Genomic DNA, 126,232 nt, shown 5'->3' with positions numbered 1-126,232 from the left:
CATCTATTCATTGTTCACATTTTGTGTATTAGTTTATTGGCATATAAATTGAATAACAAACCACTTTATCTTGAAACCCCCCCTCCCCCCCAATGTTTGGTAAAGTAAATATATTCAAGGGGAGATAACAATTCATAGTACATGTACAATATTTATATACCTCCTTTAATAAACACAGTTTGAAGTCTAATTGTCCAACTTTGAAAAATAAGTTAACAATATCTCACACAGATAGCATTTCATAAAACCCCATTATAACATTTTTTTTTTTTATCGTTTCATTGTAAAATTTGAATATCACTTTTAAATGAACATGAACTTTATAAGCATTAAAAAAAAACCAACATACAATTATTAAATATTATATATACCTTTTTTTATTTACAAATGTTTTATAACACAAAACAACAAAGCAGATTCTCTTCTGTTACTTTTTAGTGTCTGTTTCCACTATCCTGCCCTGCCCTCCACTTGAATCTCGCACTGACTGTCGCACTTGGTTAACTTTACATATAGGGGTTCTTCGTGGCCTCTTTGACGGCCTGTACACACTTAGCCATGGTCTGTGAAGCGCGACTGATGGAGTCGGTCATGTAGAAATCCTCCAGTTTCTGTAGGGGCGGGGATAGAGGCTGGGTCTCCAGCTGTCCCTTAATTGTCTGTCATAGACAGAAACAAAACAATAAAATACTTATTTCCAAAGATTATCACTACAGAACACTAGATATACATGTATATACTTATACTCCAACCCCCCTCCCCCTTCCAAAAAATAAAGGTACTGCTGTCCCAAGAAGGATTAATATCCTCCCTTCCCCCTTTTTGATCATTGCAATATTGATGTGATCTGGACTAAACATTGAAGTTTCCAAGCTACATGTATCTTAAGATTTTGTGCAGCATGGTGATTTCAATAATGACAGTGAGGCCATTGTAATTGCCTTAGTCAACGCGTTGGCCTGTTAATTACCATAGTCAACTTGTTGGCCTGTTAATTACCTTAGTCAACTTGTTGGCCTGTTAATTATCTTAGTCAACTCATTGGCCCTTTAATTACCTTAGTCAACTTGTTGGCCTGTTAATTACCTTAGTCAACTTGTTGGCCTGTTAATTACCTTAGTCAACTCGTTGGCCTGTTAATTACCTTAGTCAACTCGTTGGCCTGTTAATTACCTTAGTCAACTCGTTGGCCTGTTTGAAGTAGTTGGCCTCCTCTGCCTCTCCGTAGCGGGTCAGATGTGGGGCCACATCCTCCAGCCTGCTCCGGATCTCCTGTATTGTGTCATATGGAAGCGGCTTCTCTAGAATCTATTACAATATTAAAACAGGTTTAAAGTCAATGGTATATAACTTTTTAAGAATAACAAAGATACACAGCGTAAAGGACTGGAAGAAGATTCATCAAATCGATTATGATGTCATGATGTTTTTGGCACTAAGAAGACACTCTGGAATCATTTACTAGATGTTGACCTTGAAGAATACTGTAAACGTATTGTATTTGGTGTGTATGATATTTGGTGGAAATTAGTTTTCGAACAAGTTGGCGTGGATTTGAATTAGCGTATTCCTGAATGTGACTATTCTTATACATAGATGTATGACATTTAGCGATGTACTTGATTTAGCGGACGCCGCATTCCGCCAAAAACGCTAAATAGAATACACAGCCAAATGTAATACGTTTACAGTAACAAAAGTACACAGCATAGAGGACGGGAAAAACGATTGATTTCATCAAATCAATTATGATGTCATGGTGGTTCTGGGACTAAAATGACACTGGAATCATTTTAATATTAGATATTGAGCTTCAAGAATTACAAAGGTACACAGTAAATGACCTCTGTTCATGACAATCAATGTAATGGGATCATGGTTAAATATTGGTTTTAGATATTTCTGACGCAAAAATTTTCGTGGGGCTAAAATTTAGTTGATTTATGATTTAAGATGGGGTTTCCTGGGGATTAATTTTCTTGTTTATAAAACATATTACTTAAATAAATAAAACTTCAAAAAATTCCCTGGAAATCTTATTTCATTCTAAAGTTTTATGAGCTTAATTTTCAAAAATTAAGTTCATAAATGAATGAAATAAAAAAAAATTAATCCCATAGGAAATTTCTGCTTTTACAGTATCCAGTTCCTATAGAGGTATTGTACCTCAGACAGAGCCCGGATGATCTTCCAGTCATCCCGGGCCATCCCCGGGGGTGAGACTGCGAGTTTGGTCTCTTGGGCACGCCCCTCCGTGTTTACGTATGTCCCCTCTTTCTCTGTGTACGCGGCTCCCGGGAAAACAACATCAGCCATGGCTGCTCCCTTGTCTCCATGGTGACCTGAATTTCATTTTTTTTAAATCGCCAAATTTATTCCTCTTTTAAAGAGATTTTTGCCTCAAATTTAATACTAGTCTTTAACATTCCTAAAATAACAGTACTGCTGATAAGATTATAGAAGTTTTATTGAAGATTACAAGCCCTCTGTCTTTGTTGTGGAAAAATTAGTCAACAGAAAAATCATGAAATTTTAATATTATATCAACTGAAGGTTGATGAACTTTCACCAGTGAACACTTAACATTAATTTAAAATTTCAGATTTTGTTTGGCTTTGAGACAAAGAAGTGGATATTTTATGAGTGTAGTGCTCATGCAGTCCCCTCCCCCCTTGTTTCTATACAATTAAGAATAATGTTAGGTTCCATGTCTGTAGTATATGTGTATATGTATTCTCCACCCCCCCCCCCCAACCACCACTACCCCAAGAGTCTCCTACCTTGGTAGATGATGAAGCAGTCCTTGGGGAGATCATCCCGGGTGAGTACCCCCTCATCAGCCCCCAGCATGAACAGAACTTGGGGAGGGTTCTTTCTGATGTAGTCTACACCCGCTTTGTATCCCAGATCAAGGGCCGCCACCTGACTGGCAACCTTAAAAAAGAAACAAGGGTACCTTGTGAAATGTTCCCTGAAGAATACACAGTAAACTGTTACCTGCCAGTGGATGCATTTGCCACAACTTTTTTTTTTAGCATTTATACCCACATCAAAAAGCTTTAAAATAGGGCAAAATAAGAACAATTCAAAAGTCATCAAAGTTTAAATCCATGTGAAAAATGTGCACTAATAAATTAAGCCCCCTCCCCCCTTGCAAATGCATCAAACCTTCCATCATCCATCATTCAATCATCCTCCCCCTTCCAAAATTAAGACCCCTTGCCCCTCCCCCTCTGATTTTCTCTAATAACACTGACCCTGTGTAGAACATTGAGGACCTTCCACTCCTCCCCGCACCCTGACTGGACGCGAGCGGTCTGTGCGATGGTGGAGACTGCGTTGTGGATGGCCTGACTGTCCTTCCTCTGTAGTGAGGTACTGCCCACCACCACCATGGGCCGCAGGGCCTTGTTCAGTTTCTGTACACAGTAAAAAATGAAATGTCTTTAGTCAACAATGTAAATATTGTAGAGTGTGTAAACAATGTAAAGTTGGTAAACAATGTAAAGTTTGTAAACAGCAAACAATGTAAAGTCTCTAAACAGTGTAAAGGCTAGAAACAGTAAACAAATGAATGTAGTCTCTAAACAGTAAACATGTCAAGATTGTGCTCAGTCTGTAAAGTACGTAAACAGCAAACAATGTAAAGTTTGTAAACAGTAAACAATGTAAAGTATGTTAAGTTATGCATGTCAAGCTCAATGTTCAGTTCACATCATTATATGAAGTATTAAAGAGTTGGGTACGTGTTTGCATGACACTGTAAACAATGTATGCATTGTTATAAAAGGTACACCACATAGTTATACATTTTACAGTTATAAAATGTAAAGTTTATGTTCATTGTGGTTATACAATATCATGTACAGGTCTGAGTTATGTACTCTTAAGTTTATAGAATTGTAACCACCTATTGTGGTTCCCCGTACACTGTACACTCTTACCTTACAGAACGGATGAGAACCATCAGCAAGCTGCTTCAGAACCTCTGTAGAATCTCCAAGGTGCTACAAATATCAATAATTCTCAAGTTTTTACGACATATGACCTTGTTTCTTATATCCTAGATGATCTAATTTAAAATATAAATCATAAAAAAACATGACTCATGATAAAAATAATAATTTTTCAGGTTTTTTTTTTTTGTAATGCAAATTCCAACTTAAAAACTTTGAAAGGACCAGATCCAAGTCTGTTTTACAGAAAAAAAGTTGAGAGTTGAGCCATAGATATTTTCTTTTTTTTCTTTTTTTTTTTGGTTTTCCCATTTCTTTTAATAAAGAATACGGTAATAACAGCCACACTGAAGACATCATTATCAACTTAACAAATGTACTATAAAAGCTAGGCCTTCCTTCTAGGTAACTTAGCAATACAAGTTTCATTCAGGAGGTATTTTATATGTTAAAAGTTTTAACTCAAAAACAATTCTCCAATTTTAACTTGATTTTACGCTGAATTTCTTGACTTACATCATAATCATAAGTTAAGTCGACCTTTGTCCCAACAAGGGCCACTTCAAGGTCGTTATTAATCCAGCTGAAAATAACATGGAAATTTGTAAATACATTGTGTACATGGAAAAATAATATAACAAATCTACATACAAGTCATTTTACTAATGTATAACTCTAATTAATCATAATTACAGGCAATCATTCTATCAAAACTAATTACTGTATATATGTTTTTTCGTGTGTCACAAAATTTGCAAAATTGGGGTAAATATGTACCTTTTTTCATTTTAGTCAGTTATTTTTTGCATAAACAATATCGGATATAATTTCTGTGAATTTTTTTTTAAAGAAGTTAAGGTGATTGTGAAAATAACCGGATATATGGTATTCTTCCCAGAAACACCACATCAACTGACCTTTTTCTGACCCTAGTGTTCAGTAGTGGGGCCTCAAATCTTGGATTGGTGCCAATGAACAGAACTAGGTCAGCCTCTTCGATGGCGGCTAGCCCCGTGTTCAACAGGTAATTGGATCTCAGGTCTGTCCTACAAAGGTACATGGACACAATGTGTAAGGGACTAAGTAAAGCAAAATGTAAAATTATAGTATTTTCCTTCATGCCACCCCCTCCCCCTTGTTTTAAATTTGGGCAAAAATAAAAGATTTTGAAGACAAGGAAACATCAGATGTCTCACTTAACCTTCATCAAAATTCAGTCAAACCTCGTTATCTCGAACTAGATGGGACTGGTTAAAAACTTCGTGATATCCAAGTACATGTATTTGAGATATCAAGGGTAATCACTTTGACATATCCATTGTATTCGAGATATCGGTGTTTGAGATACCAAAGTTCAACTGTACATGTATATTATGACATTGTAATAAACTGAAGGAAATAAAAAATAAAACATCCTTCTTCCTTGTTTTACATTAAGGTTATAGGACTGTTGAAATAAGAAACAAATGAACAAATGTTAGCGACAGAAAACCTCAGATGGCCCGCTGCACATTTTGTCTTTCAGTGACCGCCAGAAGCGGAAGTCAGACAATCTGCACCACATGTGCAGTAAATCGCAAGCAATTCATCATAGGTTTATAATGCCTTTCAAAGCTATTAAATTTTAAAACCCAGTTCACCTCTTAAACACAGATACATGTAGATGTAATTACCACTTGTTTTATGCAACTATATTAATTTTATTTATCAATGTATGAGATCACATGTTAAGTTGTAAGATGTTTTCTTTCCTGAATCAATGCAACCAGAATTACATTCTTGACTAATAATAGAACTTTAAGTGGCAATGTATATTCATGCAACTTTTTTCAGAGAAATGGAGAGAGAGAGAGAGAGAGAGAGAGAGAGAGAGAAAGAGAGAGAGATGCAGACACTTCCTACCCAGCTCCATCCATGGGGAAGATTTCCTCGGTACACAGGGCCTCACTTCCCAGTCTATTAAGGAGGTCCTTCAAGGAGACCAGTGACTCTGCGTCCACCAATCCCCCCGCTAACCCTGCAATCTGGTTACCCTCAAAATTGTTGATCTATAAATTGAAAGAAAGTTGCGATTTGTCATTCATGTACTTTGTAGGGATAACTGAACGATTTTTTCTTGAGTTTTGAAACTTCCAAAGAAGATTCTGATAAAATAAAGTGATATTTCTTTTAAATTGATTGTTACTTTTCACAGAATCATGAGGATATAGTTTAAAGATTAACCCTCTGTCTGATCAATAAATTAATACTGTGTCTCAAAATTTGTTGTGTATCTATATGAATTTTGTTATATATATATAGTGACCGATGAAATCATAAAATTGAACCATAGGAATTCTAATGATTCCAGAGTTCAGTGTGCAGGAAAATATTCATCCCCATTTTTCTTTTGCCCCTTTTGCCCTCGTTGTCAGCATGCGAATTTAAGACTAGGCGAATTCCAATGTCTCATAATATCTCTTTTTAAACACAACTTTGTCTGGGCGAATTTAAGACGGGGCGAAATTGTTTGCAAGTGAAGAAGGCGAAAATTACACGGGGCGAAAAAAACCCTGAAGCTACCACAAACACGAACCATGGATGAGGCCGTGATGAGGGCATCCTCCCAGGTCGTCTTTTTGAGATTTCCCGCTTCGTCTTTGACAAAGGGGAAGGTCAGACGTTGTCGCTTCAGGCCGTCATAGGCAAAGCGCGTCTTGTCCGAGATCCATTCCTCGTTGATTTCCTGCGAACAAAAAAAAAAAGTACTTATCAACTACATTTAACACATCTTATATATTACGTGTCATATCCCATATGATTGTATCAAACAGTCATTTGTTAATTATTAATTTTAAGAATCTCTGCATAGGAATTCAATGAATGTATTTATTTAAAAAAAATTGTTAGTTATTGCTCATATTAAGTGAAATGGAATAAAAGGTCTTGCTGATATTGTTTACTAAGTTTTATTCAAAATAACTTTATTTATCATTTGCTTGTGATAAATTAGTTTATGGAAGTTACCACTGGCAACTTCATGTAGTTTTCTTTCTCAATTTCGACATTATGTCAAAATTTATGGTAGAATTGTTACCTCATTCATCCGTGGCAGGATACGCATGACCTCTCCTGACCTTGTACTGACCACAATGTTACTGCCGACCGCATCTAGAACATCCACGCTCTCTATCTTCCTGTAATAGAGAGCAGATGAAATGTGAATAATACAAGAGTTAAACAAGAGGAAATAGAAAGGTTTTTGCTGCATTTCCCCTTAGGCTAGTATAATTATTTATTGTACTGTGAAAATATTGGAATACATTGTGTCTTAATTTTAGTAGATTTCTTGCCTCCCCCCCCCCCCCTCTCCCCTTGCCCATGAATCTGCATCCTCAACAAATTATGAAAGTTTAAAACAGTCTTAATTCATTGACCATTTATGAAACTTCCCAAACATTACATCCCCATAAAAATATAAATACTGGCACTCTCAATGAAAATTAACCACCTCAAATTTTAATGATGTCTCAGTGTTTGACCAAGTTATCTTCTGCCTCTTATCCCCCCCCCCCCATCCTCTTTTGAATTTGCATTCCATCACTACTACAATCACAAAAGTTTAACAAGAGAAACCAGACTCCAGATATACGTGTATAGTACTGCACCTTGTCTCCCAGGGTCGGGCTGTGAAGGCGTACGGCTTGGAGGTTAAAGCTCCGACGGGACACAGATCAATCACGTTTCCGGACAGCTCCGATTTAAAGAGTTTCTCTACGTATGTCCCGACCTGCATGTCACTTCCTCTTCCTGTTGTTCCTAAATCGTCCACTCCGGCTACTTCACTCGCAAACCTACAGACAAGTGTGAGACAGGTCGTTATCTCTCCATGAACTTTAACATTTGTGAAATATCTAATTGCTTGTTTGCTTCAAAATAAATAATGTTAAAATATCAATTGAAAATAGCTAACTTCAATCTTTAATTCATAATAAATGTCAAATATCTTATAATTGAAAGAAATTTCTAACGCATAACATCACACAAAATAGACTCTTATATTGTTGAAACTCTCTATTTCACAAAAAGACCATGACAATGACTTTATTGTAAAAATCAAATAAATTATAAGTAAACATGCAACTATGATCCAGATAAATAGCCGGACGTTAAGTACGTTGATTTCCCTCTAACTGTGTCAATTTAAGTACCGGTTGGTCAGATGCCCATTAACTGTGCCATACCTGATGCAGCGAGTGCAGTGAATGCACCTGGTCATTATTGTCTTCACCAACGGTCCAATGTTCTTGTCCTCAACAGCCCTGAAAAAAACATCAGATTCACAATGTGATAAGGGTCAAAAATGTGATAAGTGTTCAATTCAAACCTAAATTCTTCATGTGAACGCGGCTTTAATATTGTAAACCAACTTTACTTTGCCTGCTAATATATGTACAAGTACACTCTGTGGAAACTAGAGATCACTTGCAATCTACTGCTAACATGTATGCTCTTCTAGCTTTGTAAGTGAATACCACAAAAACTTACCTTTTACCGGCAAAGTTAATATCAGTGAATCGACTTCTGTCACTTCCAAACACCATAGACTGATCCTGAAAATAAACAAAACAAATTCAGAAATATCATTTTCAAATTGATAAATCTGGAGCCCCTGAACAAGTTTACCTACGGACTTCTGGGCTTTAATGCCTTACCTGTAGATCACACTCCCCGCCCTGGTCACAGATGGGACAGTCCAGGGGGTGATTCACCAGCAGGAACTCCATAACCCCCTCCCTGTACAACAATATATAGAATATGTAGTATGTGTATCATACAATGTATAAATAGAACCATTTTAACAAAACCTTGGACTTTCAGAAGTACGTAGCTATCTATTTCTTGTGTCAAAACAAGTTACGAATGACGCTGTTTCAAGCGAAATATACACCCATTGCATAGTCTAAGCTCAAAAGCCAGACAAATCGTGTTGATTTCAAAGAGCCATGGCTGAATGCCAGCCAACAATGAAATAGACAGGCCTATGTCACATTGCTGTTTAACACAACTACCCAAAGTCCAAGCTCTTGTTAAAATGGTTCTAACACTTTCTTGTAAACAGACTAACATGGTTATAGCAAACAAACTTCAATAACATTTTCACACAGAAAATATATTTTCATCTCCATATCTCAAAATTGTATAATACATTTATTGGATATAATGAATAATTCAGTTTCTAATGAACCAAAATCGCTCGTCCCTTGTGTTTTCATAAAACCATGTTTACTGACCAGTAAGTTGATATTAAGTTGAATAAAGATATGATATCATAAACAATCATAAATTTATAATACTGACTTCACAGTCATGCCATTTATATATAGTAAGCCCAAAAGAATGTCCAAGTCAAATATACTGTACCAAAAAATATATCAAAAGATCGGAAAAACAGATTGTTTTCTATGAAGGATTCTTTAAGCCTCATTATGGTCCTTACCTTGCCTTCCTGGACAGTTCGGAGTCTGTCTTCACTCTCATTCCTTTCATTACAGGCATGGCACACGAAGCCACCGGCTGAAACATTAACAACAACATTGGATTAATACAGAACAACAATTCAACAAAAATTCTACTGCAGTAGGGCTTTATCTCTAATCTACCTATAATAAAAGTTAATTAATTCCATGTAAGGATTATTTAATTACTGTAAGCCAATCTCTTTATTTTGTGATTGACCAGTATATATATACCTTTGCCGATTTCTCCACTTCGACAAGACACATTCTGCAGTTGCCGGCGACGGACAATCTTTCATGGTAACAGTATCGGGGGATCTGTACACCGCCCTCCGCACAGGCCTAAAACAGAGAAATCAATCTGTCATAAAGTACAAATATCAACCTAAAATCTTCAGCTGACTCTGGCATAAAACCAGCATTTAATTAATACATGTAAATGCACAATTGCATGTGTGCTTTAAAAATCTCTGACCCCACAACATGCACCATTTGCAGGCACAGAATATTTCCCACAAATTCATATCTGTATAAAATTTCTATCATTCTGCATTAGAAATGACCTCTATCTTTTTTTTTTAATGGCAAGTCACAAGTCTCCCAAAACAGTTCTTAGGAACACATTTTGGTTTCATTTATATTCACAGAAATCAGTTTTCATAGATTTAATTAAGTTCAAAGTTTCAAGGATACTTATATTCATGGACAACTCAATACATGTAATGAAATTTTGAAATACTGAAAGTAGAAAAAATAATGATGAAACCATTGTAAACTGTGGTTTAAAATTCTTGAATTGTTAACACAAATTTGGGACTAGATCTTTGCTGTATGTAAAGAGTGATCTAAAAATTATTGAATTTAATCAATATTTGGTGCCATGGAGACCTTGCTGTGTGTGGTTGAATGACCGTCTTACCTGTAGGACTGTAGTCCCTGGGTAAACATAAACAGGTTTGTCATTAATGAATACTTCAATCTTTTCCGGCTGGGTGGCCACAGAAGTTGTGCATCGAACTATTGGAGAAAGGGAAATAATAGGTCACAATTTAGTGAAGTTTCAATGCATTACATAAAGTTAAAGAAAACATATACAATTAAACATGATGAGTAGGTTTGTCTATGTACCTGACTTAAATTTTAAGAATTAAATTCTTTAGTTTATTATTTTTCATTGTGCCAAAAAAAATCTGGGTTTACTTCGGGTTTATTAGAGTGGACCCAGAGTAAACCCAGATTAAACCCAAAGTAAACCCAAAGTGGACACAGAGAGTAAACCCAGTCAGAAGTACATGTATACCCCTGAAAGCAGACGCTAACTGTGTATTCGGAATATACAAAGGGTAGGAATTACAGGCAGAAGGATGGTAAGATAAAATACTTGTCTGCTTCACACTTTAGTGCATACAGTTGACCTCAAAAGCAATTTCAAAGTAAACCCAAAGTAAACCCCGAGTGGACCCAAAATTTCAAAAAGTAAACCCAGAGTAAACCCCAAGTAAACCCAAAAAGTAAACCCGGGGTTTAGTTGGGGTTTACTCTGGTGTTAGGTTGGGTCTGATCGGTACTGTAAGTGATTGTTTGGAAGCATGTCTGAGAATTTAAACATACTTGAGTGTTTGAGCATACATGAGTTATTGAGTTTCCATACTAGGTGTATCTGTTTGAGTTCGAGTGTATCAAAGTGTTTAAGCATATCTAAGTTTACAATTTACTTGTCATGAGTGATTGAACATACCTGAGTGTTTGAGTAAGTTGGGAGCTGTAACAGCCCGGGCCAGGGGCCTTAACCTCATCATCTTGATTTCTACAAATAATGACAGTTTATTTATCATCCATGTCTTATCAAATCATAAAGATGGAAACCTTGTACAATAAAACACGGTTATAGCGAACATGCTTATAATGAATTGATGCTTACAGCGAAATGATTTTCATTCCTCGAGACTTTATTACATGTTGTAAACTTGACAAATATATCCAATTACGCTTACAACGAAGTCAAATTGCCCGTCCCTGGAACTTCGTTATAAGCATGTTTTACTGTACAATTAATATCATAACAATTCACTTTCTGTACACCAAATTATTATTACGGAAAAGGGTTGCATTAAAGATCACTACACAGCGATTTTTCTAGAGACAATTAAGGTCCGAAATTCGGCCCTTTCCCCTTGCTATTATTGCAAAGTTTTCCCTTATGTAATCAATGTGTAACAAGTAACAAAATGGACAGTCATGAAAATGGCATACAAAGATAATCATGACATTATTGATGGAAGATTTTGAACGATTAAAAATTCTTTCACACGCATCTGTAGTTTTTGTTTCAACAGTGTACGTGTTTACTGAAATGGATGACTTGTTGTGCAACCAAAATTAATGAGAAAATTCGAATTATCAGTTAATCATGTATATCTACAGATAAATGCAAACGATGGTACATCGACAATATTTTTAAACCGGTTTTAATGTATCTACAATTAGACTTAATCAACTTAAATTAATGAAACCCTAAATTGTAAATGCAATTAGAATATCTTCGAAGTAATTGTTGCTCACCTTGGCCAGTATAGAACCGGAAGTGATATTTCGGAGAGAAGGGTAAGGTAAACATGGTAAAGTAGTTCACGGGGAAAGGAAATAGCTTTTTGTGTAAAAAAAAAAAAGCATCAAAAAATAATTTTCAACTTTTTTTATATAAAAATTTATATTTCCTGTAAAAATTTCACTCTATTTCGAAAATTAATTAATGTTTTTTACATTATTGAAATTCCGTTATCGTGCGGATTTGTTATTATGACATTTTTACCTTTGCCGAAGCCTTTTCCGGGCGAGACACCGGTGCGAGAACACGTTTTATTATATTCTGCAAGATTTCCTTTAAACAAAATGGGTTTCGGAGATCTTAAAAAGAAGGAGGGTTTATCAGTGCTCAATGCTTTTCTAGCAGACAAAAGCTACATTGAAGGGTTGGTATATTTCTACAGTTTTTTTCATTTCGAATTAAACATTTTTGAAAGAAAGGGGGGATGGGGTTGCACTGTATTCTTCATGTTCAGTTTCCAAGCAAAAGCAGTACTATTTCAGACACGTATGCGACACATTGGAAATTTTCTTGCCCAAGACTAGTTACAGATTTAAAATACTTTGATATGTGATATAAGGATTGAGGTGTAACGGGATGGGAGAAATAATGACGGACCAGACCGGGTTTCGAACCCGGGCCCCCTGAATCTCTAGTCAGGTGCTCTACCAACTGAGCTATCTGGCGCCGGTATTCGAACCGGTCTGACCGTCACAGAGGAAATATTTGACAGATGGTTTAACTTAATAGTTTAACCTTTAACAGGTTGGGACCACTCTCCCAAATGGGATATAATTGCCCGTTTGGGATATAATAGCCCAAATGGGATGTAAATTTTAAGTGCAAAAAATAAAAAAGATTGATTTTGAAATTTTTGATATAAATCCGCATTAGAATAGATGAAATACAACAACTTTTGGTAAACAACTTTTTCTGTAGCTGTACTATTACTGAGATTGATCCCTCAGTTTATCCAAAACTTCTTGGGGATCAATCTTACAAACTATAGAAATATAGAAAAACTTCTTAACCAAAAGTTGTTGCATTTTATTCACAATAATGCGGAATTATTTCAAAAATTTTAAAATAAAAAAAAAATATTTTTTTGCACTTGAAATTTATATCCCATTTGGGCTATTATATCCCAAACAGGCTATTATATCCCATTTGGGAGAGTGGTCCCAACCTGTTTAATCAGGTTAGGCACAGTTCCCCATTAGAAAGAATAATCTTACTGTGACCAGGCTACCCTCAGGTCACAGTAAGAATTCATCCTATTTACTTGCAATGTAGTAGCCGCGAAGCGGATGTGCTTCGCGTCAAATTTCGGCTTGTTAAAAATAATCTGTAGGGGAAAAACTTGGGAAGATCCATAACAAACATTTTTGAACAAGTATGTGTAGATAGTCAACAAAATATCCATTTAACGGGTCATACCAAGGCATTTGCACAACTTCTACATTTGAATTTGCCTGCCATTTTGCCGGAATTGGCACAAGCAAGGAGTGTGTTGGATTATATCATTAAAATAGTGACCATAAATAGCAAATTTTCAAGCATGCTGTTAAACGATATTGATTTGTTGCAAAAATAAACAAATAAAAGAGAAAAAACTGAGTTACTTTAGACCAATTATATAAAAATTTAGGTGAGGTACAGTGTTATTTTTTTTTTCTATTTGATGCACAGGGAGTATAGGTGGTCCATAGGATATCTGTCATTTTTACAAATTTTTTTTTTTTTTTTTTTTATTTAAGCTTTAAATTTAACCAATTAAGAATTGGTAAAAAGTAAAATTCTCCAATCATTGTAAAAAAAATTTCTTTATTTTTTGCTAATACTTTATTTTTTGCTAATAAATTTTTATCAACAGGAAGCAATTCCAAACAAACAATAATTTTATTTTGGTGTTGATGGTTTTTTTTTTAAAGATGTTTGGCACCACAACAATTTTTGTTGATCAATGAAACGTCAGTCCCATAAAACACATACATAAAAAGTCACAAAATGTTGTGTTTTGCAGGTTTCAGCCCTCCCAGGCAGATGCTGTTGTGTTTGACGCCCTTTCAGGCCCTCCCTCAGCTGATCTAGAAAACGCCCTCCGTTGGTACAACCACATCAAGTCATACGGGGCGGCAAGATCATCGTAAGAAATTTTTTTTTTCCCTTTTGAAAATGAAATTCTAAGTATCCAGAAGAATAGACGAAAAGGCCATTTGAAGAAAAAAAAATTTGTTAACAGTCAACATGATTACTTGCCATCAAAAGTAACAAAATCCTATGAATGTCAATGATGAATAGAATTTTCAGAGAAGATTTTCATATTTCCATTAAGGGGAGACAGGATGCGGTTTTTCGTTGTTTGAATGATCAAATTTAATAATTTGTTGAAAAAGCTATTGAAAATGAATTATCTTCAAATGAGTTATGCACATTTCTTTTTAAAATTACATGTACTAAAAGCCAGCATTTTATGTAAAAGGTAATATTAACCAATGAAATACAACTCGAATGCTTCAGTGATGTCATTTACCTTACACAGCTTCACTGGACGTAAGAAGGACCTGTCCGCCTATGGACCAGCAGGAAGTGGAGCCCCTGCTGCCGGTGGTGATGATGACGATGATGACGATGACATCGACCTTTTCGGATCCGACGATGAAGACGCCAAGGCAGAGAGAGAAAGACGACTCGCAGAATACGCAGCCAAAAAGGCCAAGAGTTAGTATTCTTGTGATGTTTTGAATGATTGAACAATGTGTGCTCCTTTCATTTTTTTTGTCTAGAATTAAGGTCAGTTCTAAACAAGGATATGATATTTGTTTACACTTTAATTGTTCAGATTGTCAGTACATTGAAAAACATTCAACATTATTAAAAACACAGTTTCTTCAATAAAACAATTAAAATACCAGCATGCTGCATAAAAAAAAGAAAAAGAAACTGGTGTGAGGAATTAAAAATTGATTTTATTTGGTCTAATCTGTTTTCAGAACCCATTTGAAAATAGCCATGAGGGTATTAGTCTCATTATGACATTTCTAGTTTCATTTGGTCCAATCTGTTTTCAGAACCCGCCCTGATTGCCAAGAGTAGTCTCCTCCTTGACGTGAAGCCCTGGGACGACGAGACGGACATGGCAGAACTAGAGAAGTGTGTGCGGACAATCGAGGCCGACGGACTTCTGTGGGGAGCTTGTAAGTGTCTGTCGATCCCATGATTCCCCTCGCACAACTTGTTGATGAAGAGGGAATAAAGAATCACCAAGTGTGTGAATGTGGGTGTGTTAGTGTGCTAGAAGTGTGTGCGCAGCATCTAGGTTGATGGACTTCTATGGAGAGCTTGTAAGTGTCAGTTGATCCCATCGCACAACTTGTTGATGAAGAGGGGATAAATCATCAACAGTTGTTTGAATATTGGAGTGTTAGTGTTGGAAAGGTTGATAGCAAGATTGAAATGAAAACTAGCACAACTTGGTAAAGCATAGCTAATTTGTGTGCATGTTGGGGGGGGGGGGGGGGTTAGTGTACAAAAGCTTGTGAACAAAATTAAAAGAAACCCTAGTGCAACTTGGTGATAAAGGGAAGATGGAGCATAGCCATTTTATGTTGTGTATGTTGCGGGGTTAGTGTACAAAAGCTTGTGGGAAAGAGTAAAAAAAAGAAGGAAATCCTAGCACTTTGAATCCCTTAACTTCGCTTACTTCTTTAGCAGTGTAATTTGTAAGTTGTTGAGAGAAGGTATATAGTACTACTGTGTGTTTTGGGAGTACTGTATCTTGTAGTCTACATTGAAAAAAAAATCTTGCCACTAAGATCATCCGGCTTTGTGCTGTTATTTGTCACTGCATGTTGTAGAGGGCATTGCTAACTGTGTCAGCGTGTTTGGGGGGAAAATCTACAAAAGTTTGTTGGCCAGATTGAAAAAATTTTTTTAGAATCATTATACATTGAATACTTCATAGGCACTATTAATAATATAACTTAAACCCTTTTTATTACCGATTTAAAAAATTATCAGTGAATTATTCTTTGAATTTTAGTATTGTCAATTTCATGTATCATACTAGTATGTATATACAACTCAATTTTATATACTACTGTCCAGTTATTTTACTTGATTCACAACACATTCAAGAAATGTTTCCATTTATTTGGCAGCTAGCAAGATTGTATTTATATGGAGGAATCAATGGGACATTTTGAGATATTAACATGTTTGAAAGGACTGGCTTCTGGAATAAAAGTCTTTGTAGAATATTGTTAAAAGATCCTGTGTCAAGATTTTTTCTACAAAAACAATTCACAGAATATTTGTTTTGCAGCCAAACTAGTTCCAGTCGGATACGGAATCCGAAAACTTCAGATCAACGCCGTTATTGAGGATGATAAGGTAAACTGCTTTAAGTTGCTTTAAAATTCATTTAGTAGAGAAATTTTAAGTTTTTGAGCTGCAAGCTCGAGTGAACTTTTCTGATCACCCTTTGTCTGGCATGCCTCTGTCTGTCCCTCTCTCTGTGAAGAAACATCTCTCAAGCACAGAAGAGCAACGGGCATATGTAACTGATATTTTCATTGGTTAAAAAAAAGGGTCAGAGAGTTCATGCATATTTGATTAGAAATAGCTACATCTACTTTGTTGACCCACTGTGATGATGGAGATACATCATTAACATGTATTTAATGTGAATCACCCATGGGTTACAGGTGATATAATTTTGGAGGATAAAAAAACTCTTTAAAAAAAGAATTATTATTGATTTAAAAGAGATAAAAAATAGATGTTATGTACAACTATCTTGATGCTAGCCTTTTCGTTGTTTTACCAATTAATTATTTGTTGGTAGAATTCCATGAAAGGCTTAAATAAAAGAGTGCCTCTGTACGAGCCTGAAAGAATTTGTTATGTCTTGCAGGTCCCTGAAATTTGGCAACATTCAGTTATTAAGGAAAAGAGGGAGTTTTTTGGGGTGAAAGGGGGGGGGGGCAGACAAGAGACATCTTTTCTGTTGCAAATGTATAATACATAGCATCAAGAAAATGTTTATTTGTCACAGTGTCAGAAAGTGAAAATCTTGTTCTTCTGTCAATTCTTTCCCATGTTACGGATCCGATGTTAGACATTTTGTTTTATGGTGACCCCAGTGGCTTTTGTTTCCATTTTTTCTTTTTACACAGCATAATGATTTTCTGGTTATAGGTTTGGGATCATCAGTGATTTTTGATTTTAAGTATTTTACAAGTCTGGATTGGTGGCTTCAGAACAAATATACAATTACAATTTTTCAAAAGGAGAGAAAAACCGTTAATATGTCAAAACGCTTGCTGGAAAATTACTTTCTTGAAAAAACAAAGCGTGAAGGGCTCTATGATAGATTTGATCACGCCCCGACCAAGATTATCACCTCATAATATTCAAAGAATGATATTCCTCATTACTTGTATTTACATAATTTTAATGAATTGTATGATTAAATATTAGAATATTGACATACATGTATTTATGTAATTTAAAAGACATGAAAAATAGATGTAATTTGCAGCTATCTTGATGAGCAAGCTTAGTAGATGAAGTTCTCCCAAGTTCTAGCCTTTTCGTTGTTTTACCAATTAATTATTTTGTTGGTAAAATTCCATGAAAGGGTTAAATAAAAGAGTGCCTCTGTACGAGCCTAAAAGAATTTGTTATGTCTTGCAGGTCCCTGAAATTTGGCAACATTTGGTTATTTTGGAAAGGAAGAAGGGGTTTTTTGGGGGAAAAGGGGGGTTGGGCAGACAAGAGACATCTTTTCTGTTGCAAATATATAAAACACAGCATCAAGAAAATGTTTATTTGAACAGGATTTTTATAATTCAACAGTGGCAGAAAGTGAAAATCTTGTTCTACTGTCATTTCTTTCCCATGTTACTGATGTTATACCTTTGTTTTAAGGTGACCCCAGTGGCTTTCGTGTCTGGTTCTTTTTTTTTTACTGAATGTGATGAATTTCCAGTTATAGTTTTTGGCACATTAACGATCATCTAAGATGACATGTATTTGATTTTAAGTATTGTACACGTATGGATCAGTGATTCAGATCAAATATACAGCTCATTTTTTTCAAAAGGAGAGGAAAACCGTTTATAGGTCAATACATTTGCTGGAAAATTTCTTTTGGGAAAGGGGGGATGTGCAAGTGCTGCATTTGTTTCTACGGTTTTGCCATTTTAATATTTACTATATATTTTGAATGGGTGTATACTTTTTAGTGACTAAGATTATGTCTAGTATTTGGTATATTTCAATTTTTTTCCAATTTTTTCAAAACAAAAAAAAATTGTAAACATGAAGAATATGAAATCATTTCTTGAGTATTGTGAGGAGATAATTTTGGTCGGGGCGTGGTCAAATCGAATGATGCCTGAAGGGCTTTATGATAGATTTGATTACACTCCAACCAAAATTATCACCTCATAATACTCAAAGAATGCTTACTTATATTTATATAATTTTTAGCAATTGTTCAATTAAATATTAGAATATTGACATATTTATGTAATTTAAAAGAGATGAAAAATAGATGTAATGTGCAGCTATCTTGATGAGCAAGCTTAGTAAATGTAGTTCTCCCAAGTGTTAGCCTTTTTCGTTGTTTTACCAATTAATTATTTGTTGGTAGAATTCCATGAAAGGCTTAAATAAAAGAGTGCCTCTGTACGAGCCTGAAAGAATTTGTTATGTCTTGCAGGTCCCTGAAATTTGGCAACATTCAGTTATAATGGAAAGGAAGAAGGTTTTTTGGGGGAAAAAGGGGGTTGGACAGACAAGAGACATCTTTTCTGTTGCAAATATATAAAACACAGCATCAAGAAAATGTTTATTTGAACAGGATTTTTATAATTCAACAGTGGCAGAAAGTGAAAATCTTGTTCAGTTCTTTCCCATGTTATGGATGTTAGACCTTTGTTTTAAGGTGACCCCAGTGGCTTTTGTGTCCGGTTCTTTTTTTTTACCGAGCGTGATGAATTTCCAGTTATAGTTTTTGGCACATTAACGATCATCTAATATGACATGTATTTGATTTAAAGTTTTGTACACATTTGGATCAGTGGTTCAGATCAAATATACAGCTCATTTTTTTCAAAAGGAGAGGAAAACTGTTTATAGGTCAATACATTTGCTGGAAAATTTCTTTTGGGAAAGGGGGGATGTACAAGTGCTGCATTTGTTTCTACAGTTTTGCCATTTTAATATTTACTATATTTTTTGAATGGGTGTATACTTTTTAGTGACTAAGATTATGTCTAATATTTGGTATATTTCAATTTTTTTCCAATTTTTTCAAAACAAAAAAAATTGTAAATATGAAGAATATGAAATCATTTCTTGAGTATTGTGAGGAGATAATTTTGGTCGGGGCGTGGTCAAATCGAATGATGCTTGAAGGGCTTTATGATAGATTTGATTACACTCCAACCAAAATTATATCACCTCATAATACTCAAAAAATGCTTACTTATATTTATATAATTTTAATGAATTGTACAATTAAATATTAGAATATTGACATATTTATGAGATGAAAAATAGATGTAATGTGGAGCTATCTTGATGAGCGAGCTTAATAAATGTAGTTTTCCCAAGTGCTGGCCTTTTCGTTGTTTTATCAATTAATTATTTGTTGGTAGAATTCCATGAAAGGCTTAAATAAAAGAGTGCCTCTGTACGAGCCTGAAAGAATTTGTTATGTCTTGCAGGTCCCTGAAATTTGGCAACATTTATTTATAAAGGAAAGAAGGGAGGTTTTCGGGTGGGAAGCTTATTGCTGATTTTGTTATTGGTAGTGTTGCTCAGATGAGCAATGTGGCCCATGGGCCTCTTGTTTAGTGTTTTTTGTGAAACAAATTTAACAAGGGAAGTTATTCCCTTTATTTTAAATTCAAATTTAGAAATGTTTTGTGGAGATTAAATACACATTGGCTAAGAATTATAGCTGTTTTATTATTCATTTAATTTTTATAGCCACTTTTATTACAGACATTTTTTCCTATACATTTCAGATCAGCACAGACTTTTTAGAAGATGAAATAACAAAATTTGAAGACTATGTACAGTCCATGGACATTGCTGCATTTAACAAAATTTAAATAAAACTTGTTTATATTTGTACAGTGTTTTTTTCTCATAAATTGGGGAGCATAGACTAGTGGTTTTGCTTAGTATGATATACATCAAAATATTTAACGTTACATGTATTCGCACAATTCACTAAAATGTGCATATCAGCTTAACATCTTGTACATATATGAGATATATTGTAAAGAATCTCTCGTGAAAATATAATTATTCATTTAAGCATTTGAAAGAAAAGGCCACAAAAAGGTATTTGTGAATCTCAAGAGGCTTTACTTATATTAATATTTATTTATTTTGAACGTGCACTGTAACTTGAGACTGCGATTGGATACGTGTGATTGTCACGTATATTATAATCAGGTACGGAATATGATCACATATTGCAACTAAGAGAGTGATTGGATATTAAAGAGATTGCCTATGACCAATCAAGTGCCGCGGTTTTGAACTAAGACGGCGATTGGATGACAGTGTGTCAAGTTTAACCAATCAGATGCTGATCCGATATAACAGGACTGCAACTGAGACGGCGATTGATTGGATGACAAATTGCAATGCTTAAGGCTGCTTAGTCCGATTTGTTTTTGACAGTTACAGTTTCAAGTAATATTCTGTACAAACCTATTATCTTAAAAAGTTGTAGACCTTTACCTATTTACACCTGTCCAGCAAAATCGGTCTCCTTTTAAAGATAGAAATGTTTGGAAAAAATAAAAAAGATTTACGTAAGGGAAAAAAAATTAAAGCAATGCACCATGAGCGTGTTAAGAAAAGAGCTGGAACTGTATGGTTTCGTCCGAGGATTGATCTTATGATTCTCCATTTTCGAAAACATTTTTGAAATCTTATTTTCTTTTTTTAATCTCGTATGTCAAAGTCGTAATACCCAACTTCTTAAATGGTCGGGAAAATTATATCATAGTGCTTATTATCATACATAATACTAAACAAAACCATCGTACATTAATTAAAATCAGACCAAGCAAACCAATCAGGTTTGATATTTAACGGACTCCAACTGAAACAGCAACTGGATGACAGATTGTCTTGAATAACCAATAAGAGGCCCGATTTGATATATAATGGACTGGAATTCAGACAGCGATTGGATGGCAGATTGTCATGTAAAACCAATCATGGGAGCGTTTTGATATAACGGACTAACCGAGGCAGCGATTGGATGACAGATTTTAAGGTGTATACTATATATAACCAATCACGGGAGCGTTTTGTTATAACGGACTGTAACCGAGACAGCGATTGGATACGGAAAATTCTGCACTTAAAAAATGATGTTAATTGGTTCATTCATATATATGATGGATTAGTCTGTTACCAGTAAGGTCAACGAGATCGACTTATCGCGATCTATATCTAGATCGATTTATGGTTTTTAAGTACATATATATATAAGAACATGGTAAATTATTTTTGGAATACAGTTATTATATAGATTAAAATTTATTTTTTATTTTTTGGTTCTGGGCTATGTATACACCCCCTCCTCCCCCACCCCTATCGATTATCGTATATCATAAGCTACTTGCAAGATGATATGATAATTTCATAGATTGTATAAGTTGTATATGACCTCCATGTTTTACAGAAGATCTGTAAAAAGCCAACAAAAAAGGATAACAGGTAATATAGAATATATACAAACAGTATTGACTATTAATTGACTATATACCTATGGATTTTTTAAATAACCTTCACAATTTTTCGACTTTGCTAGTAATTACTATCATATAAGAAATACCACTTTTCGCATTTGTTCTTTACATTTTACGCGTGTGGCGGTCAGACCGGTTCGAATACCGCCCCCAGATAGCTCATTTGGTATAGTCTGTCCCAAGATATTTATGCAGCACATTTGGACGATTTTTAATAACAATACACTTACCTGTGAAAGAAGTGCAGTTGAAATAGTTGAAAGGGATATTTCCCAAGATAATTTCATTGACACATTATCATCTTTCACTCGGAAAAATTCACAGGAACGAAAACAGATTCCTTACGGAGATTTATAATGGGGAATGTTTACATCTTTTCTCCATTCGGAATACACTCGGAATACATCGCGCAATATTTTAACGTTATCATCCGGGCTTGCTGCAATACAAAATCTCCGTAGACATCACATTTTTTAGCATTGTATTGAAACCCGATAAGCTAAGAGGGGCGTTTTGAATAAGAAATCTTGGAAATTTTTCATACTTTTGAATGAACATCGTTTGAATCCTGGGGTATTTATAAATATCAAGCAATTAAGCCAAATGTGAATCCAAAATATCTTGGGACAGAGTTTTTATAGAACACCTGACTAGAGATTCAGGGGGCCCGGGTTCGAATCCCGGTCAGTATGAGCTGTCATACGCGGTGTGATTCTTGTCAAAACTTAATTAAGGAAAAGTATTAGGTTCAAAAGTGAAGTTTTGTTTGTCATCACGAGTTTTCCCCATGATTCGCGAATTTACGATTTTTTTTTTGGGGGGGGGGGGGAAATAATTAATGAAGTTGATAATTATAACAAACGCCCGGTTTATCGATTGGTGGAAACCTACGGCGATCGACTGAAACTGGCAGGACTGAAATCTACACGCCCCTCTTATCGATTGGTTGAAACCTACAGCGACCTAAGAAAATCACGAAATAATCATGATGAAGTCATACTCAAATTCCCATGGGCGACGATTTGACTGTTTCTTTTAAGTAACGTACGTACTGATGTACATTTACAGTAATTTAGTTAATTTAACTTTCTTTAGGCAATCAATTTTTTAATTTGTTAAAAGAAAGCTGTAACTATAAATAATAGAATGCTTTTTTTTGATGATCCATGCGGCATATGAAGGTAGCGATCATTGCAGAAAAGTTACATAACCCACTAACGCGGGTTACATGTATTTTTCTGCAATGTCGCCTCCTTCGTATCCCACATGAATCACAAAAGAGCATTTTGTTTCCTTTAATTTACACCCGTTTTCCGCACACATGAATTTCTAGTATATTGAATAAAATAGCTATTATCAAGATTTTTAAGAAAAGACGCAATATATATGTTCCTTATAATGTAAAAATAATTCATTGGCCCTTAAAATGCGAGTTTACGGCCCAAATTAATTAACTATTTCCAATCTTTTTCATTCAAAAGCTTCATTTCTAAGAGAGTCAGACGTGAATTCAAATTATATACTTCATTTTTCAAACTTTTTTGAATTGCCTGTACATAAATTAAAAATTACGCAATAAAATTATATTCATTTTATTACCATGTCCCGTTTTAATCCACTACTATTTGTCTAATTTATTACATGCATTTCAAATAAAGTTTACAACAAACTTTGAGTATTTAAAACAAAAAAAATTTGCATTGTATGATTGGCATCTCTTATATATTTCCCCTTTGGGACCATAGAGTACAGTGAATAATGATATCAAGAATTCAATGGAATGCAAAGAAAATGCTTCTTTTTTTGTTCGAATTTTTCTGAAAGTAGCAAAATTTTCGAAAATAATTGCCGCCTTTTCTTGCATGCACGGTAGATTCTTTGTGACGTAATATGAGAAAAGATATGACGTCAGATTTGATGTGATCATTTGGCTGTCGGTAAGTTATTTCCACTTTTCAGTAGGCCTATAGGCTATATTATATGAAGCACACTATACATTCATTCGAACAATTATCAATGCAAATATTCAGTGACTAACTTTGATGATTGAAAATATTCCTTTAGTTTACAAAATGCTCAGTCAATCCATGCTTGTCGAGATCATGCATAGATTATAGATTATGCTACCTGTCAAAATCTACGTACAGTGGATTGTAAGTATGCATGTAGGGATAGAAAAAAAAATCTGATTTATCTTAGGCTTTAGGCACGATAGTACATTTATCACAGCTTATTATAGCTTATTTATCAAGATAACTGAGAACCAAGCTCGACCAGTGCAAAACGGTGTATGGTGATTTCCTTCTGTGGTCCCAAAGTGTATGTTGTATCTCAAAATTTATTCAAATACCAAAACTTATCTCATCAAATAGACAGAGTTTAATCCATACTTTTAAAAAGCTGTCTCAATTAATTGCAAATAGGCCTGGGCATTTTTTTGTTGTTGTAGATATGGAGTCTGTATTTTTTTCTATTTTGTATTTTGATATTTCCAAAGATTGGAGCTTACCCGGCTACCTAAGTACAGTATCAATTGAAATAACAGTTTTCCCGGAACTTATATAGTAAAAGAATTTTCTTGCAAAGTTCATACTTCGAACTTTGCAAAAATTACGCTTTGTGAAAGCTCATTAAATTCTAAATTTATCGCTAAAACTACTATAATAATTTTGGACGAATCATTTAGTAAGTATTGCAACCCATCCTAAAATAAAAATATTTGATCAGGTGGCCAACCAAGTTCATATCCCGGTGAAATTTTTAACTTGCTAATGAATTTGATTTTGAATTCCGGAACATCTTTGGCACGCAATGATGCTTATCATTGCAGTAAAAAGGTTCAAACTTTCGCGACATGCACCAAGATAAAAAAAAATTGAACCCTGGTGTCTCTTCAATAAAATAACACCCCCCAAAAACTTCGTCGTAAAACACTTAAATAGGCCAAATCATTACAAATAGAAAATCTTTAAGGAAGGAGTCTTTTCTGGTTTTCGACTTGTCAAACGTAAATTTGATTAATTGTTCATTAAATCAAGATGAAAGGAAATTAAAATAGTATATTTTTCTTTCTTTTTTACTATCATACAACTATGCATAGAAAAATGTAATCAATGTTTAGAATGGAACAAGGACTATATTTTTGGCGTAGGAAAATATCACATGTTGCGCAATTCAGAATTGCTGCAGATTATATATATATAATGAGTCTGTTTTAGCATTTTAAAAACAATAACAATAATGTTGGATTTTTTTTTACTAATGTGAACTAATAATATGATACTTGGGTTTCAGAATATGTTTTTAAAATATGATTTGCCTATCAAATAACATTTTTATAAGCTTTTTAAAGCGCCCATTCTATACATTGGTTTTTGTGAAAAAATCACTAAAATCAGTTTTTCTCTCTTATGAAACGGTCAATATATTAGCTTTTCTGTCAATTTATATTTTTATATAAAGTCTTCATAATACATAAAAATTAGAAATATTTTATTATTGGAAGCATAAAAAAATAATCAAAAATTCTTCAAAATTTAAAAAAATTAGAGGAAATGCGGGCTAAGCAATATCAATTTTAGTATAAATATTTATTCCAATTTAGTAATATAAGCTGATAGACACTCTCATGGTCTATGATTTCATTGAAGATTTGAATCTTCAAATCTTAAACAAATGTCTACAGAACTATAAAGAGCTACACTTATTTTTATCACTCTTTACGTTGAGGAAAAAGGTAGTGACCTTGACCTGACCTTTATCCGAAAACAAAAAGGTCAAATTTAATTAAACTGATAGAATCATTAAGTAATATGATCCGTTTGACTGTGTCAAAATGTCATGCATTTCTTATTATAAGAAGTATGTTTGATAATAAAAAGACTCCTTCCTTAAATGATTTTTTTTTGAGACGGGCTCAGACCATTTACATGTACAATGTATATAAATTATATTTTATACTTGACCCTGCTATACTTTGTCCCGAGTTTTTGCTTCCACCACTTTTTGCTTGATATTTCAATAATAGTAAATACCTAAGTGCTCAAACTACGTTTATCCACTATATAATATGAAAAATGTCCAGATTATCTGTTTTGAAACGCCCCCCCCCCCCACCTCTACCGCTTCAGGTTTCAATACACATTCCAAAATTGAAAGTCTACGGAGATTTTGCATTGCATCAGCCATTAATAAGCCCGTATGATAATGTTAAAAAATTGTACGAGGTATCCCGAGTACTTCCGAATGGAGAAAAGATGTAAACATTTCCCATTATAAATCTCGGTAAGAAAATTGTTTTCGTTCCTGTGAAATTTTATGAGTGAAAAGGGATAATTGTTCAATGAAGATATATTGGAGATCTATATTCCCTTTTAACAATTTCAACTGTATTTCTTTCACAGGTATGTGTAATTTTATTAAAAATCATCCAAAAGCGATGGAAGTAATAACTTGGGACAGAATATATTTATAATCTGCGATCACCATATGCACATTTTTTATGCTTAATATCAATAATGATATTTTCAATATATAGAGTACATACATATCATGCTTTATACAAAAGATAACTTCACTGGGATATGAACGAAAACGGATATTTTTCATATTTTTTTTTTTTGGTGAAGACTGTGATAAAGTTACAAACCACGAAACTACTGTGAAGAATCTGGGATTTCCCCAAAGATTGCATTCAAGGGACATCACTTTTGTAAAGTCTAGAAACTTTAAATACTGAGTACTAGTATCAGGGCAAAATTTCCCTTGCATGTGGGTCCGGTAAAACGACCCATTTCCAATTGAAAATTGACAGTTTATTCCCATAAAACTAATAGAAAAATTCCAAATAACTTATTGTGTTATAAACATGATATAGGATGCGGAATTTGTAATTCTGCTGAGTGATACACCGTTAAAAATATATCATAATGTGTGTCAATTAAAATATCCCATTGTTGTGTTAAGTATGGTTTACTATGATGAAAACATTAATTAAATGATTAAACATGTATGTAATACGCTAATGAAAACGAAGAAACCTGTATATAATATTTTTTTTTTTGATAACTTCGTTGAGTAATATTTAGTTCACGAAAACTTCCAAATTGAAAGGGTACAGGACCCTGTACCATAAAGGGTCAATAATGACCTGTATATATACTACGAATCCTTACATTACAGTGTCGTCTGCTACTGAGTCTTCAAGATGGGATCCTGGTCCAACGGCTTGTGTGGTTGCTTCAACAACTGCTCCCTTTGTCTGGTCACGTACATTGCGCCATGCTACACCGCGGGCAAAAACGCAGACGCCACAGGGGGCAGCATGCCAATGACATGTCTCGCTTACTTGCTCTTTGCCCCTGCCGGCATCTTTCTGGCCGCCAAAGCACGTGAAAAGATTCGTGAGCAAAAAGGAATTGAAGTAAGTAAATGTTTGGAATTTTTGAAATTCTGTACATGAATGATTAGATGCATCATTCATGCGTGTATAATTATATGTGAATATTTTGTGCTCTAACTTCCTTTCTTTTTGTCTGGTGTTATTTTCTAATATATATAAAATTTTTAATATGTATAAATTTTTTTAATTTATTTTTAATATGTGGGCGAAAATCTAATTCATAGCTCCCGCTTTTTAGCAATCTAAAACTCTTATTGCAAATAGATGATAAAGTTTTATCATATCTTTTCAAAAATTTGCAACTTGACTGTAACTTTTTCCCAAATGTCTATGAAAAAGCACCAATTACTTGTTTCTGTAACAAAACTTCGCTGAACTTTTTTTTATACAGAAACAAGTGCCTATGGGAAAAAACCTTATATGACCTGGAAAAAAATGTATGTGACCTGCAAGAATAATTTAACATGTAAAGTCTAAGTAAAGGTCTTTATGAAATTTTTAACTTATTGGTCTTTCAAAGATAGGTGTTTAAGTTATCCTTTGAAATAAGATTCGATGGATACTGATTTGATATCCTCAAACAATATTTGAAGACTGCATGTAATGTATAATATTTGTATTTTAACTCTAAGGGTTCTTTGTCTTGAAAATATCATCATCGTGATGAACTGATAGTCAGCTTACTATAAATTTATGCATCAAAACATCTTTCCTTCCATGAATTAGCGGTCACACTGTGACAGGCTAAATTTAGCTACAATAAACAACAACGCCCTGATAGTCTGCTGAATTGATCATTATTTACTTTATTTTCTCGGGCCTTTCCGGCAGGTTCGGAAAAATACTTTCCGAACTCTGCCGGAAAGGTCCGAGAAACTGCGATTGGAATAGGCCTATACTATAACTAGAATTATCTCCCTTGCATTGGACTTAAATGCATGCAAAATGTACAAATAACAAAAGACTAGAAGATTATACTGTTTAACACAGAACATTTCACTTAAAATGTACAACAATTCTATAGCAAGTAAATTCTGTTACTTGATATTGTATGTTACATTTTAAGGAAACATTAATTTTTCATTATTTAAGTCCGTAATTGAAATTTTATATAGTCGACAAGGCAAGAAAAATAACTCTCCAACATTTACTTTGTAACTGATTCAACGGAAAACGTCTTAATCTTATTAGAATTATTCCGCATGGCGCAATAGTACAATTATCGTACATGGTCGGTGAAAGCTCGAGAATGTTGAATGTTTAAGGTTGAGTGTAAAGACTCTCTCTCTCTCTCTCTCTCTCTCTCTCTCTCTCCCTCTCTCTCTCTCTCTCTGGCAGTTTTCCTTTCATTTTAATAAAAGAAAGCAGTGGAACATGAAAGAGCAAAAACAATAGAAGTAGAAAAGTCAATATGAATAAGGTTATCATATTATACTTCTCTTTAAAAAGTGCTAATGTTATGCTGTATTGGGGACCAAAATGGCAGAATGAATAAACCGAGGTGACGAAATCTGTCAAAAAGACCACAAACTAGATATGACGTCATCATGTCTGGATGAACCATATTTTTAGTTTTCAATGCTGTGCAACAAAATCTAAAACTGTGACTGTTTAATCATTTCTTCGTAACGATTCTAACTGCTTTTATAAAACAACAAAAATGGCTTCAAGGGATTTTACAGACTTCCCCGACCGAAAGTTGTCCTCAGAATTTCGCGGTAAATGGAAAGTGTCATTGTTTGGATGTTTTGAGAATCCGGGACTTTCCTTGCTCACGTGCGTCTTTCCCTGTTACACCGCTGCCAGGAACGCCCGCGCGGTGGGAGACCACGGTGTGTCCGTGGGGTTATTCTACTTCCTGTTCTGGCCTTACGGCGTATACATCGCCGCGGAAACACGGAGGCGGATCCGGGAGAGAAAAGCCATTAACGTGGAGGATCCTGTAAGCTATAGGTTATGTCCGTCTATTATTACGTAAAGGCTATATAGTTCTTAAACCATTATAATTACAGTAAATTTGTGAGTTCTTCGGTGTCCATTTTCGATTGATAGAAAGGCTCAATCGGAATGATTTGCCCCGAGTTTGAATATACAGCTATCTACTTTATTTGCCCGAGTGTAAGAACTAAGGGAGGCAGATACTTTTTGGAAATCTTGAAATAAATTTGTAAAAGGGTTTTCATTACACACTTTATCCATATAAATGCCTTACATTGCTTAAGTTATCGGTAAGTACATGTACTTGTATACTAGTATCACATGGACAGTATAATTGCGACCCTTCCACCCCCACCCCTTCCCTTCCGTTTTACAGTAAGGTTAAGTTTTATCTTATTTTGACGATATAGTTATATATATAGATCTAAATACATGTACATGCATGCATCCATTCCTGTTGGATAAATATACACCAAATTCCTGCATGCATGCATGTTGACAGCTAAGATTAAATAATTGATACTAATAAAACAGTATTATTCTGTTTATCTAAGGTGAAAATTTTGTCGATGGTTATCAAAATATTGATCTGATGTGAACAGATTATATTGGCATTTAACAACGAAAAAAAAAAAATAGGTGCTACAAAATTGAATACATTAAGAAAAAAAATTTACTATGAATTGACTAAAGAAGAGGTTTTAGGTTTCTATTGTACAATGAATGTAATAAAACACGGTTATTTATGAGTTATGGGAAGAGCAGCTCGGAACCTGTGTGTGTATCCATGCAAGGTCATCTTTTGCATTGTTTGTCAAGTATTATAGTTGTATCGTTAGATATTTATGATCAGATAAATCCTGTCCCTAAACGTCGCAATAAGCGTATCTAGCCAACCTTGTCAATAGGAATCGACCGAAATTCAATCAATATTCATTGTCTTTATTAGACCAGCAATAAAGCAGTGTTCACTCGATACTGGATAATGGATATGCTACTATAACGCTTAATTAGTTAATTATAAAGCAGACATCTTCTCTATGGAGACACGTGAATGATACCATGGATTTATTACGGTGTTACAGCTCGTGTTCATTATTTATAAACGTGAATTGTCCTCCGGCAATATATATACCCATTCCTTAATATTATGATACATACATCATATAGTTAATTCTATTCTGATATCGCCATGTCCGCCTTTTGTTTCCATCGCATGTCATAACGAAAACATTGATGGTCATAAAAATGCTTATAGGGTACACCACTTATTTTTTTATGAAGAAAGCGATTATAACTTCAACTCAAAATCAATTCGGTTTATTTAATTTACACTATCAATATCTCAGTAAACTTGGTACAAATATATACATGTATTCTAGTGCCATGTTGTAAATTTTTAATTTATTGGGTGGGTGTACATACAAAATTTACAACATGACACCAGATTATACAATATCGCTAACAAATTGTCAGAGGTACAGCATAAATTATAGAAAATCGTTACCTAAAAAAATAGTTACGTAACTCAGTAAGTATAAAAACACACAGCTGTTTCAGACTGTTAAGCTTGGAAGAGACAATGGCTCGTCCATATTTTAATATCCAACTCTGAGGAAATTTGATGCAGCAATTGCACGGAAGCATGACCGAAGTCTAAGTCTAGCTGTTGTCTTTTAAATTTTAAAATTTTAAATAAACCTGTCATCCAAGTTTCATAATTTCTGAACCAATTTGTTTCATTCAACATGGCTTGAGTGTGGTGCATGGTGTTTTTCTTTTTCTTTTCTTTTTTTTTGGGGGGGGGGGGGTGGGGGTTGGGGTGGGTGGTTTTTTAAAAGTTAACCAGCATTCATTCATGTCGCACTCTTTGGTCTTCATGTTTGTTTGAAGAAAATGTAATGACCACAGAGTTTGATAGCAACTTTTTTCTCTTTTCAATACTAGTATATCAGGAAAGAAGATGGGTGGATTATACGTGTAAAATGCCCAAACACGGTTGGACAAGCTATTGAAAAATCAAAATATCGATAAATCTGATATTTAAAAAAAATAGATATTTAACATATCATTGATTTGTAACATATAAATATGTTTTATACTTTGAATATGTTGACTTAAACTTGCAGGCGTATACGTATCAAAACCTGCAAAAAGTTTTAGAACTTCAAGGCATTTTCTTTCATGGAGTAGGTCTGTGCTCCATATTTTTCTCATAATCTAAATAAGGTTTAATGAAAAACAAACCGATTTCAGTCAACAAAAATGTGAAGAGATGACCCACTATACATTAAAAATATCATTTTGTGTCCCAACACTTGAACGTTTTGAAAAAATAATACAAGTCCGTAAATTCGTGGCCAAAGTCACACATAGTATTTAAACTGCATACTTTACTGTGTCTGAAATGGCTCAGTTGTTAGAGCACCTGGCATAAACTAACCTTATATATCTAGGATTTTTATGTTAAGGGTTCGATACCACCTAAATTTAAGACAATATTTTTTTCTTATTGTTTGTTAGATATTTTAAAAACTGAATATAGTTAGAAATTGCTTTTGCAAACTTGTATTATGATATATTTGAATGGATTTAATTGGGAAAAAATATATTCAAAATGTATTTCACGACTGAACCGAATGGGCATTTGCGCTGTCTTATCCCCCCATCTTCTTGAGGGTTTTAAAATAGACAAAGACAAAGTTACATGTCATTGAGATCAATGAATATGCAGTCAAACACGGTCAGCTCGGCGGCAGTGATTGACTCAACGGAAAGGTCAATGTTTCTTTTAAAAGGTTGAAAACTAAAACACTATAAAAGTTTTATGTTTATGGCCGGCTTAAAAATCATCTCTTGAAAATCAAGGTAGACGTGATCGGTAATTTGTTGATCACGCAGCCTCCCTAGGATTAAGAAAAAAAAATCTGGGGGAATATTTGCATTTTATCAAATGAATGTACAACTCATGCACACCGGATGCGACATTTCAGTCCTACATGTCATGTTTAGATGTTTTAAGATATTTTGATTACTATCAGATTCATCTATATGAAATGGGAGTTTGAGCTTAACAATCATTAGCAACATCGGAGTCTATGTGCCTTTTTATGTCTCAGGCTCATACCCCCGTTTTCAAGTGGAAGAAAGGGGGGGGGGTGTACACATACTTTGCCACTCTTGTCGAAATTCTCAATGCTTAAAAAAACACATTTTTTTTTTGGGGGGGGGGGGGGGGTGTTACAACACACTTTGAAAAATTACGCACTTTGAAAAAAAAAATTCAAAGTGGGTAAACTTGGTCCAAAATTTAACGCACTTTGAAAATTTTTTTCAAAGTGCGTTGCCACAGGGGTGTACAATGTGCTTAACCCGTCAGCCCCCCCCCCTCCATGTTGACATATTTATCTTGCATGTCAACATATTTATCTTGCATGTGGACATATATGATAGAAAAATAACTTGCACGCAAGGGGCAGAGATATGCCACCATAGTAAATAATAATGTATATTTACAGGAAATCCTGATTCCAATGATTATTGTGGAATAATGCTAATTTTTTTAAACAGAAAAGATTGTCTATTATTGAAAATGCTATTAAAAAGTTTGTCAGCGCAACTTCTCTGAAACTGCAAAATAAAATTTTATAAAACTAAATAGTTAATAAAGATAAGATGAAGGATGTGCATATTTGAGGACAAATGATGTACTGTTTATTGTATTCCGTGAATTCCACATGTGTGACTAGCCATCGTCGTGGTCATTTAAATGAAGCAGGAGCGATTTCTACAGAAATTCACTTAGTATTATCCTAAATAACTTAAATATATTATATAACTACATTAACTTAATTTTTGCATGCACTGAAAGTTCTTCAAATAGCAACCGACTAGATGTGGGATACTGATGCGATACCTGGCATTGATTGATAACATTGTTATTTTGTATCTTTATTCTGTATCTGTATTCTGTATCTTTAAAAACAATCTTCAGACAATGGTTCTCGTAACTTAGTAAACTAACAGCTAATTGATATAACCCAATGTAAAGGTCATACTGAAGTTGGATGGTCCTGTTGCTCATTTGGTTCAAGCCAAGTGGATGATTAGACACGTCAGATTTTAATCGCGAATGTGTTTTTTTTTTCATCGGTAAACCCATTTTTTATAGGTACATATATAATTTGTCACGTGACACTTTTTCATAGGCAGGTGTTTTTAGTGGTCATTACAGTCACGTGACATACTTGAATACGGGTATATGCTTAAAATATATAAAACAAAGATTTCTGATTACTCTTCAACTAACTCGTGGATCGCTAGGTTGGTTGTGTTCACGTCTGCGAGTCTTTGATAACGTAATTATCTATCCAACTGACTTAGTGATTATTTATCTTATTGCTTATAAGTCAAAATGGGAGAGTGGTCCAACCCCTTTTTCGGTTGTTTCAATAACTGTACCCTGTGCGTCCTGAGCACTTTTGCGGGCTGCTACGTGGCTGGAAAGAACGCTGAGGCCGTTGGCGATGATTGTGTGACGGTGGGTGTGCTGTACGCACTTATCCGCCCAGTTGGTGTATTTCTCACTGCCAAAACACGTGAAAAGATCAGACAGCAAAAAGGAATCGAAGTAAGTTTTACCCATTGACTTTTGAGAAGAAAAATCATTTTAAACAGAAAGAAGATGGGTGAATAAGGCGTACAGTAAACTGCCTATATGGGGATAGATAAGATACTATAAAATTAAAATATGAAAAAATCTCATGATTTCTTTCTAAATTATTGAAAACAATGTATATTTGCCATAACATTGATTTATAACCTTTAAATATGTTAAATATTTAGAATAGGTTGATTTAAACTGGCGTATGCGTGTCAAAACCTCCAAATAGTGTCATTTTTAGAACTTCAATTCCTTTTCTTTCATTGAAGGGCTCCATATTTTTGTAATAGTCTATATAAGGTTTAAAGAAAATCAAACCGATTTCAATCAACAAAAACGTGATGACCCACTATACTATAAAAATGTCATATTGTATCCGAACAATTGAACGTTTTAGAGAAATAATACAAGTCTGTACATTCGTGGTTGAAGTTGCATTTAGCATTTAACAATGATGTTTGTTGCGACTGAAATGGCTCAGTGGTTAGAGCACCAGACATTAGGTACCATTATTGATCTAGGGTTTTTAGGTTGTGGGTTCGATACCACCAAAAGTTTAGAATTTTTTTTTTCTTATCGTTTGTTAAAATATTCAAAACTGAAAATAGATAGAAATTGTGCTTTTGTAACTTGTAATATAACATCATCTAGTATATTTGGTTGGAAAAAAAATTAATTTGAAATTGTTTTTACGACAAAACCAAATGGGCATTTGTGCTATCTTGTTCCTCCATCTTCTTTACCCCCCTCCCCCTTTGAAAAAAAACCAAAAAAAAAACCAAAAAACAAACAAAAAAACAACAACAAAAACCCCACAACCCCCCCCCCCCCCCGAAACCTGCCCAGAACGAAGTGGGAGACAATAAGAAAAAATAAATCTTTTTACAATTAATGACATATACATGTTTAGCAAAATAATATAAGATGTACTGTATGTACATTGTACAATTATTTCCGTGTTATTTCCGTGTTAAAATCTACTAATTGTTGAAAGTAGACTTTTTGGTTTTACACTGTAAATTACATAAAAATTTCATTAACTGAATTTATTAAAGGTGTTTGTTTTCGCAGAAAAGACTTTGTTGATAGACCAATCCACGCTTTACAAAAGTAATATCCCTTGACCGCCATCTTCGCTAACCAAGAGTTTTCGGTCCACCACTTCGCTCCCAAAATGGGGAGTTTATGGGGAGCAAAGTGGACCGAAAACCCTTGGCTAGCGAAGATGCTTGGCCGCCTTTTTATGGAAAAACTCTTAAATTTCTCACAGTAGCCTTTGAAGTTCAGACAGTTGGTTCAAGCATGCGCTCTATGTTTCCTGAAAGAAAAACTGTTTGAAAACAAGCTTTTTTATGCTAAAATGCAAAAATGGAGGGAAAAGGTTTTCTCGCATTATCACCGGTGTGAGATTGGTTTGTCCGGTGTGAGACAGCAGTGTGAGATTTTTCTGTCTTACACTGTGTATTACTACGCCGTTTTTAAACATAAACAAACGTTGTCTGCTGTAGGGAAATGCAAAATGGTGCATTGAGATTATCCATTACGTAATTGTGTTGCTTAATTAATTACAATTTATCATATTTTTAATTAAAAAACTGTCGTATGCTCTCATTTTAACTTGCACTATTTGAAGCACGCGGAGGAATAAACTGAAAGTAATCTTTTGAACGTCATAACAGAAAGTTGTCAAACATCATTTTTTAAGGTAATATAATGCGAGAAAAATAATCATTCATTATATACTCATGTGGGATAGTGAAATTCCACCTCGGGGCCAAGATTTACGGTCTAGGACTCGGCATAGCCTCGTCCTAGACAGTGAATCTTGCCCCCTCCATGGAATTTCACTATCCCACATGAGTATATAATGAATGATTCTATTAGTCTTTACAATGCCGTATTTCTAAATTATAGGCGATTGAATCAAAATGAACATTAAGCAAAAACATCACATATATCTGTACAAAGAAAACAAAGAATTACAGTTAAATAATGATATTCCTTTTAGGGGGCCATTTTAGGCCCATACCATATATTTGTGTCCGTTATGTGTTTTGATTGCCCCAGGATGGGGCAGTCAACACATCGAAGAAATAAATCAAATTCAAAGAAATACATATTGCTTGTATAAATAATAGACAAGAACTATTTGACGAGGCCTGGGAAAACTGTAAGAATTTATTCAATATCTAGAGCAACTCTCTCTCTCTCTCTCTCTCTCTCTCTCTCTCTCTCTCTCTCTATCTCTCTCTCTCTCTCTCTCTCCACTTATCAAGTTAATATTATGTTTTATAAATCCCTGAATAAAAAAATAAAATCAAAGAGATTTCTTTACAGGAAGACTAAAAATTTGGTTGCATAAAGAACGAGAAAGTTTGATTTATTTTTACCTTTTGACCTTTGGGTTGACCCTGCAAAGGGAAACAACTTTTGGAAATTGTAAGTTGAAGTTCATAAGCAATATAACCATCTTAAATGATATCCCTTGATTTAACCGGTATTCCAAGTGTTGATCAAGGAATAAGGAATCATTCTTTAAGTATTATGAGGTGATAATTTCGGTCGGGGCATGGTCAAATCCAATAAAACCCGAATGGCTTTATGATAGATTTGACCACGCTCCGACCGAAATTACCACCTCATAATATTCAAAGAATGATCCCTTAATACTTATATTAATATTAATACCAATTTGTACACTTTAAAACAACATTATTTTAAAACCATTCTTTATGCAGCACATGCGATGTATCACTATGCAGCGCAGCCATTGCCATTTTCGGTTATGCTATAAGACATGCCCATTTTGTGTCACTCATGTTTGATGAAGTTACTGGGTTTTAGAGTTCAAAATTGATTTACAATGTTGTCACAGACAAAGACAGATGAAAATGTAAATATAAGCCTTTCATCTTCATATCCTTGTCTTTCTTGGTAGAAACATGATTGTACATTGTTATTATAAATTCTGACCACGCCGTCACCAACTTTCCTCAAGTCAATACTCAGCCTCAAATACTGAGGTTTGACCTCAAATTTATGCACTTTTCTTTACAGGATTTGAGTTGAGGAATGAGTTGAGGGATTAAACCCGGCCCCGCCGTCACCAACTTTCCTCAAGTCGATACTCAGCCTCAAATACTGAGGTTTGACCTCAAATTTAGGCACTTTTCTGTACAGGATTTGAGTTGAGGAATGAGTTGAGGGATTAAACCCGGCCCCGCCGTCACCAACTTTCCTCAAGTCGATACTCAGCCTCAAATACTGAGGTTTGACCTCAAATTTAGGCACTTTTCTGTACAGGATTTGAGTTGAGGAATGAGTTGAGGGATTAAACCCGGCCCCGCCGTCACCAACTTTCCTCAAGTCGATACTCAGCCTCAAATACTGAGGTTTGACCTCAAATTTAGGCACTTTTCTGTACAGGATTTGAGTTGAGGATTGAGTTGAGGGACGGTGGAACCAGGTCTTATTGAATTTTGTAAGAGGGTTTATTTCAAGACCATACGAATCTCCCCAAAAAAGAGATTTGTTTAAAGATAAAGGAAGATCACAAAATTTTAAACCTAAAATATTCTGGTTTTCCCCTTTCTAAATAATGTACTTTCTGGATTAAAATCACATGATATAAAAGGTTTATTTTAGTAAATCTGACGGTTCAATTATCGAATAGTCAGCCTCCTTAACAAACTACTAACAATTTTTGTAAATTAAAACGGTCTTCTCGGCTGGAATCTAAAGTATAGGATGAAAAAGACCATAGAGTCAAGATATATAGGCACGTAGCATCGTTTTTGAAAGTGGGGGGGGGGGGGGCAAACTCATCCAAAAAATCTTGACAAGCAGATAAAAAAAAAACCTTACTTTCCAAAATCCTAATCGGGGGGGGGGGGGGGGGGGGGGGGGGGCAGCAAGTTTACCTTTCTTTATCGCTCTTTACTTCCTTCAATTCAGTTTTTTACATAGCCCCATAAAAGGGGGGGGGGGGCAACTCCGTGTTCGTTCAATCTTTTGTATGTAAATTTAAGAAAAATCTTTGCTGCGCAAAAAGTGGGCCTGCCCCCCCCCCCCGATGCCACGTGCCTGATATTTTTTATTACTTTCCCTGTATACAGTTTGTTAAATATGTGATCTTGAAAACGCAGAAAAACTTTGACTAGAAGGAAGGATGGATGGGGACTTTGTTTTATCATTTCATCAATGTAAATTCTTATCAGACAATATTTTATCTACCTCCTTGTCCGGTTTTGTACATGCAATCATATCCTAATCATGGAGGATGTTGCCACATTGCAAAGGGGGATGGGGGGGGGGGGGGGGGGGGGTAAAATGTCGTGTAGCCTTTTATGTTCAAATTCCCTCTCCTAGTTAAAAGGCCATCCATGTTTAGAGTTGATCAGATCTAAAGATCTAAATCATGGATTGCAGAAACAATGGAAACTACAGCCTGCTTCAAAATGTTGAAAGGAATTATATTGCTAGTATTTTTATAATTCTATGTTGCGTCGTTCATTGCTGAACAATCGGCACAGTAACAGCTTACTCCTGACAGGGGACCCTGTCGATATTCTCTGTCCATTGTCTGTCGTAATTATTATGTAACTCTTCTTAAAGAATGCCTAAACTTAATTCATAATGAAATATTGCTATACAGATTTCTTCTATGCAAATCGGTTTTTAAAATTCTTAAAGCTACCGGTAATTAAAATATCCAATTTCTATGATGAAAAGGGTTTGATAATTATGTCTTCGGTTAGCCTCATTATATTTAAATATTGGAAATATTATCATAATTGTGATTGTATATTACCTAGCCTATTAATGAAATAAAGATTTTTAAATGCGTTACACTTTTAAACTAAACAAATCTATGCCATGACTGTTCTTAGGGATATAGGTAAATTATTTTGAGGAAGGAAAACAAAAACAAATTGAATTTTCCATAGTATAGAATCCTTTGACGTACGTGAATGAAAAAGCAAATCACTTAGAGTTCAATCAACTTGTTTTATGGCAGAGATCATGAATATGATGCAAAATTTTCCTGTCAAGATTCAAAGCTGATAATATTACCGCAAAAAAGTGCCCCTTTTCAGGGTTTCCTAAGATTGAAAATAATATTGATTATTAATTGAATATAATATAAAACCAAAATCCAAAATTATTATTTAAAAAGAAATGGCCTTAGGATTAAGTTCACCGAGAGAATCACAATACATGTAAATATCACCCCCCCCCCCCCAAAAAAAAAAAAACAAAATAAATATCAAGCATATAAAATCAAAGATATAGCAGCCACATATAGCATAATATGAAAAAGGATCTTAGAAAAACTAAGGAACAACTTAGCACCTATATCTACGGCAAAAGAACGGATGCTTTACTGTAGCTTTTTATGACAAAAAAATCACGGAACTTAACATTGTATTAGCGCCCTTTTCATGACAAAAAGACCATCAAAGCTAATGAATTTCGTCAAAAGATATGAAGAAGATAGGGGATAAGACAGCGCAAATGCCCATTTGGTTTAGTCGTAATAGAAACAATTTTATATTTAATTTTTTTTCTCAATAAAATCTATTTGATAATGTTATAATTCGAGTTTGCAAAAGCAAAAGATAATGTTATAATTCGAGTTTGCAAAAGCAAAAGATAATGTTATAATTCGAGTTTGCAAAAGCAAAACCACAATTCCTAAACATATTGCCTTTAGATTTGGTGGGATCAAACCCACAAGCTATAAAGCCTAGTTCTATAAGATTATCTAATGTTTGATGCGCTTTTTCCCCATCTTGTATTGCATGTCTGGTGGTCTAACCACTGGGGTAGCCACAATATATACTGTAATGTAAAAGCCCCATTTTAAAATGAAATTACAATAAAAAACAAAGCAAAGTAAAAAAAAAATGATTACCTTTTTTTAAAGAAATGAAGTGTGTAGGCCTATGCTAGTATACCGAAGTAATTTTTATAGGAAAGCGACAACATATCATAATGCAAAAGGACTTTTTTAAAGAACTGTTATGATAATTAAACCCAAAATATGATATAAAGTCATCATTTAATAAAATCTCCGTATTATGATATTAAAAAATCACCATATCTTTTCAAAATATATGCATGCATAACCTATATTGCAAAACCAAGTCCCTTTGTTTAGGAACCGCAACGTTTTATACAACACCCCCCCCCCCCCCCCCCAAAAAAAAAACCAGCCAAAAAAAAAAACAAAACAAAACAAATGAAAAACAAAACAAAAAAGCAAATTCCATCAGTAATCAGAGTTGGTTAAATGGCAGCATTACCTATTTTGAATGCGGTACTTTAACAATGACATACGATACATAAAAAAAGCTGACACAAATTATGTAATGCAACTTGTTGTTCCAAAGTAGTTCAAAGTCGGTTATAGTGTATCGATAAAAATCTTTGCAGTCCTCTTCTTCATCCATCCGGAGAAATTTTGCAGATCTTACATTGATCTGTTTACGTGGAGATAAGAAAAAACATCAAATCAAATCAATTTTATGGAAATACAGTTATCTTTGAAAAAAGAAACCAACGAAACAGACATTTATTATTTTTAAGGTCTGACCTGCGAGCGAGTTTCTAAGGTAAACAAATAATCAGTTCTGAACCCATTGCTCTATCGCAATTGAGATCAAATTCGAACATATTCAATTACATGAGATTTTTTTCAAAGATTCACGTACTTCATAATTCTCATTAAAGTAAATACCGACCTATCGATTTCAGTGAGGCCATTGGAGGGTGGCTCCAATAAAATCAATATAGCGCTGCGCTCTGAATATTTTACATCAAGTTCTCGAGATTTGTTACATTTTTAAGGATCAATGAAGCCCTAAATCCTTGGATAATTCAATGGGGAATTTTTTTTTTCATTAAAAAATAAGCGATGTTTCGTGCATATTCAAGTATTTACTTTCCAAAGATCCATTCATTCCCAGTTCTATTCCGGCTGGATGGTTGGTTAAACAAGCAATTATTTTTAAACTGGTGGTTTTTTTTCCATATATACATTTTTTTCACTGGATAAATTAGTCACGTGATATACGGTTTCCAATGACAGTTGGGGTATAAAGCATACGTTTTCTGGTCGGACCGACAATCTAACAGAGGGGGCTAAAGCCAAACTCTTCCTTGATTCTTGTCTGTGATATTTTTTATAAAATCCATCAAAAATGGGAGAGTGGTCCAACGGTCTGTGTGGTTGTTTCAACAACATTACACTATGCCTCATCACCTACGTTGCGCCTTGTTACACGGCCGGTAAGAACGCTGAGGCCGTGGGTGACAGTTGTATGATGGTAGGCGCTCTGTACGCTCTTGTTAATCCCGCCGGTGTGTATTTTGCCGCTAAAGCACGTGAAAAGATTAGGGAGCAGAAAGGAATTGAAGTAAGTTGTGGACTAAGCTAGCATGTGTTTGGTATTATTAGTAATTTTTGTGATCCCCCCCCCCCTCCAAAAAAGAAAAAAAAAAGCCAAAATGAACATAAAAAAAAAATATAAATAAATAAAAATCAAGGCAAATAAATAAATCAAAATTTAACATTTAAAAAAAAAAATTTAAATTAAATAAACAACCCCGCAATCTCTTGAATATCGGAGCAAAACAAAAATTAATAATAATAAATAAATTATGTAAAAAAAAAAATTAAAAGAAATCAACAAAATATTTCGCATGTTTTAACAGAACCACTTCCAAATCCTAAACCTCAATTTTTTTTCTTCTCAAAAAGAATGTGTTTTCCAACCGTATTCACGAATGAAACACTTTTCTTTTTAAATATAGAGATTGTACTTTAAAAAAATTATCAAATTTATCCCTACCAGCCAAAAGCTATCGAGTATACTTGACATCGCAAGGCGATTGAAGTGACGCGTTCAAAAGTTGGTATCTTTATTGTTGCATGAATGGATATATATATCAGGATTACTTTGATTCAGTTTTGATTACCTGTGTTCATTTTTGATGTGATTATACGAAACGGAAAAAAATGCCTCTCTCTCTCTCTCTCTCTCTCTCTCTCTCTGATAAAGGCGCTAGCCAATCAACAGCTTACTATGTATCCATCCGCCGCCGAGATTAAGCGTGAGGAAAGAGTTTATAGGGAATAGCTTGTCGCTCTCAGATAGTGACGTACACTCGGCCGGGTAGCAGTGGCATTGACGGACTATATATATATACACCACACACGTGATATACTGTGAATAGCTAAAGATGGGAGAATTCTCTAACGGTTTGTTCGGCTGCTTCAACAACTGCACACTGTGCCTTATTACTTATATCGCCCCATGTTACACTGCTGGGAAAAATGCTGAGGCGGTCGGGGACTCGTGCATCATGGTCGGGGCTTTATATGCCATCTTCCCCATAGTCGGCATCTACTTTGTCGCTAAGACTCGCGAAAAAATCCGAGAGCAGAAAGGCATTGATGTAAGTTCTTATTAAGCTACGCAACTACAAACACCTTATTTGTGCATGCATTTAATCGGGAGACAGCTAAACTGACAATTTTAATGATTATTTGACATCTGTGTAAGAGAAAAGAAATAATGGGCGTTGGCAGTGTCAGAATGACATTTCCGATGTCCACATCAGGCTTCTTTTTATCATATTTTTTTAAAGTTTAAATAATTTTGCTTGTAATAAATTGAAGTTGGTAGATATTGATGAAGAGTGAAAATTTATCTAAACTTTCGAGCTGCGTGTATTTTTTTTTCTCTGGTTTTAATTGGCGAAATTCTCGTTTGCCTTAAGGATTTTCACGTCAGTGGCTTTAGCTGTTTACTGGCTTTCTGGGGGTACACGCAAGGGTCTGTGGCCTTATTGTCACGGTTCTCTTACCACGAGGAATGACAGTAAAAGCAATTTTAACGGGGTACATTTCTACATTTGATCGCCTCGTTGACGGCAACTTCATTATATGTCGCTAGTTTTATTGTTATCCGGCGTTATATTACACTTTACAATTGTATGTACTAGAGAGAAAAAGAAGGAAGTAGTTTATGTAATTTCCTCCATCCATTGATGGTGGTATTATTTTTCCTCCAACTCCATAGGCTATTGTTGAATGAAAATATGTGGCGCTCCAACAATTACACACATTGTAATGTGTGTGAACACAGGGGTGGCCGAACAATTCAATTCATGTACGGCCACATGTAGATCCAACGCAAGCCACTTTTTTATTTAATCGCGAAATCATTTTTGATTCGACGCCTTTTAATATATATGTCAATCAGCTTTATCGACAACGCTAATAAATGCCTACCTACAGAGAAACTTTCTTTTTACAACTTGACAATAAGTGTGTTATGATAAGAAAGATTTATTGCAGAACTTGACGCAACTTTTTTCTTATAATCCCATACGGAAGTTCCGAGATATCTCTCTCTCTCTCTCTCTCTCTCTCTCTCTCTCTCAACGTTTTGAAAATCTTTGCAGAATTCATAAAAATTTTGAATAAATTTTGCACAGATTTCAAATGAAATAATCTTTTTACAAAACCCCATTGTTAATCGTGCCAGTGGTAAATGTTTCGTCCATAATTACCATTTATTCTGGAATGTGTATATGCATATACGGATCAGTGTGTGTACATTTACTTAAACCTGTTATTTAAGTTTTATTTAAATCTGAATTTTAAAGAGTTGTCTTTCCTTTGCAGGGCGGATTTGGCAGTGACTGCTTGGTTCATCTATTTTGTCCACTTTGCGCCCTTGTACAGGATGCACAGGTTAGTACTTAAAACCCAGAGTACAAAACGGATCAAGTACTTATATCCGCAGCCGGAACAGTAACCGTATTACAAGTACATGTATATTTCTTCCGCGTTGGAGATCCTTGAATGTACATTTCCCTGGAATATAGATCTTAACTTCAACACCCCCCCCCCCCTCCACTGAGGGTTAAACGTCAAAACCTTATCGACCTAGAAATTTAATAAATTAGAGATAATGCAATTTCAAACAACTAAGATAGTGGCCGAAGTTCAAGTGGGGCGAGTAAACCCCAGACGAGTTGAGATATGACAGCAAGAACATTGCTGTTTATATATACGTAAAATTATCATAAAAGCTGTATAAACACAAAGAGATTATTGGAAGTTCAATAAATGCCAAAAATTCAATGATTTTGAACGTGGAAGTTTATATAAGGCATATAACGGTTAATCTTGAAAACACGGAACGTATTGTTTTCTCATAAGCATGTTTTAAAACGTTTCTTAAGTACCCGACATACAATTTTGAAAAAAAGATCAAGGATTTTATTTTTTCAGCTGAAATTATAGGTCATTTGATGTATGTTAGAAATGAAAACAAACACTGGGCCCTACCCCACTCCATATATCGATGTAAACATGAATGTTTTGTGTACGTATAAAACCATTCCCGAAAAAAGGTCAAGTAACGCATGTCTCAGCCCCGTAAATCACAGTAAAGAAAAAAGTTTCCAAAATAACCTTGGTCCCAAGACTATGAACAAAGAGCAGGCTTTAAAAACCGCAAGGTTGTGTAATTTACAACAGTGAATATGGTTGTTTTCAGATCATTTTGAAATCTATAACTATTTGAAATCTAGGATAATTATGCTTGTTCTTTTTCATGGTCTTGGGTCTATAGATGAATATTGCAAGGCCCCTATTCGAAGCACAACTCATTAACGTTTCAATGTTTGTCGAGTTTGGAAGTTTGACAAACCTCGGCCGTGTCACGACATCATAGATACCAAAAAGGCAAAACTCGGCGAATTTCATTAAATTTTCACCCGCATTAATACAAGCATATATAAACTTCGAGGTAGGCGTGACAGGTTGAGATAATGGTGTTAAAGTGGGCCCTATAAAATGAAGTGTGGTGATGGCTTGAGGACCAGATTTTTGCAAGCTTTAACATGCTAGGAATTTTTGTTCGGGCAAGAACACTATTTCCTCTGAAGTATCACATTATTGTAGAGAAGCTTCAATTATATTATATACTTTACTTATGCATATTTAAATATGTTAATTTCCCCCCCCCCCCCCGTAAGTATTTTTCAGCAAAAAGAAAAAGCAGAAAAAATTCTTCCTTTCTTCTTTTTGTTAAACAATATTAAATATGATAGGGTGAGCCTTCCGTCTTTATATATTTTTTTCAACAAAGAAGAAAAATATGCAGAGATAAAAAATCCCCCTTCCCTATTTGTGAATCGAACTTCAGTTTCAGAGAAATCTGACATTGTTGTACTTAAATCAATCAGACGACCCGATATAACCGAACCAATATTTGTTTTACTGAGAAGGATATACAGTCAAAACAAAATAGATTTAAAATCTCAAACAGATAATTCGCTCCTGAGGCTGAACAATGGATTCAATGGTAACTTCGCTGTTTGATTCCGTATAAGGGAAAGCGACATAAAAGGACATCGATCGATTGGATTTAGAAATGACACGTAATGATGTAGTGAGTGAACACTAAGATCTGACACACGGTTTGTTGTGGTGACGAGTAAACACATTCAGAGCTCACCATGACTGTAGTCAAAATAGAATATAAACAGACGCAACGAATGCCAACTCGAACATTTTTTTGCTTTGTTTTGAAATTCAGGCGAATTTGAGACAACGTTCTCACATTTCAGCTGTTGCTAATTATGATTCGATCGTTTGCATTCAGTCATTGAACTATGACGTTCTTGAATAGGAAAACACCCGCAATATGTATGAATATATACTAGGCTAATTGGTATCGTATTCGAACGCCTCATTAATACACAGCGAGATCTTGATAGTTTTATTATTATAAAAGGTGCTGAAGAGTGTCTGAGAGGCTGTGGCCATTTTTAGACTTGATTAATCTCCTCGAGAAAAAAAGTTATGTATATAGATATAGGAAACTTTACATCAAAGCTAGCATGGATGAAATTTCACGTTTATAAATAACAGTTCATGGTTTTAATAAAAACATATATAAGATTAAAAGGTACACAGTCTAGCATCCTTCAAAGAAGTCTTGGCGGTAACTTTAGCAATATAGCAGACGACAATAGGCAATACTAAAACTGGGATGGTAATTAGGTCCTGGCGTGGGTGTCACCTGTTCTTTAACCATGGCAACAGTAACTGGGGTGTGACAAACGCAGTCGACTGCTGTCTCTCCGACTGTTCAGGGATCTAAGGGATGAGACACACACACACAGAAAAAAATAACAAAAGACTTGCGAAGACCTGGAAACCGTTTCGGCTGAAAGATCGCTGTCCAGTAGGGCGTGCTGAATTATCGCTGGTTGAAAGCTTCGTGCACAACGAAACGTGTCTTCATTAATACTCAATAGTAAAATCTTAACACTTTTCCCGAAGCAATGTACATGTACTTGTAGAAAGATTCGGTGCCAGTTCAAGCATGTCGCATTGTCAGAATACACGAAATCATTGAAGGTTTTAGTGAATATTTTAAGCAGAGCTTTACATGTGTATTGTATTCACGTTCTATTCTAAACCTTGGTTCTTTTGTTCAATTGTAGGAAATTCAGCCCGCAGCTCAGGCAGAATCTATGGCCAGGGAATGAAAGCTTCTCTGTGTTTTAAGATTAACGGTGACATTATTTTTTTCCAAAGAACTCGTTAAATATTCCATCCATTAAATCTATGCTCAATCGACATAGATACACAATAATAGAACAATGTGTTTCTAAGCACCTGCTGTTTTGCGATCATCAGATTTGAACGTTAGCAGACTGCCTTTTTGTATTACCTTTGATTTATCTTTAAAACAAAAATCGAACCTCATTCTATCTATGTACATATATATTCATATATATGTTTGTACAAAAGATCAATTTTAGCTATACTTTTGTCACCGCAAGCTCAAAATGCATTGATATATTTTTTGTGTTTATCATTGCGAAATTATTTTTCTGTTTTATATTGTATATTTTTTCTATTTCTTGTGTAAATAATATGATGAATCTATCAAGATAAATTCGGATTGAACGAAATTAAATGATTTGTTGATCGTTAATGTCGGTTTGTTTAATTACTGATGGGACGTCAATAATGCATGATTCACTGCTCAGATACAAGGATGTTAATTGCTGAAACTGGCTCGGGTTACAACGTTTGATTTTTGAAAAATAAAAAAATCAACAGAGATCTCTGCTTTGATATGGATCTATGAATTATAATAGTTACTTATCAAGCCTGCATCTGGAAACAATGACATATTTTGTAGCATTTTAAAGGCGGATTTATTTGATTGAATTCAAGGATTTTCTCCCTCAATGCATCGAAGCATTGCAGAGTTAATCTGCCAAAGTCATACTTTTGTTGCTCAGTGGAACAAATCGGCCTACATACTGTTAGCATATATTTGTTAAACCCTAAGTTATGTAATTCTTCTGTTTGCAAATTATTCAAGGCTACACAAAACCAAAATGTTTGGTCATGTCTTTGGTCTTCCGCCAATATACCGCTGAGGATTAGGTCAGTTTTTTGCAGCAATATTTATTGCAAAAGTTTGAAGGTCAAAGATTTGAAAACCCAAAATTGCCTACAGTCGGATTTATAATTGCATGCATGTACCTATCAATGCTTTTCTTTCGCAAATGCGACAGACCAAGGATGTTGTTGCCAATGGGAATACTTTTGGAAGAGTATTAGTATTAATAAGTTCAACAAGAAGATCGTCTTGTTCCGTTCTATTTTTGCTTCTATGTATATTTTTACTTATTAAAGTGGAGTCATGCAAGCATAAAATGCGAGATCAATAAACAAAAATTAGGGTCAAAACAAGTTGCTGGAAAATGATAAAGAATCCGTTTGTTTAAAAAAGTTTTACGAAAGAAACGAATATCAGTTGTAAAAGTACTGTTTTTCGCCTCACGGAAAGACTGCAGTCTAAGACGTACTTTATAATATTATGTTGGGTAACACAAAAGAATCGAAATTCTATTGTGGAATTATGAATTATGAGAAGTGTTATAGTATAGCTTAATGTAATCTTTTTACTAGCTTTAGATTAATTAGGCGCATTTATTTTTCAGTGTAAACTAATGTTCGTGAATATTTTATTATAACTATTAAATCTGGTTAAGTATTGAAAAAAAAAAGAAATGTAAAATGTTCGTAAAATTGCCTTTTTGGCCATATCATAATCCTTTAAACATACTTTTGCACAAATTAAGACTTTCAAGGACTTTAGTAAGTGTTGAATTAGGCGCAATTCAGAAAATAAAAAACTATTTTAAACATTTAGACAAGAGGAGAAAATGGAACACTGATATGACACAGTCATATGGAATTATTTTGCAAATCAATATTGCGTGTGGGGTTAAAACCCGTGAGGCAAAAACTAGTCAATGTTTTGATACAGAGCAATTATTACATTTGAATTGGTTTTGTCAATAATATTCTGCTAGATTTTTACTTGTTAGCTGTCAAAAACTCGAGAGCGAAAAAAATAACTATGCTACTTCAGGCGGCTTTACAGAATACAATTGTGAACTGAATCAAAAATGGTTGTTACTGATTGGGAAAATTGCTTTTAGAAAACTGGTTATGTTTATTCGAGTGCATTCATGCGATGCAACACCATGTTTACCTAGAAACACTGGTTATGGACTCCATGAATATACACGTACCGTATACTTAAATAATTAAGAGGGCTGGATGATCATTACCATTTTTATACACGAATTGAACCTTCCGGAAGAGAAGAGCTTTATATCGAAACAGAGAAAATTTGGAATTTGTCACTTTTACCTGTTACCTATACAACCTGTATGAGTTTACATTTATAAATTTCAAACTTTTAATATGACACAAATAAGGTCGAATTTTACTGTGCTTGATACATGAGTGTTTCAAAAACAAAAAAGTATAATTCTTTTTTAATAATCTAAATAGTTCTTCTGCTCTTTCAAATTATTTTTCAAAGCATTAAATAAATGAAATATTGAAAATCGAAACACGCATAAGCAGGTGAAAAATTTTAATGATTTCAAAACAGCTTAAAATGTTAAAAGCGTGAATAAATAGATTAAGAGTCACTGTAATTGTCCAACATGATTTTAAAATCAACTACAACGTGTACTTCGCGTAGAATGAACCACTGTCAAATCAATTATTACATTTCTTCCCGGTTAGTGACATTCTTTAGTACGTGTATCAAAGTCTTTGACATTGCCTATATTAATCAACCGCGGTGCAGTATTAGTTATTCCGTGGTTACGAAACTACGAGGAAGTACAGTGTACACTACGAGGAAGTACAGTGTACGATAACATATCTATCAGTAGAATGTGTACTCAAAGTTTGATAAAATTAATAGATATTATAATCTACTCTCACAATCAGATATTTTTTACATGAGGTCCATATCCATTAGCCAAGGGGTTCCCGATGCACAAACATTCCACAGAAATGCTCAGTTTATGCTTATAACTTTGCAAACCATTGGTTAACGAAGATGCAGGGAGCTTTTACTTTACAACCTTTCGATTTATGTAAATAACTCAAAGTTTTCATAATTTTTGCGATTTCAGAGCTAGAGTCTGTATGATGGTTTTTCTAGCCATAATATTTAATTCTATACACCCCACAAGCTTTTTAATCATTTAAAACTACTAATACTTCCTATATCATTCTGTCGAGGTCATCTTTTCCATTAGGTTAAAACCGTTTAAAGTAACCATGACCTCCCATTACTTTCAGGTTAAGAGTTCTCGACACGCCATAACTTCTACTTTTTTTTATGAATGTACGTCATTGTGAAACTTGGTCAGTATTGCAAAATGTTGATTCTATCATCTCTGTTGCGCAATGGGTATAGTTTCGGTCTCGTGATTCGCAGGTCGAAAGTTGCTAATACGCTTTTTTTTCACTCGAGACCATCTTTATTTTAAACTTGTTTTGATGCAAGAAATAGATAGTTACGTCATACCGAAAGTCCAAGGTCTTGTTAAAATGGTTCAAAGATATGTCAGCCCATTAAAGTAGCATAAAATCAACTTTGACCTGCCTTTCTACCCAGATTGAGTTTGTCAATAAGCAAACACAAAGTTGTAAATCAATGGTCATCCAGACGAGGTGTGATGTCAAGATAAAATCTAAAGATATAATCCGCGACCTATATATGAGACTTGTTGGCAGCAGTATGTATGATCCTCTAGATAACAAAGTTTTAAAAAGTGCTATAGCCATTTTTTTAGAGGTGCTCCACGCACATCTATTGAAATTATGGACCATAATCTTTTGGTTTCAATATTAAGACTTTGAATTTGAATGACTAAGAATTAAAACATTGCAGGTCGCTAATTTCATTAGATATTTGAATATTTTTTCTTTACATACACATCCTATATTTATATCAACATGCACGTAGTGGTACTAGTATTTAAAAAGAGAAAACATGTACTTCGATTTCTAATAGAGTGTGTATGCATTTTTATCAATTTTGCTTTTCCTTTTTTGTGTGAGGAAAGCATTCACTTATACTGCTATCCACATTCTTAAACTTTAGTAATGGAATTCTTATGCATGAAGCAATCACATTCTTGTTACCTGTATACTTAGATGTAAAAGAATGTCTATCTGTCCTCTGCACGCCATGTGTATAGGCCTATAACCTCACTGTAAGTTTCGGGATGGGGGTGCGTGGGTGTTAGTTATTGCATTGGCCAACTGCCGGTTTTGCGTCACTTCAAAAACATTTTGAAATACAAAAATTAAGGCCTAAGTCAACAGAACAACATATCCTCTTATCGATCAGTTGTTATCAACAATATAAGGAATGTCTAGTTTTAAATCTTTGGTGGACAAATAAAATTATCGAAGTTCATATCAGCCCAGTGCAAGTGGGTAGATTTATTTTAAAATTCTTTTGGTAAATCTAGCCAGGTTACATGTAGTAAATAGCAGTTTCAAAGGTTTTTTTTAATGAACTTAAGCACTGCTGGGTTTTTTTTCCCAAGGTTTGTGTGTGCTGCTTAAATTCCTAATTTGATTTTTATTGATAGCCACTAGTTACATTGAAATCTCAAATTTGAAATTAGTATGCATTCTGTACATGGCTTAATGTGACGTTCATGGGCACCATACATGTATATAAGACTAAGACAATGTGGGTTTGCTTTACACGGGAAAAATGAAAGTTATACAGATGTGAGGTAAAAAATATATAGCATGAATAGTACGGGTATATGAATGTGAAAAAGAATGCTATAGATCGGTTGGTTTCTGACAACTGCTTATATAAATGATAGCAAAGAAAATGTTAGTAATGGGGGTCTGCAGACTCACAAATCTTGCTTGGCTATTTATCGTGTTTTGCATTTAAGACCAGAACTTCACAATGGCAAATAGAATTTCAAACAATGACCATACAATGTAATAAAACAATTAAGATATTTGGAGATGGGTCATTACCTGCCTTTTTTTTTTTTTTTTAGACCTGATGAGAGTATATCAACCTCGGACTTCGTCCTCGATCAATATATGTAGAATCGGGTATTGACCTCATCAAAAGGGTAAAATCATATCTGATAATAATAAAGAAGGTTTAAGTAATACAATTGTATTATGTCCGCCAATATTTATAAAATAACGAGGTCTTTATCCAATTTGAATCAACCTTTATTTGTAAGAATTAAAGAGTTGACAATTTGAGCACATGGTGATCCCAATTTGAGTTATCGTATGAAGTGTTTTATGGTGACGGATGTACGTATGCGTTAAAGGAACTTTTGTTCATCTCATTTACGCTAGGATATGTATAAGTAGTATATTTTGGATGTGTTAAAAAAACACTTAACCATCTCTTAATTTGATGAGAAGCTACATTAAGTGCTTAAAGTGCGCTATTGCGTTCATTATTTTCCGTTGTGAATGATACTATTCAGAATGCAGTTATTTAGGGATGTGTTTTTTATATAATTGTTTTCCTGTTTAATTAGTTGTGTTTGCTGAAAATCAGGGCTGATACACATTTTGACATTTATCAAGGGCTAGAGCAACTCGGCGTTACTCTTCACCCATGTTGATCTCCCCATCCCCAATTAAAAAAAAAAAACCCTGCACACAATCCACAACCCTAAGTTACTATATTGAGTCGGTTATTCGCCCATTACACATAGTTATACCGGTCAAGGATACTATACAGGATTAGTTCAAATAAAATCGGCCAAGCTGCATTATATTGACACAGCGTGTTTGCGCTAAGTATTAAATATGTGGATATAGGACGTGTTTTGCTGTATTGAGGGCAATCGGGGCTAATTTTGCCCTCTGTTACCCAGGATTTAGCATTCAATATCAACAAATATGCAAGAGATATAATTGATAAAATAAATATATTTGTAGGTATACGTTCATCACACAAAATATCATAGCAACGTTTCATGAAGTCGCATAGCTAATCGACCGCTCAGATTGAATTTGTTTATTTCAAATTATTTGTTTTTTGCGATATTGAATAATGTCCACAACGCTGACCCCAGCAGAAATATTGATCAAATATCGAATCTCGGCTGGAAGCCCATCAATTAAATAACACGATTCGTTATTGACAATGAATAATACATATTTAGGTCTTATAGAGTCAAAACTAAAATGCTTCAAAATTACAATAAAAGACTCGTGCGAAAAATAATTTTCCTTTTCATATGCTTTAATTCTTCCTTAATTATCACGCTAATGACACGACTCTGTGCACATACCTAATTAAATAAACTAGAAACAACTAATTTTTTCCCGGTGTTAAATAAAAACCCGGAACGAATTTCCCCGCTATGTGCCCCTGTGGAGAAATCCTCGGTTCACTTCCTTTACAACCGGACACTCAATTACCATGGACTCTCTAGAAGAAAAGGCGGAAAGTGGCCATGTCCGGATTTGTACATGTGTGTATGTGTACAATCCCAGATTTAGCGATACACCCCTTCCCCCCCCCCCCCCTTTTTTTTTAAAAATGAAATTGTTATAATTTTGTCTAAGATCGAAGTACATTCATATATACTTCGAACTGAATGTGGTGTTCGTTTGAATTTGATGGCCAATAAAGTTGAATATTTATCACCGGCACGCATTATTTTCTTTACATGGAGCCACATCAAGAATGAAGAGGCTTGCACGTTCTTTTTTTTAATCGCGAACTAGACCTAGATATACAAGAGTCACATCTATACACGATCAGGTTTTTCCACCGTTTTCAACCCACTCAAATTATCTGAAGAAATCACTTATCTGACTACTTTGCACGAGAAAAAGGGATCTATATATATAAATTACTATCAAAATCAAACTTTACAAACCAGATACATGCTACTCTTTTTATCAATCTACTTCAAAATTAAAAGATACGACAAATTTTAAACTACAAAAATTTACTTATATAAAGCAATGACATGAAAAATGAAAAAAAGAGGGGTAAAAAAGTGTTTTGCTTTTAGCTGTATTGAAAAAAGAATATGTTTTATTCTCTGACTTTTCGAACTGGAAATATATAATGTATTAGGGATTGAAAGGCACGTGTGTATTGATTAACTAAATAAAAGGCACATCGACGAATTACGCAACCAATTCGGAATTATTCCATGCATATAATCTCAATTATTTGTTTAATCAATAATAGTTTATATATTACACAACCTTCAACAAATTCTCCCCACCTCGTCAATAAGCACAAACGCTTTGAGTAAGCTAGGATCAAAACTATGTAATTACATATGTAAATCTGAATAGGATGTTTACTGAAGGAGTAATGTGGTTGTAGTATGTGAACCTTCCGCCGTGAAAAATAGTCCACCGAAATCATTATAAATCTAAGTGTCATTTCCTTTTCTTAAATTGCAAAAATATCAAACTGTGTTCAGATAAGTATAAATGTACATGAAATTAATTAAAGAATAAACCTATATTATTTCAAAGCATATCAGAGTTTCTCTCAGTATCAACTGGTTGTAAAACGCCAACAGGTAATAACAATTTTTTGACAAGTATATTTCTAATGAATAAAAAACCCCTTTAAAAAGCATATGTATCTTTTACAAGAAAATAATGTTTTTTCAGCTATACGTTCTTTGACAATGTAGGTAGCGAGAGTTAGGGATTTAAATTCTATATTGGCGTCTGAAGTGACCTAAAAATGTCTTGTTAATCCTCTGATTAACAAAGCTCCTGGTGAGTAAGCATTATTGTCCTGTGTCCATTCATTCGGCCGTAGACATAATAAAGAGTACACTTAGTAAACAGTTGATACTTTCTGATCCGTTATAATAGGTACCAATCCGATATTAAAGCAATGATCATTCTTGGCCTGAAAGATTTAACCCTATATTTAGAACAGTTTTACGACCAGTGACGTCACACTGTACATTCTTTAAGGCAGTCGTTTTAAATTCTGTTTTCAGCTATTTACAATTATTTTTAACCCCCCGGTCCCACTTCTAACTGAGAGAGAGAGAGAGAGAGTTGGGGGGGGGGGCAAGTAATAAGAAGCTACATGTATAAGAATACGAATATTTAGAACCATTTTCAACAAGACTTTATACTTTACAGGTATCTATATTTTTTACTTGCATCAAAACAAGTAAAAACGACTCAAAAGCCAGTCAAATCTTGTTGATTTCAACGAGCAATGGCTGAGAGGCCCGCAATGATCGAAACAGACAGGCCTACGTCATAATGCTTTTTGACGCCACTACTCAAAGTCCAAGTTCTTATTAAAAATGGTTCAATACAAAAATTCATTTCTGTCTGACATTGTACATTGTTTTGTTTTTTTATCTATTGCAATGTAGATTAAACTTAAAAAAAAAATTTCCGATCAATTGCGTAAGCTAAGAAAATAAAAGAGAATATTTTATTGATGGCATGCGACGTCCAAGAGAAGAAGCCATTGACATTATTGACGTCATTTTGATTGCTGGTTACCTACTGACTATCCGGTTTGTTGATAGAAACTATATCTTTTGTTGCACTCTTATCAATAACTCTATTCAGTGGGTTTGGCCTCATTTTTCTTTTACTTTTATCATATTCAAAAAACGTTATGGAAGCTGTAATTATTAGAGAGAGTGTAAATTTTGGCATTATGCAGTTCTGCCGATCTATACATAGGAAATACCAATTTCTCACCTCAATATATCTAGACACGTGTATACTTTACAACTTCATGGTCATATTGAAAATGAAATTAGCTTTTAATTTTCGTAGACCTTTCTTCGTTTTTCTGGCGAATTCTGGTTTACAAATCATTTTTTTGCTGTAGCTCACAATGATTTTTTTCTGCAATGCTAATACATAATCATTTCATTCGTCCGAAAAAAAAATTAATCCAAAAAAAATATATATATATAAAGAAATAGGGCAATCGAACCCCCCCCCCCCCCCCACACACATTTTCACATCGTTTTGAATGTGAATGTGTACCGATAATTCATTTATCATCCTATGTACATCAACATCAGTATAATTAACCTCTTCATGATAACTGGGGCACTGTTCTTTTACAGGGCAAATTAGCATAACAAATTAAATATCATGTACAAATTTTGGTTTTAAAGGCGAAGCATAATATTTTATTTCCAGAAATTTGTTCTGAAATTAATCACAAATTAAAAAAAACCAGCAAAATAGCACGAATACGTTTAAGAAAACATGAATGTAAAATTCCTTTAGCTTATCAACTGGAGATCTTATGTACCCTACATAGTAATACAAGTTTGCACTTATTTCTGCACTCAGATCGATTTTATGAACTGATTTTAGCTCCACATCAACAATGGGATAGCAGAAATCAATACCAAGACCTTATAGATTCGTCTATTTTCTTCCCCTCTCTTTTCAGTGTGTATATATAAATTCATCTTTGAGCGCAAAGCGGTACTTGATGGCTCGGTGCCATCAGAGATTTTGGAGTGCCGGCAAGACCGCCTTGACGCATTGCAGGTGTCCTCCGTCGTCAAAATATTGGGCCGTGTTTTCCTAACGATGGGGTTTTGCAATGATTTGAATATTTTATTCCTTTGTTTCCTTACACACTGACAAGTTGGAAATTAGCCCACATGGCCCGACTGATGTCAGTGTCAAAAGTTTTTCTAGTCTCCGTGAATGTCCTTGAGGGTGTTGAAAAGTTTGGATGGTCTTGGCCATTTTTAATGCTATATTTATCTCCTTGAAATGAAGAGTTCTGTATCAATGTCGCAATAAAGTTTTAAAATTTAGAGAATGTGAAATTAAGATATAGGAAAATGGTAAATTTTTAAAGCTAGAATATGTGGATGGTGTTATTACTAAATAATAGTTTTAGGTCAAAAATGTCATATTTAATAGAAGTTTAAGGCAAATATGATGGTTAATCTGTGGATCATCCTGTCTCATTAAAACTCTCTTTTTCACCAAAACAGTTGTAGAAATTTTATCATATTGCCTTTTTACTTACTGCAGATAGTGCAAAAAGGGTTCACCATGAGGCTAAATTAGCCGTATTTTTAGAATTTTATTTTACCGCTATTAATTAATGCCTATTGTTATATGATAATTATTTGGGAGAGGGCTTAGACAGTTAGATTATCCACACCCCAATCCCAATCCTATTACGGTATGCCAATACATGCACTATGTTTATGTACATAATAAAATAACTTATGACTAACAAGATTGAAATGCTAACTAATTTATTCAATTTCATAAAAAGAAATGTTTCTCTTTAAATAAATATATCCCGCAATTTTTTGTACTGGGCGACAGTAAAATGAAATTTTTGCTTCAATAAATGCATCTAAATAGCTTTTTCAACAAAAGCAGGACTAGAAAAGGTTCTTTAACTATAATCTTTACAGTGAAATACAAATTCATGATGAAAATATCCAACATGAAAAAAAAAATGCAGCTCGAATTGCTATAAGGTGGTTGGATGGTCAACGACCTTAAATTTTTAGAAACGAAGTTTTAAGATATAAATTTTTCAATTGGTAAATAAAATTTCCATATTTGTTAGCTTTTCAATTTGAATATTTTTTATATCTTTATATAGAGCTCTTCTTCTTCTTCTTCTTCTTCTTCTTCTTCTTCTTCTTCTTCTTCTTCTTCTTCAATTAAAATGGCTACGACCTCTTCAACATTAAAATAAAAACTTTTTTCCTTTAATTCCTTCTGTAAAAACAAGTATGTGTTCACCGGTGTACTTTATAACGTTAAATTCTTTAATACATGGTTTCATGGGCATTCATGGACGAAATAAAACCTAAATGTTTATACATTAACTTTTCCCAAATACGAAAAATAGAATAAAGATTAATTCCGTCATTCTTGTCATGGGAAAATATTTCCAACCATGGTCAATTGTTAGCTATATATACCCAGAACTGTTAGCGGCTATATGAATACACGTATATATGGCTTTTGTCTAATTATTGTGTTCTGCAAAAGCGCCTTTCCGTTTACTTTATTAAAATTGCATTGATGAATCGGAAAACATTCACAAATCAAATATAATTTTGAAATTAGAGACGCGAAAAGAAAAAAAATACTCGGGTGCATGATTGACCTTGCTTACTCTCTCTTAAAAGTTGCCCTGAATATAAACGTTGATAAGAAAATCTTACATTGAATAGGAAATATCATTCATTAGTTTTTATCATCGGCAAATTTTAAAATGCTAATCAACAATGTACATGTATGTATCGAGGGAAATCGATATCGTGATAAAAGACTGAACAAAATTATCACAAACGGAGATTTAAACTATAGTTAAGTTACAATTTTCGTATCAATTACACCAACAAATTATTTAAAAAACGGTAATTGATATACTGCCTGTATTAAGAAGGAACGCCGCGAATCTTAAAGAACGAGATACCAGTAGTCACCGGTGCGCAAGGACTGAATATATAACCAAACAAGAAAGGATATTTGATCTAATCTAAAGACGAAGTTGAGCAATTATCTAACAGAACAAGAATTGAGTGGTTTTTTCTCTCATTTTTATCTTCCTTACATGTATGTCTGTGTAGAAGCTGTTTTCTTGTTGCTACACAACAATCTTGCTTCGCATTGTGCAACACCATGTATGGCTGACAGAAAAGTGGGACAAATTATTCGTCTTTCTATCTTTCTTTCATATTTTTTCCTCTCCTTTCTTTATCTCTTTCATATATTTCTTTCTTTCTTTCCTCTCCTTTCTTTAACTCTTTCATATATTTTTCCTTTTTTCTTTCTTTCTTTCTTTCTTTCTTTCTTTCTTTCTTTCTTTCTTTCTTTCTTTCTTTCTTTCTTTCTTTCTTTCTCTCTCTCTCTCCTCGATAGAATGAAGATTCAAGACATTCAGAATCATTCAAATAAACACTCTGCCTCAACTTACATAATAGTTCTAAAGACTAAAAAAATCCTTATCATTTGTTATGTAGATAAAAAAGTTATGAACCACTTATTTTAGAATTACATTCAGGTAAGATCGATTGAATAATTCTTTTCCTTTCATCTAGAGCGTCTGCTATATTCGTGAAAAAGAAAATCTATATATAAATATAAAATTCATATATATCCTTCGATTTGACTTCGATTGTTAGGTTAAGACTAAAACATTCTTTACATAAATGCTGTACAAGAAAAAAAGTTCAAAATTTGTATTTTGTAAGGTTGAACTGATAAAGTACTCTTTTTATAGGTCTGCTATAATTATTATAACTATCTTCGCGGAAACAAAATCTATAAATCAATAATTCCCGAAGACTATCGAAGATTGCAATAAAATGCCCTCTTGCCGCGAATGAAGAAAAAAAATTACGTTGACAATGTCATCAATAAATAAAGTACACCTGTAATTCTCCTCTAATTTCTTCTCATTCTAGGAAAAAAAAAAACCTCTCTCGTATTTGATGTCAGAAGTTTTAACTCTCGGAAGGGTTGTAAACACATGCATATAGAGGTGTTCTATTTGAGGAATAAGAAATCAGTTTTTGAGAATATTATTTGAGAATTATGTGGTGACCAATATCAGCGATGTATGTAGGAAGAAATCTATCATGAAGCCTCACAGTCTTTTTTTTTTTTTTTTTTAGATTTGATCTCAACACCCCCCCCCCCCCAGACCATAACGATCCCCTCATAATATTCATAGACTGATTTTTCATCACTTGTATTTTTCAGCAGCTTTACGATTAAATGATGAACTGTTGACATTTACACGATTTCCTTTTCGTTTAATATGCAAACCCCGCTTGAATCCAATTCAATTCAATATATAAAAACTTGAAAAAAATACCTATCAAATTGATTATTAATAAACCCCGCTTGCGCCCCGCATTATATAATTTGCGTCATTGGTGGACTGTATTGGTCTATACATTGATTGGTATTGTTATCACTAAACACTGTAAAATGTAAATATATCAGAATAAAATATGCATGGATAATATAAATCAATAGTTTGAGAGCTTAGTTATATAAAGAAATGTTAACTTATCAGAAAACAAAAATTACATAAGTCAAGCTAAATGTTATTGAAGCAAAGATGTAAATTCACGAAACAATAAAATGGTTATTTGAAAAAAACACACTCACACACAAGCCAAAATGTCCAAGTTTGTGGGGAAAAATGTCAATAATTTAACGCATATCAAAATAATGGTTTAGAAAAACGACCCAAAACCTTATGGTTTGTAAGGGGAAAAATGTCGATAATTTTACGTAGATTTTGATAGCCGATATTCCAAACTCAAGTCAACTGTGAATAAATGGCGTTAAAGTAAAATGATGCAATTATTCTCAATCACCGTGTAATGGTAATTTGGGATTTAAAATCTTTCGTGACATTAGGTAGTAAAATTACATAGATTACAAAAGATCGTTGACGATACAGGATTTGTAATTCACAAAATTTAAAAAAACTTTACTCTGCAAATCAAAACAGATTCAAATAGGATGTAGTTAAGGGAGGATTTGCTTTGTAGCCTAAAATAACTTTTAATGTGCTTGAAAAAAAAAAAATAATGTCAGAAAAAGTAACTAGAGAATGTGTACATTTACTTACAACGATTGATCTAAAGGAAATACATGTATGAACACAAAATAAATCTACTTAATTTCAAAGCAATATGTAAAGCAAAACTAAGACGGATATACTTGTATCATTTCGGATTAATTTAGTTTGTTCTACATAATCTCGGTATTTGTTTCGGGGATAACACCGCGAGACGGTTTTATTCTAAATAATGTTATTTGTTTAGTCTATAAAACTTCCGGTTTTTCATCTTAATTGTCTTTTGATAACATTTGATAAAATCCATAGGTCAGAGTATTTGTCCAAATGGTTAAAACATTTCAGACGCTCTGATTGAAGCAAAATAAGATTATTGTTATTTAAGAGTGTATAAAAAATACATAAATATACATGTACCTTAGCTACAATTTAAACTGAATTAAGTTAAAATTTTGAGTAGAACCGAAAGATTTTGTATGAATGTAATAATGCAATGTTAAATCATAAATGTTAAATCATAAATGTTAAATCATAAAAAAATTTAAATGAAGCGTTCTAACTTATCTTGCATGGTACCGGAAGTAATAAAAATCAAGCCGGACACGGTAATAGCGGAGCTCTACTTAATGGATAACACAGACAAGACATTAAATACAAGTTATTTTCTTAATGAAGTAAAATCAAGGGTATTACATGTAAGTCAGTGTGTACGTTTCAAAAAGTTTAAAAGTAATACTCAATCGGAGTTTGGTCCAACATAATTAAGGACGCCATGACCCGAATTTTTTGTTTAAAATTCCGACTGAATTTGAATGGACTATGTCCTCAAAAGTCCTCAAGAAAAAAAAGAGGCCAATTTGTTAATAATGGATGAAAAGAATTGAGGTCAGTGACCAAACTTGATTGATATCTAAATTATGGAAATGAGACAACATTGAACATACCACCGTTCTGGTCAGTGAAAAGCATACATTTAAAAGTACTTCTAGGTCACCGTACACCTCTTGAATTGTATTTATTGAATGAGGTAAATGACTTCCAAAATGGAGGCATTTAAAAACAAAATAACTGAAAAGGACAAATGTTTTCATCTGGTCAATAAACGGCCGTTTTTTTAAAAAAAGAATGAGGAAGTTTGCTCGTTTGTGCTGAAGAAAAATCGTCTCTGCATGGTTAACGTGCAGTATGCACGTGTATGTATGAACAGTTGGGTCTTCCACAATATGAAGGATTCTAGGTTGTCAAAAAATAGATCTAGCTAAAAAGTATTATTTCTTTCTATATGGCCATAAATTGATAATAAGTAAACTTTTTAAAGTTACTAGTATATCTTTAGACTTCAATCTTAACTTCATGCAATTAAGTACTTTCCCATACTTTCTTTTTATATAACAGTCACGTAGCCTGTACAAGACAAACTCTTTTTCCTAAGGAGATTTAAACTACATGTATCTTCAAAAGCAAAGACTGTTCAGCCCAACCTTAATCGCCAAAAACAAAACTTTGAAATTATATGTAGAGTATTTTACAAAAATTGATCCGAAACAAGAAAGATGAAATTTTCTGCGCGAGAGGTTTTTATTAAGTGAATATTGTTCTAATGGTGAGTGAAAATTTGTGTAATTACAATAAATAAATAAACAAATTAACAAATAAACAAACAAACAAATAAAATGCAGATTTTTCATTTTAAATAATTAAACAAATATTTAATTTTGCAAATAAGTACATTATAGGATTGGACATAAGGTTGTGCCTTTTTTAGTCCTCTCCTCAAGAATTAAAGTTACAACTAATATTTCAAGTCAATTTGTCTCATGTTTGTAGGTCTGCAGATGACTTATTGTATGTAGCTATCTGATAAAACGAGACCTATAGTCAAGACCTCACATGGCTACATGTACATATCTGTATTTACAACATGATACAACCAAAGATAGAGAGACATATTAAACATTGACAGCTGTGATAAAAGCAACAGTTATCTACCTTTTGACCGGATTTCGCAATTCGACTTTCATATTATGCAATTGTTTGGACATTGTACATGTACATTGTAACAGGAGGCTTAGTGGCCAACAAATGGCTAATCTGATGTACCTACATTTTAAAATGAGACTTGTTAAGCTATAAACTATTATTGTTGGTATTTCCCTATATTTTCATACAGAACTCTTCTTTCAAAGAAGATAAATATAGCCTAAAATGACCGCGCCTATCCAGCCCTCTTAAAGTTTGCTTTGACAAATCTATCGCACCCTAGTCATCATCATTCATAGTATAATGTTGATTTGTGGGAATCTTTGTCAAGTCGCAAACATTTTTTAAAAATCAAAATCTAGTGTATACATGGATATCAATTTGTCACTTTTACCCGAATCCATTGCAGCTTTCATCTTTGATTAATTCTAAGGTCAAGGCCACAAGCTTTTAAAAATTCATTGGCAGATTAAAAACCCGTTTGTAAAAAAAAATTCCATGGCCAATCTTACATTGTAAAAATATTAATTTAGTGTGCTTGTATCATGCTATTGGTCAGTGAGTATTTGTAAAGATTTTCTTACAATGAAATATTCCATTTAAACCGTCTTTATCAAATAAGTTTTAAAACCTTCGATTCGATTAAAATAGTTTTATTGTTCAACGAAAACTGGAGAGACTTCTTTTGAGTTAATTGCTTTGTTGGGTTAAACTTTAACCTACTTGTAAAGCACAGAAACTTCTTTCTGTAAAAAAAAAAATATTTAATATCCTGTGATAATATTGAATTCATGCTTGAGAATTTTCTTTGTCGAAATTTGAAAGAGATCTAGTAATACATGTAAATGTATACAAAATTCTCTCATTGTATTGAACAAATTACAAATACAAGTTTGAAATAGACTACCTCTAGTTAAAATTAAGAATGTTAGTCCGACACTCTCATTAAATCATTACCGTAATCATCAATAATTCAATTAAACTACAATTAAGAGAGGAAGTGGAATTCATCCTCTATATCTCCCAAGTTGCAGAGCTTGCAGGTACGCTTAGTTACAAATTCATCCCCGAAATCGTCAGGTCTCTATTATCAATGGCGGACTATTACCATGTAGAAATGTATTAAATCACCGAAAGAATTTTTACATGTAGAAGGCGGAGTAACTCTTGTTCCATGTATGTTCTCGGTTTAGAATAGATATTGGTGTTTTTAGGAGTAAATAATACAAAGTTTATGAATATCGCTTTTATTTTCTTATTTTTTTCATACAAAACAGTCAGGTATGATTTATCAATACTATTGAAAAAAAAACCCGTAAACGTGTACTTTATGAGAGAAATTTTTGAAGATGAAAGTAAAACACTGAAGAATTTTTTTTTTCAAATACAAAAAATAGATCTAATGTGCATGTTGTGTTCTCAGCTCGAAAATATTAAAGTAACACAGGCTTGAAGGATACCGCAATTTTTATATGACAAGAAAGAACAAGAGGCCTATGGGCCACATTGCTCACCCGTGTATTAATGTCCTACGCATTGCTAATAGCAATACTTATAATAATAGTGATATTTGCTATGTAGCTTTATTATATAAAATAAAAGTACATGTCTAACAGCGTATAAACATTCCATGCACAGTAATACTTTTTATATAGAGCATACAAGTTACAAGTACATACAAGTAGTTATTTATGTTCACCCTATTCGGTTTAATATCAGAAGAAAGAAGAAAAATTGCCACTATGATCACAATTTTTTTTTGAAAAAATCCTTTTAATTTTTAAAATTCGTTTTACACGTACAAATCAGATTTCATATTGTCTGTATATCCCATTATGGTTCCTATTGGTCATGATAATTCTTTTTTTTTTAAATCATGACTTAAGCTTAAAAAAGCCCAAACAACTTGTTTTTTAAAATAATTAAAATGAGAAGATTGAATTTTTTGCAAATCTACTTAAAGACAGATGAATAAAGTTGATTACGTGGATAAATTATTGCACGCACGTGTTTAAAATATTAAAGGGTCCTAGAGCTAAAATCTTGAATTGTAAAAAGAAAACAAAATCATAAAGCAAATTGTAAAGCACAAAATAATTTATCACATCTGTTTATTAATGAACATTTGTTTTCGGTCAGATTACTCCAAATACTAACATAAATACATACTCGATACGCAGCGGAAATCATAATAAAATAATAATAACCTTTGAATTTCTTCTTTTTTATGATTAAAATGCAAAGATACAAAATAGCATGTATTTCACTTTAAAAAAAATGATTTCTTAACTTTTAAAAACAATATAATCACAAATAGTCTCGTCCAACCAAAGTCTACAAGTATCTCTGACTGTCCGATTGAACTAGACGAGCGGTCATAATAACTCCGCAGAAACGCTCAGATACTTTTTCCACTCACATCATATACATATTGGATCTCTCAAGATTTGCGATTGTAAATGAATTTTATCCAAATAGTTGTGTGTTTTCTATCACCAGCCCCTATTTGACAAAATGGTTCAGAAGTTTTAAAGAAAATCATTTCTATGTAAGATAATACCCCATCCCCTAGCCCCTATTAGGTTTTTCTCCAAACAAAATGGTTGTGGATTTGGCAAAGAAAACTATGTATACTTGCTTGCGGCCATTTATTAATTTTCAGCTAAGAATAAAGTTCAAAATTGATGTATAAACTTAATTTGGCAGTGGCAAGGCTATATATGTAATAACTTTATTTTTTTCCCTTAAAATTTGTGAAAATGATCAAGCTTCATTGTCATATTGCCAAAGTAGATGAAATAAGGGAAAACTTTAAGCATTCGATACCGGTAACAGACCAGTCACAGACCACGATTTCACTCTATCCACAATTTTGTTACAAACTCCAGTCTCAAACAAAACTGAACCTGCAAAACAATAACAAATGGAAAGTTTGCAGTGGTGAGACCGAGAATATACAATCATACTGAAGCAGTACAGATGGTTTGGATACCTTATGGAAGATTAAACGCCTTGTGAGTAAACGTCCACACTCGTTCTACCATAGGTTAATAATCTAGATCCCAAACGTGACTTATCAACAAGTACCAGTATATACGTCCAGCCGTAGTAAGCCATAGCTCTTGACACTATCTCAATCCATAGCGTTACTCTACAGACCGGGTCATTTGTTGTTAGTACCTCTCACCTGTAACCCGCCGCCATGCTCTGTCTCTTGCTCCTGTTGTTGTCTGTGTTTGGTTCCTCTCATCAGCAATGCTGCTTTCCGTCCCAGTGGGAGGGGATTGAGGCGGGTGTCATGGACACTGTTCAACCAGCAGCAAAAGTTCCCATCAGCACCAAGGTGAGTGGGAGGGTAGAGGTATTTGTTGCATACTACTGCAGTGTACAGGGAAATATTCGCCCCTGTTTTGTTTTCATCCCTTTTGCCCTCGTTGTCGGCGGGCGAATTCTAATGTCTCAAATTGTCTCTCTTAAAACACAACTATGTTTGGGCGAATTTAAGACGGTGCGAAACTGTAAGTAAGGAAGGACGAATATAACACGGGGCAAAAATATCCCTGTATACAGTATATAATTACTTGTTAGGTTTGTTACTGATTGACAACACGACATATTTCAGTAAACTATCAGTAACAAACCTAATAAGTGTTTTTTGTCGAGGAACCACTGTTTGTAAATTACTACCTGAAGAAATTGAAGAAAGAAATATAAGGTAAAAGACATAACATTTGCCATGTCGCCATGTATAATTTGCTGCTTACCGACTATTGAAATATGGACGGCAATCACGTGACGCGTTTATCCAGTGACGTTGCGTTCTTGTCGATTGCAAAACAGTTTTGACACAAGATGAACGCAAAACAGGCAAAGTTGTCAATGAAAAGAGTCCAGTTTGACCATAATGTTCACACTCTGTTAGTTCCATACGAAGATAGGAAAGGTGAATGGATGAATTAGGTCATTGACAGAGCTCATTTTGGAAGAAGAGTTCGACAGACAAACTGATATTGTTAGCGAAACTAGTATTAAAAAAAATGATAAAGTTATCAAAGGGCAAGTGAACTTGGACGATCATCGTCTCAAGCCACGGGTTTTGTGTCAATTCTATTTCCACGAAATAGAATGGACACAAAATCCATGGCTTGAGATGATGTTGGGCGATGTACTGTTTGTTTCTTTTGTTTTTTGCTACAGGTGTATTGAACAAAGCAAGAACATTGCTGTTATTTATTCGTGAAACTTCATGACTGTTTACCCCCCTCCCTCCCCCCGGATTAGGTTTATGACGATTGACGAGAATGGGTTTACCTTTCCAATTTATTTGGTTAAAAAATTCTGGATATGTCTAGTTCCTCATATTTATCATAATATCTCGAGCTCTCTATCTAAGCGTTACTAAAATAATTGAATTACACATAAATAAAATGTGAATTGAGTACACGTACATAATTGAAAATTAAAGCATTAATTTCATAACATATTATGCCGTCCAAAAGTTTGAGGTATATTAATAAATCTTAATTACATTTTATATCTTTTAGAGAATATCTAATGAAGTTCATTGTGGTTCATTGCGGTTAAAAGACGCGCCCCTCTATTTTCACCAAGATTATAGGTTTCATATAGTCCTTGATGCAAGATTTCGGGTAGGGAAGGTGGTTATTACCATAGTTTAGATTTTTTTTTACTCCAGAATGAAACTTATTCAAATGCAGGTATGGGATTTCCTGACAGGTCTATGTATGAGGTATGGTGCTCAGGTGACCGTTAAGGCCTGTTGGCCTCTTGTTGAATGAAATAGCGATCTGAGGTACACACAGATCAAAGATCCTTACATATTTGCCGGATATTTCTTATTAACTAATTTTGCTACAAAGAAACGATAACGCCGGACAGTCCATAACATTCAAAGGAGGCACCACAAATAATCATCAAATCAATATTGTTTGTGTTTTGTGTTTCAAACCACCTTCATCTTTGCAATTTTCGGTCGAACATAGTTTGTTGACAAATGATTTGGTAAGGCTCCGTTGGGCACATTACTTCTTCAATATTAACAAAACACATTTTAGCAGTTTTTACTAAGGACATGAATGAAATGATTTATCTATTCTTTATGAAATTATAAAATTATTTCTTATATCAATATAATTTTCAGCATTTGACACTTTTTCATTTCGTATAATTATGCAAACTCCGCCCACAACAGTACGCCATTTGCGTCATTAATGAAATGCATTGGACTATATGTGGTAGTGCCAGGTACATGTATATGACATTCCTACTAGCTCTGGCTAGTGGGTTAACCATTTAGCTCGATCGGTAGAGTAATGGACTGGAGTGCCAAAGGAAGCAGAAGCAAAACGTGTCTCTGTTACATAAACGTTACATATTTGATTCCAAGGGTTATCACGAAGAAACTAGAAAATGTAAATTGTTGTCTTTATTTTGTAGTTTCAATACATCGTCTCTGTGGACTACACCAAGCACCTGCTAGCACTGTCCGGGACTGTTGTCACCGCCGGAAAGACGTCACAAATCAGAATCATCAGGGATTTCACCTCGGTAAATAAACCAACTCATGCGCGGATCCAATTAATTTTCCCCAGAGTAGAAAGGGGGGGGGGGTAGGTTGGGAAAGGGGCTTGGATATGTCCGATGTCTATTTTCGGTAAATTGATGAAAATGAATTTACAGTGGGTGAATTTTCTAAAGAGGGGGGGGGGGGGGCGAACAACCCCCCTCTCTCTCTCTCTCTCTCTCTCTCTCTCTGTATCTTCATGTACATGTATCTAACTATTTTACCTTTAAGAAAGTACAATACACCTTGGACATGGACGCAAACAGCTGTACCAAGTCTTTACTTACAGAGCGGGAAGTTTCCTGTTTAGGTAATCATTCAATTTTTTCAAAGCATATAATTATCAACAAAAATATTTTTATTCACCTTACCCTCTAGATTTTTTTGTGAGTAGTGTTCATCTTTACTTAGATTTTTCGGTTAAGCTTTGAACTGCTTGCAAAAATTAATTGTATTATTTTTATTTTTAAAAAATGACACAAATTGAGAGTGAAATAAAATAAACCATGAAAACTTTCAGATCCTAAAATATATTTTTTTGGAGAAATGACTGAAAAAATTGAAAACAGATTTTTTTTCCTATTTGAAACATATCAAATGATAATCTTTGAGAAAATTTAGAAAATTCTATGTAACTGAAAGATTCCCCCAAAAAATCTAATGCTAATTCTCTATTTATAACAATGTTAATTTTTCATAAAATTGTTGCTGTGTTGATTGTACTAATTATACATGCTATGTATATATATTGTACATCTAAGGAACAAACGGAGATAACTCCACCCTGATCGTCAACACGTACCTCGGAGCAGGAACTCAGAAAATACCCATCTCTGTGTACCATAGTACACTGAACGGGTACCCCACTACAATGTCTGTGTCTGAGGGATGTATCCCCGTTGGAGCCTCTTTCCACGGCACTGATGAAGCCGGAAGTACGTCATACTATTACATGATTTTTTACGTCGTGAATTAAAAAAAAAAACCAACTTTATCAGAACATCTAGAGAGCAATTGTTTTATTTATTTATCATGTTAGCTCTCATAATAATAAAACCGTTACTGCACACTAGAAAACTTATAGAAACTCTGAGCAAAAATTCAAGATTTTTTTTTAATCCAAGATTTTCTTTTTAAGACTATCTATAGACCTATATACATTTTAATCCTAGTAAAAACAGCGTCAACCAAGGATATCCTTCATTCAACAATTAAAGTTAATATAACGCATATATTTTTATAAGCTTTGAATATGAACATCTTTAATCATGTCAAAATCAAAAGCTAACGAACACAAATCATTCTCTTTAATAGGAGAAATGTTCTTTCAACGTCGCGAATAATTATTTATTCACACTTCCATATTTCTTTCCTTCCATTGTAGATAACGTTATTGGCTCTCTCGGGTTCAGTAGCATCACCCCCGGAATCTCAAACAACGCTGTCTTTTCTATCCCTGCCATGTGTATTGCGGCCCCAATGGCGGTAAGTCGTCACGTGATTTCCATATGAGGCATGAGGCAAATTTTACTATTTGCGCACGCATTGCGCCTTGCACTACTTTATTAGACAACGGTTACCTCATTTAAATCTTCAATTACACGCAGATTACTAAAAACGTTACTCGTATCCGTTTGCCTTGAAAATAAAACATTTATACAGTTGCATACATTATGATTCAAATCACGTTTTTCTTCACATAATTATGCGTAAGAATATAAATCGGAAGTATAATTCGCCTACTAAAAGTAAAGCTAATACATACCTTGCTATTTCGGAAACCAACAAACGGTGCTGTATATGTTATTTATCATGGTTAATGCATGTAGCATAATGCCGTATTACATTAACAGAGCTGACCAATGATATTACAATGGCGATCATTCCTTTAAAGGAAATACTTGTTAATATTATTTATACCCTACTTAATTTCACTATATAAGAGTAAATCACTATATGATTCCATGAAAATCACCGTAAAATGATTATCCGCAAAGAGGAGCGTCGGTTTGATGAACTGGGCTGCGTACAAGATCGTAACAGCTAGTCTAGCCGCTATTCTCGGTCTATTGAACGGACCAGTAGTTTAGCCGCTACGTCTCTGATTAGAAGTTGGAAATACATGTATTCAACTAAAAACTTACTACATCAGCATGATTTGTTCATTTTCATGCGAACATGTGCATGCTATAATTCATATTAACTTATAGGATGAACAAAATAACACTGAATTTGATAATTTCTTACCATAATTTAAGGTTTGTTGCAACGTGGTAACTGAGGTAGCCATCTTGAATTTGATGAAATATCTACGTAGCGGCTACGCTAGCTTGTCGTTCAACTGCGTAGCCTACGTACATGTAGCAGCTACGATCTTGAACGCACTCAAGATATATGTAGACCCATTCCGAACAATCTGCATTTTCTCATTCCGAATTAAATCCTGTAATCACACTCAATTGTACAAATTATCATTCTACTTAAATTAGATATACACTTTCGGTGGGAAACAGTGTTCATATATAAATAGTGCCTGTTTGGGAGGGTAATAGTTGAAATTGACACCCCGAGAAAACCATTGTCAACCGACGCGAAGCGGAGGTTGACAATGGTTTTCGAGGGGTGTCAATTTCAACTGTTATCCTCCCAAACAGGCACTATTTATTTTGTTATACTGAATGTCTTTTTTAAAATTTTTAAGAAAATTTTACTGCTTTTATATAGGAATAACGTGAATTCTACAGCAAACCGTACGCGCATAATTTTCGCGCATGTAACATTTTTTAATGTTACCCGTTGCCAAGTGCGTTGCTAACGCTGAGGGTAATAGTAAATATTATTAACTGCTTCTAACCAATCAGATTTCAGTATTTAACATGAAAGTATAACAATAATTATTAATTCTAACTACAGGTGTATATCGGGTTTTAGTTGCTGAAACACGGTTGTAGCAAAAAATGTTTTACACGTATGACGAAATGGCCTATAACACCATGTACAGCCAAGTTCCTGAAACTGCCACTTTAAAATGTATTAAAGCAATTAGTTTTTTGAAAATGATTGACATTTATTATATAGGAATACCAATTGTTTCGCTGTATATCTGTTTTTTACTGTTTAAGTATCATATGTAAGTTGAGGTAATCAAAAGGACAATCTAATGCATACGTTTAACCATAGGTCTTCCGATCCTATGCTTACACACGATGAATAAAAATACCCATTTATTAAATTTAGCGGTAATACTGTTTATATCATATTCTAAATTTTATTTCTCTTTATTTTACAGAATACCGTTGTTGGGTGAAACTCAGCACCATCGTAGATCATCCCAAGGATTTTTTTTGTATTCGTAGATATTTCATATTTTTAATTAAATTTATCAAATTTATCCTTGTTTTGTTTATAACTATCTTTTTCCATTTTATAATGTCATATACAAAGGCTACTGTTTGAATACTTATAGAAAATTTTTGAAAAAAACAACAAAGATCATAAAAAAATAAAATATCAATTTAATACACAACCACAACGTCATTTAAGAAGAACTACATGTATAATGCACTGACCAACTGTTACTGACATTGCTTGGACGGGAAAGAGTTAGACCCCTTCCCTCTCTATCGGTTTGACCTCCGGGGTCGTTGACTTTATTTTAAGTGCACAGTTTATGTCATATAAACAACAAATTCAACATCTGAACTTGATGACACAAGCAAAACCAGAATATCGCAACAACGTTTTACCATAATCTTGATAGCATTCATCGACTGTGTCAAATATAAAGAACGCATTATCTATATTGCTTCTCTAAACTTTAGTTCACTGTTCACAACCTATACACAGAAAACAAAAAATTAACGTACATCAAAAAATTCCAAAACAATTCGTAACGTTGACTCTTTCCCCGGGCAGGAAATATGTAATAGACGACTATCCTACTGACAGGAAAAATAAGAGAGCTCTCTCGGATGAAACATAAGATAGGAATTTCCGCCATAATGTAACACGGCGAAGGTGTTTTTTTTTTTATTTAAATGCATGACTTGACTTACTATAGGAGTTACAGATGACCGTATCGATGTTTACTGGTTTTTTTGGGTCGATCTTGCTGTTGGTGAAACTGTGTTGCCATGTTGGGCTGGGATATAACATCGATACCGAATTTCCTCAGATATTCCGAGGGCCGAGTGGTTCGAGATTCGGCGTTACTGCTGAGATAGTCAAAACTGTGTCTAATTCTTGGTATGTTTATCTTTATTAGTGTAAACAGTGTATTCTTTCTATGCTCAGATTTATCGCGGTAGGGGGATATCTGGAAAATTCAAACTTCCTAAATTCACATAATAAATTACCGAAAATTGCCTCTACCGCCTCCCCCCTCCAGCAAGCTTACATATCCCCCACCCCTTTGGAATTATTTTGGAATTTGGATCCGCGCATGTTTTACTCATTAGTTAAAATCATTTTTTTATAAGAAAAGGAAAGAAACGTATATTGCAATGTACTGATCTCATATATAAGATTCTCTAAAGTTGCAGAGTAATTTCAAATTTTAAATTACTGTCACAGGGACTTAAAGTAAGAAAGAAAGGAAAAAGCAACATTTGACTTTTAACTTTAATTTGGAAGACAATCGACTTGCAGTTGACAAATAATGCATCATAAACTGTTTATTGAAATATTAAAGACTTTACACAATTAATTTTTTTTTCACTTTTGGTTAATTAAGTGTTTTGCAGTTTCGTTTTTAAATCCATATTCTCCATTTAACCCAAAATTATCTTACTCTCTCATCTTTATGGGGAAGCACCGAAATGATGTTTTTTTTTGTTTTATTTTTTTGCGAAACCAGAACCCCACCTAAACTACCCCCCTCCTCCCCCCCCCCCCCCAAAGAAAAAAAAAGAACCGAAAATAAGCCACAAACAAAATATTTTACTGATTCGGTTAAAGTTGAAAACAAAAAATAACCTCTTACTACAATTCAAATCTTATCAGTGGAAGATAAAAAAAAGACTTTACCAGAGGGCCTCATAGAAGGTCATACAGGAGTGGGGAGTGAAATTAGAGTGGCAATGTCCGCGATAAAATCTTTAACCAACACAAACACATAATAGTTATAAACTCGCATTATTGAGGTGAAGTTGCTTTGTATTTTACGAGTGCACTAGCTTATACATGTTGTATATTACTTTATTTTTGCTATGAAATGTATAAAATACATGTAGTTACAAACTTATTATTACAAGGGGGTGGGGGGGGGGGTGTCCGAAGCTTGAGTGTGGTACATGTAATTTTTTTAAATATCTGAATAGAATAAGTTTGAATTCCTATTACTGGAAATTCCTACTCCGTCCCTTCCTCTCCAACCTTTTTTCTGCGCATAAATGACGGATTACTTTCACTTTTCCTCCCATTAATATCGTTACATGTTGTTTTATACACGGATTTTTTCAATTTTTCAAACTCCGACCTTGCATGTAAAAATCACACATAGACTGTTAATAGTTAAAACGAAGCAAATATTAATAAAATTTTTGTTTTACTGTATTTAGGTGTTTTAAAATTTTTCCTGTTTTTGATTTTGGTGTTTTTAAATACAAGACTTAATATGTCTGTTTATGTACTTGAAATATTAATAATTGACAGTCAAATATGATATATGACTTTTATCAAAACTGAAAACCCGAAACGCAAGGTTTTAATAAGATTCGCTTGAATTAAAAAGATACCTTCAGTCCCATAACGCTCACAGATTAACCTTCAAAACCCTTAAGCCCTTGGGTCAAGGATAAAGCACCTGTTCCTATGGTGTCCAAGTACCGTAGTGGACAATGCACTCGCTTCTCACCGCTGCGACCCGAGTTCGATCCCCGTGATGGACAGTGGTTGTATGTGATAGGGTATGGCGGTCGCTCGCTTGGACACGTGGGTTCTCTCCGGGTACTCCGGCTTCTTCCCACACAAATGAACCCCTCACGCTAACATCCGTGCCAACGAGAGATATTAATATCATATTTAATTTAATTTACCTGTTTTATGGAGATTTACAACTCGAGACTTTACCATTGTTATACTATGTTACGTCTAATTTGACCAGGTTTGAAAATGTGTCATACCTACGTATTAAATCAAACTGATTTTTCTCCATTGTTGACCAAATGAACATTCTGTATCATTGACCCAAGTGGTTGTGCTTAGACCGTATAATCTATTATTTACAGCTGACATGTATGTGCAAATTAAATGTTGTATGTCCTTATAGTTAAAATGAATTTAAAAAATTTGGACATTTTCTTTCTCTGTTATTCACTATACGTAGTTTTTATAAAATCGTTCTCTAATATATTGCAATTTTTTTGGTTCTAATAACATGCACTCGTATCTTTTTCTCAAAAATACATTTTTTCTGTCACGGTAAAGGCTTAAAAAAGTAGATCTACTTTAATTGCCTCAAGAAAGGTTCAATTAGGCTATTATATAATAAATATTCTTAAAAGAGAGTCTGGGTCAGTGGTGTCATTTGCTTATTAACAACTGTCTAGTAAGCTCTTGTGTCCTTTGTGAAAAAGAACTCATAAATAATTTTTGATATTTCATTTCCGTTGTAGGATTCTTGTAGGAGCCACAGGAGATAACTTTACCGATAAACCGGAAATACCAGAACCCGGAAACGTGTACGCATGCCCAGTCAACTTCAATGTTGATGCCAAATGCTCCATTTTACCGAATTTGCGAACAGCTGGCAAGACATATTTTTATATAGAATTTAAGTCTATTTGTGTATTCTTAAGATAGATATTCTACGTTTACTAATTTCATGGAAAGAGTGATTGAAATATGCTAAATAAAGTCTTAATTAAGATAAAACAGCAGCGATTTTAAAAAATGTCGAGCTCCTGGGGTCAATTGTGCAACCGGTATCTATACAATGATATCATATTGGCATTTAACGTTGCTCACCATACCTCAAATAAGTAGAAAATTACTTGATTATGAAAAATAGAATAATGCATAACAAAAATACAAGTCAGACGAAAAGTTTGCAACATTTGGGAGAAAAGACAAGAATATGTGAAATATGATAAAGTAAACACATGTATAAACAAAAGGATAATACGGATCTGAAACCGAGATCTGCAGTTCACAAGCCAGATATTTTACAAATACACTTTGTTGATATTTGTCAAATTGATCGATATTGACATTTCACAAATTGTATAGAAAAAACGTCTGCCTCTCTCGCAACGTATTACAAAGTTACTCGAATAATATATCTTGTATTAGAAAGAATTCTATTTTGCATCCAAAGTTTGCTTTTACTATTATTATGTTTTTAAGACTTTTAAAAGAACTCTAAGAGGAAAAATACAATGTATAATTTCTATGTGCAAGACTAAATTAAAGTTTTTCTGCTGTGTCGATCAGAGCCTTTAGCTGTAACTGTTTTTACGCAAATTTGAACCTCATAAATCCGTAAACTTTGATTATTTTTTGTTATTTAAAAAATATATAGATTATATATTAGACATTATGAATATGAAAGTATTATGAATATGTCAGTTTAGTAATGTCATATTATATTAAGGAGCCTGGATATATTTTTTTTACAGAATCGACGTCAACCGTGAAACCTAGCGGAGTGTTTGAGCAAAGACAGCAACTTCTAGGGGCGACAATTCATGTTCCGAAAAATCGTGATTCTCCTATACTGGTAAGCGTTGTAAACAATGTAATTGTAAAATATAATTATTTGTTTATCAAAATTCTTTTGATGTGTTATTTTAAGTGAAAAAAATCTTAAAGTGAATTAAGAAGCGCTGGATGATTGTGGCCATTTATAGACTGTACTGATCTCCTTGAAAAAAGAACTCTGTGTAAGGATATAGGAAACTGTTTCATTCCTAATGCTAAAATATATGGAATTTTTTCAATTGAAAAATTAAGCATTGCTTAGTTAATCATATTTTACGATTTAAGCTTAAACTGATGGCCAGTTTTTAACCACCAGATCTCCTTAAAATCATGTCTTTATTTTATTTCATATCATAATACATGTACATTTTAGATTTGCGCACCGAAATGGCGGAATTTGCGCTTCTTTTCCCCATCAAACTCCCAACTAGAATCGTACCAGGTTGTTGGCAATTGTTTCAAACTTCCCAATCGAAACGATCTGAATCAGACAACGCTCAATATGTTCCGAATGAACATGACAATGATAAGGGACTACTACAGGGATCCCATGTTCGGATTCTCTCTGACTGATTCCCCGGTAAAATTGCATGAACGCTTTAAAGAATAAATTCCACTTTACTCGTCAACTTAAATAATTTGTGAGTTAAAATTCATCGATTCCATTAATTTTATTATACATGAAATAAAAGTAAGGATATATTGGTAATGATATCTTTTTTAATTAAAATGGTCAAGTTAAAACGCTTTTCTCCCTAGTTGTGCAAAATAATATCATTAAATGAAATTGCTTGCCTGTTATTAATTATCATTCGGTTCCTTGCTGTATGGATAACATAATTTAATGGATTATTATTCTATTTGCAGCACCCATCCTTTGATGTTATATTCAGTACACCAAACGCGGGTTCAGCATCCACGGGTCAGGCTTTTAAAATCTGATTTAATAAAACATGACTCTCTGTGTAACTACATGTATTTAGTACAGCGGAAGCTTCTATTTTGACGCTGTTCGTTTTTTTTGGGGTTTACTTTGAAGTTGTGCTATTTATAGTAACATTGGCGATTTGCCTGCCTACAGCCAGGACTCTGCTTTCAGCAAAGCCCGGCTAAAAATGTTCTGTTAAATTTCTATTCTACAAAGAGAATTTTTTTTCTTTTTGGAATATTAAGAATAAAGAAGATACATGTAGCTGTATTATTTGTTTTATATATCTCACTTCACAATCGAAAATAAACACCAAGTCTTTTAGTTCGTATCCTACAGAAATAAACAAAAAGCTGAAGCTTTTATTAAGTTTATAAAGAACTCTTTTTGTCTTCTTAGGTGGAACTTTTGCGCAGGCGCACAACCCAACACGTACTCAGCCATTCATCATCGAAAACTCCGAACTCATCACTACCTATGTATCAGGATCTTATTTTGGTATGTTGATGAAAAGACGTAAACAATTTAAAAGAAATCTCTACAATTATAATTTTCTCCTATTTATTCTTTGTTTTAACTTCCTGTTTTATTTTAGTCAATGTTTATTTAAAGCAATATGAGCTGTCTTTTTTAGAATTTTATTTTGCTGCAAAAACATGTTAGTATGACAAGTCTGCATATAACTTTAACTTTTATGAAAAATAGGGAAAGAAAAGTCATTAATTTTTTCAGAGGAAAGATTTCTCTTCTAAGGAACATATAGCAATTAATTTTTGTACAGGACGACAATAATTAAATTTTGCTCAAATTAACGCTTCTTTACGGCCTTTTTCACAAAAATTTGGCGAATAGAAATTTAAAAACGATGATATATATTTTTGGTCATTTTTGTAGAAAATATCATTTTCGTAAACAAAATATTATTATGAAAATTGCAGCTCAGATTGCTTTAAAATACATGTATCACGATGTTTTTTCACTACCCCCCCCAAAAAAAAACCCCCAAAAAACAAAAGACACAATTCTATTGGAGGATTTTCTTTTCCCTCAGCCTATAGTTTGGCGACCGGACAGTTCGGTAGTAGCGGGTACTACTACGTCGCTGGAGCACCGGGGTTCAGCAATCTAAATGGCGTCGTGGGGTCGGTAAGAGGGTGTTAAAGTCATTATATTTACGTACTTATTTGTTTCGTCAGAAGAGTAAATCAAAGAATCATTTTATCAGATGTTGAATCGGTACAAAGTTAGTTGTGTTTCAAGTGTAGTTCACTAAAAAAAATCACGTGAATTTGAAATGGATCGTAACGTGAAGTTCACGTGAATTACACATTAAACGCATATTGTCTGTGTAAGGGTGATTAATATTAAATCGATGAGTATATTCGTCATATAATACGTAATGTTCGTTAAAGTAATGATGTGAAAATGTAAAGATAAATTTTCCTTTGAAATAGCTTATTATACATATTGAGTACATTTGTCAAATTATGTAAACCTTTCATGTTTTCTTTTTAGTTTTCGATTCTAGAAGTTAATGGAGTCTCGGAACAACAGGTGAAATTAATTGAAGGACTTCAGGTAAAGGCTGTGTAATGATCGACTAATCTGTTTTTATAATATGAGTTTGAAAATGAAAAACAACGGCCCTGTGGGCATGTTCACGAAAGTATCTTAAAATTCGTCTTAGGACATGTCCTAAGACATATCTTAAGACTAATCTTATGACCAATCTGAGACATATCTTAGGATGTTTCTCGAAGCTATCTCAGATGTGTCCTAATCTAAGACATCTTAATTTCAGTTTGTATGTATCCTTACAAGAAAAACAGTTAAAAACGATGATACAAAATACTGTTCTATTCTTTGAAATGTATTTTTGCAATCAGAAAACATAATTTGGGTACATATATCATAAATAGAGTAAATAAAGTTTTTATATTATCACATAAGTATTATATAAACTGTGCAGTGTGTTGAGCATTTGGTCGTTATTGATTTATATATATATATATATATATATATGATTCCTGTGTGTCTATTTCAACTTTATGAAAACTCCCGAACTTCATATTCTTCCCCATCCCTTTCCCACTCGATCTTGTGTGTGTGTGTGTGTGTGTGTGTGTGTGAGAGAGAGAGAGAGAGAGAGAGAGAGAGAGAGAGAGAGAGATTTATTTCATGTGAAACATTCACTACATTATTGTTCTTTTGGATTTTTTATCTGCCTTTAATCCAATAAATGTAAGTGATTGTCTTCAATATTATGGAATTTTAACATGTAAATAAATACTTTTAGGAAAGGCTAATGTATGTAAATGAATGGTTCATACAGCAGTCAACATACACTTGTAAAAGCACGTGTATCTTGTTCATGTTTTTAGATGATCAGCCAATGATATTGGTAATTGGTTTTAATTCGCGCCAGTCTTAAATTATACGTGCGTCCAGTTCTGTTCAGTGCCTATTCATTACATTATACATGTTAAGCGAGTGAACTATAGCCATGTCATCAAGAAAAAGAAATCCTAACTTTTCTGAGGCTGAAATTCAAATCATTCTCAAAGAAGTGGAGAAATGGAAATGAGTCTTGTTTTCGAAACTTTCGACGGTAACGACAAACAACACAAAAAAGCGAGTATGGGAGGCAATTTGCCATTTTTACTAGTTAAGACACCTGTTAGGATGTCTTAAAGTTAAGATATTTTTTAAGACATGTCCTAAAATAGGACGGCTTCAAGAAATTGACTTAGGACTAAGACGTGTCCTAAGTGATGTCTGAGACATATCTTAGTCTTAAGATGGCTTCGTGAACATGCCCACTGGTCTGTAAATTTTATGATTTCCAAAGATGAGGGCTAGATGTTCGCGGGCATTTTCTTTTAAAAGATAAAAGCATATGTTCAATTCTCAAAGCTAAAATATTTAGAATTTTTCTGCTCTAAACAATAGTTTTTAGCAAAAAATGTCCTAAAAAAAGATGAAAGGTAGATCTTATTAGTATTTTCCTGACCACCCGGGGTGCTCTTTGATTTGAAACCTACGTCGTGCTGTCTAACTATCCCGTCATCACGTGGGAAAGCATGGAGCATTCATGAAAGTCCAAACAAATGTACATCAAGGCAGCACGAGGTTTAATTGATATTTCACAGCATAAATTTTTGATTGAATTTCTAAATAGATATTTAAAGTAAGAAGGATTCAAAAATCCGTAAATATTGTTTTCAATTTTTCTTATTTTTTAAGGCGAAAACTTTATTTCAAGGAAAAACAATAATTTAAATCTGGTTTTAACACGCTTTCTGATTGGTTAAAAAAATTATTTTATATCGTATAAAGAATGTTGCCTACGTCATAGTAAGACTAACGTCGAAAACGTATCAATCCGCCTGACGTTACGTTTGAATTTTGTACAATTTGATGTCATTTTATAGATCAAATAACTGTTTTATCTACAATGAAGATTAAAAAAAATTAAATTATAAGCAATGAATTCAATTTTTATTAGTTTTGTACGATATAAAATGGTTTGAAACAGTTTACGCTTTTTTATATACCGGTTCGCGGTTTTTAAAACGTAAACTGTCCCAAACGATTTTTATCGTATAAAACAAATAAATATTGAATTCATTCCTTAAATAAAGATGGATATATGTCCGTACACTTCGATGTTAAATGCTACACTTTTATTAGATAGGTGGCGGCTTCGGGCAGACACTAGTGATAGCGGACGTTAACGCTGATGGGCACGATGATATCCTGGTCGGGGCACCAAACACGTACCTTAATGACGTCAACAAAAACAGGGTTATTTACGATGTTGGGGCCATACATGTATTCTATGGAAACGGGGACCCTGCGGTTAGATTTTTATAATATCTCATGAACAGTTTAATAAAAAGCTTGAACTAAAATGATTTTATTAAAAACTTTGTCTGGTTGTGCATAAATATAGGAACGTTCACAGTAGAATTTGAAAGCATCTAATTTTAGTTGAAGATCCATATATTCATATTGATTATATCGAGGAAAGAAAGAATTAATGTCTTGTTGGTCATTTTAATCATATCAGTGAAATATATGCTAATGGAATAAAATATTTTAAAATTAATTTAATTAATAAACAGTAAAAAGGTATAATTATACTATCAACTTGAAAATCACATTGATTCAAAATCGTAAGCTTGTTTTGGTGTTAGCCGTAAATCAAGATGGTACTGTATAAATTTTCAGACATTGATTAACCAAGATCCACATACCATTATGGGTACACGAAAACTGGGGTCGCGGTTTGGAACGGCGATATCCAGTGTTGGGGACTTGAACAAAGACGGAATAAACGGTGTGAAGCGGGTTTTCTTATATAAAATGTAGATAGAAATGTGTATGAATGCATACTCAGGAATTAAGCTCTGCCGCTCAGTTCACTGAATGTTAACTGGAAGACCTAGAAAGGTGATGGAATTGCAAAGTTATGCAAGAAAACCACCTTTCATTGACTTTTTCTCCCCTTCAACTTGTCTGAATCTGTGATAGATAAATGATGAATTGATTGTCATTTTATCAGCAATTGCAATAAATTCACAATGGCTGAATGACGTCCTAGCAGTGTATATAGTAAAAAAGCTCAAATGTTTGCCGTTTAAAAAATAAATTATTTCAGTCTGGTATTCGGAAAAGTTTGTTATTGGTAACACACTGGACGGTTGGGAAATCTCAAACTTGACAAGAAATATCATGTGTCTGTTTTCTTTATATTTTATTTTGTGTATCTTTTAGATATAGCTGTGGGCGCTCCATACGAAGAGGGTACGGGTGTTGTTTACATATACAACGGGAACACACCTAGAATGGAGGATAAGTACTCTCAGAGAATCCTTGGAAAAGAAATACGAGCTGGAGTTTCTGGTTTCGGTTATTACATCTCAAAATTTGGAGAGGACCTTGATGAAAACAAATACAATGGTAATTAAAAAAATGATTTTATATGTTCAAAATCAACTATTTCTTACCCATTTTACTTTAACTGGGTTTTCTTTTTTTAATAGATGTAATCTGATATCATTTTTATTGTACTACTGAAACAAGAGAAAAAAATGTTGTTTATCATTAACAAAACAACTTGGTGGTATTTTTAATTATTTTTTATAAACACAGAACTCCATGAATTCAGTTTTATAAAACATGATTAATTAGACAAATTTATGTCAAAATTACTGAACTTTTGTCAAATTTCTGTTGTATACGCCAGTTTTTACCAGAAACATAAAATAAATTCTAATCCGAATTGCCTCTTGTTTTTTTTTCATGAGAGAAATATTTATTTATAGACTTTGCTGTTGGCGCCTATAAGTCGGACGAAGTAGTCCTCCTGAGAGCCCGGCCCATTGTGGAGGTCCGGGTTTATTCCCGGATAGATCCGGATCCAGTCCCCCTTACCTCAACCGGAACACCCTGTGGGTCACAGGGGTCACAGGGGTCAACGAATCCGTGTTTTACCGCGAGCCTCTGTTTTGACTTCACAGGGGAAGGCACAAATAAAACATGTATGTATTAAAGAGAGATATTTTTTTGGACAAAAAAGTGAGTCATCTTCAATCTAACTTCATTTAAGGAGTCACAAATGAGATATTTGAATATTAATATTCACAAGCACTTTATTGAATTATTAAGAATTATTGTTTATATCATATAATTATCATTTATAATCAAAATTCTCTATTATTCAACGGTAGAAAATACTAAAAAATCCCGAAGCCATCCAACGCTGTTGCAGAGGCTGGATGATCAACAATTTACCCATCATATCTTCTTTTAAGTTCAGCTATGAACTATTATTTAGCAAAGAAAAAACTCCGAATGTTTAAGCTTAAATATTTGAATACCTTTATACAAAGTCGCCCTTCGGGAGATTGTTATAGTATGATAGTGGCAATGACTATCCATTTATCTCAAGTGAACTCTCTGAAAAAGTCAAAATTGAATTGCTTTTGTATTTGTAGATATAGATGTAGAAATATTTGTAGATATAGATGTAGAAATATTTGTAGATATAGATGTAGAAATATTTGTAGATATAGATGTAGAAATATTTGTAGATATAGATGTAGAAATATTTGTAGATATAGATGTAGAAATATTTGTAGATATAGATGTAGAAATATTTGTAGATAAAGATGTAGAAATATTTGTAGATATAGATGTAGAAATATTTGTAGATATAGATGTAGAAATATTTGTAGATAAAGATGTAGACATATTTGTAGATATAGATGTAGAAATATTTGCCGATACCGAGAGAGGTCGACCTAGAGTGTCGTTTGAAGGAGCTGGTCAGCAAGACAGCTTTAATGTCTCTCTGTTTGAGATCTACAGCTACAGAGTCAGGTGTTTGAACGTCACACTACGGACCCTGGTAAGTGGCACGTCTATACATCAATTGTAAAGAACGCTGTTTAAAAAATGATAGCAAAGGTTTTAGTTTGAACGGAAGGGAAATGCTGCCAGTGTAAATGATTTTAAATAAGTTTTACCTACGAGATACTACAATGTAAGTCTTACCTGCTAGATACTAAGTCGTAGTTGCAAGATACTAAGTCATATTTTCATAATGGCGGATCCTATTCGAAATCTACATACGGGGTTTTCTTGCTTTTTTAAAACAAAGATATTATCTCTGTGTAGGTTGTGGATCGCCAATTCTTTGAGCTGATTGAGATACCAGTGGTTTTGATGACGACTTTCCGTCTGAGTACAGAATCTGTACCGTCTACAGTAAGGGCCATATTAAAGAGAAACGTGCCGACCATGCTTAAAAGCCAGGTACAAAAGTACAAGTAAAATACAAATGGTAAAAAGAAATGTATATTAATAATAAATTAATTCGAAGCTAACATTATTTTTCTGATCTAGTAACAACTGACATGCATTCCATCTCAAAGAAATATTTAGCAAGTCAACTTTTTTGTTTGTTTCTTTTACAGGTCTCTTTTGACACTGGGTGCAAATCTTTGACTTGTTTTTCAAACCTTCAGCTCGTCTCGCTAATGGATAAGAATACTTTCATGATTGGTCAAGACAAAGATCTCAGTTTAAACACTGTAGTGAAAAACTTTGGCGAACCTTCCTTTATGACCGAATTAAAAATAATATACCCTTCTATATTTTCATACTCGGGTGTTAGGACAGAACTGTTTTCAGAGAAAATAACGTGCAACCCTGTACCGACTTCCGGGAACACTGCCGTCTTATCATGCCGCCTGGACACTCCATTTTACGCCCACATGGTTGTCAATGTTACAATATACTTTTATCTAACGGACGCTATCATCACTAATCCGGATATTTTGTCCTCCTCTGGTTTGACTTTTAGCAGCAGTGTATCTACCAATCACGACACAGATCCAAACAATAATGCCGACACCAAGACTGTTCAGCTTGCAATGTTAACAGATGTTTCATTAAAAATGTAAATATGATGCCCTTTAAGTACTGTTGAACTTCGATATCTCAAATACTGATATCTCGAACCACTTATTATTTAAGTTTTTACCCTCGATATCTCGAATACTCGGGTATCTCGAAGTTTTTAAAAAGTCCAATTTAGCTCGAGATAACGAAGTTTGACTGTATATCAACCATATGTTATTGAAAATACGTGTAATTTTGACGTCAGAAATAAGTTAGTCTCTGCACGAACTGAATTTTTCGCATCTGCTCTGGTAGTAATTTCAATAATTTTGATTCAGAGCCTCCTCTGCGGAACAAATTCTAGCAACAAACAACACTGTATCCTTCACTACAAGCTACACGCTATATAACGATGGTCCATGTCAAATCGAGGCAGCATTGATCTATTTCTCTTTTCCGGTTCTATACGAAGAGAAAGTGTGGATAGACGAGGACAACTCAATGGTATTACTGCATCAAATTGCTGTATTGAAACTTTTATTTGCGTGTGAGAAATTTTCATATTTAGTCCTTGTCTTATGGTTGTACTATGTAATAACAAAATGCATCAGAACTCTGCAGAAAAAAGGACCATTTCCTATTGCAAGGCATATCTATTTTACATGCATCTGTTCTGTTATAATGAACTATAAATATTGGAACTTAGTCATTATTTATCTAGTATCATATATGACTAATTATATAACAAATATGACACCTCCAGTTCACATTTATTTCTGCGTACATTTCAAACTCGAACCTTAACATTTTTAACTGCTTATATTTCGTAGCCTACGCCATCAAATATAGGTGACAAATGCATCTTGAAATATCACCCTGAACAAGTCAACGTAGCTTCCGGAAATTCCCCAGCTTCTGTCACGTTCACTGTCAGCCGGAAGTTCGTACAGCGGCCAATTGCGCAGAAACCGGAAACATCACAAACAATGGTAATGTGACAATTGCTTCTTTTTAACCCCCCCCCCCCCGATCTTTATTATTCTGAAGTTATATATATCTACGATATGTAAACCATTTATGTCTTTTTAAGTTCATCATCAATTGTTTTTTAGTTTTGTGATGACCTGAGTAGTGGTTATGACTGTGCAATAGTTGAGTGCACTATGTATAACGTTAAACCTACAGAAACTGATAAGAGAACTTTTTCATTGGCATTCGAACTGGAAACAGACCTGCTTCCACCCTTACAAAAGGTGAACATTTTTAGATATATTCATTTGTACCAAAAAAAAATATCAAGAGTTTTACTTAGATCGAAATTTTCATTAGAAAAAAAGAAACTGAATGGATATGTAATGCAATGTCAAACGTGTACTAATTCAAACATATAAGAAACAATGACAAATTAATGTATTACTTCTTATAAAAAAAAATCGGTGTGTATTTTGATATTAATTTAGACACATTTGTGCATATAAAGTCATGTCTAATAGATACCCATTAGAATGTCGAGTGTTTCTGTAAAATATATTTTTAAACATTTTAAAGGGCAAAATGAGATCAAAATTTGACGAAGCAATGTTTGTTTGTCCTGTTTAGGAAAGCAAAATAAAAAAAAATACACTTTAGATGACAATGAAGGATACTTATTTTTTTTTATTATGGAGGCGACAAATGAAAAAAAACATAGACCAAGGACAGATTTAGCCCCAAACACTCATATTCATTTCTCAAAATGTTTACGGTAACCATATCTAAAATAAAATATAAATTAAAACATTAAATATGGTTACGAGATTTTTTAGAAGTTTTAGAATTTTTATATGTGACCGTGGACCGTCCTGCTGCATAGTGTCAAATTTTTTTTCGTTTGTTTTTTCTTCTATAATCATAATTGTAAAATCCTAATATGTTCCATTAAAAATTACAGATAAATTACGACATTTACATGTTTACAAGTATTTTTCAATGAATTCTTAATGAAAGCAAAATGATGTTCGCATTGTTTAGTTATATGTAAGAGTAATATGTACTTTAAATATAACGATATTACTTAATTGCGTAAAATATAAATGTATATTTAGCATCATTTATTTTTGCCGCAAAATTTACCTATCCAGAGGCCCCCTGGCACCAAGTTGAGGTAAATACTATGGGCCTCTGCGGAGGTGTCGCCTGAAACAACTGTTGTATGTTACTTCAAATCAAACATTAATTTTTTTTTTTGAGAATTATATACAACCTTTATTGACAGGGGAAAGCCTTTTTGACGTTTGTGACTCAAGCAGCAGTCTATCCAACGCCCAGTAACAAAATCCCACTATATTTTATAAATAACGTCACAGGCGAGGTAAATTTGCTTTACTTTTTTATAATTCATTCTTCAAGGTTTTGCTAGAAATCCCCCTTTTCATATTTATTTCATTAACAGTGATAAAAATTCATTCTGTTATTTGTGTTAAACATTATGATAACTATTTTGTAGTTTGTTGCTTGTAAAATTCAACTAAGAGAAATATATCCTTTAGCTAAGATAATGTTTATAGTGTAAAAACTTATACAAATGACAAACGTAATATCTCAACGTATTTCTTTTTACTTGTGTTATGAAAACACTACTTCATCTATAAACAAAGGAAAATTGAAAAATAAACCACCATCTAAGTAGAAAGGCTAACCTTAGCATATGTATCTTTTTAATTAAAAAAACATGATGTTAATTTTGTTATATGCTTTCTAAATGTATATCTTTCAAATGCATGATTTTAGAACCATTTTAACAAGAGCTTGGACTTTCAGTAGGCGTAGCTATCTAATTGTTGCGTCAAACAAGTTAAATAACGCGGTTTCAAGCGAAATATGCACCGATTGCGTAGACTTAGCTTAAAAGCCAGACAAATCTTTTTGATTTCAAAGAACCATGGCTGAGTGGCCAGCAATGAAATAGACAGGCCTACCTCACTTTGCTGTTAAACACAACTTCCCAAAGTCCAAGCTTTTGTTAAAATGGTTCTACATGTGTATGCAGGTGTCTGTGGATATCTTGTTATCTGAGCTGTTTAGTCAGCCAGCTGAGGAGGTGGAGGTCTGGGTCATCATTGTCGCCTGTCTCCTCAGTATATTACTATTTATCGTGGTCATCGTTGTGCTGTGGAAGGTACGTATACTAGTATGAAAAATGACAATAACAAACCGTCAACCATCTCGAAAATCCATAAAATGAAATATAGATTCAAAGCAAAGCAAACAGATGGAGGTAGGATCAGGTGCCTAGGAGGAGTGAGCATCCTCTGCTGACCGGTCACACCAACCGTGTGCTCTTTGTCGTAATCATAGTCGTAATCTTAGTCTTAATCTTAGTCGTAATCTATTCTACCCATTTTAAAGGTTGTGGAAAGAAAAGTGTATATTGGTCCGTCCATATGAACCTTTGACTATACACACTGAAAATTATTATCTCAGGAACTTTTTCAGGAAATAATGACTTTTATTTTTTATTCATTTACAATCAATTTTCGTGGAACTCGCTGTTGAGTTGATCCTTCAAAGGAAATGTTGATTTTAGTGCAGTGTCTAATACTGTGGAATCACTTAAATTCGCAGTGGCTCAATATTCGTGTTATCCATGGGTAGCCATCCCCCACGAATTTACATCCTCAACAAAAAACAAATTTTGAAAGGTTAGTTTTCTAATTGCAACTGAAAATCTACGCATCCACGAATTGACATTCCCACGGAAAAGCAAAAAACCAATATTCCACAAAAATTGGCCCCCACGAATTTAAATGATTCCACATGTGGTATCAATACGATCATTAGTCTTGACACTGTGATTTTTACTTAATTCACGGAAATTGGCGACCATGAATATTGATGAAACCACAGTGTTTGAATGATTCTCATGATTAAAGATCTAATTTCGTCCTGTACAGAAGGGATTAAAATGTAATTCGAATATTATTCTACCAAATTAGAAATGAAAAAAAAGGCTGAAGTTATATGTTAAAGTTTTTTTTAATGAAGCTGTTAACTGAAATTTTGTCTTTTTTATCCAGTGTGGATTTTTTGAAAGAAAGAAAAGAAAAGAACTTAAGGTGGGTCGCGGGTTTACCCCCTAAAAAATCTCACGAGAAAACATACCCTGAAAATTTGTCAATTCGTTTGTTAGCATTTAAACTTTATTATATAAAAAAATTATTAAATTTGCCTAAATTATTTTCATGCAAAGCCGCTTCAAACTTAGTATTGTTTTTTGTGCTGTTTTGACGCTTTTCTAATGAAATATATAGGAAAATGAGCATTTTTTTCTTCATTTTCGAATTGAAGTTATTTAAAGATATTGTAAATAACTTTTTAACAACTTAGACGAATCTAACAACATTTTCTGTACGTAAAGTAAAGGTGATTTACAAATTAATTATGTAAAAAAATTGATATGTGTTCTCGCTAGATTTTTTGCTATTTAATTTTATATTTCCGATTATTTACCGAAAATTGTCGCTTTTCCGTATTTGACGTCATGCTTGTAAGTACAACGTCAAAACTCGTTATTAATCTCTTTCATTAAATTTTCTTATAGGATTTACAAGAAAATCAATTTAGAATTGTTAAAACTGCAACTTTTTTTCAGAGTTATATTGAATGAATGTCTAGGATTTCTCTTTAACATTATATAGCACTATATAGCACCCCCACCCCCCCCCCCAAAAAAAAAATTTAAAAAAATGTGGAAGTATAAGCACATTTTATCTGATATTTCGTACATGTACACATTCATACATTTATAACATTTGAGTAAAAGTGATTTTTTTTCATAAGATAAAAAAGCTTATAATCATTAAACTAATTAAAAATACATAATATTTTTAAAAAAAATGGTAATAATGAGTGTTTGGATAATTTGAAAGCACAAAAGAGATCATTTTGTCTGACAAGACAAGAAAAGAGAAGGCTTACTTGACCCTAATTATACAATCATGTATAACACGTTGTTTTTGTAAGATCACATGCATGCATTAACCATGATTCATTGTGCATTATTTGAACTGTAGAACTTGAAAAGTTTTTCACAAACAGAGTCAAGTTTTGTGATTTTCCCCCTCAGCATATTTTTTATCCCTTCCGTTCCTGCCCGTTTTCTAACTAAAGATATGTGGAATTCGCCAATTCCCTGCGCGGCTAGATTGCTGCACTGTGTTTTAGAGAGTACCTGTTCATTTATTAAACCACTGAAACTTGACAAATACATTTTTTTGTTGATCAGTTTTTGATTGTTAACGAGAACACTTTCAGTTGAAAATGATATGTCTATCAGTTTTTCATGTACGTTTGACACTCTTTTCAATAGAGCTGTCAATATGTTGACGTCGACTTCGGCATTATGCATGTTTTCAAACTGCTGCTCCATTAGGTCGGTTGATAGACTTTCCAGTTTGTAAGAGCCTCTTCCTGGATATTCTTTTTTGAAAAGATGCATTGAATCACTAAATCCAGCGATGTCCTTAAGGTGGTCATCCATCTTAAGTCTGCACATGGTGGACACTAGGATGCGCGCATCGAACTTTGCATTGTGCGCAACAAGCAGCGGCGATTTGTATTTTTTCAGCCATGCCAGGAATTCATCAACTGCACGTTTGCATGATGTAAATTCTACCGGAACAAGGTTATAATACATGGTCAGTCCATGCACTTCGATGCCAGTCAGCTTTGATACGGCAGACGGGACAAAACCATTTTCTGGCATGATAAATCTCACATAATGATCAGATGTTTTTAAATCTCTTGCCGCAATTTGTATAATACTGCTTTCTGTAGCTGAAAATAAATACACAAAATGTCTTACATCTTTGAAACATATAATTACTTAGATTCTATATTTTCATCAATTCATAATATAAATGTATAGTAAACACTTACCAAATCCTGTAGTTTCTAGATCAAGAACAATAATTGAACTAGAAGAAGACGGAGCAGGGGAGACCACAGTCCGTTTTTTGTCGGTTGCTGGTAAAGGGATTTCTTGTATCTCTTCTTCAAGCTGAGCCTCTTCTTTATTTATTAAAACACCCGACTCGTACGTTGTTCCTTCCTTAAGTTCCTCTAGTGCTTGTGCAGAATGCCGATTTTCCTTTGCCCTTAGCCTATCCCGCTTCGCCTGGACAGTGCCCTGTTTGGCTCTCTTTATGTTTCTCTTCACGTCCAACTTTTGAAGCCTTTCTGCTGTGTGTTTTCCAGGTGAAAGATTGCACGTTTTGTTGACCTAGGTAATTAGAAGAGACAATTATGTATAACAAGATTATAAAAAAACATTCTTACACAAAAATATACCGGTAATTCGGTCACCCATCACCCTGACACCCCCCCCCCCCCTAATTTACGAATAATAAACGTGTTTTTTTTTAAATTTAGATACTTACCTCTAACATATATTTGTGTCCCTCATTTTTCTGTGCTACAGATGCAGATAGGCGATAGGCTAAACTCTCTGACCCAGAATAGTGTTGTGATTTTGGCGCCTTCTTTGCAATCATTTGGTTGAGATTCTCATTTGAATTTGAAGACTCCAAATCAGCAAGTTTGTCGGCATTAGCGGCATATTTAGCGAATACACAAGACAGTGACTTCCGCAGACCCTCGTCGTGTAGGTCTTTGCCGTGCGGTAGCGACTTGTGCTTGTACAAATTTGGGGCTTTCAAAAATCCGCACCAGTGTACATCACACTTGACATGCTCTCCAAATGCATGGGGAACAATAGCCTCTAAATTTTTCTGCAGGGATGCTAGGCTACCTCGATTTTGCTGGACTGCGTATGAAAAACATTTCTTGAAATAGTTAATAATCTTCACACTCAAGTTTTTGTTTTCCTGTCGAAGTTTGTATAAATTGCTAGTAAGATTCTTGACGACATGATTTTTATCGCTAGATTTCGTTAACTCCGGGGAGATTGCTTTTTTAGCTCTGATGAATGTGGTTGTGTCATCATCCATGGTTAGCTTTTTGACATTAAAGCCTTTTTCTTTCAATGACTTGAGACATTTCACCGTTAAAAATGGTTCCATTCCCTTCGCGGATCCTGTCCAATTTCTCTTGCAGTTATGATTTTTAACTTGCGTTTTATTCCATCTGGCGTATGTACACTTCCGACATGATCTGCATGCTAAACCGAATCCGAGACATTTTCTGGTGTATTTGCCGACAACGGTTACGTGTCCTGAAAGGCTGTCATAATTCTGACCCGTCCCTCGCTTTTGCCATGCCCCATCACAGGAAACCTGTGGAACCTGGGTTCCGTCACCGCTAGAACAGATAAAAAAATTATTTGTAGATATCATTTGTTGTGTGTATAATTCATGAGATTAGCATTTCATATTTTACTCTTTGGATATGATTGAGAGCAAATTGAAAGTGGAAGGGGGGGGGGGGGGGCTAGACTAATCCTCAGAAATATTGAGGAAAAAAAACTACTTCCCAAAATCAAAATCATGGAAATCCTAATCCGGGGGGGGGGGGGGGGGGGTATGCCTATCCAACTTCTCAATCTTTCAAGGTAAATTTAGGAACAATTATCTTTGCTGCGAGAAAAAGTGGGGGGGGGGGGCTGAACCCTCTATGATGCTATGTCCCTTATGGTTAGGTCTAACTTTGCCAAAAAATGGGGGGGGGGGTTAAGCCCCCCCCCCATTTTTTGGCAAAGTCCCCAAGCCCCCCCCCCCCCCCTTCCGACGCCTATGTCATGGTTTGGAAATGTGTGCGTGCGTGCCTTTGTAAGAACAGTTATATATACATTATTCATGTGAAGTGTTAGAGTTAATTTTACTTTGCATAACGAAATAGAAGTCATTTTCCATTGTGTGTTTTTTAAATACTGTATATAACTTTAATTGAAGTGATACCTGTTAGTACATATTATTTCATCCCGCAATGCATTATTGCATGATTTATCTGCAACTTCTTCGAATGCACGTCCAACTTCTCTCTCTCTTTCTTTTAGAGTTTTGTGGTGAATTGATGGAATATTTAATTCTGCTAAAATGTTGTTCATTTGTTGCTCCCCTATGCCAACATTAATCATTGCTGTAATTGTGAAAAATCCAATCTTAATATGCCAGCCGATCATATAATATTGCATAGAGAATGGGAAGTACATTTAAAACATATGTATATCTTTGTCATCATGTTAAATCTATGAATATTTTGTCATTCAAAATCTAGAAATATATTTTAATCATATTAATTGAATTAAAAACTTGATATGGAATGCATATACAACAAAAAGCATGCAAATTCCATGCGAGAAATGTTTTGTGTAAGCAATATAGCTTTTCATGTAAACTGAAACGTTTCGGACAATTCGTGCAAAGCGTGCAAGAGTGGCTTTTTTTCTAATCGTGTTAAACGTATATTTTTTTTTTATTCGGAATTCTTCTCAAATGTTGTCAATTATCTCAGATTGGCGCCCACATTCTACACTTCCCCAAACGTTTGTGAACGACATGAAATTTATGTATACTCAGAAATTGATATACTTACAAATAAACATATTAACCTACTTAAATTTAATCATGAAATTATAGGTACATATTAACCTGTTATATTTTTATTATGTATTTGAATCTAATCATAAGGCCCGCTTACCTGCTGCGAGTTTTGTGTTTACGTCAAAACATTTAGCGGGACCAGACTTGTTTGCTGTGTTGTGCTTTTTCCCCGTATATACTGGGCTGATGCCATTGCACTCCGAACACTTTATGTAAAAAATGGAGGCTAGACCATATTTCCTCTCACTGACACACCATTCTAGTCTTAAAGGATTGGAGCAATGGACACAGGATCGCAAACCCTCAATCAAAATGTCTAGTTCTATCACTCTCCTCTCCCCGTTCCATACATTGGCCTGACTGTCGAACTCTTCTGTTTTCTGATTTTCTTCAACACTTTCCTCTTCTTCTTTTTTGGTGAAACGTTTTAAATTGGATAACTTCTTACTAGTTTTTGCAGAAATGATCCTTCCTTTGTGTCGCATTTTCAGAATTCAAATATTGAATCCATGACAGGTAATGTTATTATGACGTAATTTTATATACATATATGACATAAAAAGTAAAGCCATTTCCCGCAAAAATGAAAATTTCTATAATAATAAGTCAGACGCAAATATCTAACTACAGAAAAAAAAACAATTATAAGGATTTACAACTTGTCATAATATTGTTTAATTTTCTATTGTTACGTATATCTAAATTGTGAAGATGAATTTAAAGGGGGCACAACACCTTCTATCAATTTCTTTATATGTATTGTTAAAAAGACTGTTTAAAAAATGTATAAACTAATCTGTTTGATTAATATCAGTAAACAGAGTTCAATGCCTTACCACATCCCTCGTATTTAATATTGGAACGTGCATAATATTGTTTGTACATTACATGTCCTGTATAATATATACTGTAGAATAAAATAAATATTTCATGTTTATTATTAACAGGGAACGGAAGAAATTTTAGATTTGTAAAAAAATATGTGTGAGAGTACCCGGTTCCCCATCTAAATATTTCCATGTTCTGATTAGTAAACAGTCTCAAAAATGGGTGATATTGAAAATTCACTTTCTACATGTACGTATCTTATGGACTTTTTATTGGCAAATTTATAAAATTACTTGACTACTTTCCTCTCTATTTCTGGGTCCGAATAGCCATACATAATATACTGAACTATAGTTCATGCTCATTTTAAAGTGTAGCAATGTTTCTTTGTTAAAGATTTAATCGTCGAATTATTTTACATACCCAAGTTTGTGACTACACTATTGACATTAATGAGTTTTGATGTATTCACTTATACTGAAACACAGTGTCGCTAGCTCTAGTTTTTACAGATTATCAACGTAAATATGTTTTGTTCCTGCACTTCCTCCTTATAATTCATACATGAATTTTTAAAGCGATATCTTTATCTTTTTCTAATATAACCTGTGGAGTAAGGTTATATAATGTAAATAGTGTGAAATGTCTCCATTGTGACGTCATAAACAAATGTACACAAATCGGCCGCTCGAGTCGTCAAAGTTGCGTACAGAAATTGATGACGAAAGCAAACCCGCGACCCACCTTAATGCATTCAAAAGAAAAACGCAGATGTCGATTCGAAGCGCGCGTAGTGGTGGTGCCGGCTCAGTAAAAAGTCGGCGTAGTAATACAGCAGGATCATTTAGGGTCAAGAAGATGGGAGACGACCACGTGAAACTCCATGATCAAAAAGCCGAGGATAACACCGATAATTCTACAATGGAAAGTGCAACTGAATGCAAATAAATCGATGCAGCATTAACTCGTTATCATCTTGAATGAATAAAAATATATACATGTATATTTTTGAAATACATCATATTTTTTCTTCAAACAAAAATGCATTTGAATGCTATTAAATCACACAAAATCCTTTCAAAAGAATAAATAAACAAAAAAAAAACGATTGAACATTCTAATTCAAAATAGCCCTTTAAAGCTAACATGAATTCATAAAAGCATATGATCGCCCCCATATTAGATTCGATCGCTCCTCTACTGGTACTGGGGTATATATACCGGTTGAGAAAGTTATGGTCGGTTGCTTTCCGATCGAGGCATTCTGGTTGAACGGACTTCTAAATGCATGAAAAATATACTGTAGTAAAATGGTTGTAATAAAAAAAAAGGAAACTACAGTCAATTAAACACAAAATATGTTTATTCATTGAAAGAATTACCAAGGTATCCATATTATTTTCATAGATAGTGCTGCCTTACTTCGCATGCACATCGAACACGTGTGTCATTTGCACAGAGTGCATGACGTCTGTATCTTTTTGAAAATCCCGCGGCACTACATCCAACACTGAAGATAAATGAAAACAAAACCAAGAAAGTTACAGCGTAACATCGTTTCCATCGGTTTCTACAAAAACGCCCCATTTCTAAAATCCATGCTTGCAATCATTGAAATTGTTCGATCTGCCACAGTGTGTGGTTTGCGCATGTGCGATGTTATCACATACACAGGAAAACAGTCTGAAACTATCGAGTATTTTGGGAATATTTTTGGAATATTTGTGCCTAGTTTCGTCGTTCACTGGATATTCTTTGGCGGTGCAGTGATTTTCATTTTTTTTTTTTTTGCTCAAAACGCGTTTCTAAAAGTCTTCGTCCAATGTTACGTGTTCGGGTGAATGAAACATCTGAATGCAGTGAAGCATGAATAGTGCTATCGGCCTTACATATGTGGTGTGTAGCGATGAGTAGAACAATAGAAATCGACGTCTAATATGGCGGTAGTCGGAGATAAAAGGGAAACAATGCGCATTTATGAATTCATGTCAGTTTAATCATTATATATTTTAGTTTGCTACTGCAAACCTCTTTAAAATATAAAAGGAAAGTTTATATATAGTCACTTTCATCCAAAGAAAGTAAAATTACCTCAATAAATATACAAATAAAACGTAAAAAGTAAAATTACCTCAATAAATATACAAATAAAACGTCAAGACATTTCCCATTTTTATAACCAAAAAAACCCCCACTTTGAAACATGATTTTCATTGTGTTTATCAAACATTTAAGTGCCATTAAACCTATGAAACAAAGGAAATATGATGAATTCATACCTTGAATTTCCTAAACCTTTGATACTTAGAAATCTGTAAATTTAAAATAATTTATTTCCTGTCCTCAGTCTAATCTATACTACTATTTTAAGATAATAGACTCGAATTTCTGGGCTTTAATACCTTGAAATCGGAAGATTACTGTCTTTTGTTTTATATATTTTAAACATTGTTGGTATTTGAAGATTATCAATTTGTTTTTATTTTTTCTCAGTCAAGATTCGCTAATTAATAATCAACGATAATTCCTTTTAAAAAATCCGGAAATCATCTGGATTTTTTTATTTTACAATCTTGCGCATGCGCATTACATTCTAAACATTTAAAACATACTCAAGAAAGTACAATACTAGTATTCAAACCTGTATTCTGTAAATAAACCAACAACCACACGTCACGGTTGTAGCGCACCCATTTTGCAGCTACGAAAAAAAGTTATACTTGATTTGTTTTATTACTTCGATAGGAATTACATCACAATAGGTGTCACTGTGTGGCTTTGTAGCTTTCAACGCACAGATGGGATTTAATCGAATATCTTGCTTTGTTTTTCAGAATACATATCTTCAAGATGTTGTAAAATTTTTGTAATCTGATATTTTGATCATTGGGAATTTGGCGAGTTCACAATAGTCATAAAAAAAATTAAAAAAAAATTGATTGTCGTTTAAAACATCGGGCATTTGCCTTATTTGCCTCCATTGCGCTACGGCCGTGGAACTGGTTAAGCTGCAGGAGCAGAAAATGTATGCATTCCGAATGTTCCGTATAACAAAGTAAGTAGTGTAGAATACAAGTGAATTACAAAAATGACTAAATTAAAACATGCTATGTATTATTGGTATTTTGTTCCCTTCGATACATTGCACGAGATGGCATAGACTTTACGATGAACGTTTGTTTATTTGTTTGTTATACCATATACCTAGAGTTTGGTCCAGCAACAAGTTTTGCCCGGTGTCGTATACATGTAATTAAATGTCCGGCCCGTAAAAGAATAGGTCCGCCTAACATTAATGGTCCAGGGTATGTGGCAATGAACGCACTTTGAAAAAATTAACACTTTGAAAAATTTTTCAAAGTGCGTTAAATTTGGGACCGAATGAACGCATTTCGAAATTATTTTTTCAAAGTGCGATAAAATTGAGACCAAGTTAACCTACTTTGAAAAAAAAATTCGAAGTGTGTTAGGAAGGTACATTAACATTTTTTACTATCAAGACACTTAACACACTTTAGAAATATATGTGTAAATTACCCTCTTTAAGAACGGCCTAGGGATAGTGACTGGGGTGGGGGTTAACCAAAGATACAAGTCAATTGCCAGTACATCATTTAATCAATTGCAGTATGAAGGTCCCAAACCCATTATTTTTCTTTTCAAAACATATAATATTCAACAACTTGGAATACTTGTTTAAGTTTGGAAAAGGAAATATTCTTTGTTGCAAATTAAGTACAGTGATAATGAAAAATAAAAATCATTATATAGATAGAGTTTAGTCCAGCAAAAGTTTTGCCCGGTGTCGTAAACATGTAATTAAAGGTCCGGTCCGTAAAAGAATATGTCCGCCTAACATTAAAGGTCCAGGGTATGTATCAACACACTTTGAAAAAAAAGTATTTTTTTTCAAATTGCGTTGACTTAGTCCCAAAATAAACACACTTTAAATTTTTTTTTTAAAAGTGCGTAATTTTTGAAAGTGCATTATAAACCACCCTCTCTCTCTCTCTCTCTCTAATATTATTGAATGCTCTGATTTGATTACTTATTAAATTAGATCACTTATTGGAAAAAAAATGAAAACAAAAATTCTTATGAAAGTAAAGAAACCTCTCATAAAATGCGCTCTGTTTATACCATGTGCATTGCTCTTGTCAGTTCTCAGAGAGACACGTGCCACTTTTTACTCCATAGACCCGTTCATAATAACCACGGTACTGCTCTCTCGCAGGACAGATTGATAAACTTTGCCTACGTTTTAGTAGGTAAATAAATAAATGACGTAATTGAAACAATTGAAGTTACGTCATATTTCACCAAACGATGTCATTTAGCCCTGCAAAAGAGCAGTACTGCAGTTACCGTGAAAGGGTCTATTTGTTTATATGATTAAATGGAGAAAAGCAGGGAACACACGTACATAGAATCGAACAATTTTTTAAAAAATCAACCGAAACATATCAAGGGGAACTTCATGCTCTCAAACACAATCGGCCATGGTCGAGTATGTCTCTTTTATAGTTATTTTGGCTGAGACAGTTAAGTTTAAAAATGGCATATATCAGTAGAAACATCTTTAAAATCTGATGTGAAAGTGTCTTAATCTTTATTTTTAAATATTAAAAGTAAGGAGTTTGATGTTTAGGCCAGCACATTGAATTTAGGTGATTTATATATGTTAAGAATCATAACTTAGAAAAAATACTATTTGCACCTATCAATCATCAATAAGATATGAATGCCATTTTTTATGATTAAAACGTTTGAGAATATGACATTGTTGAATTGGTTTAAAAAAAATCTTTTTAGGTTTTTTGGGAAACTTGGAATTATTTGCTCCATATATGCAACGTATGTTTTGTACACGAAAACTTCACCATGGACTGCTTTGAAAATCAATCGGTTTTCAAAATGGAAACAAAGTACATCAGCTCCACTACAGTGCGCAGAAACATTCAACTTCGATAACTCTACGAAACGAAATGAAAATCAACAAGAGATTAAAGAATGCAAGAGATTCAATGGAAGTTTTGAACTTAGTTTTGAGAAAAATGCACAATACGTTGAGAATTATACATTTAATGTTTCCAAAGCAAAATTAAAAGAATTAGATCTAGACGAAGCAGGAATAAAAAAATTATCTTCACAGAAGTCAAGTGGAGCAAAAATACCTACTTTTGTTACGGCCTTTTCTGATAATCACTTCGACGAATTTATTGCTGTTGCTAACAAACTAAACAAACTAAAGAGAACGAAGTACCCAGAACTAACTTTGATAGTATATGACATAGGCCTGACTAAAGACAGGGTTAGTAAGGTTCAGCGTATGTGTAACTGCAGTGTGAGAAGATTTCCATTTGAGTTGTACCCTGAGCATGTCAGAAATTTACGTGGATATACATGGAAACCGATCATTATTCAAACAATGTTACAAGAATCTGATTTCGTTATGTGGCTAGACACGTCCATACGATTGAAAAACATGGAGCCCTACTTTGAAAAAGCACAGCGTCTTGGTTTCCAAGTACTATATGGCGACGGTTCGATCGCTATGAGAACGCAAAAAAGGCTTTTTGAGCATCTTCATGAGGAACCTTGCCTTTTCAATTACGAAGAAACACAAACAGGAGTAGTAATAGTCTCTCGCTCATGTATCACTCTGAAATACATCATGCGTCCCTGGGTGGCATGTGCATTAGAATTTGGATGCATGGACTTTCCTAACTCAAAAAATTATCTCCAGTGTGTTTACAAGTGGAATCTCTCTGTATGTCACAGGTTTGAGCAATCGACCCTTGGAATAATCACGACAAGACTTTTTAACAATAAACGACACCAATTTATACTGGGCTATGATTTTACAGATGTATGTAAAGGTTGTATTGAGCGCTTTCAAGAACATTAAGATGAACAAAAAACCAAAAAAAATCTCTTTAAGATTTCGACATTTCTGATAACGTAATATAAATATTCTTTACTATCAGTATGTACATATGTTTCTTTAAATAATTGTTATATGATAGCTATTTTGGCATTATACTTAGGACATCAAAACAACATTAAGATATAAAATATTGTGTCTACTTAACGCATTTCTGTTTGTTTTTGTAATTATAAGATAGATATAATTTATCATTTTCACATTGTATAAACACCACAACGGCATTGCTAATCAAAGAGAAATATTCATTATAAACTTACTACATTAATTTTAAAAATCCAATCTGATTGTTGTGTCCATTACGTTATGGTAGATTACTCTTAATAGGTTCCTTGAGGAGCATAAAATCTGCAGAGTAGGTTGTATTATCATTATTTCGGTTTATAAAGGTATTATCTTAAATGTTGACTTTGAACTCTTTTGAATATTTATTCTACATAACAATGTTTCGTGTTGTCTTTAGTGCTAAACACATCAGGTCAGTTATTATTATAACTGTTTAATGGTTTTGCTGTTTCCTTTTACTTTAAAGTGTTATTTTGAATTTTCAAAATGTAATGTTCATTAAAATAACACTTTGTGGTAAATAGTAAACAGTTGATGTATAAGAGAATGGCAACCTCATCCAAGCATCCTTAAGGATGTGATGGATTAGGGTCATTTTCCGAATTAGCCGTGAGGCTACGCGGGTTTAAATGGAATATCGTGTGACACTAGTCCACGTGTACCTTGTTTAAAAAAATCAAAAAATAAAAGCTATTTATATCACTATTGAATTCTATTCACCCAGGGTATATAAGGCCTTATCTGGCCTTCTTTCGAGTTATTTTAAAGCAAACTTAATAATTATATTCGGTTCATGTTCTTAAATTTGTTGTCTAGTGGTGGGATTTTAACGATAATTGTTTCTGAATCAAAAGAAATATAGGGTATTTAAACCCCTCTAAACTTTACGGCTAATTCGGAAAATGACCCTCATCCATCACATCCTTAAGGATGCTTGGATGAAGTTTCCATTTTACTCTTATTGAGCCGCCCGCTTTCACTCTGGTTTAAATGGAATCCTTTAAGCAATATAGACAATAATTTTGAAACATCAAATAATAATAAAAAAACCAATATTTTGAAAAGAAAGAGACATTTATTAATCAAATGGAATAATATGCAATAATAACTCAAAAGTCTTATATATCTTTATTATGAAGAATACACCACAGTCTATACATTTCATAGTGTACTTATACTAACGCGCAAAATGTCCATGTGATCATGTTCCTCCTGTGCAATCATAAGTATAATCCAGAGACTGTATCCGGGTTCTCGTAAAATCGGTCAATCGATGAAAGTCAAACCTCTTCTATAACAAAATCATTTTTTAGATGAGCTTAAAAAAGTATCAGAACTAGAGCAGAGCTCGTGGCAAAGCTACGAGTAGGTCTTCCGTTGTTGCTACAAGTTGAAAATATATATGATTTGGTGTCAAAAAATGACTTCACTTCAGTTCTGCTTTACTTATAAAATCGTGTTATGATTGAAAGCCTGTATAAAAAACCTGTTCTAAAAAAGACAGGAAGAAAATGTTACTGGAAAACTATTTGTCGAACACAGTTTATGTAACCGTTTCAAAAATTCATTAAACAATGAGATGTTTAATGGCTAGTTAAATTTTCAAAGGGTAGCAAGCATTGTTATATACGACATGTACTCATGATTCATGTCTGGAATTGTATTTAAAAAAAAAACGAACCCGTCTACAAAACACGTATCCTTTTCTCTAAGATAACTTCTGTATTAAAATCTTTGTAAATTTCTCAAGACTGTGCAAGTTTGAAACTTTTGCGTGTTGTCAAAATTTAGTAATTAGTAAAAATTGATGGCATCTCTAAATTTTTCTATATGGAAGTGTGTGTTGTCTGATATTATTTATTGATACGAGTAGACTTGGACATTCAAAATAAAAATAAGCTATCAAAGATCAGCAGGAGAATTTATGGAAAAGTGAGCATCTAAATTTTACACCAGATGGTGCTGTTTCATAGAGACACCGCTATGTAACGTGAAACTTAATAACATTATTTACAGAAATGAATATTACTTCTCTTGACGATGCAATAATATGCATAATCCTTATTTTATGTCATTGGATTGACAAATTTAAAAGAATAAAACTTCAATTGCGCTTGCGTAAATTGGAATTCTGGGAGGGAATTAGACAGTCCGTGTTTGAGAAATTCGAAGAAGTTATGAAAACTGGTCAGTTTCTAGGTCAACTGCGCATAGATGTATTGAAAGACTGTCAATGGGTATCGTCTGTAACCACGGTCCGGAATCTGTATGTGCAGTCATACATTGTATGTACATCGATTCACCTTTACCTCCTCACCTACAGCCATACAAATAAGAGTGCAACCTTCATGTAAACATGCATATTATTACAGTTCTTGAAACTATTTATCTTGTATTTTAATAGATTGGGTATTCATTGTTCACATAAAATTAGTATTCCACTGACTGGAGCTAACCTTGAAAGTAAGTTAAGTTGCATTACAACCTCATACTTCACAACTTCAATAAAACTTCAATGATGAAATTTTTGATGAGTAGTTAAGAATTAATGAAAAAGAAAACTAAGAAAAATCATTGTAGCATTTTTACTTTAGAGTTTAACATTTCTACCAATCCAGCATTAGCTGAATAATTACTTAATCTTTTCTCCGTATATCTTTAACTCTACTTGAAATCTGGAAAAATATTAGTCATATAAAGTTTTTTAATTTCTAATCTGTGTGTAATATATGAATCACAGATATTGTGTGTAATATATGAATAACAGATATTAATAAACTCCAAAATACAAATTTTCATTTGTCAAACTCGCAATTGCTCATCGTTTTCCACCATCTTGAAACTCTTGTGCTCTCAATAAAAGCGGGAGTAAACTTTCTTAACACGGGTTTAACACTAGTGTCGTAAAATACATGTTTTATTGACAACTCTGGCAACCCGATTTACTCGCATCATTCAATCAAACTCACCCATATCCGAGTGCAGCGAAGCGTTACTCAATTCAAAGAAGCTAAAAAATGACCTTTGTGACGTAAAGACACATGTGGTCAGTGGTATATAAAGCACAGCTCCACGTGCCGAAATCATCCTTTTTCTCTGAGCGGCGTGTGTTTATACTTGAACAGGTGAACATCTTAAGCTTATAGTGGTATGTAGTAAAACGTAGAACGTTTTTCAAGTTTCTTGTTTTATATCTGCTGTATAACAGGTACCTTATTTAATTTTAAACTAAAAACGTTTTTGATATAAACCACGGACACAAAGTGGTACGGAGGACTCAAGTACAAATGTAACAAATTAAGAACTAGAGGAATGAAATGCAAGGTACAGACCTCATATTTATCAAGTGCAAGTGCACCGCCACCACGGGTATCAAAACAGTTCAAAACTCATTCTGAATGCATTCAAGAGGTTAATGTTGACTAACTCAAAAATCAACTAGGGATTGATATAGTCTTGCAATCTTCTTCCTCTCCAACAGATACTGTAAAACAGTTTGGAAGTACTTCTAATAGTATGACACGTACTACGTGCAATGAAAATGGCATGTCAACCGAATCTACGGTGCGCACTGCGGTACCTCTAATAGTATGGCACGTACTACGTGTCTACGGTGTGCACTGCGGGCAATAATTCTACCGGTAATTTCACTCAAACTATACCTAAGAGACCGCCGAGAAATTTGGTAAACATACCTGATTATAACTTACGACAATCTCTGGATGATTTTGACTTTGATCAAGTTTCCATTCTATTGAATTCAATTTGAACGGAACGAACTGAACCCAAACTTTTACATGGGGGGGGGGGCAAAGAAGTAAGAAATGTTTCACCCAAAATTATAAGAAATTTAAACTAATCATATTGATCAAACTTTGATGAGGTAAATTGTAATATCTATACCCCTCCCACGTTCTCCCATCCTCCAATGCATTGTGGGTTTTTTTTCAAACATTACTAAATAATATGTACTAGTATAGTACATGAACGATACGTGTTTGATGGTTTAGGCCAGGAATTCTTAAGATTGAAATTTTTTATTTCTCTCTTGATAGCTCGTTCACAAAGGTAAAGGAAGTATAATTGGGAAAAACATATCAAGACAATTGCAAAACTATAGACTTAGTCATCATCATTTGAAACTTATAACATTTAATATGTTTAAAATTGATTAAGGTTTTTCTATTCTAAAAGTTCAGATATGGGAAAACAAAATTCAAAAAGAACAATATCACATTTTATTCAAGCCAATATATCCCTATATAGAGATGATACCAATTACTGTAAGATCATTCATTTGATCCACTGTATGTTATAACAAGAAGCTTTAAATTTTTTTTCTAAAACATATGAATGTAGTTACTATTATTTTGTCCAAATTTAAAACAGAAAACCTTTTCTGACCCCCCCCCCCCCAGAAACTATGGTTATTTATCATATACAGTATGTAAAACCTGTATATAAAACCTTCAATAGTTCATGATAAAGAAAGATAACCCTTGCTGATTGAAGCATTTTTGTTACATACCTATACAACAAAGTGCTATTCTGAACAAAAATCAGCGCTTCATAATGTTTTTAAGGTGAATTGACATTGTATATAACTAAATATTATTTTCATATGCATTTAATATTTAACTTTATGCTACGTTGGTAAAAATTTCGGTTTTTTAATATTCTTCATATCATGATTACACACATTATAAATTTTTGAGAAATCTAGCAGCGCTTCATAACTTTCATTTGAATCTCTTGGTATTGAGATGATGAAAATTTAAACGATTAAAAATGTGGTAAAAATAATAGCAGAGGGATAAGACATTATATATAATTAATATATATATTATTAATATTTATATTATATATAATTAAATGAATTTAAGGGATATTATCATTTTAAACAGGAAAATTTGATATATGCTTCAGAACTGACTCAGAAAAATGATTACCTTACTTCAGTTGATTTATTTTAGTGACAGTGTTTACCAAGATTATCGGTTCATGCTTGTAATGCAGTTTTCGATGGACCTTTGCATTACAGGACTTTAGAAAGAGATAAAAATCAAAATTTAAAGTTGAATAATGATGATTATTTTTCTCTCATGCATTGTTCTGTTGAAAGTATTTATGAGATGAAATGGTGGTGTAGAAATCTACCATCTCTAATGGAAAAGATATAAGATCAAGACCAATTGATTTTTGGGTTGAAACTGATGCATCTTTGCAAGGTTGGGGTGCTATATTTAAAAACAAAATGACATATCATATCAAAATTTTAGAATTAACGGCTCTGTGTTTCGCACTAAAGTCATTTTTCTAAGAATACAGATCAATACATATTTGTTTCAAAACGGACAATTCAACTGTAGTTTCTCACATTGACACAATGGGTGGAATGCATTCAAAACAACTCGATGATCTTTCAGTAAAAATATGGAATTGGTGCATAAAAAGAGAAATTTTCATTTCTGCCCAATATTTACCCGGATGTGAAAATATTTATGCTGATTTACTTTCCAGGCAATTTGCTGATTCTACAGATAAAAAAATGACAATAACAAACTGTCAACCATCTCAAAAATGCATAAAAAGAAATACAAATTCAAAGCAGAGAAAGACAGACTTCTAAAAAGATAGAGGTAGGATCAGGTGCCATGGAGGAATGTTATTACATGATATTTTCCTGAGAATTTTAAAGTAATATTTTGATCCAGACATTGATATTTTTGCTTTTCGTATAAATAGATTAAATGAGGAAGTTAGTTTCATGGAGTTTTGATCCTGACACATACCATATAGATGCTTTCACTTTATCTTGTTCAACCGTATGTCAATATATTTAAATTAATTGGTGGGATAATTTCTAAATCTTAGGTATCTGTATTGAATAAGTCTTATTTCGGCATTGTTTACACTGCATTCCGATGATTCGTCTCCCGACATGATCTCTTTTAAACATGCTTGTGATGTCATCAATAATAATTATACGTTATAGAGAGAAATCGAAGATTTATTCAGTTAGAAGAGTTTCTAGTGATATTTTATGCTTGTAGTTTTTATAATTTAAACGAGAGATAAAGTTAAAATCGATAAGTTTTTGAGTAAAATATGACATCATGCTGCTTATTGTGACGTCATATTGATCAGAGGAATTTGATCGCTGAAAGTTGCCCTATCATACCCGCGAAGATTTTACAAAAGTCTTAAGATATGAACCTTAAACCTTTAGAAAAAAAATCCAGAAAAATCTCTGTATTATCATTTAACTTGTCTTCACTTTTAATTTGCTTGAGTGCGTGCGTGAGTAAAATTGTGTGTATGTTTTATGTGTGTTGTGTGTTCCAATTTGTTAATGCTGATGTATAAATTAGTAACAGAATATTTTTCATAAGTTTAAGGCAATAAGAGCTGTATCTTTTAGATTTTTTTTTGCTGCAAAAACCTTCTAGTATGATAAATCTGTATGTGGCTAAAACGTATATAATAAATAAGATTTGAAAAAAAAACCAATCAGTTTTTATCTCGATATCTGGAAGAAATTACAAAATCTGGCAGAGGCAATTTTTTCACGTACAGTTATTAAGACTTAAATAATTTAAGACTGTATTTAGCGGTAACCAATCAATTTAAGTACTTATGCAATGCAAAGACCGTAGTGGTCAAGATAATTTTGCATATTATTTAAGGTAAGGTTTGCGGCTTGCATTTTTAGGAGTTGTACCAAAGTTATATACCATTCTGTTCACTATACTAAAGTCTTTTTTTCCTCATGAAATTCAAATAATTTTGCCGGTCCCGCAAAAGGCCAAAGTTCATGATTTCAAATTTTGATGTTGATGAATCGTAAATAATATCTTGAAAATATATGCTTTTTATATGTGACTGTTTTAGGGTGTATTTATGCTTACAATGTTAAAAAATATTGTCTCTATTTACATCATGATTCATTTGTATTAATATCTAATAAATTATTTAGAAATAGAATAAAATGCAACAAAAGTCTTCATATTAGATTACTTATATGTAAACGAAAGCATCTGTGTAATCTGATGTTTCTACAACACTAATCAAAACCATACGATGCGGACATACAACTTATCAACAGTCTTAAAGCATATCAAGAAACAAAGCACAAACTGTAACTGTTATTCCTTGATGACATAGGTTTATCTTTTGTGCACACCCTTAAAATATAAACTGAAATGAAATCAAACTAGAACTGTATATTTTCAAATTCAAAATAAATAATAGTAGGAAAGGCCACTGACAATGAAATTTGGACTTCTCTTCTGAAAAATGTAATTAACTTTTTCAGTTCTATTTACAACATCAAAATTGGAGGTCATGGAGTAAACAGGTGTGGTAGAATTCAAATAAGAACGTATAAAAAATATAAAAAAAATAAGTTAATCATTTCTTTTAGTTAAAGAAACATGTACATTTAAGAATTAAAAATCTCAATTGCAATATAACCCCTGGGACAAAACAAAGCTTTTTTTTATGGGGGATGCTCATATTTTGATTCTATGAAGTACTAAACCTAGTTTTCTATTTAGGTCACTATTCTACAAATATTTAGAATACATATTAACAGCAGTTATGGATGTTGTCCAGACCTAGTTCGATCATTAAACAAATATTTAATGTAGAAACCTAATATTACAGAGCATGGCAAAGAATGCATTTGGTATGACAAGTTTTTATCTGTTTATAGAGAATATCTTTTAGCTGTAAAAACAAAGAGAAGGAAACAAATTCTTTAAACATTTAACAACATTACGAAATTAATGTTTTCTATAATTTACTTCATTGGGCTAATTTTAAGGATTGATATATAAGAAAACGATGCTAGCTATGTGTTTTACAATGGTCAAATTCCTATCATTTGAGTCATAGAATGTCATTAGTTCTGAAAAGACCTGGGTATTTGGTGATAAAGGAAAGATTACTCTTCAAAAAAATTTAAGTGCAAAATGGCCAGCTTCTTATGTGTGATCAGTCATGTGAATTTGGTTTATATCACATTAATTGTTATCTTAAAGTAAATATATAACTAATGTAAAATGATTAAAAATTGTTCCACATCCCGGCATTATACTTTAAATAACATAATGACGTTATTCCTTTTGAAGTTTTTGTTTTAATACTGTTTTGAATAAGAATAAGTTCATCTTATTTTTAGGTTGACCAGCATAGGTTTTCATTGCTTAAACGTTTGCGCATTCTTATTAAATGCCATGTTTTTACACCTTTCGAGAATCTGTTTTTGATACTCTCAATGAATTTAAACACAGTAAACCAATCATCAGTACAATGGAGCTGTGTCTGTTACACAGCGTTAAAAAGAGTTTTTCTACTGTTGTTGTAAAGAAAAAACAAACTTCTCACTGTACAATTTGTAATTAATTTGTAAATTATGAATGCAACAATAGAAATATTTAGAGACTATTTGATAATTTTTCATTTATCACAGGAAAAAAATTTAACTTCATGTGATCATTTAACACCAAATTGATAAATCTGCTAACGATATAGTTATTTTTCATGGGTATTTTTAAATTCATATTTTTTAAATATGGTGCCGATGATTTAACACAAATTCGCTACAACAGGTACTCGTTTACTTAAAATTCTTATTTATCTCATTTACATATTATGTTTGATACCTTATTATTAAATAATTGAATTCTCGTCTAAAAACAATTCTATGCTTGTACATTCATATATTTCCCTGTTCACTTTCCTAGCAAACATTTATAAATATCGCGTATCATTTTTCTTAAACTGCTTGTACAGTGTACACGACAGCTGAAGTTTAGTATGGTTATTTAAAACAAATCATTTAAAAACCAATATCGTATTTGTATTAGAAGAAATAGAAATGGAATAATAAAGTTGCAACCGAACATATGTAAAAATATTTGAAAATGGGTTATCTGCTGTCTTCTAAAATATCAGTTATTTCTTGGAGTAGTTTTAATATCGATTGTGTAGTAAAATCCTATTAACAGAGAATATTACTAGCAAATTGCATTTTAAAATTAGTGCGTTTTACTTCCATTTTGTATTTTTAAGTTTTTTTAATAAATATAAGTACATTTATAAATATCGGGTATCTTAAACTGATGGTACAGTTTAGTACGATTATTTAAAAAAGGTCATTTAAAAACCAAGAGTATTTGTATTAGAAGAAAAAGAAATGGCATAATAAAGTTTTTTAAACCCCGCTCTATTGTTTAAACAGCTCTATTGTATTGATGATTTGTGTTCAAATTCATTAAGAGTTTCAAAAGCAGATTCTCAAAAGGTTTAATTAAATATGTAGTCTACAAGATTATCTTGTTATCATTTCCATCTTTTAAATCTGTATTGTTTTGTATTCAACAAAAACGACTTTAAATCTTTTACCAGTCTCCGGTTTATTTTCTGTACTGTGAAATAGATATATAAAACATGTTGACCGTAATAAAATAAAAACTCATGAAGCATCTGATAAAGTGAAATTCTTTTTAGGTGTTGCTGACACTGAGTTAAATGTTCCCAGAAACATACACTCTAAGATAAAGGCAAATTCTACATGAATGAAATGTTCAATATTACTACTAAAAGGACAAACTGTAGGGACCAAATGAACGTCTTTAACAATGAAAACAACGTTATCTGGCGGCCACCATAGTAATGACTGGTGACCACTAGATGGATTTTTTTCACCTGCCACCAATGGGCTTCCGTTGAAGATAAACCTAACTTCTATTATTGAATTAATCATAACATAATATAAAAGTATATATTCTATTTTATTTTGTAATGCATGTTGCCAGAAAATGTTTTGCAGAAGTTGCTAGGTGATGTTAGTTTTTCTGACTGCTCGAAAGACATTTCTGAAAAAAGAGAAAAGGCAAAAAAAAAGTGTTTTCAGTTCACCATGAGATGAAATTGGACAAAGCAGCTGTACATTTTACATCATAGAAAAAAAGAAAATAATTCATGATCATTCAATACAGTAATGATCAAGTTATTGCAGTGAAATTTTAGGTATTTTTGATCTCTTTTCAAGAACATGTCCTGCCAGTCTACGTTAGAAATTGAAAGATTGTGGTGTGATGTACGATGCCGGACAAAAGTTTACATGTAGAAGTTTATTGGATTTTCAATTAAATTTGTTCTTTGAATCTTAATCAATAAGTGTTTACTTTAATTGCGAATCTAGATGGGAGGGGGTCTAATTATCCCTCCACCCTGATTTGAAAAGGTTTTGATTATACTTAGATGTACATGGGCATTTAAAACGGATAATAAAAAAAAAAATAATTTCACTCCCGATCTTAAAAAACACATGACAAATTAGTAACAAAGGATATAAGATTAACAAAGAAAACTCACTTTTCTTTTTCTCAACGCTTGAAAAAGGATAATTAGACTTTTTTAAAAAAATTTTGCCTGTACATAACCATTTTATGTGTTAAAGGTATGGAAAGGTGTTTGACCCATCTATTCTAACCCTCTCCCCTGAATTCGTACCTGAGCTCCCATAAGCTGTTTGCGTTTATTTTCCAAGGATACCAGAGTCCCCCCGTCAAGTCTAAAAATAGAGAAATATAGAAAACGTATATATAACTTATCTGGTTTGTATTCACAATGTGTTTGACAAGTTGATGTTTGTTTTGCAATAACGATCACCATACAATTTACTGCGTTAAATCTATGTACTTTATCAAAATCAATCCTATGCTTACGTAATTTCACAAATAAATCTGCTCTTGACACTGCACGGGGCATCATTCCAATGAAAATTTTTCACTTGGTACAGTTCAATACAGTCTTCATTGTGATGAAGGTCATTCGGTTCACCCGAGCCCCAGTCCGCAAAATCCGGTCGCTGTTGTGTCGTCTGCCAGACATAAGCTCCTTCCTGTATTATGTCAGAAAGTCCAATCCAGTAGCTTGCTAGGGTGAGAGACAGAGGGTGATTGTGTGAGAGGAAGTTTTTTTTTTTTAAATAAAATATTTGTTTGTTACACTGCACACTAACATGGTAAAGCAAAAAACTGACAAAACAAAAAAAAAAACAAAAAAAAAAAAAAACAAACAAAACACCCCCCCCCCAAAAAAAAAGACCAAAAAAAAACAACAAAAAAACCCCCCCAAAACAACCCAGCATTTCATTCGGTAAATGAAAATAGTATATGACTTAAAACAAATAGAAACATACATACATGTTTTATTTTCTAAAATAACCATACCGGTAATACCACACTGAGAATATATTTGTTTAAATATTTGCATTTCCTCTCTTTCAATCGAGATACATCGAACAAGGTCATTTAGTATATTTAATATCTTTATGTTTTCTTCGCATGTTATCTATATCCATAATATAACTGATAATAATAATTTATCCTGTTCCTATGAAATCATTAGAATTCATGGGGGCTAAATTTTCGTGACAGTCATAGGTTGCCTTCCACTGTGAATTTACATCCTTGACAAAAACAAATTAAAAGATAGACGGGGTGTTTCGATTCAGAAAAGAAATCATTGGTCTTTTAATTCTAGAAAATTTACTCATTTGAACCATAATATATCTATGAATATCAGTTAAAGACAAGAAATCATATTGACGCAAGGGTCATTTGGGCCGCAAAAATATCATTGTTGTAAGAATCATCTCTATAAAGAAAATAACGAGTTGGTTGTACTTATTTTGATAGTAGATCTTAATTTTATAATTACTATATTTTCGGCAACTCGTTTTTAACATTTTACTTTTATAAAGAGTAGAGTTCGATAGCTTTTTTCCAAAATGGAATAATAAATCTTATCTACACTTCAATTTATAAAGATAACCATTGTTATTTCAAAAGAATTAAAAAATAAATCAGGCTAGCTCAAATTTTCAGGTCCATACAAATTTTCAGTTATTTCATATTTTTGCGTAAAAAAATGGTATGGATGTCATTTCATGATAATTTTCTACCACAAAGCACATGGTAATATAATAAATTCACACACAAAGTCATTTTATTTGATGCAGCACATAGAAATTCAAATACATCATTTATATTAAAGTTCATGTCATTCAGGTCTTTAGTATTTCAGGACTTTAGTATGTCCCGTATACCGATTCCATTACAATGGAAAACTCCGAATTTTCCCGAATAGATTAAAGTCTCGATAAAAACACGTCTAACACGACAGTCTGTGGCCAACTTTTCATTTACGAGCAAAACAAACAATATGTAATATTTTTAAAAGGCATAAAACATTTTTCTACTTGCAATTTTACTTTTAGTTGATAAAAATGAACATAATATTAATTAATGAAAAAAAAACTATCCTGCAGAAACGCAGTTAAAATATTTAAATGTGTATCAAATAACGGACCGCCTCCTGACGGCCCGTAAAAATATAAAATGTAATGCGTGGATACTTTCAGATCGAGAATAAAATTGACTTATTTTGACCTTGATGTTCTTCAAAAAAGAGTTGTTTCGATATATTTTCATTTTTATAGTTACATCGTAAAACATACGAATTAACTAAAGAGGAATGATTTCAGAAACTTGAAACTATACTTCTTAAAGCTGACTTATTCTCAATGCTATCTTGATTACAGCCAATTTCGGATAACTTCCTGACCGTAGGTCAATTAATCAAACTTGTCTTTTTTTCAAACATGTACTTTATTCCTAATTCCGTTAATAATGGCTAGAGAAGACTTTGGGTTTATGTTATAAGATGCCATGTACATGTAAGTGTACGCGTTAACGCAATTTGATTAGTTTTATGTATGAACATGAGATAAGAAGGAACAAATCGAAAAAAAAGAATAATTTATCAATTATTTCATTCATGAAGTTCAATAGCAAACATATCAACCATAACATAAGCCTTCGTACACGACTCGTTATGTATATTGGTTGTGATTTTTCGGCTATCTCAGATGTGTTCATAATGTAAGCTCAAGAATTCATGTAAAAAATGAACAACATTCTTTTCTCAGTTTTTGGGAGCAGCTTTTGCGTTTTATACTTGTATAAACTTTACTTATGTTACATTTGCTATAACATTTGCATCTTAAAATGTTTATAAAGCATTGAATTCATCTGGAATATCTCAAAAGACTGTATCATTTTTTAAAATTAATATCACAAATTTAATAAATGTACTTGCAATTATGTGGAGTTCCAATTGCCTGCAAATGTCTTTTTAAGAATGTATTTTCAGATTCCGTTTCTATTTCAACCAATTTTGCTTTAACAGAACTACAAAAAAACTGAATAGAAAAATATATACCTGTAAATAATTAAAATTGGGTTAAAAAAAGAAAACCAGCTCTTATTTTTCGAGGTAAAGATATCCAAAATCATTAAAGGAAAGTGAAAGGAAAAAATTAAGTTATATTATTATGAGGGTGTAAACAATGATTTTTTTTTTTTCAATTTCAATTAAAGAGGGTTTCATAATATGTTCATGTACTCAACAGTAACAATAAATAACGAATATATTCCTTATTTAATTTAATATGATTTAAATGCAACAGAGAAAATCCACTTAGGAGGAACAAATATGGAAACATTACAAATCAGTAAAAAGTCTTTAGCCATGCATGATGAACTATGTAAAAATAAACGAGACCTCGACCAATGTAAGTGGAGTTGATTTGTTTAAAAAGAAAAGAACCGAAATAAAATAATGCAATACCGATCAGATCTGACGTAACAGAAAGTAAACCTCAACTAAACCTTGGGTTTACTTTCGTGGTTTACTTTAAGTTCACTCCGGGTTTACTAGAGTGGACCCAGAGTAAATACAGATTAAACCCAAAGTAAATCCAGCAAGGACACAGAGAGTAAACCCAGATCAGATGTATACCCATAAAAGCAGACTCTTACTTTGTGTCTTGAATTTGTAAGGGGCAGTTTATTACAGGCAGTAGGATGGTATGATAAAAGACGGGTCTGTTTCACATTTCAGTGTGTACAGTTGACTCCAAAAGCAATTTCCAAATAAACTCGAGTAAACCAAAATTAAACCCCCAAGTTCACACAATTTTTCAAAAAGCAAACCCAGAGTAAACCCCAAGCAAACCTCGGTCGTTAACCCGGGGTTTACTCTGATGTTAGCTTGGGTCTGATCGGTACTGTATGTAGATTTATCGAGAATTGGTTATCTTTGTCAAATATTACCATGGCTTCTAACCATCCGTCAGGTTCAGAGTCAATAAAGGCGTAGCATGAGCTTCCATGGTGAAGCCAACCACCAGGGCAGCCTTGGGCGTTGACCGAAATTACTACAAAGGCAAAAAACGATACATTCACCCACAATTTACAATGTATCAATTCGAATGTCGAACATTAAAGTGTAATACTATCTTTCGGGACCCGTTGGTTTTTTTTTATTATCTCATTTTCACAAAACCATCGGTCTCTATAATGAACTATCTTTGTGTCCCCATAGAATATATGTACAGTTAAAAGTTGCACCTTTCTTATGAGCCTATTTACCTCATGATTATAACGGGTACGTGGTAAAAAAAATCTTACCATATTTAGAAATAATAATGGGCCTCAGTGAGGTCTCATATGTATCTGGATAAAGGACTAGCTTAAAGGTCCTCTCATGATTCTCTTCACCATGTATTGTGAAGGACCATTGAGTACAATTAAATTTAGATGCGTTATGAGGCCTCTCTTTTAAGGTTTTACATGCAAGTAGGTCCAATTCTTAGTTATTTATCTGTGCCGTTTTAGAAAGCTACTTTACAGACCTATGCTATTATCTAAGAACTCTCGTCTTTCATGCAGTTTTGAGAAAATGAATAACTATAAAAGTGCAATATCATGATTATCACAAAGTCTGAACTATCTAATTACTGAAGCACAGTGAAAGTTTACCAAAAAAATAATAATAATAACAAAATGATTGTAGAAATCATATTTATCAGTGATTTTATTATAGTCTGTAGTCTCAAAGTTTATATTGTGGTAGTTTAATATCTTATTAAAATAATTCAAAACTAAAGTGTACTTAGAGACTGTACTAATTTTGAATACTTTTGCTGTTGGATTGCCGTAAACACGCGTTAAAAGAATAGTTCTAGGTTTGGAAATAAGCCTTTTTTAAATAACGCTCGCTGATTTTTTTTTTTTTTTTATATCTTACCTATTGTGGATACAATTAGTCCTAACAAAGAACACCACATCTCGTTATTAACATACAAAAAGAATTCCTAGTTATCGGTAATAGCGATTTGTGAAGTTATTCGTTTTATTTTCCTTTTTATACGTCGGCATTACATAATGATTTACTTATCTATGCGCATTAGAATAATCGGAAGACTTAAGTATGTGTTCAGGACACCTGTTGTAAAGTACATCTAAGCGTTATAACTGATATACGTGCAATCAATGAAATAGGCCGTGCAATGAAACAAATCAATCGAATTTCTCCTCTGCTATTTTGAAATGCCAAAAAATATATGTAACAAAAAATGTATGCATTTTATGTTGATTGCAGTATATATTTTCCAGTTTTAACAGGAAATCTTCAGAACAGACAGTGAAGGCGGAAAGAAAATAAATTATTTTAACATGGAAAGAAAATAACATTTTTTTTAAAAATCATGCCATTATTGGAATTTATAAAGATATCAATTTCATTTTTTCATAGTTGCGATACCCCTGGTTCCCGCCCCTTAAATTACTAACTTTTGAAATTTTTTGACACATTAAAATTTTTGCGCATTATTTACGATTAGCTAAAACGACGTAAACACCGCAAATTTGTTATATAAAATTTCAATCGTAGCATCCCTGGGCCTTCCGGAAGGCTTGGAAAAACACCTCAAATGTATTATGTTCATGACACCGCCATTTTTTTTTCTAAAACCTGTATGAATTTAACCTTTTTTACTGTATTTTTTGCTGGGATGCAAGACTGCATTTAAGTCAATGATACACCCTAAAATATACCACAAAAGCGACATACACGGCTGTCTAGCCGATGTTTATTTCACTGGCTAGTGACTCCAATTTGTATAAAATTCTAATATCCGGTGATTTCAATATATTCGACGAATTTTTTTATGCGTGCCGGAAACGGCCGAGAAGCCCCGATGGATGAAGTTCTTAATTAGTAACAAACAGTACCGGAAGGACATAGATATCATCAACATATCTATAACTATGCTTACCTTGTTTCATTTTTGTATTCGAAATCTATAATCATTTATATATATTATCATTACGTTAAAATTAATTAAACTTAACAAATATGTAAATATAACTAAAAGAAGCACCTTTGTTTTACATCGTTAACTGCTATCCATATTTAAAACTATGTCATTTATAGAGACCAGAGGGAGAGAAACATTCTCCATAAAAAGTGCTTTTAAAACGATTTCGATTAACGTTCTTAAACAAAAAAAGACCACGCCTTTTCTATAGCATACATCATACATGTTTTATTTTCTAAAATAACCATACCGGTAATACCACTTTGAGAATATGTTCATTTACATACTTCCATTTCCAATCTTTCAATCGAGATACATTGAACAAGTTCCACTTAAAGGTCCACTTCAGATCATTTGGTATTTTTGATATCTTTATGTTTCCTTTGCATGTTATCTATATCCCACGGATTTCGTTTTTCCCTAATATAACTGATGATAATAATTTTGGTATTTTTAATACCTTGTGTTTTCTTTGCATGCGAATGTATATCGCACTGAATTTGTTTTACCCTCATATTACTAAGTGGTTTAACCCTGTTCACTCAAAATCAATAGAATTCATGGTGGCTAAATTTTCGTGGTAGTCCTGGTTTGCCTTCCACCGTGAATATACATCCTTGACAAAATTATTTTAAAAAGTGTTATGTTTCTTACTTAAACTGAAAACCGACGTATCAACAATTACAAACTAAAAAATAATCAATAAAACCACAATCCACGAAAGTTAGCTCCACAGCTAATGAATGATCTCATGTATTTATGTTTGATTATATTTTCAACAGCATCTTTGGTAGTTTCCTGTTATTTGCAATTGAAAGTTAACCGGATAAGGGGGTGTTTCTGGAAAGAGATCAATGGTCTTTTTATTCTACAAGAACCGTATATTATAGCGTACAAAAGTAGATCGCTATCAACTGGAAGTTAACAAAATGTTTGATTTTTCTGCTAAGGGGACGTCAAGAAGTGAGACTCGACTTTCAATTGTCGATAACCTACAGGTTATCTCTCTTTGCACTGTGCAATGTTAAGTCATGCAGAAGAAAAAATTGCAATTCAGTGTAAGCATTATTGTTAATAGATGAATTTAATTTTATGATAAATATTACAAAGGAATAATAGTTAAAAATATCAAAAAGTAAGCTATGAATTGAAAACAAAATCAAAAATCATTTAGAATAAACTACTTCTTTTGATCTTGAAGGTCCATGATATGGAATTTGCACCAAGTCTAAATATTTTTATCAATGAAACACTTCCAGCGTTGCAGAAAGTTCAAGACAGCGGTAAAGCTCGGTTTATAGAATTACTGGATATCCACTCGAAAGCTTTAGGAATAAAACGTTATGCATATCTTCTTTTTTTCTTCTGTCTTTTTATTTCTTACCCAAAAAAAATATTTAGCAATATTATTTTTAGCGGGGGCAACTTGTTTCTGAAACTATACACACTAAAAAATATAGTTTGGAATTTTATTTTTCTAAAAAAAAGAAATATGAATTACAAACGTAACGAGTTAACTCATTTTTAATCAATATTGATTTTTTTATGCGTTGTACAATATTCAAGAAGAGATATTTTGGTAAATATCACACTGCAGGAATTTATTGTTGAATAATTAATTAAACAAACAATAAAAAGGAAACATCGGAACAATTGTCAATTATGTATTTGCTAAAACCCTTTTTTATTGCTGTAGAACTGTGCCTGAGAAGAGTAACGTAAAAATCGACACAGTTTTGACCTAATGTAGAGCATGTATCCATGACAACGGATTAAAAGAATATATACCGTTCTTTCAGGTATATTCATCAAAATACATCATCGCTTTTATGAATTTGTTAAAGCAAACAAAAATTAAGGAAAAGCCTTATTCCGTATTATCCTTTCGTAGCTAAAGCAAATGAATATTTATGAAAATGTAATTACTTTAAATTCAAATAATTTATGGTGTCATTCTTATTTGCTGAATACCAGTTTTCGTGGATTTCGTTGTTTGGTAAATCCACAGAAATTAAACGTTCACTCAGAGCATTTAACATTGACGGATTATGTTGATATGATCATTGCAATTAGCCACGAATTGTAGTATTCCTAAAATCTATGAAAAAGTGATGTCTTGAAATATTTATGAAACCATTGTATCTACCGTCTACAGTTCACAATGATTTAATTATGCGATATTGACAGGAAAGAGGCACACGCATTATCAATGCTTCACTGATTGGAATGGGTCTTTATCAAATCAAGGACCATCAAACTGGCATCCTGCAACAAAAGATATCAAAGATGCTTGTGTTAAATCAGCATCATTTTGTAGAGTAAGATTGTTGTTGTCCTTGTCACTGATCAATAAAATACTAATTTAACTTTACTGCACATTTTGAGTACGTTATTTACTGATATTAAATCATATTGCTATCAATTTGTTCTTGTTTGTAAGTACGATAATTGGAATCATGTCTTTAATTTAACAAAATAAATAAAAGGTTAAGATTAAGAAATGACATGTTTGCTTCTGTTTGAGAAACGTTATTCAAAGATATTAAGGGCAACTCAACAATTTTAGAATTTCATTGTGCACAATTGATGAATTAGAAAAACAAAATATTTGGTGATAATAAATTGACTGATCTTGTAAAGTCTTGTACAGATAAAGCGATTTTTTTTATTCACAAATTAGGAAAATGAATGCGAAATTTCAAAACTTGCAATGACGTATATCTTGGGGTTTCCTGGCGTCCACACCACATTGTTTAGTACTGAAAGGTAAATACACTTTTAGAACCCGTGTCTTTACGTAAATGCTTGTTTCTGTGTTAACTGACATTACGAACAATAATAATTAACACAAAACATGAAATAAAATGAGCTTTATAAAATCAAACATGAAAAATTACCAAGTTTATTTTTCGTACAATATAGCTTATATTACAGCTTTCATCTTTATTTTTCATTTTAAGTTTAGGGGATTAAATGAAAAATTTAGCATGTGCTATCACTTAACTTTAACACAAAGAAGACGTTTTAAAGGAGGCTTTTTACAAATGTATATATGAATCAATACTTTATGCAATTTATAGTAAATAACTGTCTCCGTTGGTTTTGTTTGTTTGTTTGTTTGTTTTTTATTTCTTGCTTTGGTAACTCTTATATAATTTTCATATTGAAACTTTATATATTGGCTAAACTTGTAAAGAGAAGTCAAATTGAATGGTATGATTGAGCAGTTTTTGTGTTTCCAGGAAGTCTTATATGTATACAAATATTTCTTGGTTGCAGTATTTAAGTTGTTTTATTGAATGTTATATACTAGGTATATAGATCCGCTCCCAGTGCAACATTGATAGAATCATGAGGTAGACGAATACAAGCGTCAACTACAGGGTGTACCAGATGAACATACCTTCAAACTTGGTTGTCGCTGTTCGTTAATATTAATATTAATATTAAATGTATTTTATTGGCGTCTGCTTTATTAATGTAGTATTTATTTTTATTTCAAAATAAACACATGCTCATAACTAAACCTGATGTTTTTGCCGTTTATTCTGTATTTTTTGTTTGTTTGTTTGTTTTCATTTTTTCCGGGAGGTTGGGTTAAAGAAATGTAACATCATAATGTCATATTTTCCAATTTTTAGTAAAGTTATAAAACAATGGGCAACATACATTCATACGGGAGGTCAAATACCCTCTAGTCTGGTGTATGGTGTTTCTACTGTAGTGTAATTTTTGAACACAGATTTTATTAACTAAACTGAATATGAAATTGAATTATTATAATAATCATGTTCTCTTTAAACAACTCTTGGAGCAAGAATTCCCTACCTTAGGTATAATAAAACGTTCAATTCAGAAAGACAGCTGAATATCCTTTAGTGTAAACCATAGTTTATTATGAATACAACGTACAAAATATACAATGATACATAATTAGGCAAGGATTCGGAAACAAGTAAACACTTATATTAATCCGTCTCCTGAATATAATTTACAAATTATAAATCATTGAAGTGCCCAGGTTGGAATGTGTTTGTAATCACGTTTATGAAAAATTTACGTCTAAACTAACAATGTGTATGAGAAAAATGCGTTATGGGAAAAAATAAGATGCAGGGTGAGTAAGATAATACAAAAGATGTAGGATGTGTGAGAAATTTTTATGTTTGAAAACGTTTTGATGCTGAAATAAATTGTGAACTGTGAACTGCTTTGAAAATTGTTTCATTATTTGCTGAAGAAAGATTTGTATCCCCATATAATAATATGTTGACGTCGGTATGGAAAGGTAGAGTATTCAAGTGCAACCTTATTGCATTGGTATATAGGGGGCATTCAAGAAGATAGTGTTCATTAGTTTCGGGTTTTCTGCATGTGCAGAGTAGGTTTTTAACTATATTGCGACAGAAAAGGTGATGTTTTAAAGTGCTACATTTAAGTCTAAGCCTGGTATGAAGAATCTGTACTCTACGATGACCGAAATAATAGTATTTGAGAATTGTATTTTTGGTTTGCAGTATGCGCTTTAAATTTGATAGGGAAGAATTTTGTTTCGTGGCAGAAGAGAGATTATTCCAGAGTTTTGTTGTTGATGAAAGAAATGAGTTTTGGTAGTACATTGTGTTGCATTTGACCTGAGTGATACGTTCTGCATTTCATGTAGGATAATTGTGAGTATCGCTACCTCTCGGGGGGATTAGGCTGGTGAGGTAAGGTGGTGCGAGACCGTGAACTATTTTGTGAAACTGCAAAATCTTATGGTTGTGACGCCTACTTTGAAGGGTTTCCCATCCCGTTTCTGTATAGAGATCTTGGATGCTACTTAACTTAGTTGCTCCTTTGATGATTCTGGCTGCTTCAATACTAATGTGTTCTACCTTTTGTGCTAGTTCAGCTGTATTATTATCCCAGATGACGTCGGCATACTCAAGAATTGGTCGAATGTATGAAAAATAAAGAGTTTCTAATGATTTACGATTTAGCTCATACTTGTGTTTTCTTAAAATTTGTAGACGTGAGGAGGCTTTTCTAACTATATCATCTATGTGCAATGCCCACTGTCCGTTGTTTGAGAAGTTTAATCCAAGATGTTTATGCGTAGACACTTCTTGTATTAGACTTCCACTAAAGTATAAATTCGGATGTTGATTCCTAAGTTTTTTGTTAGTTATGAGGAGAGACTCGGTTTTGGTTGGGTTGAAGGTAACAAGCCATTGTTTAGCCCATATATTGATTTTTTCTAAGTCACTGTTAAGAACATGTCCAGCTGACTTTGGGTCATCAGCAATAACGTATAGCGTTGTGTCATCAGCAAACATTCTAATAGATAATTGGATATCGGAAACAATATCGTTAATATAAACTAGAAAAAGTAAAGGCCCTAATATAGATCCTTGTGGCACACCGGATTTTATAAAACCCAAGTCTGACTTTTCCGAGTTGAGAACTACTCGTTCTTTTCTTTTGTTCAAATAACTTCAAATCACTTTAATAATGACCAAAATATCCCCGCGTTTGCAAGTTTGTACAGTAGGCCCCTGTACCACACTCTATCAAAAGCTTTGCTAATATCACAAAATACAACTCTGATTTCTTTTCCGGAGTCAAGAGCTTTGCCTATGTCATTTGTGATATCTATTAATTGATTAACTGTGGAATCACCAGGTCTGAAGCCTAATTGATTTTCACAAATGATATTGAATTTCTGAAAATATTCGTAAATGAAATTGTAGACACATTGTTCAAAAATTTTGCCAGAAATAGAGAGAAGAGAGATTGGACGATAGTTGGTAAAGTCGTTGGTATTTCCTTTTTTATGAATAGGAATGACGTGGGCCATTTTCCAAGGGGCTGGAAAATAAGAAGTACTGAGAGATTTATTGTAGAGCCTTGTTAAAGGATAGCAGAGAATAGATGCAGCTTCTTTGAGGAGCCTAGGATTTATGAGATCAGGACCGCAAGCTTTACTTTTGTCAAGATGGATCAGCATTTTCTTTACGTCTTCCTCAGTTAAGACAAGAAAAGAGAGGAATATCATTTAATGCTTAATATGCAGTTTCCGTTCAATAGTGTTGGAAGAATTAAAGACTTTTTTATATGGCGTTAGTAGACAAAAAATGTTTAAACATGATATGTGCATTTACACTGTATGACATTTCTGACCTACACTTGAGCCAGAACCTCTTTTCTGAGAGTCATGGAATATACATTTTTAATAAACAACTTTAAGATCATTCTTAAAAGTATTTTTCCACCTAAACAATGAAATCGTAATCAATTCGTTCAGTCAATTGCTTATAATGTTTGCCATGTTTGGTTATTTGATTTAATTCAAGAATTTTTTTTTAAAAAGGAAACACTTAAATTATATCTTCACAATCTCAACTTAAGACCATGTATGATTGATAAATATATTCTTTTGCAAGCTTTGTTCATATCTACTTATCTGTTTAGAAATGAATTTTAGCAGAAGAACACAATATTGGAACACACAGATGGCAGATGAAATTTGTTAAAAAAGAATTGAAGTATCCAACTTAAGTGAGTTGGGAATTTAGAAATGTAAAAAAATGCACACAAAGAAAAAATAAAGAGACACCAAAACAAACTTTGTCGAGCTGATAGAACAAAATATTTAGGATTGCAACAACGATATTTATGAAGTAAAAGTTAAATATACAATGCCATAATTACACTTTAAACACTTAAAGTACCAAGTGGTCAATTAAAACCCGAAAATCGTTCAATTATTCAATTAATCGTTATTTTATAAAAATCTCTATCAAATTCAATATCCAAAAAATCAATCAAGTACGTGAATGCAAATGGTAACGCTGTCAATGAAACTCAGTTTGAACATTCCATACCGTTGGGTAATGTTTTATAATTTTTACATAATATTTTGTTTCTTACACACACAACATCCAAAGCATAGCCATCGCTGAAGTTCTCATCATTAGATAACTGTGAATGTTCACTATAACCACCGATACATGTACTATGAAAGTATCTTCTAACTAAAGAGAATTCAAATTTTCCAGAGATTTCTCATAGACAACTAGTTTCCCGTCCCAAACACGGTACTCTATGGACCACACATCCACCGTAAAATTGTTTGTTTCCAGTCCATCTCTCAAAGACTCAAGCACTGTCATTCCTGCACCTTCAACATCTAGAGAGAAAAAATCAATATGATATATCTTTATTTCACCTAAAACATCCTCCAAACTATAACAAGGGACCTCCATTTTGTCCCTCTTTTGAACCATTTTCATATGATGTCCATTGATGTGACTTTCCACTCTACCAACTGTGTCTCCTTTTATGAATATCACCGAACCCAAAGCAGTGGAGAGACATGCACACAGTCTCCAAGCATGTCGCTTCAATTTATCAATTTTTGGACATAAATCTGGATTTGCATCGATAAAAAGTCGAGTCCAAGCATGTTGTCTTTCTAGCCATAGCGTATTTGAAAGAAATTGCCCATCTTGAGCTTCTATTCACTTTTTCTCTTTAGTATGTCGTATGTAACTTGATCTTGTTTAGCTTGGGAATATCGCTTATCTGCGTCCTTTACTTTCTCAGTGGGAAAGGGATGTAGATGAAAGTCATCAATTCGATACGCTTTCTGGTTTTTTTGGACAGTCAGTCCCATTTGGAAATTTTACTTTTGTTTTACACCATTTTCCGATACGAACAAACACAACGTCAAGGGCGTATCCATCCTTTGTATTATCATCGTCTGATAATTGCGAATGTTCAAAATAGCCTCCCAGTTCATCAAAATATTTTCGTAAGGAATTCAAGTTTTCTTTTGATTTTTCAACAAGAGTTTGATGATCGTCCCACACTCTGTATTCAATAGACCACACATCGACTGTTAACGTTCCATATTTAAGACTAGATCGCATTGATTCTAATATAGGCATTTCGCCTCCTTCAACATCTAAGGAATAAAAATCAATATGATGGACGCTGATTTTGTTTAAAATCTGTTCTATGGCGAAACATGGAACAAAGATTTTATTTTTTCGATCTAATATTTTCATGTGGTGTTCATCAAGGTGGTCTTCGATTCCACCTATATCGCCACCTTTGATGAAAGAAATATTTGTTTGAGAATTTGACAAGCAGGCACATAAACGCCATGCATTTCTTTTTAATTTGTCTATTTCTTTGCATAGATCAGGATTCCCTTCAATTAACAAACCGGTCCAGTTGTGTTGTTTTTCTAACCAAAGCGTATTGGAGATATATTGACCATCGTGTGCACCAATTTCAAGGAAAAAACCGTTCTTCTTTTGAAGGATACCGTATACTACTTCGTCCTGTTTGGCCTGCGAATAACGCTTGTCTCTGTCTTTTGTATTTTGTGAATTTCCATGTGGTTGCAAAATATAATTTTTTATGCTTGCATTTTCAATGTTAGATTTAATAAATGTGCGCATGATGACTGCGACCTCCTCTGTGTTTTGTCTTTTTTGTGTCAAATGATTTTTTGGAAAAATTATCATTAGCGCAAATCCAACACAGCCTAATGTAATTAATATAGCTTTTGAAAGCTTCCATGGCTTCCTCATGTTGAATCTAAAATGATGAATATTATTTTAAAGCAATCCAAATGTTCACAGGGAGATAAAAGTAATCAAAAATAGAATTATTACTATCAAGGAGGCCAACTTAAAAAATCCTTTCCGCGTGTATTTGCGCGTAAAATACAATGTATTTATTCTTCTTATGGGTTTTTTTAAAACTAAACAAAGCTTTTTAAAGGAATTTTTAAACAACTTTGCGTGGAGCAGTAAATGAGCTTTGCTATTGTGCTTTAATACGTTATGACAACATATAAAACTTTGTAGGAGTACATGTACATGTACGTTAGAGGATTTAACATAAAAGAAAATTTAAAAATCGAAGGGCATTTAAATGTTATTTACATTATAATGCTATCCTACATTTTTAAATGAATCTGTTTTACCTATGTACATTTGTAATATTCAAAATATACTGCAAATTTTAGTGCATTTTTATATTCTAAGACGACCCTCATTTAAAACCAGATAGTAGAATCTAGTCAATTTACATATACGGTAGAAAATGATTTTACTATTTATCACATCTCACAATTTGAGGGAAAATTGCTATTGTATTATTTTCAAAATCTGCTTCAAAGTGTGTAAAATGAGGATTTCTAATATATTCCTTTAGTGGAGTATCTGCATTTTGAAATGAAACCTTAAGAGATAAGATTAATTTTCTTAAAATTGTGACAAGTCTTTTTTTTAAATTTACTACCACATGGTAAATTAAATGTTTAAAATATGACAACGTAGATTATTTCTTAATTTATAAATCTAATCTTGGTGTGAAATAATCGCCGATTGGAGAAAGATCAGCCGAGTTTCTGAAAATACACATTAAGATATTAAAGAACAATATATTTTGAACGATTTATTTGTTTGACGCATTAGATAATGTATAATCTATATTGATTTAGCTTAAAATGCAGAGGTCAGAATCTAAATTCAGTTTTATTAACTACAGAGTCCATGAACGAAAATACTCAGACTTATTGTTAGTAACTATGTGTAAAATTCTCTAGAAATGAACAGTAGTCATACTGCAAGTGGACTGGTAGTCTTTGAGAGAGAAAATGAAGAACGCATTAATATGTAAGCCAGCTGTGATCATATTTACAGCTCGCACATGAGGTTTGGTACTATTCAGGTTATAGAGTGTTAAAATAAAATTCTCTACATTTCAAAAAGGCAAAGAGCGTTGTGAACCTTTTTTTTCAATTCAACCTTCGTCCCTTCTACTAATCAGTGAAATGAATCGCCATTGATCAATAAAACTATTTGTCTATTTTCTTACATAATTTGGATAAAACATAGAGCGCTTAGAAAGATTTAATGTTTGTTTTTAATATTAACTAAATTGCATGAAAACATGAAATCTCTCTGCGCTATTTTACTAAGCGTAGACTCAATTCATATGTTCTACGCGTGGCTTCCGGTTTGAGATCCTGGCCGACTGAAACTAATAGATGGGGTCACGTTGGCCAGTCAAAAATTAATGACTGCTAGAAATAATTTAAAAAAAAAACTCACGCAAGAATCTGTGCCATTCATTCAACTGAATGTTAACTGATTTGTCTGGAAAGGGGACTGGATGGCTTACAGTTACTCTTTAGTCTTCTTTTACTTGACTGAAAGGCATAATTATATTCATCACGTGTTAAGGTTATATGGGACAACTGTCGCTATAAATGAAGATAAATATAAATAGAAACCAAAATACCTTCACCGTTTTAAAAATTGTTATATTTTACAAAATATAATTAAAAAGAATATGTTTTTAATATTTTTTGGAGAGGTAAAAATTATAAAAGACCCAGCGGAATTCGAACTTATTTAGTAAAAAGTATGATCAATTTCTAATTGATTCCTAATAGAAAACAATTTGTAATCAAATAATTCTTTTTTAAAACGGAAGTTTTGCATACAGGAGGTCTAAAAATGTTCTCATTGTAATTGGTCTCTATGAGCGAGAAAAATATTACTTAGCGGGCAATATATGCATAAAATGATAATAATCATATGTTTACGTTAGATATCAAAGTCAAGTTTTATCTTAATTCATAATTCTAATTAATTTATAAAAGGTTACACAGCAAAATGGTTGTTTTGGAATGTATCTTGATTTGTAGACTTATCCCCCCGCCCACTCTCGCGTGAAACAACAAACTTTTTGTGAAACAGCAAACTGTTTGGTATGAATATGCTAAATAACAATATTAAAACCACCCCAAAAGCAATATTGTTCACGCAGGGAAAAGATGTTTTTTTTTTTAAATCCTTTTTCCGTTAGTTTCTATTACGAAAAAAGCTATTTTAACCCAAAATACAAAGCCATTTCCCTTTGTTTGAGCAAATCATATTTAATGAAAATATACATGAAGGTTTGCATTATTTAAAAAAAAATATTTAGACAATTATCAACAAATGACTCTTAGTTAGACGGCGTTTGCAGTTTTTTGTAAATATATCTAATAAACAAATTCATAGTCACTGTGGTATATTATAAATCTTGTCAATCGAACACTTTTCTTTGATTTTGAACGCATTTTTTTTTTTAAAAAGGCTACATGTACAGTTGTAATAAAGTTTGCAGTTTGCATCATCAAACTGACTGGATGAATCCTA

General features: G+C 33.3%; 8 protein-coding genes, 2 long non-coding RNA genes and 1 pseudogene across 12 annotated transcripts; 5 read left to right on the top strand and 6 right to left on the bottom strand.

The window, feature by feature from the left end:
* Positions 1 to 351: 351 nt before the first annotated feature.
* Positions 352 to 12,086, bottom strand: LOC128162634 (NADH-ubiquinone oxidoreductase 75 kDa subunit, mitochondrial-like). Its single transcript, XM_052825875.1, has 20 exons — positions 12,017 to 12,086; positions 11,193 to 11,261; positions 10,374 to 10,471; positions 9,689 to 9,796; positions 9,436 to 9,512; positions 8,651 to 8,732; positions 8,484 to 8,548; positions 8,180 to 8,257; positions 7,604 to 7,789; positions 7,033 to 7,132; positions 6,532 to 6,681; positions 5,859 to 6,004; positions 4,874 to 5,002; positions 4,473 to 4,539; positions 3,945 to 4,007; positions 3,258 to 3,419; positions 2,781 to 2,934; positions 2,167 to 2,342; positions 1,174 to 1,308; positions 352 to 659 (listed from the first exon to the last, which is right to left on the bottom strand). The coding sequence occupies exons 1-20, from the start codon at positions 12,069 to 12,071 to the stop codon at positions 507 to 509; spliced, it is 2,253 nt and encodes a 750-aa protein (XP_052681835.1). The 5' UTR covers positions 12,072 to 12,086; the 3' UTR covers positions 352 to 506.
* Positions 12,087 to 12,268: 182 nt separating this feature from the next.
* LOC128162635 (elongation factor 1-beta-like) lies at positions 12,269 to 20,186 on the top strand. The gene is made up of 6 exons (XM_052825876.1): positions 12,269 to 12,426; positions 14,065 to 14,187; positions 14,584 to 14,762; positions 15,113 to 15,238; positions 16,366 to 16,433; positions 20,081 to 20,186. The coding sequence occupies exons 1-6, from the start codon at positions 12,347 to 12,349 to the stop codon at positions 20,165 to 20,167; spliced, it is 663 nt and encodes a 220-aa protein (XP_052681836.1). The 5' UTR covers positions 12,269 to 12,346; the 3' UTR covers positions 20,168 to 20,186.
* A 13,282-nt stretch (positions 20,187 to 33,468) lies between these two features.
* LOC128163097 (uncharacterized) lies at positions 33,469 to 46,859 on the top strand. 3 transcript variants are annotated; one of them, XM_052826587.1, is made up of 3 exons: positions 33,469 to 33,798; positions 43,526 to 43,594; positions 46,363 to 46,859. In XM_052826587.1, the coding sequence occupies exons 1-3, from the start codon at positions 33,583 to 33,585 to the stop codon at positions 46,405 to 46,407; spliced, it is 330 nt and encodes a 109-aa protein (XP_052682547.1). In that variant the 5' UTR covers positions 33,469 to 33,582; the 3' UTR covers positions 46,408 to 46,859. The 3 variants fall into 3 exon arrangements, with proteins under 3 accessions (XP_052682547.1, XP_052682546.1, XP_052682545.1); XM_052826586.1 differs by lacking the exon at positions 33,469 to 33,798 and adding an exon at positions 40,953 to 41,249; XM_052826585.1 differs by lacking the exon at positions 33,469 to 33,798 and adding an exon at positions 41,972 to 42,291.
* A 17,036-nt stretch (positions 46,860 to 63,895) lies between these two features.
* Positions 63,896 to 64,900, bottom strand: LOC128163377 (uncharacterized). Its single transcript, XR_008240781.1, has 3 exons — positions 64,789 to 64,900; positions 64,623 to 64,702; positions 63,896 to 64,298 (listed from the first exon to the last, which is right to left on the bottom strand). It is a non-coding gene; the product is annotated as an uncharacterized LOC128163377 (long non-coding RNA).
* A 22-nt stretch (positions 64,901 to 64,922) lies between these two features.
* On the top strand, positions 64,923 to 70,771 carry LOC128163376 (uncharacterized). The gene is made up of 6 exons (XM_052826956.1): positions 64,923 to 65,139; positions 67,254 to 67,364; positions 67,612 to 67,690; positions 68,142 to 68,315; positions 68,765 to 68,865; positions 70,670 to 70,771. The coding sequence occupies exons 1-6, from the start codon at positions 64,999 to 65,001 to the stop codon at positions 70,685 to 70,687; spliced, it is 624 nt and encodes a 207-aa protein (XP_052682916.1). The 5' UTR covers positions 64,923 to 64,998; the 3' UTR covers positions 70,688 to 70,771.
* A 649-nt stretch (positions 70,772 to 71,420) lies between these two features.
* LOC128164011 (integrin alpha-4-like) lies at positions 71,421 to 93,742 on the top strand. Its single transcript, XM_052827719.1, has 22 exons — positions 71,421 to 71,625; positions 73,995 to 74,128; positions 74,997 to 75,097; positions 75,452 to 75,658; positions 75,946 to 76,000; positions 76,406 to 76,504; positions 77,058 to 77,152; positions 77,522 to 77,584; positions 79,697 to 79,864; positions 80,237 to 80,345; positions 80,783 to 80,968; positions 81,334 to 81,549; positions 82,270 to 82,418; positions 82,688 to 82,825; positions 82,987 to 83,471; positions 83,752 to 83,917; positions 84,244 to 84,402; positions 84,526 to 84,666; positions 85,668 to 85,763; positions 86,442 to 86,570; positions 87,469 to 87,501; positions 93,523 to 93,742. Exons 1-22 carry the CDS (start codon positions 71,450 to 71,452, stop codon positions 93,724 to 93,726), a joined length of 3,309 nt encoding a protein of 1,102 aa, XP_052683679.1. The 5' UTR covers positions 71,421 to 71,449; the 3' UTR covers positions 93,727 to 93,742.
* LOC128164010 (uncharacterized) lies at positions 88,212 to 93,512 on the bottom strand. Its single transcript, XM_052827717.1, has 5 exons — positions 92,048 to 93,512; positions 91,306 to 91,486; positions 89,830 to 90,709; positions 89,330 to 89,672; positions 88,212 to 89,227 (listed from the first exon to the last, which is right to left on the bottom strand). The coding sequence occupies exons 1-5, from the start codon at positions 92,433 to 92,435 to the stop codon at positions 88,440 to 88,442; spliced, it is 2,580 nt and encodes an 859-aa protein (XP_052683677.1). The 5' UTR covers positions 92,436 to 93,512; the 3' UTR covers positions 88,212 to 88,439.
* Positions 93,743 to 95,736: 1,994 nt separating the features above from the next.
* Positions 95,737 to 99,145, top strand: LOC128163765 (uncharacterized). Its single transcript, XM_052827418.1, has 2 exons — positions 95,737 to 95,833; positions 97,591 to 99,145. The coding sequence occupies exons 1-2, from the start codon at positions 95,802 to 95,804 to the stop codon at positions 98,684 to 98,686; spliced, it is 1,128 nt and encodes a 375-aa protein (XP_052683378.1). The 5' UTR covers positions 95,737 to 95,801; the 3' UTR covers positions 98,687 to 99,145.
* Positions 99,146 to 108,566: 9,421 nt separating this feature from the next.
* On the bottom strand, positions 108,567 to 109,361 carry LOC128163214 (uncharacterized). Its single transcript, XR_008240773.1, has 2 exons — positions 109,310 to 109,361; positions 108,567 to 108,669 (listed from the first exon to the last, which is right to left on the bottom strand). It is a non-coding gene; the product is annotated as an uncharacterized LOC128163214 (long non-coding RNA).
* A 159-nt stretch (positions 109,362 to 109,520) lies between these two features.
* Positions 109,521 to 114,041, bottom strand: LOC128162288 (perlucin-like). The gene is made up of 4 exons (XM_052825446.1): positions 113,954 to 114,041; positions 112,978 to 113,081; positions 111,962 to 112,064; positions 109,521 to 109,735 (listed from the first exon to the last, which is right to left on the bottom strand). The coding sequence occupies exons 1-4, from the start codon at positions 113,991 to 113,993 to the stop codon at positions 109,521 to 109,523; spliced, it is 462 nt and encodes a 153-aa protein (XP_052681406.1). The 5' UTR covers positions 113,994 to 114,041.
* A 6,977-nt stretch (positions 114,042 to 121,018) lies between these two features.
* Positions 121,019 to 126,232, bottom strand: part of LOC128163212 (uncharacterized) — a 9,058-nt pseudogene continuing 3,844 nt past the window's right edge.

The sequence above is a fragment of the Crassostrea angulata genome, chromosome 9 (assembly GCF_025612915.1).
Source record: "Crassostrea angulata isolate pt1a10 chromosome 9, ASM2561291v2, whole genome shotgun sequence".
Taxonomy (NCBI): Eukaryota; Metazoa; Mollusca; class Bivalvia; order Ostreida; family Ostreidae; genus Magallana; species Magallana angulata.
This window is presented reverse-complemented; position numbering and strand designations above follow the sequence as displayed.

What these genes read in the sequence shown, in the direction of transcription:
- LOC128162634 (XM_052825875.1), bottom strand. Translation starts at nt 12,071, where the DNA reads ATGTTTACCTTACCCTTCTCTCCGAAATATCACTTCCGGTTCTATACT. An exon ending in ACTTAACTTATGATTATGAT is followed by an intron (nt 4,008 to 4,472) that starts GTAAGTCAAGAA and finishes TGATATTTGTAG; the next exon opens with CACCTTGGAGATTCTACAGA. An exon ending in CTGCTTCATCATCTACCAAG is followed by an intron (nt 2,343 to 2,780) that starts GTAGGAGACTCT and finishes AATGAAATTCAG; the next exon opens with GTCACCATGGAGACAAGGGA.
- LOC128162635 (XM_052825876.1), top strand. Translation starts at nt 12,347, where the DNA reads ATGGGTTTCGGAGATCTTAAAAAGAAGGAGGGTTTATCAGTGCTCAAT. An exon ending in TACGGGGCGGCAAGATCATC is followed by an intron (nt 14,188 to 14,583) that starts GTAAGAAATTTT and finishes TACCTTACACAG; the next exon opens with CTTCACTGGACGTAAGAAGG. An exon ending in CCGTTATTGAGGATGATAAG is followed by an intron (nt 16,434 to 20,080) that starts GTAAACTGCTTT and finishes TATACATTTCAG; the next exon opens with ATCAGCACAGACTTTTTAGA.
- LOC128163097 (XM_052826587.1), top strand. Translation starts at nt 33,583, where the DNA reads ATGGGAGAGTGGTCCAACCCCTTTTTCGGTTGTTTCAATAACTGTACC. An exon ending in GACAGCAAAAAGGAATCGAA is followed by an intron (nt 33,799 to 43,525) that starts GTAAGTTTTACC and finishes TTTCCTTTGCAG; the next exon opens with GGCGGATTTGGCAGTGACTG. An exon ending in CCCTTGTACAGGATGCACAG is followed by an intron (nt 43,595 to 46,362) that starts GTTAGTACTTAA and finishes GTTCAATTGTAG; the next exon opens with GAAATTCAGCCCGCAGCTCA.
- LOC128163376 (XM_052826956.1), top strand. Translation starts at nt 64,999, where the DNA reads ATGCTCTGTCTCTTGCTCCTGTTGTTGTCTGTGTTTGGTTCCTCTCAT. An exon ending in AAGTTCCCATCAGCACCAAG is followed by an intron (nt 65,140 to 67,253) that starts GTGAGTGGGAGG and finishes TTTATTTTGTAG; the next exon opens with TTTCAATACATCGTCTCTGT. An exon ending in CGGCACTGATGAAGCCGGAA is followed by an intron (nt 68,316 to 68,764) that starts GTACGTCATACT and finishes CTTCCATTGTAG; the next exon opens with ATAACGTTATTGGCTCTCTC.
- LOC128164011 (XM_052827719.1), top strand. Translation starts at nt 71,450, where the DNA reads ATGACCGTATCGATGTTTACTGGTTTTTTTGGGTCGATCTTGCTGTTG. An exon ending in ATGGAAACGGGGACCCTGCG is followed by an intron (nt 79,865 to 80,236) that starts GTTAGATTTTTA and finishes ATAAATTTTCAG; the next exon opens with ACATTGATTAACCAAGATCC. An exon ending in GGAAGGCACAAATAAAACAT is followed by an intron (nt 81,550 to 82,269) that starts GTATGTATTAAA and finishes ACATATTTGTAG; the next exon opens with ATATAGATGTAGAAATATTT.
- LOC128164010 (XM_052827717.1), bottom strand. Translation starts at nt 92,435, where the DNA reads ATGCGACACAAAGGAAGGATCATTTCTGCAAAAACTAGTAAGAAGTTA. An exon ending in AAACACAAAACTCGCAGCAG is followed by an intron (nt 91,487 to 92,047) that starts GTAAGCGGGCCT and finishes TCACAATTACAG; the next exon opens with CAATGATTAATGTTGGCATA. An exon ending in TCTAGAAACTACAGGATTTG is followed by an intron (nt 89,228 to 89,329) that starts GTAAGTGTTTAC and finishes ATTTATTTTCAG; the next exon opens with CTACAGAAAGCAGTATTATA.
- LOC128163765 (XM_052827418.1), top strand. Translation starts at nt 95,802, where the DNA reads ATGTATGCATTCCGAATGTTCCGTATAACAAA. An exon ending in CGAATGTTCCGTATAACAAA is followed by an intron (nt 95,834 to 97,590) that starts GTAAGTAGTGTA and finishes AAATCTTTTTAG; the next exon opens with GTTTTTTGGGAAACTTGGAA.
- LOC128162288 (XM_052825446.1), bottom strand. Translation starts at nt 113,993, where the DNA reads ATGTGGTGTTCTTTGTTAGGACTAATTGTATCCACAATAG. An exon ending in ACTAATTGTATCCACAATAG is followed by an intron (nt 113,082 to 113,953) that starts GTAAGATATAAA and finishes TTGCCTTTGTAG; the next exon opens with TAATTTCGGTCAACGCCCAA. An exon ending in ACGGATGGTTAGAAGCCATG is followed by an intron (nt 112,065 to 112,977) that starts GTAATATTTGAC and finishes TTTTCTATTCAG; the next exon opens with TTTTTTTGTAGTTCTGTTAA.